The sequence below is a fragment of the Xiphophorus maculatus genome, chromosome 6, assembly GCF_002775205.1.
Source record: "Xiphophorus maculatus strain JP 163 A chromosome 6, X_maculatus-5.0-male, whole genome shotgun sequence".
In the NCBI taxonomy this organism is placed as follows: Eukaryota; Metazoa; Chordata; class Actinopteri; order Cyprinodontiformes; family Poeciliidae; genus Xiphophorus; species Xiphophorus maculatus.
The window spans coordinates 9,900,567-10,022,462 of NC_036448.1; the positions used below are offsets into that span (position 1 = coordinate 9,900,567).

The 121,896-nt window shown below is 38.0% G+C and overlaps 3 protein-coding genes across 3 annotated transcripts in view; 1 reads left to right on the forward strand and 2 right to left on the reverse strand.

Moving 5' to 3' along the window:
* Positions 1–12,710, reverse strand: part of klhl20 (kelch like family member 20) — a 12,920-nt gene extending 210 nt beyond the window's left edge. The window contains exons 1-14 of the mRNA XM_005797051.2: positions 12,615–12,710; positions 10,449–10,503; positions 7,175–7,432; positions 6,939–7,047; positions 6,476–6,682; positions 5,545–5,703; positions 5,195–5,289; positions 4,676–4,791; positions 4,343–4,526; positions 4,078–4,221; positions 3,722–3,855; positions 3,343–3,551; positions 3,143–3,249; positions 1–2,346 (exon numbers count right to left, since the gene is read on the reverse strand). The exon at positions 1–2,346 is cut by the window's left edge and continues 210 nt beyond it. Of these exons, the coding sequence (XP_005797108.1) occupies positions 2,262–2,346; positions 3,143–3,249; positions 3,343–3,551; positions 3,722–3,855; positions 4,078–4,221; positions 4,343–4,526; positions 4,676–4,791; positions 5,195–5,289; positions 5,545–5,703; positions 6,476–6,682; positions 6,939–7,047; positions 7,175–7,432; positions 10,449–10,471 (1,830 nt within the window). The 5' untranslated portion in view covers positions 10,472–10,503; positions 12,615–12,710 and the 3' untranslated portion in view covers positions 1–2,261. The remainder of the gene's footprint in view (positions 2,347–3,142; positions 3,250–3,342; positions 3,552–3,721; positions 3,856–4,077; positions 4,222–4,342; positions 4,527–4,675; positions 4,792–5,194; positions 5,290–5,544; positions 5,704–6,475; positions 6,683–6,938; positions 7,048–7,174; positions 7,433–10,448; positions 10,504–12,614) is intronic.
* Positions 12,711–14,959: 2,249 nt separating this feature from the next.
* LOC102229314 (LIM/homeobox protein Lhx8-like) lies at positions 14,960–19,666 on the reverse strand. The gene is made up of 8 exons (XM_023335932.1): positions 19,576–19,666; positions 17,997–18,155; positions 17,654–17,775; positions 17,004–17,224; positions 16,757–16,860; positions 16,255–16,350; positions 15,767–15,947; positions 14,960–15,479 (listed from the first exon to the last, which is right to left on the reverse strand). The coding sequence occupies exons 1-8, from the start codon at positions 19,648–19,650 to the stop codon at positions 15,403–15,405; spliced, it is 1,035 nt and encodes a 344-aa protein (XP_023191700.1). The 5' UTR covers positions 19,651–19,666; the 3' UTR covers positions 14,960–15,402.
* Positions 19,667–40,480: 20,814 nt separating this feature from the next.
* Positions 40,481–121,330, forward strand: LOC102232428 (microtubule-associated protein 4-like). The gene is made up of 17 exons (XM_023335044.1): positions 40,481–40,606; positions 51,811–51,992; positions 61,825–61,911; positions 64,181–64,258; positions 65,692–65,934; positions 73,509–74,741; positions 99,674–100,008; positions 100,544–100,732; positions 101,983–102,097; positions 102,438–102,497; positions 102,635–102,891; positions 107,471–107,530; positions 111,979–112,071; positions 113,069–113,150; positions 113,242–113,351; positions 113,561–113,732; positions 115,029–121,330. The coding sequence occupies exons 2-17, from the start codon at positions 51,815–51,817 to the stop codon at positions 115,031–115,033; spliced, it is 3,297 nt and encodes a 1,098-aa protein (XP_023190812.1). The 5' UTR covers positions 40,481–40,606; positions 51,811–51,814; the 3' UTR covers positions 115,034–121,330.
* Positions 121,331–121,896: the final 566 nt, after the last annotated feature.

Below are 121,896 nucleotides of genomic sequence, written 5' to 3' on the forward strand. Positions count from 1 at the left end.
CACGTATGGCATGCTGCAGAGCCCATCTTCAATGTCGGCTTAAAACAAAAACAAAAAAAAGACAAAAAGGCAGGAAGTGTTTCGATTCAAAAGTTCAAGTGAGCTTTCAACAGCATAAACGGCTGGGGTTTATGCTGAACACCTGCTTGAAGGCCAACTCTACACGTCAACAAACCGCTGAATTTTCACATACATTCAGATTAGGTCCTTCTCGCACAGAAAATTGTGTTTAAAAATAACTACACCTGCCTGCATCCCTTTGCAGTCGCGGGCGTGTTTGTGTGTGTGCGCGCTGGTTGAGCGGAACAGAGAGCAGATGAACTGCGTGTAACAGAGCGAATCCCAGCAAGAGTTTCTCATAGATGATTCCAGCTCTAAAAATCCTGAAACGTCTCATTTCCAATTCAAACTTTTGATGATATTAAGTTCCTCTTTGAAATAGAAGCCTCCCCCAGCTCCCTACAAAACAAGTTTTAAAAGCAAAAAGATTAAAACTGGAACACAGTCACAGTGCAATACATGTAGCCAAACCGCTTTTCTCATCTAGGCTGGCTGCATTTCTGAGATCAGCGACTCCTTTTGATTTAGTGTAACATACTATTTCTCCAGTAGGTGGCGCCACTGTTATCCGCAACTTCAGTTAAAAAAACAGCAAAAAAACAAACAACTAAACAAGGAGCAGACCATGGTTTTGTGCCATAAAATGTTATGGTTGTGTAAACCAATATCAGAACCTTTAGTGCTACTTTATTCATCACTTTTACAGAAACTTGTTTTAACTGCATTTAGAGCAAATGTGTTGAGCACAGACTTAAAAATAATGCAACACAGTTTCCGGATAATGGAATTGGGAACATTATGGATCTAAATGGAGATGGATAATGGTGTGCCTGAATGAGTCTACGGTAACCCAGATGATCCAAAAGAAGGCAAAACAGTGGTGTCATTTCTTAAAATTATCCATGTTGGTTAAGATTTTTCACGCCAAGCACTACAATCCCCCCCCCGGCAACTTTAATGTTGCAAATGTTTTACCTTATTACCACACTAAAAAGGAAGAATCAATTCTGACACTACAGACTTATTCTTCAAGTCCTACTGTTTTCCCCAGAACAAAACTATTCAGCGAACCAGAGGTATACTGCTGAATCAGGTAATATAATCCTTCATTAAGTTTTCTTTCAGTCAAATGTAAATTATTCAACAGCAGAAATTGCCTGTTTTTATTTGCTAAAGATAATAGTTTTGGGGATTTCTTTTAGGTTTAAGAACAAAAACCATCAGCAATTTAAGGTAAACTCATTTCAGACTTTGATTTTAAAAGTGGCTGCTTACTTATCGAGGTAAATTCAAACATTTGTCATCTGAGACAGATGAGTTGTGTGGGAGGTACTTAAACTTAATGTTCATGTTAAATCACAGTTATTATGCCTTTAAGATTCAGCCATGGAATTACCTAAAAATAAACAAAAAAAACAGTGACACTATTTGATGACCTTGGTTTCTTTTCATTCACCAACTACACCGTTTTAACTTAACTCTAGAAATGGTAACAGTTACAGTCCATTTACATCGTCTTGCCTATTGCATCCAACTGTACAGGCCTATAACAATTTATTGTATTAAGTTTCAATCCCGCAAAACATGCCAGAAGCTGTGAAGCCACAGCTGAGGTGCAAGTTTAAAAACTACAAGAGACAAAGCCCAAATTCGCTCCTGACAGTCGTGTGCACCGTTGTCTCTTGAAGACAATATTCTGGTGACTGCCGATTTGAAAAAAAAAAAAAAAAGTCACTTTAGGTTGCCACGGTTCTTACAAACTTCGTCTAGCGAACCAGTTCTTTCTGACACCCTTGTTCCTCTGGAACTCGCAGATCAGATTATGTCCCTCCGGAATCAGTGATGTCATGGCGTGCGCCATCTGTCACACATGCCGATTCAAACCCAGACAGTGAGGCTTGGACGACGAAAACTCCTTACGCTTCCGTCCAAACTGGAAGCTTAGTGAGGTTCTGTAAACTTTGCTCCATCTGCAGTTTGCAATGAGCATGGTTGAACAGAGAAATAATAAAATCAAAACAGCCAGGATGAACTTAATGACCTCCGAGTGACGCTTGGGGATGAACCAGAGTTCCAGATGCTCACTCCCACGTTTCTCTTATCCTTGTCTCTTTTAGAGGCACAAGAGCTGCTTAAATATCCATCGAGACGTCATGAGAAGTGAAGGTATGCGAGACGAGCGACGCATGAGGGGGGCGCCGTTACCATATGTGAGATTCACAGTGAGTCATTTTGATGACGCCCACTCCTCCGCCTAACCGGCGGTAGTTCATTCCACCGTGCAACCTGGAGAAAAGGTGAGAGAGTACAAACACCAAGTTGACGGAATCAAGTCACAGAAGACATGATGACGTCAGTTGAATAAAAAAATAAAATAAAATACAGCTTCTTGCAAAAGTAATCTTGATTTTCTTTTTACATTTTAAATGCTAGCAGCTTTAATGCGTTTTAATTCAAGATAGAATTAAAATAGCACATACAATTATGTGCTACAAAGTAAAATTGCACATCACTCAAACCACACCATCCCCACAGAGATAGAAGGTGGGGGCGGCGTCATGCTACGTAGATGCTGTTCTTCAGCAGAAATCAGGAAGTGGATCAGTTTCATAAATACCTTTGCAAGGAGCTGTAATGATGTTGCTATATCTCCCAATTTGTGCCTATCAGTCCATCAACAATCACAATAACGTTTAGCCACAACAAAATTTTTTTCTTTGTCTTCTGCAACTTTAGATCACCATGTGCTTTAGATGGCAAAGCAGGAAGCTGCATTCAGATAAATCATCGTAGGTGTGAGCTGCATAGACAGTTTTATAAAACATCCATGTCATTGTTTGATACTCCAAACAATCTCCTTCTGCCTACATAGGTTTCCATGTAAACTCATCAAAATTGGTTTCTGGCAGGCTTAATCCGTTCTCTGACGGCAAATTTAGAACTCCACTTAAACATCAGTCAGATGAAATTTGAATTAAAACTCAAAACAAATAAAAAGACATTTAAATAACAAAATCCAATATACATTTTTGACAAACCTACTCATTTTTCTCATTTTAAAGATGAAATCAAAAAGACTTACCTCCATGTGTTGGCGTCCGGGTCGTATACTTCTATAGTTTTTAAATATGTTGTCCCATCGAAGCCACCTACCGCCATCAGCTGACCATTCACTACTGCCAAGCCCACCTACAGACACACATTTACAGCTTTGTATCACACAACAACAACCCAAAGTCATCCAGTGTTTATTAATTTAGTGGTATAACCTCAGATACAGACCCCACTACGTCTGGACGTCATGGCAACAACTGGCGACCACTGGTTGGTCCTGGGGTTGTATCTCTCTGCGCTGCTCAGCTCTGTGGTGTCGTCCCTCCCCCCAACAGAGTAGATCATGTCCTGGTAGACCGCGCATCCGAGGTGCTTTCGTCTCGTCCCCATGGGAGACACCGTGTGCCAGCGGTTTTCTTGAGGGTTGTAGCGCTCCACTGATGACAGAAAAATGGACGGAAATAGAATGGTATTGTTTCAGACGGTAGAAACAACATTTGTAGCTTAGTAGCTTTTAGCAGTCTGGAAAAGGTTTTTTTTTATAAAAATGTATTCCTGTTGTAGCTGTTGAAAGAGGTTTATATTGCCTTTTTACGAGGTACAGTACCCGTGTTTAAAGGAGATGTCCCATCAGACCCTCCTACAGCATAAAGAAATCCTCCCAGCACAGCGACAGCTACACCAAGCCGCCTGGTGCTCATTGAGGCCACACGAGTCCACTTGTTTTCCTTTGGATCATACCTAGAAGGAAGTTATGTTAAGATACAGTTAATCAATTACACAGTAAATTATTTCCGGTAAAATAAGAGATGAGGCAAAGTCAATTTCAATAATTGCTTCCAATTCTCATTATACAAACAAGAATGTCTGTTTACCTGCAGGAAATGAGAACAACTACAAGATTAAATATTTAATAAAGTGTAAAAAAAGTAAACTGAGCTCAATTTATGCACAAGGGCAAACCTTTCAACAATGTTGAGACAAGACACTCCATCTTGTCCTCCGACAGCATACAGAAATCCACCCAGCACAGCGACACCCACGCTGGTTCGGCAAGTGCTGGTGGGGGCAACGTCGCTGCTCCACTGGTTGGTTTTAGGATCATATCTGCACAGGTGGAAATCAAGCGTTGGTTTAAAGAGAATTGCATCCCTTCCTTCATCAACCTAAACAATAGTATTTTGGGTGATCGGCTTGTAAAGAGAACATGAGCAGTTGTCGCACCGACCTCTCCACAGAGTTGAGATACGAAGAGCCGTCGTGACCGCCCACCGCGTACAACAAGTCGTCGAGGACGCTGACGCCGACTCCACATCGCCGTTTGCTCATCGAAGCCACCATGCGCCACTCGTTAGTCTGCGGGTCGTAGCGCTCCACGCTGGAAATGGCGTCTCCGCTGCACCAGCCACCAACTGCAGAATAGCATAAAAAGAATGACTCAAACTTGTACAACGAGGACCTAAATACTAACATTTTATAATTTCACACATTAACAACATATCAAATACCGTGAGAGATAAACAATTGCATTTCGGGATATTTTTTTTTTTTTGTTCCTGACCTGCAAAAAGAACTTCTCCGCATCGAATGGGTTTCCGAGGGCGGGTTCTGGGGCCCTGCATCAGCGGCCGTTCTTGTGGAAGCAGAAGGTAGTTTTTGGCCTCATCAACCAGGTCTCTGAAACAGTGGAGCAATTACATCATGTCTCTGTTTATTTTATTTCCCTTCAGATCAACGGGAATGTACAGTATAGTGATGTGGAAAAGTGTTTGACTGCTTCCCGATTTCCTAGTTTGTTTGTTTTTTTTGGCACGTTTGTCACACATGCAGGGTTTTCTTTTTATCCTACCATCTTCGTTTAAAAACTCAATTTTGTGTTTACTTGTGTGGCTTTCACTAAAATTTAAATTGGTTTGCTGTTCTGAAACACTGAAGTGTGACAAACTTGCAAAACAAAATAGGATATCAGGATGGAGGCAAACACTTTTTCACACCATTGAATATCTATGTTACAAAAGCTATATATTTTGTCAAGAAATATTAATAAAAGTTAAAAAAAAACAAGAAAAAAACCACCCACCTGCATTCTTCATCGCTTTTGATCAGGGGGTCTGAACCAACGGTCCCAACCAGAAACTTAGGGCTTAATAATGGCAAACGTACATGCTGCAGAACCTGCAGAGAAAACATTAAGGGCATCATGCATCTCATCTGAATATCAACAAGGAAATAATGAAGCACATATGAAGCCTAAACATACTGAAATGCAGACATTATTTTTGAAATAATAAAACATAAAGAAATGCAGCAAAACTACCAGATTTATCTCAGGATAAAAGCCAACTATCAGACGCTTTAAATGATCCAGAACTTTCTGAAATGCCACTCGCTAACTGCACGGCTTCCTGCAGTAACAATATTCCAACAAACCTGGGGCAGCTGGGGTCTGCGTTCCTGGATGCTGTATTTCACCCATGCCATAACGGCGTTAAAAACCTGCTCCTCGCTCCGCACATTCAGCTCATCGCTGGAGATGATGTCAATCAGCTGGTTGGCAGGAAGCAGCATGAACTCCTCACTTTCCATTACCTGCAATCACACGCAGAGGAGGATTCAAGTCTCAGTGAATCAGCTTTGATTAGTGTGAGGCTCTGAAATAATTTCAATCTTGAATTTACATATTCAGTTACCATTTTAGGATTTGACATGTCATACTTCTCACAGTGAAGTAAAGACAGTGTGTGTAAATCCAAACAATAAAGGCAGCAATGTCTTATAGGTTCAAGGACCTAAGAAATGAACAGCAGCACCAATCTTGTATCATTATTAAATTACTGTGACACGTGAGAGCACCACACCGGAGGCAAACCACTATTTTCTATAAATGTTCTTTTTTTTGTTGACTAATTGAAATGGAAAACGGACACCTATATTCAATTCATTCATTCATCAACAGAATTCGTCTCACAACAAGTCTGTCATTGTAATTATGGGAGTAGAAAAGTCAAAGTAACAGTTTCTGAATTAAACATTCAACATTTTTCACTGTAGACTCTAGCAAAGTCAGAGGCATATTCTCTTCTGCTGCTTCCCTACCTTATGATTTTTGCAGAGATTCACAACAATAATAATAATAATAAAAAAAAACCATTAAGAAAGCTGGTTGAGGAGCTATATATGTCCTCCTCTTTAAGTAGAAAGAGTGATACCTCCGTGGAGAAGATGTACAAATCTACATCACTACTGTAATGTGCTACGGCTCCATTAAAAGTAATTTTCTTGGCAGAGCTTAGGACAGGATCAATACAAACAACAACAGCAAATTTAAAAGCGCTTTTCCTCTTCTTGCATCTGTTTTTACCTCCTGAAAATTATGCTGTGTGAACTTGTCTGCAATTCGCAGCAGTTCCCGACAGGAGTGGGTGTCGGCAAAGGCCCTGATGCCCAGACAGTTGGATGGATCCAGCTGTCTCTTTAGAAACTCGCAGCAGGCCTCCTGGATCTCAGCCAGCTGGAGAAGACAGGCGGCAGGAAGCAGCGTCTGGACGTTCCCCTCCTCCACTGTCACCTACAAGGCCAGACACGAATAAGGTTTACATATTTTTTCCTATCAAGCCAACATAGGTCGGGGGTTTTCTAGGAGATAAACTCTCATAACTCTTTTATTTAAAACCTAATTCAAACTAGTACGAAAAGAAGCCACTTTAAAAGCATCAGCGGATCTAAACTCAGAAGAATAAACTATAAAATCTCCAGATTTTCAGCTTCCACCAGCATGCGTGCGCAAGTATTTTTGTACCGTGAACAAGCGCCGTCCTTCCTACCTGTGAGGTGTAGGCAAAGTCAATGAGCAGCTCCATGGCTCGCTCATCAATGTCACGGATAACCACTTCAGTCTGCCTGCTCTCTGCCAGCTCCCCAGTAAACATCGCCCTAAGGAGACCACCGAAAAACAGATTCAATACTACTGAAGCCAATTCTCAGGACCTCCAGACTTTTGACCTTTAATTTAATGGAAAATGTGCCGGGGGGGGGGGGACCGCAGAGCGCCTTCTCATACCTAAAGTACGGGCTGCAGGCGGAGAGGATCACACGATGAGCGTAAATCTTCTTGGCGCCCACCACCAGCACCACGTCGCACAGCTCCCTGTGTTTCCTCAGTAGATTGATCACTTCCAGCGTCTGCCGTGGGTGTTTGTCCGATATGTAAGGCATGCGTGCTGGCTGGGGGACCCCTTCAGGCAGCTTGTTGGGGTCCCCCAGGGTACAGCGGCTGGTGATGTCCATTCCAGTGGCGTCCTGACGTGCGCTGGTGGCCCTTTGAAATTTGAAAGTAGAAAGAAGAAAAGCAGAATTACAACTTGGCATCCTAATTAATTGATTTTGTTTCGCAACAGAAGGACAAGTTTTGTTCTTTTATTTTTCACGTGTCTAACCTGGCAGATCAGGAATTGCACAAGCAGTCTGGTTAATTCTGTCTAGCGTGGGGCAATTTAGCAAAAAAAAAGATTACACATAATTATAAATGTAATGGATTTTTTTTCTTCTTGGAACAATTTGAGTTTTTATTAAGATGTTTAGTCTGATTATGCATGATCTTTAATTTTAAAAAATAATAAGTACACCATAAATCACATAACCTATTTCTACAAAATTAAGTAATATTTTACAGCCGTTACTCAATAATGCAAAATTTTGTAGCCTGTTTTCCAGATGTATACAGCTCTCTCCAAATTCTGAAATGGCATCATATAAAGTCAGATGTTCTTCTGTTAACCTGAAGTAAATTTACACAAATGAGAAACTTGAAGTATATAAAAAAGCAAAGCTTCATTCAGTGACGGTTTGGGCAGATGAAAATGAAAGAGCTGAAATTAAACTTCAGCTTGGCACTTTGCACAGGAAATGCAGGCCATCAGGTTTGGAATGACATAGCATTAATAAGCACAACTTAATGGAGAAAACTCTAATGACTGAAGTCCTCTACAGCTCACCTCACCTTGTTTTAACTGTGTATCGAATCCAGTTGGATATTTTATACCTCCCTGCTCCTAAAAGTTCGCCCCCCTCTCCGAATAGATGTGTCCATGCTATGCTATCTCTACTGCCACTGCACAGACCTGGGCAAATTCTAAGTCAGCTGAACCAAATATAGTGAAGTCGCTGACCTATACATGTAGCAGTCAGTGTAAACGTATCCACACCAGTCGCTTACCTCCGTGTGTCCCCCAGATCTCTTTAGCTCCGAGAACACACAGTCACTTTGATGCCGGGTTTCACTTCAGATTATGTTCGCAGTGCCAGTCAAAGGTCCCTGACATTTAAACACATCCATTTCAACAGATGCCACTGCGGTCGGATCTCACTTTGCTTTACATATCTGTGCAAACCAATTCTGTTGAGCCGCGGGCAGGTAAATATTGATTCAGAACGAATGTGATTAGAAAGTTTGCCATCCGACGTTGGATGGGACAAATTCAGTAAAGGAGAGGCGATCCTGAATTACAAGTTAAATTGTGCTGTGTGAAGGGAGAATATTTACCAAAATAAAATAAATCTAATCGGTCATATTCATAGGTCATTAGGATTCAATTTAATTTGGCTGCTGCTTTCATTCTGTCTTCAAAACAGAAAACACATTGCAGACATAAGTTGTCGTTCACAGGCTGCACTTATGCTTAGAGCACCTAGTGTTGCTGTTAAAACATCTCCTTACATTTAAAGTCTGTTGCAATAGAATACTCCATGATTTGTTTTTTACTGAGTCATGTCATACCCAGAAACGTCAATGTATTTTATGACAGACTAACACAAAGTAGATGAGATTTTAAAAATATAAGCAACTGTCAGCTGACTGGAATAAAAATGTTAGACAAATTTCACCCTGGACAGGTCACCAGTCTGTCGCAGGGCAGAGACAAATTTTTATTCACCATTAGTTGTTCACTTGGTTGCTTCTCTGATAAATGTGGGGTTTTTTTTCCCTGGCTCGTCAGTTTAGTTGGACAGCAAGGTTTAGACTTGTGTCTTACAACTTTTTCCAATTCCAAGTGATGGATTGACCACTGCTCTGTCAGATGTTTAAACCTTTTTTTTTCCTGGAGCTTAATCCTGCTTTACTCTTCTTTATAAGTTTATCCCTGACCTGTCAGACGTGCTCTTTCGTCTTTACCAGCAATCTCTCTCAATTTTTCTGGGGCCTTCAGAGAGCAGCTGTGTTCTCTGAGTTCACTGAGTTCAAATTACACACCAGTGAATGTAATATAATATGTTACGGTGACTGTTAAGTAGTTTTATTTCTACTTCAATATTATGATCACCTTTACAATTCGACATTTGTACTTTGTGTTGGTCTATCAAATAAGACTCAGTATATTGAAGCTAGTGAATGTGAAGTGACAAGATGTTATAAAAAAAAAAAGCTGCAGAGATGGAAACAACTTTGCAAGGGACTGTATCTACACTCAGTCCTAATCATTCCAAATAAAACAGACCTCCAGAAATACATCTATAACTTTAAAACATTATTTACTGATATTAAATACATAGTGGTATTCCACCCTCTTTGGCCAATTAACCTTTGTTGCCTCTTAAACCTCATGCACACATGGTAATCCAACAAGTTCTTTTTTCAGTCATGGTGATGGCAAAAGTTTATTCATAGCACATGGGCGTGTGTAACCACATTCCTGTTCTACTTCAACCCTCAACCACGTCAATAAGGCTGAACGATATTAAAATAAAATGAAATGTGAGATAACGTTGGTGATTGTTGGGATAGCGACGATACGACTTGCAATACACGAGGAATTAAAAAGGTTTTACTGTCTTCCTGCTAGCAAGCAGATCTCAATAAATGAGCCTTTCAGATAGATGAGTCGTCTGTCCAGCTACTGGAACAAAATAGGCTGACGTCTGCTGTTTTGCATTGAAACAACTTAGCTGTAGTTTGTTAATGATGTGTATTAAACCACTTGTGTCACTGACTATTTCCCAGGCATTGAGAGCCTGAATGCTTCAATATTTAGCAAATATTATGGAAGTTCTTCACTTTATATGTATTGCATACACTATTATCACAATAATGCAATGTGGAGACAAAAATCTTTTTAGTTTCACTCCAGAGTGTTAAGCCATTAAATTTCCCCCCATAAATCAATTATGGCTAATATGTCTGAATAAGTACATAGAAGCTGTTTAGAATTGTCAGAACTATGTTGGAGATAGTAACAATGATTTAAATCTTAATTCTCAAACTGCATTAATGCAGTTAAGTGGTCTTCAGACAGGGCTCCAGAGGCAACAGAAAAATAATTATGTATATTTACACCTACCTGCGCATTGGCTTTGTGTCCATGCACTGAAGAACAATATCTGATTCACGTCGCCCTGTAAAGACAGCAGAATAAATCACAATCTATTGTTCATCAAGGCTCAACATTTTTCTAAAACTTAAATGCAAATAGTTTCTGGATTTACGTTTTCTCTTGGAAACGCATGCCATCTTTTCAATTCTTTTTTTTTACAACCCTTAAGAGCAGGCCTTTGTAACGTAATGCTATCAAATTCATCTCCATTAAAAAAAAAAAACCTTCCTGACTGCGCTCGTTATCTGTTGAGCACATTTTGTAGTCATGACATGTCATGTTCAGCATTAAAATCCTTCTTTACAATTCTGTTGTTGCATCAAAACAATATACACTGCTCAAAAACATAAAGGGAACACTTAAACAACACAATATAACTCCAAGTAAATCAAACTTCTGTGAAATCAAACTGTCCACTTAGGAAGCAACACTGATTGACAATCAATTTCACCTGCTGTTGTGCAAATGGAACTTTGTACAGAACAAAGTATTCAATGAGAATATTTCTTTCATTCAGATCTAGGATGTGTTATTTGAGTGTTCCCTTTATTTTTTTGAGCAGTGTAGTTCTAGGCAACATCAGCAGCAGACACACAAAGTCCAGTCAGATCTGGTCTTCATTGAAATATAAAGCCCCAAAAACCTTTGCAACATTTATTAACTGCAACGTTAAACCAATAACAAGGAAGCGTTAATATTTAGCTACAATATAATGTTTTGTTCATAAACTACCATAAGGCACTGCCGTAATCATCTTAAAAGTGGCGTGCAAATTTAAAGTTACAGCAGACTGACAAATGAAAGACCCAATTTGGATGAGTGTATATTAATGATGCTGTCTATAGCTGAAAGTATTTCAAAGTATGGCATCAAGAACAGCAGGAGATTTGTGAATTTCTGAATATTACAGAAAATTTTCTTTTTTCAACCACAACTAAGGCATCGTAGCCTCGTAAAACCCAGCCCCTTGTTTTATGCTTTGCTTCGTACAGAACGCTTAAAAGAGATGAGAAATTGCAGGAAGGCAATGATCGGGCTGAAGACATCGCTGAAGAACAACATTCTATCTCTTTATGGTAAAAGAAAATAGTGAGAATAATTTTAAATGGTAAACAAAACTCTGGTAAACTTTACTCTTGCCACTGCAACATTTGTTTATCACGCTAAAACAAGGGGAAGAATAAATTGTTAAAATGTCAACACAGACAACAACACAGACATTAATCTTGTCATTTCACCCATTTCTTTGTGTTTTAAAATCACTTACAAAATGCCCCTAGTATCAATTAGTCATAGTTTAAAATTCTGTTATAATGTATCACGGTACTTTAGGGGACATTTCTAAAAAATCAATGATATCTGAATGTAAGCAGTATTTGCATTGTGTACGTTTATGAAATAGCAAATGCAGTTCATAAACTCTTCATTTATGTATAGCAGTTTTGATTGTTCTCTGTTTGCTGTGTATGTTTAGGACCACAAAGAGAAACAAGTCAGTCGGATTTAGCGCATCTATTACCTCATTGCAGTAATTTTACGGAACAAGCCCCCTTAGAAATAAGATAGAAAAAAAAACATCTACATAAAAAACGCCCAGTAATACGAGATGCACTTTTTTTTTTTTTTACCGACAAACGTAGCTAAGCTAACACAGGCTAACTACTAGTTTATCTAAAATGCGCAAAACAAAAAGCTATTCATGAAATATCGGTCATTTTTAGACTGCACAAAATGTTACTGAATAAATATGGTTTGGGAAACTGTCTAAAGCCAATGTTTCTCTTAGAAAACTAGAATAAACGAAGCAACACTTGCTGACGGACGTTGATCAACTTCCCAGTGTTTGGGAGGCTAAAATCAGGAGCTAGCGTTATAAAAAGCTACATGTCGTCACTGTACAAGAGGCAACTTATTACAGCGAGATGATCTGATTGCTATTTGAAGCAGACCTTTATGAGTTAGCTTACAAGTTCATGCATATGTGGCCGTTTACGCCTTAGCTTTAGATTAGGACAAAACCTCACTGGATAAACTGTGTGCCCAGGTTTGTATAAGCCGATGTATACACGATGTAAGGAAAAGAATAAAATCACAATAAGCTACAGAGGTGAGTATTTTTAAGAGAGGGTTTACCTTATATTTCCATCCCAATGGCTGAGAGAGAAGTAGCCTCGGAAGATAGTGTTTACAGTTCCCAACTGCTGGTACCCGCTGAAGCTTTTCCTCCTTGTGAACTGCGCATGTCAAATGATAAAACCCCGCTTCCGGGTATGTTTTCAAAATAAAACTACGAGATTACGTAATCTTTTCCAAGCATCAGAAAACAGTATCAGCGAAAACAAGCGAAACATACACGAAAGGAGTATGGAGGAATGAGGTATATATATTTTACAATAAAATGTGGTCATAAAGCTTTTCTTTTTGTCTAAAATGTGAACATTTCCTTTAAGATAGAAACTTCAGTACTCAGATTAATGTTTTACTCTCACCATCCGCCAGAGCGCGCTGATTTCCATGAGATTTCTTTACGTAGCGTTGTAATTTTTATTTTTCTCTCAAGAACCTAAGACAACAGACTCTCCCTGTTGTCTATTTTTTTTTTTAATCATAGAGAAGGAAGAGATTTGGAGTTACACAAATAAGTCTCACAGACGAAAAAGAAAGGTTTGTGTTACATTACAATTAAAATAAAAAATAATTTGATTTTCCAAATCTTTTTGTCTCCCTTATTCTTTTTTTACCTACATGAATGACAGCGGGCTCCTTTTCAGTTTTTCGTTATCCACCTTCAAAAAGAAAATAGTGTTGCTAAAACATCGGTCAAATCTGTACTTTGTTTACTGTTACAGTCTTACTGTATTTTGTTGGAATTTTATTGACCAATACAAAGTGATACAAAAATGTGAAGTGTATATGGCTTGTTTAAGGTTACTAAAAGTTTTCAAAGTTTCAAAGATCTGTTCATCTACTATGAAAAACTGCCACATCAAGATTTGTCCTGAACTTCTACTGTCTCAATTTTTTAAATTTATTTTTTATTTTCTTTCTGTATCTTTACATGTTCTGTATTTCTAATTTGTGGTGGTCCATAAAATGTCATGGAAAATGTACAAATTGATTTATTACATTTTATTTTACTTATTTATTCTGTCATATAAAATCATATCAGTTCCATGTGATTTTTGATACATTGGATGTAATCAACTAAATAGGTTAGACACTTTTAATATGCAAAGATTTAAAAAGTCAAGGTTATTTTATGCCCACATTTGCATGTTAGAGACCATCTTTAAGAAAACAGCATGAATTCTGTTTACATGAACATTTAGTGCTTTTCTTTAGCATTGTAAAAACATTTTTGTCCATGCAATGAGATATGTAGTCAAATGGATGTTATGTCCACCCACTTCTTACTATAAAGTTTTGATCATTCTATCTGCCTTTTAAGTTCAATCACAGTGAAAGATCTGATTTTACATTTTTCAGTAGTTTTTCCTAGTGTTGATGTATTTATTCAAACCACGTTAGTGGTTTGTTTTGGACTTACAGAATACTACATGCTTGTAAGATTTGCTGTATATTGAGTCATTTTTATCAGACTAACACTTGAGATCTTAACCACAATTTTTATGAGTTGATTCAACTAAGTATAACATGTATGAATATTTGGTAAGTATTTCTGAATCCAAATTAATCTTTAATAAATTAGTATTTACTTTATTATTTAACAACAGAGCCAATTTGTGACTTTTAGTGCAAATACATTATTTTCACAACTGCATTCTTAGGGGAATTTAATTTTTAAAAACAACTGATTTGATTTAAAAAAAAAAAAAAAAAAAAATTGTATCCCAGTATCTCTGATCCAGTGTAAATGTCATTAAATTCCCTGTATGAATTGTGATGGCTTGAATACATGTCACCTGCTAAAAAAAGCTTTTTCACATGGAAATGTTTTTTTTAGCCATTCAGCTTTTGTTCTTCAATTTGCACACTTTAACATTTTAGGAACTTTAAATCTGGATGCATAGACTATCAGACAGGGCTGCGCAAAATTAGAAATTCAATAACAATACTAAGTAATGTGATGACAAGAAAAGACGTAATAATTTGTGACAATTTTCTTTTCTTCTGCATCCATGCTTCCATTTCTCTGTGACATTTATCCTTTTAAGTGACGTCATTTGTGTCTGTTGCAAGAATCTGCAGCCAAAGAGCTTGTTCAACTATCTGAACATTACATTAATATATATAATGCAAATATTTGACACTTGTAATACATTAGCCAACAGTTATAGCACCCTAAAACAATCTTTGCCAAATAAACGGAGCCTAAATTTATAGTTCCATTAATTGCTCCTGCAAAACTGTGCAGATCTACAGTTTTAAAAAGAAAAACAGAAATGTAATTTTCTCCTCCTGTACATTCTCCAGTGGTTTCAATTTGTAGTGCGATAGTCCAGTAACTGCTGACACAGTTTCAATACGAAGAAAAATCAAACCATTTAATTTCCACATTGTAACTGTTGACATTCTCTTTACATTCTTAGCAAAAGCAAATGCATACAAAACTAAAGTAATTTTATGTTCAATAACAAAGTGCCAGATTTCATATATTTTGATAAATTAAATACACAAAAATTCATAACATACATATAAACAGAAGTTTCATCTTGAAAACATTAATATTTTAACAACTTCTCATGTGACTCCATGAATAAGTTAAATTAATTCATTGACTTTACCAGTTTATTCTTTCTTTCTACAGTGACCAAGTGATATTGGCAGTTTAGTGCTCTTCTCTTATACGGTAGTTACCCATTCACCCCTTACACACCTGCAAAGACTTTTATAGACAAATAACTGATTTCCACTAGAGTATCTCTTCAACCTCTTAGACTCATTTTCTATGTAATGGTATTCAGGAGTGGCTGATTGGGAGCTGTGTCAGTGAATTTGACATGAGCGGCTGAAGCAAAAGTTGGTCCGGAGTTTGAACTGGAAAAGTGAGGAAAAAAAGAAAAAAAATAAGTCAAAGAAAGCAGATTTAACTGGTGTCAACTTAAGATTTAGTAAGCAAAAGTGTCATTTAACTGTGATTGGCTTTTAATTTGCCAGATGTGGGTGTCAAGAAACAATACTGTTTATTTCAAATCAATAAATATTAGCCAAATCCAGGAAGAGGAAGATCATCTTATGACATCTGGTTAAAACAGATAGATCTGTTGGCTGTTTTTAGCAGTAGGAGTTTAGAACAGTGTTGAGGGTTTGCATAGCTTCATTACCTTCCATATAAGTCAGAGTAGTAAGAAGTGGTGTGTCAGGAGAAAGATAGGTTGTATATTGTAGATCCTCCATCGAAGGTGGAGTAAGCTGAGTAGGACCAAGTGATGTCATCATGGCTGAAGAGGGCTGAATTGGGCCAATGTGTTTCTTTTGACGAGCTCGGCAATTCTGAAACCAAACCTGAAGACGGGGAAATAAAGTTTATTACAGGGCAAGACATGTAGTTGTTTTTGTTTGGTGTTATGATACTTTTCTTACAGACATGCATGTTTGTATCCTGTAACTTTATTTTGTTGTAATTCAGTAAAACAGGGAAATTTACATTTTTAATGCACAAAACATGTAAGGCTACAGAGCCTAAGAATTAAACACATATAATACCTACTTCATTTCAAAGGTCAACATATTTTGAACACTATATTTTTGCAAATATATCAAACATCACAAAGGCCAAAATGGTCATTTTGAATATGTTGAATAAAATTACCTGAATTACTCTGCGGCTAAGACCTGTCCTCTCTGCCAGCTTCTGCAGAGTCTGAGCGTCTGGGTTATTATCTTTAGCAAACTGGGTTTGCATCACCTACAGATAGAGAGACAGAGAAAGTTTTAGTAAACACTTATCAGACTTTATTGAATATATACAGTTAATCTGTTTCCAAAATGATCTGCAGATACATTAAAGGACAGGCTAGACAGATCTCTGGGGCTTGTGATTTATAATACCAAGAGTGACTTCTGTTTGCATTCAGTATCACCAAGAAAGAAATGCTCTGATAAAATCTGATGCAATAATTCAAATCTCCACATTTTGTGTGGAATTGTTGCCGCTCCCAGTAAAAATATTTGGGATAATTAAAAAAAGAAAAAAAAAATTCAAAATGTCTTAATTGAAGTAACATTTTTAATGGATGCATCGCAACAATTCTTAGTTTTTCTCTATTCATGAGAAAATGGTTTAGGGAACCACAACTTCCAGGTCAAAGTACCTGTAACTGGTCAGCAGTGAAGCTGGTCCTGGCCCTCTTTGCTGGTCGGGGAATTGCACTTTGATCATCTTGGTTGGCCAGGTCATCGTCCAATTTTGGTTGCTCTTTAGAGGAAGACACAGCAAAATAGATCAATTGAAGGGAATATATATATATATATATATATATATATATATATATGGTATTTAAGAGAATAAACTGTTTCTCTTAACTTACTTCTCAAGCATAATCCCATTTGTATGCTCACCATTCTCCTTAGCACGTTTGAGATTCTCCATCATTATGTCATAGTGACTTCGACAGAAGACCCTGTTCTCCACCAGTCCACATTCCTCTCCAGTAGAGAGCTGCCGCTTACATGAGGAGCAGGAGAAACACGCCAAGTGGAAGGTGCTTCCTCTTGCACGACGCACCCAGTCAGTAGAATGGATGTTCCGGCCACAACGTGCACAACGAGTGCCATACCTCCTAAATGAAAGAAAATAAAAAGCGAGGCAAATGATTGAAATATTTAGCCATGTTAAAATGTACACATAAGCTATATTTCACTTTTAGGCTTTCCTTCTAGACTGTTAATCAAGGAAACACAGGGACTTATTAATATTTTAGCAGCTAGGTTAAAAACAACAAAAATTTCAGCACTGTTTGCTATGATTACTGCAAACTTGTTTTTTATTGGACAAAAACATTAAAAATACAAACATTAGGCCTTGATATTTTAGTCACTTTAGTTTTCAACATGCAATTTAAAATTTATAGGAACACAATTCCTGCCTGCTGATTATTTAAATGCACCAAACACATATTTGTGACCAGTTTAAACATCTCTTTGTTTTGCTACTCAAACAATATTGTTCAATGAAATTCTGAAAACAAAGACTGCTAGGACCAACACACCTGAAGTAGTCAAGTTTGCAGAAAACCTGCTTGTCTTTCACATAACAGCTCACGTGTCGCCCCAGTGACGTTTTACATACACTGCATGCGAGACATGTCATGTGCCAGCACAAGTCGTTCACCTGAACGACGGGAGAGGAGGGAATGAATGACATTTGAAATCAACAGAAGCCACACACTATGTGTGTAACAGGAAAGAAAATACATTTGGTTGGAGACACAAAGGTTGGATTTGTTTGGGGAAGAAGGGTGTTCTTTAGCAAAAATAATTCACTACTGATTTTTTCTAGGATACCAGAGATGTCAGTATCAGCAATGATGACAGTGAAGGAATGATTCGGACCTTGAGAAGGTATCTGTCCACAATTTCTTGCCCACAGGAGGCGCAAGCGACCTTCACCTGGTGCGATGTAGATGGAGGGACAGATGGCAAGGAGGAAGACGAGAGAGAGGAAGGAGAGTAGGAGTCTTCTTCAAAAATATCATCAGCCCCAGAAGAACCCTGTTGGTGACAAGTAATCACAGATTGTGAACTTTGACTACACAATTATGATACAGAGTACTAACTTCTTTATGGGGTTGTAGCCACTGAAAAAACTGAAGAAAGTAGTTTATTTTATTTGATGAGTGTTCTGGTAATTTACATTTCTTGCACTCCTGAAGAAGCACAGTTTAAGAAAAATGTCTCTGATGAAATCAAGAACAATTTTATCTCCAGAATTGGAACCATAACAAACATTAGGAGGCAGAAACTAAAGCAATCTACACAAACCCCACACTGACAAAGGAAAACACAAAAAAAGGAATTGTGTGAAAATATGTATCTATCTGACTTTATAGGCTTTAAAAATATATTAAGACAATTCAGAATTGAGAAATTTTCAAAAATATGCCATCATTCTCTTTAGCAAAGTGGGCACATATTGTATGCTTCAACCTGACTAGCTGAACGATTCAGAGGTGAAGTCATCATATAAGTGAATAGTTAGAACCCAAATCAATTTAATTACTGAACAAAATCTTTTTTTAATGTCTATATTCAAGCAATTTTATTGAGTCAGTTTATTTAAAAAATTGGTTGTAACTAACTTACCTCCTGCAGCTGTTAGATTTTCATAGCTTCCACCCAAAAATATTTTATTTCTATCCAAATAAAATGAAAACATTACATGATTTTCATTAGCCTAAACAAATAATCCAAAGATGGAAAGTTTAAAACAGCAATTCTTTTGATAACTTGGATAATCAAGACTTTTCAACAAGCCCTGTTTCTGCTGTTATTTTTAAAATGAAATAAAAAGCAATGAAGATGTCTCCAAAAATTTACTAAATGTAAACGTGTGTATGGCATTTTTAACTCTTTTCCCCCCCCAGGACTGTATTTTACCCATTTTAACTGATTGATTAATTTCTACTTATGTTGTCTTACTTTTGACTTTTTGCACAATTTTAAATACTAACCCAATATGTCAATTGCAACTACAATTTTTTTTTCTGTAGCATTTTAAACACCATACTCCCAAAATACTCTGCTTAAAAAGCTTGATGAAGTGTATATGAGAGCGAGTTTTACTGAAATGTATATAAAGTAGCCTTATCGCTTCATTTACATACGTTTTCATTTTTAAAACAAGCTTAATAGTTTTATAGTACAAGTTCTTGGAGTACAATTAAATTAAAAGAGAAGTCAGAAAAAGTTAAGAAGCAATGCTGTTTATCAAGTATATTGTTAGCCTAATTATCTATAAAAGTAAAGCAAAACAAAAAAAAAAAACTAACTTAAATATCTGTAACTCCGTGTGATTTTTCCGGAGCACTGGCATGCGAGCCACACAGTCCGTCTTTAATTCCCCTCTCGGTCTCTCTCACCAAATATATAGGGAGAATTGTTGTGCTGTTAATTTGATATTGAAAACACCTACTGTGTCGTAAAAGGCGTTCTCCTGGTGCAGCTGAGAGAAAATATCCTCCTCTGTGAATGTGTCTCCCTCCGACATGGTGTGTGCGCCACAAGTCCAGAGGACGTACCACCCTAAACGAACATGTAAGCTGACGTCCTCCTAATGTTTCCTCTGTGACCTGGTCGCTTACATTAATTAATAACGACCCATAGTGGAAAACGGAAGAAAAAAAAACGTGAAAGTGCTTATTGCTGTCGTTTATTAACAATAAGTAAAGGCCATTGTTTTGGTTGAGACATTGACCATACAAACGGTACTAACTTATTTCTGTTGTTTTTTCATTATTATTATTATTATTATTATTATTATTATTAAATTTTATTTGAACCAAATCTCTCTTTAAAAATGAGAACTGGCGTTCAATGAACTGGTTCACGCACACCTGAGTCTGATTATCACTGATTGTGCTCGAGCTCGCACGTGCAGCCAATAGCAGGAAGGTGTGTTCACTTCTTCTTCTTCTTCTTTTCTTTTATGGCCAGGTGTGTTCACCTGGTCAGATTGAACATTTAAGACGTTCTGTCATCTCTAACCCTATTTGAGTGCACTCTTCGATCCCAGAGATTTATGTATATCTGTTTACATGTCTTTGTATTTTAACTTATATGTCCTTTATGTGAATGTGAAGTCACACATAAACACCTATAACTTACATTTGAAAACACCAACGTATTTCTACGTGATATTTTTGTTACTGAAACAAAACAATAGCAAAAACTTTAAATAATCCGTAATCCTGCCCATTAATGTTCTTAATGTAAGGTCCGACAATATTTGTTCATAAAATATTTTTTATTAAATAGACGTTTAAAACGACAACATTCTTTTTGAGAATGTAGTGTTTATGTATTGGCCTTTTTTTTTTTTTTTTACTGGTCATTATGGTGCGCTTTATAGCTGTTATTTTAGGTTATAACAGCAGAGTTTTGAACTAATCATTAAATGTCTGGACGGCGCAGCCAAACTATTAATAATACGACAACGACATTAGACTATTCTCTTATAACAGCTATTAATTTAAGAAATACAGAAAAGATAAAAATGTTTGAATTGAACATTAATTGTGGCACAACTCGCTCTATAATTTTCGACATGCTTACCACGCTGTTAGAGTTAAACATTTCCGAGGAGCATCCCGTTCCGGCCAGATGTTGGCAGCAGGCAGAGGCCGGTTTTCTCCTGTGACTTTGTACCTGACCTTGTGTAATAACTGCCTGTCCAAGGCGCTGTTTGTTGAAGCTATAGTCCGTCAGGGTCCCGCTTATCGACGTGACTTCCACTTACTGTTTGCTGTAAGAGCTAAGATGTGTTTTGTCTTGGGATTTAAAAAAAAAAAAAAAAAGAGAGAGAAAAAAGTGCACCTCCTCCTGTGGGGGCCTGAGCCCGCCTTCAGTTTCACATTTACAGTCTTCCCATCATAAGGAGGGAAATCAAGACTTTCTGTTAAGATGTTGAGACTTTTCCCCCCCCACTCTTTTGCTCAAATGTTACATTGCATTGTAGAGAAAACTCCAATAGAAGTAATTTTATCTCAAGATTGTATGGGGCCAAAAGCTGAATTATTTGGGACATGCTTCCAATTAAACCTATGCAGCCTGACTGGACAACAGCAAGGGCTTCACAGGGACCTTAGGTTTCGAGGGCCTCAAAATTAATTAATTAATTAATTTATTTATTTACAATATTTTTATTTGTTTTCAAACAAGTGAAAGCAAATATCACCGAGGTGTTTTTTAATTTGTTGGTATTTCCATAGATAAGGATCATGTCACAGCCTAACCTAGCTCTCCAGAACATAAAATGTGCCAAATATTATCTTTAATTGGTTTGTAATTACCTTTTGTTTATTTCAGTGACATGTATTAAAACTTTACAGGCTTTGGTTTATTTTGGGTGTGGATTAAGATATTCCTTGGAATTATTCTGGGTTTTATGATGGTTTGTTTTTATTTAAAATAGATTATTTTTGGAAAACCTCTATTATTATGTGGATACAACTTAAAAACACTTAAGTTGGTGTGTATTGTTTTACATCTAGATTTATCAGCATGATTCACGTATTTGATCTGATAATCTTGTGTTGGATGCATTATTTGAATCCACACTGAGAGTTAGAGAGTGGGGACTGCCTTTCTCTGTTTGCAAAGCATTTAAGAGCTCTGCAGCATTATGACGGAGGCTGGTGCAGATATTCAAAGTTAAACTTTAAACTTTGATAGATGGCTTTTTTCATAGAAAAATACTTCTCATACCCCCAAACACACAAAAACATATAATCATCCTTTCCTGTGCGATGCAATTAACTTAATATGCTCCGTTTGGCTCCTATCAGCATGTTTCATCTTTTCCTCTGCTGCCACCAGGGACCTTGTGAAATAGCACAGGTCTCAATTTGGAGGCTCAATTCTATTTATTTAGACATCCACACCATCTGACTCTCATCAGAAAAAAACAGAAACCTGGCTACAGTTTAATGTTATGCTACAGAAGAGCAGTAAAACAAATCCTTCAAGCTAAAACGATTTATGGATGAATATTTATAAAGAACCTGATAAGACCAATCTTTTTCTCACTGAGATAGTTTATGTTGTTAAACAAACAAACAAACAAACAAAACAACAACATTGATGAAACAAGAAATTCAAATTAATTTCAGAGACAACCAGCGCTGCATTTTTCACAGTTTTAAGAACTGGTGAATTGGATAATTTTATTGTGAAGCTCTGATGAACTCATGTTTCAAGTATAAAGCTTGAAGTAAGTACATGACAGCATTTTTCTCTCTTTTTTTAGATGGTTACTTTGTAAGAATTGAAGTGAAGACTATTGCCAATTAAAGAAAGGAGTCCAAATGCATGAGTAAAAGCAAAAATTTAAATCACTTTGTGAATAGAGGCAAGAAGAAAGGTTGGGAATCCCTTTGGGTCTTATCTGTTTTTTTGACATCCAATACCTCAGGCCCCTCTATGACTGGCCCTTTAGGATGAAATTTAGTTGACCTCAAACAGAAAAGTGTGAAACAACCTTTAAAGCCAATTTAAACACATTAGCACTAAAACATATGAGGCTGCAAATAGACAGCAAATTTTACATATAACTTATAAAATCTAATATTGTGCAATGAAATGTTGTCTAGAGCTGACAGGGTGGAGTGGTTAAACTGTAAAGCCAGGCAAGTGTAAAATTTAAACAACAAAAGAAAGATGTCTCCCTTTTCCTACATGTTATATGTAACTTTTATTTAACACCAGTCATTTCCCCATCAAGTCTGACATGTCACTGTTGACACCAATTTTGCTGCCATGTGTCACCATGTGGGTGATGCGCTCCAGGTTGTCTGAAGTGACAGTTTATGTAAACTATGTAACTTCAATACGACAAAAAAACTTTCTAAGAGTTAGATGGACTGTTTTTGTTGTTGTTGTTGTTTTTAGCTTGCTGTCTTCAGAAGTGTATTCAGAGGTGCCAAAGTTAATTCCTGAGTAACCAAATTTAAACATTTCTGGTCCCAGCACAATTATGGACTACTATATGTCAGTCTTTCACATAAAATCCTTTTTTTTTTAAAAAAAACATCGTCATTGGTGTGGTAACATGACAAAACAGAGATAACAGACTATTAAAAAACACAAAATACTGTATATTAAAAACATGTAGTACATATTAAAAACTTGAAAAAGATGTTAAAATGACAATTGTGTGCCGACATATATGTAAGATAGTGGAAATAATATAATAAAGCAGTGTTTGACCTACATTGGGTGTGCCTCAGGAAAAGATGATGTTTTTAGCTCTGATTAGAGTTTCTTGACATGTCAGGTTTTCATGTACCTGGTTAAAGAGCAGAGCAGTGTAGAAATCACATGCTAACTCCCCTGGTTTTGAGAACAAAAGATGAGGTGATCTCTGATGACCAGACAGGTTTATTTGGTTTATATCTGATCAGCATCTTCGGAATCAAGGTTTATGAACCAGAAAGAAGATCTTTGTACAAACTGGAACATAGTGAAGTGAGTGACATAACAACTGGTATAATGTTATCAGTTTTCAAGAACTCTTGATGCTTTTACAAAGACCAGTCAATACATCATTACAATAATATAACCTATTAAAACCATAAGCATGCATCAGTTTTTCTGTCCTGTGTTAATAGAAAACCTTTAATTCTGCCAATGTGTTTTTTTATGATGGCAGTAGGCTCCGCAGCGTCCGGTGCAGGTCCACCAGGTTCTGAAACAGCTTTTTCCCACTTGCTATCAGACTGCTGAACTCTTAACTGGACTGCACTTAAAATCTGGTCTCCACTTCATACCTTGCACATGTACAGAGCTAAGTAAATTCCTTTTTACTGTCAGTCCTGCACTTTATATTTTATATTTATATTTATATTCATATTTTATACTGTATTTTATTTTATTCTGGAGTAACCTCACAACATTGAAAGCTCAAAACATTGTCCTGAGCCGTATGCAACGAAATTTCATTCTGTATACACCCTGTGCATGCAAAATGACAATAAAGTCAGTCTAAGTCTAAAGTCTAAGTCTACGGCTGACTTAGCGACAGACTTTATTTGGTTGTTAAAATTCATTCTCTTCTCATAATTATGCATAGATCTGCATCAGTTCTGTGCTCTTTGCTCCCATCGAGGCTTAGAGGAAGTTGAAAAGACAATGACTTACAGTATGTCTCTGTTCCATCAAGTTGGACAAAATTCTGACCCACCCATTCGTGAAAATTCTGGATTTCTCCAATAGTTGGAGTCATTTCTTAGGAATCATAAGTTTTTGCTTGTAACATCCACTTACTTTCATGACTTGTGCTTGTAATGACTGTTAAAAATGATACCAATACCAAAAAAAAAAAAAATAAAAACCTTTGCTGTTTTCTAGACTTTAAACTGCTTATCACTATGATGTCAAGGTTCGTGACCAGTGGCAGTGTTTGTTTCTGGGTTTGGTTTCCCTCTTCTTTAAAAAACAAAAAGAAACATCCTAGTATCCTGCAAACACAGTTTTGTTTGCAGCAGTTGCTTTTAGTTTGGTCATGACATGCAGCGGCTTATCTCGCTCTTTGGAAGTGTGACAGTACGGGTGTGTCAGCGTCTCCGGGGGTGTGTGTGTGTGTGTGTGTGTGTGTGTGTGTGTGTGTGTGTGTGTGTGTGTATTTATGTGGAAGTGCATCTGAGATCACTAAGTTGTTAGGGAGAGTCACTGGTGAAAGATTGGACTTGTGTGTGCGCGCTTTCTCCTCTGTGTGTCTTTGCCCAGTGCAAGCTTTCCCTTGATTACCTGAGCTCTGATAGAAAGTGTGTGTGGCAGTGATGGGTTTGAATGGTACAACAGAGCTTGAAAATGGGGATCCTTTTACTCTTCACAAAGTGACACAATAGAAAATATTGATTAACACCAGAACTCCAGCAATGTTACTGGGCTGCTTTACAAAATCTAACTGTAACTCCTCTTAGAAGCTGTCTATTTTAAATGTGCAATATCTCTTGTTTTCTTTACCCTTCACTATCTCCTTTTTCATCTCGGTGCCAGAAGCCCATCACCATGACAACCACAGTAAACACCAAGGAGTTTTGGGTCTTGCACTGCCATAAAAAGTGAACCTCCAGCAGGGCCTGTTTGGATGAGAAGCAGTACCACATCTGGACTACATAAGCTTCAGTGGCCAGTGACATTAGACTTCTACGCTACACAGTGACACAGTCAGGACTGAAAGGAGAAGATACAAAAAAAAACTTCAGAAAAAATACATTTTGTTGAAGATTGAAGGAGATCATGTCCACTTCTGGGAGATTGCAGGGCAATCCTAGATCAGAAGGGAGATGTGCCCCATTGAGCATGTTCTGTGTCTCTCCAGGGTCTCCTTCCAGTGACGCGTTGTAAGACCTCCAAAGAGAGCCACCAAGGATGCATTCCTGTCCGGGTAATGATTACCAACTCTGCTTTTGGAGACTATGAGACGATAATCTCCAAAGGAATCATTGCATCTGACCCAGCTGAAATATGATCAGCTGGGTCTTTGTTCATTCCCCCTCAGTTCCCCTGAGCCCCAATGAAAAAAAGCTTTTGTACCTTTTGATTCTAGTCTCAATATAGTCAGCACTTTGCAATGCAATATAATTGAAAACAACATGATTTTACACATCTGTCCACTGGGTTTACAAGTGTTTGAGCTGACTAAAAATTGTTTCTATAATGTTATACCTGTTTTTATATCCTTTTGGGTTTTTCTTTCAATACTAACCTTCATCGAAAGGATGACGGTAAGAGTACACGACAGCAACAAGGAAAAGTGTTTTTTTGTCATTTGTTACAGTACTAGAAAAACATTCCTTTTAGTCGTAAAACTCTAAGCGCCGGCTGATTTCCCTCCTCTTTGTTTTAAGGTTTTGCTCTGATCATGAGAGCGCAACTTTATCTTCAAAGCTGGGTCTGTCAGCTGACTGACTAACAGTTAAACAAACTCCAGTCTCTTTTAAAAGCCTGCTGTTGGTGTTGACACAACACTTTCATCTCATTTTTGTATTTTCTCCTGGCAAACGCACATATGTTACAGTAAAGAGTGCGTGCTGGATTCTTTCTCGAGCTTTGCTGAAGGATCCACAACAGACGTCCAGTTAAAAGAAAAGGGACCCTTTTTCAAGTAAAGGGTTTTCAGGTTTGAATTGTCCTGCAATTACCTGAACTTAAACCCCTACCAAAGAATACATCACTGATTCCCCCATTTCATTAATTTTACTCTGAAGGTGAAATAAAAAAGATGCGGAACGGGAAAGTGTTCTCCCAAAGCCTTTAAAGACTCTAATAACCAATGAGGCTTGATCCAGATCTTTCATAAGGATAACAAAAACCCTGAAAGGTTAAACACAACTGTGACACCTTTTCAGTTTTGTTCTAAGTTACAGCTGCTTTTGATTTGGCTGAAGCCTAGTGAACTGTTTTGTTACTGATGTTATAAAGATAAGAAATTATGAATCCAACATATTGCATTCAATGCTCTGATGGGTATCTTCCTTTAAAATCCACAGCTGACATGCTATATTCCACTGAAGAGATGAGTGGTATTCCTCCTCACCCTCAGCTTGGCACCTTGTAAAACGTGACCTGGAGATCAAAAGCAACGTCTGTCAGCCTGCTGACTAATGCTGCTAAAATCCAAAAGCTTTGACTCAGTTCTGTTATTAGGAAGCTTTCATCACTTCATCTGCTCGGACACTACTGTTTATCAAATCATATCATAATCACAACAAACTCCTTTGAATCTTAAAGTGGACTTCAAAGGTGTAATAGGCATATTTTTGCCTGATTCTTTTCTTTCTTTGTCGTCCCTTGATGTCTTTACTTACTACAACATCTGCACTTTCTTCCGCTGTTAATATTTTCTGTGCTTCCAATTTCCTTCCTCTTTTCTCTTGCCCTCTCCTTCTCTGTCTCATTCATTTTTCTTCACCTCATTCACCACTTGGCTTCACTTGCATCTCCCCCTCTCGGCCCTCCGCCGTCTATCTGTCCCTCCATCTCTCCCTTCGGTTCTCTCTGATATGTCTCTGGGTTTCCTGTCCTTTGTGAAACTCTCCTTTCTGTCACATCTTGTTTTCCTCATTCTGTCCTGTTTTAATCCAGTGCCCGCCCCTTTGTGCAGCAGAGTCACGCTATTGGAGGAAACGGGTGAACAGTGGCTGCTGAGTGACAGGCTATTCTGAGCCGACCGTGGAGGTAAACATGGGGAGGTAATGGAGGTAAACGTCCGGTTGCTTGGCTGGGTGGTGCACAAACAATAGTCCAACAGGTTCAAGCTGGACGGTGACTCAGTCACAAGAGTGTGTGTGTGGTGCCTGAACATATTAAATATAATTTAAAAAGTTCCTTCTTGGGTCGCTGCAGAAGTTTGATGAACACACTTAAGGAACTTTTTGATGGCTGACTTAGTTTCGTCTGAAAACAGGTCACTTGATTGAAATGTTGAATTTTACCTTCAGTGCTCCTTAATTACAATAAACACAAGACTTTCTCAGAAAATTAGACTTGTCAACAAATACTTACCAGCCACTTTGTTTATTTATTGCTTAACACCAGTAATCACTGAGACAATCACATGACTGCATCTCAATGCATTTAGGTACCTAAAAGTGTTCAGAATCCACTTAGCTTCAGAAACTGCAACAAAGGGGATTCAAAAGACGTGAACATAATGTTACTTGTTGGCGCCAGGTGAAACTGCGAATCCCTGACAGTCACGCTTACAGAAACTGGTGTAAAAAGAAATCATATCCAGTGAGCTGCAGTTGTTTGGATAAAAATTTCCTGGCTGATTGTTTTGCACTGCTTGTTGTATATTGAACATATGGCTCTTTCAAGTGTTTGCTTTTAATTTCTTTTTACTCTTTTTATATATATATATATACAGTACAGACCAAAAGTTTGGACACACCTTTTAATTCAATGAGTTTCCTTTATTTTCATGACTATTGACATTGTAGATTCACACTGAAGGCATCAAAACTATGAATAACACATGTGAAAATATGCACTAAACAAAAAAGTGTAAAACAACTGAAAATACCCCTTATATTCTAGTTTCTTCAAAGTAGCAACCTTTTGCTGTGATTACTGCTTTGCACACACTCTGCATTTTCTTGATGAGCTTCAAGAGGTCGTCACCTGAAATGGTTTTCACTTCATAGGTGTGCCCTGTCAGGTTAATAAGTGGGATTTATTGCCTTATGAAAATAAAGAAAATAAAGTCATGAAAATAAAGAAAACCCATTGAATTAGAAGGTGTGTCCAAACCTTTGGTCTGTACTGTATCTATATATATATATATATATATATATATATATATATATATATATATATATATATATATATATATATATATAATTTTGTGCGAATTGGACAATATAACGTCCCTGTGGGAAATCAATAACATAATCTAGAATCTTATTTTTCTCATGGTGTTTCAGCATTCTCTCCAAACAAGCTAGGGCAACCAGGGCTTTCAAGCTGGGTGTGCATGTGTGCGTGTATGGTTATTATGGGATTCATTTTATACTTCTCAGGGTGTTTATGTTATGTAAGCTGCAGATGACAAAACCTGCGACCAAAGATAATAAGGGCAGCCGTAAGAACTTCTTTCAGTATCCACTTTAATCAGAGACAAGTAAAAAGATAGCACTTAACAAAAATAGAGAGAAATGTCTTCAGATGTTTCTGTCAGCCAAAACAATTCTGTCAGTCTGTAGGGATTTCAGGTAATAAATGTCTATCTCTCTTGTGCTTTCTTCTGTAGGACTTTTAGGATTTTCAAAAACCTCTGAATTTGCTGGTTGGTTTGATGGATTCTCCTAGATCAGACCATCTACTTATCTTTGTCCTGTTTTGTTTTGAAGCTTTCTTTCCAGCCCTTCATTCCATCGTGGTACGATAATTTTTATCTATGCGTGCAAACAGGCAGCAGACTGCTACTTTTAAAAAAATGTAAATATGGGTCCTGCTAGCATGTGTGTGGTTCTACATTTGTGGTGTATCTTTAAAGTGGGTATTTTACATACACACACATGCGCCCGCACACGCCTATAGCCACACAAAACATGGTGCTCAGTGGGATGTTTTGCCTTTTGTATGGGGTATCGTGATGTTACGGCTCGTTACACTTTAGGAGATGCATGTGAGATCAAAATGAAATGCATGTTTACACCAGAGCCACTGCAATATTTCCAGTCATGTCAAGTAAATCAAAAACGGTTCTGGGTGCTTAAATCAAATTGTCTAATTGGTGTAGCAATGGTGGAGCAGAGGTAGTTTTTGTTTGTTTGTTTGTTTTTTTATCTTGTGGGCTAATGTGTGCGTTGGTCAAGGACAGGGGTGTCCAATTCTGTTCCTTGAGAGCTACTAATCTTCAACTTTTAGATGAATCCCTTCTCCAACACACCTGAAACAAACAGATGGCTCAATAATGGGGATTTATATCAGTCACTCCATTCAGGTGTTGGAGCAGGAATGAATTTAAAAGTTGGAGGATATTGATGACTGATTTAGGGAAACTCAAAGGGTAATTATTGTTGGGAGGCCACCAGTCTGCTTGGTGCCATTTTTCCTGTGCAAGTGTTGTTTGCAGAGAGACTTTGCAATTTTTTGATTGCAGTTGCTTTGTTTTGGCTTTTGTTTGGCGTGCAAAATGATGGCAAATCTATGACTGTGGGCGGTGGTGAACTTGCCCTTTGCCCTTAGATGGTCTGCTTTGGTCCATCAGTGTTGAGGTGTTTGCTAACTAATTTGGGGAGCGGGTCCTGACTTGGTGGAGTACAATCCACATCCTCCCACCCTTATTGTGGGCACACACACACCATACAACACAAACACCATTGATATATAGCAACAGGTGAAATAATATTGTTTCACAAATTAACTAAAGTAGCTCTTAATTCATCATGTCGCTGTGTGTGTGTATGTGTGTGTGTTTTGCAACAATTTATGGAAGAGATTTTCAAAAATAATAGGTGTAATAGTAGTAGGACCTTCACAAAAGGCTGAGGTGGGTGAAGGTGTCAGTTTAAAGTTCATCAGTCAAAACCCCTTAAAATGAATCAGACCTACTTTCTTTTCTGTGTCTGGGGGCGTTAAGTCACATGAGGCACACACACACACACACACGCACACACACACCCACACACACACACACACACACAGGAAGTGTGTGAGGCCCTGTCTGTCTGGCAGACTGCAAGATGATTCTCTGCTGTTGGACCACTTGTTAATTTATTCACATTTCTGGCCAACATAAACCAACATCTAGAATTACACAGAGATTCAGACATGCGCCAAGTTATGCTCACTCACATTCATATCTGTGGTTCATTTACGAGCTGTAACTAAGATCAACCAGAGATCCTTATAAGACGATTACCATAATGACTATTGTGTGACTTATGATGGACTTAATGCTTTTTGTTGTGTGGCTGGAATGCATCAAATCCACACTTTTCATGCCCCAAAGCCTTTACTTTACACAAGTTCAGTAGAACAAGATCGTGGTATTCATGAAAACGGTGAAATGGGTACTGCATTTACATTTATGTCTGTGTGAGGGGGAAAATGCACAGACTGTATTTGCCTTAATAGATTTACAGTTCACACTCCTGCAGGCAAATTCTATGCAAATGTTAGCATTTATGTGGCATAGTTAGATGCTGACTGGATTTTTGTTTATTTTTTTTCTTTGTAGATATGAAAAAAAAACCCAGAAGTCTGACCTCAGGTCAAAAACGTCTGGCACTCCACAAAGGAAAAGATGGTAAAGTAGTGAGGAGAAAAATTATAAAAACTGTGTGGGCAAGAGAAAGGGCTGAATGTGCAGTACAGCATTGTTGAACATTATTCCCAATTTTTGGCTGGGAAAACTGGTGGAGTGCTGGGAAAATCATGTCATGCTTCATACTTAAATCTACTTCTTCAGCCTCACGTGTTCTCTTTCGCTGTCGCAACACATCCTCTTTTACAAATCCTTCCATGTCAAAGCTGATATCTTTTATCTGGACACTTTGTTTTTAATTTAAAGTAGAGTTTGAACCTTTTCTCATTAGCAAAGAAGAATAAAAATTGAGAATGCCAGTATTTGGTTTGATTCAAAGTAACCCCATCCCTGAAAAATTCTATTATATCATTATATTATTAATTTTTTAAAAAGTGCTCAGTACCTTTTCTTTATAACTCCAAGTATATTTGTTTAACAAGGAGCAAAAGTGTCAGATTGTAGCGATAGCTGCTGCTGCTGTTGATGTTGGTGTCACTTCTGAAATTCAAACCACACATCAGGGCCCATGTTTAGGAGTGAGTGGATGGGAAGGGGATGCAGAGGGAGAGAAGTGTAGACTAGGGGTTAAAAGCAGACCTCTGAACCTCCTTGGAGTGTTTACATAGTGGTGGTAGGATATCCTGCTACATGATGAAATCGTTACTAACCTGCCTGTGTGTGTGTGTGGCTGTTGAGTGACCATGCCAAAGGTTAAGACTCTTTGCAGAATCAAAGTGATACTGGGGAGCAGCTCTAGACCCAGTTGGTGCCATGATCTGTGAAAAGGTGAACAGACAAAAGGCATTTCTCATAGTTGTGATTTTTGTTGTTTTACACCTGCAAATAGTTACAGTCCCTGTGAGTCTATGGGTTTGTTTCTAACCGCATCACCAGCTTTACTTTGCGTACGAATTACGCAGATTTTATGTGAATTTCACAATCTTATGAGAAATTATATTTATTGCTGCAGATTATGTGTCTACGCATTCACCGGGAAAGGAAAGGCAAGTTTATTTATGTAACACAACCATCACAAAAATCAATTCAGTGCTGTGCATCAAGGAAAAGAGAAAAATGTTAATAATCTCAATATTATTGAGACTTAGAAATATTGCACAAAGAAGCACATACTGAAAACAGATTGAGAAGGAAAATTTAAATCCAAGTTTTAAAGTTCATTTCTGATCTTATCTTCAATTTCACACTTCAAACAGGCTCTTCATTATTTATATTATTTGAACTAAATGTCCAATATGTGTATTTGAAAAATGAATTAAACCCTGATTTAACAGAACCAGCAGCAGAGTTCTGCATGGTCCATACTTGGAAAAGCAACTCAAAAATGTATTTCAACCTAAGACCATAGAGTGCCTTATAATATTAGGACTTTTTTTATATACAAGAAGGCAGTACAGTAATCGAAGACCTGGTGTTATTATGACTGATTTATTATTATTATTATTTTTACACTAACAGACTAGTAAAAACATTTTTTACAGAAGTCTAACCTACTAAAAATAAAGTCATGCACTAGTTTTTCCATCCCGTTTTCATAGGTAATCCTTTTATTCTGGTTAGGATTTTAAGATGATGGTTCGTCGTTAGTAAAAGACCAAAATAGCAACGTTTCTAGCATGATTGGTTAAAACAATTGCATTAAGTTGGAGGAAATTAATTTACATTTTACACCAACACCTCTTCCCTGAAGAAGTATAGTGTTTAAAACTATATTTTGTCACTAACATGACAATCCCTTTCCATGTCAGAAAAGGCATTTGTGTTGATTTTTTTTAGCAAACAAAAAATACAATTTATTTTATTTGCCAAGCAATTGTTGTTAGTCATATAGTAATTTATATTTAAGATTTTAAAGATTTTATCGGTGTCTTTAGCTCTGACATACAATGTAATTTGCCCCGTCGGCCACAAACGTTTTGACGTCAACAGTGTAACTCCGTATTAGCGCCTTACTTTAAAAGGCTCATGTTGAACTGATCAAAGAAATCCTGTCAAGCTTTAATCTAAAACAATGTAAGCAAAGACCTCAAATCCTGTGTGTAACGTGTGTCTGGCTCTGTGACAACATTAAATTTAGCAACTATCAACTAATGCTGACGCATGGAGGATGTTGGTATTCCTCAGCTCTTTCTACAACACTAGCCAACAGGAAAACCTCCAAAGTATTCATGTGCTCCTTTAATCTTCACTGTTAAACCATTTCTATTGTAGTATTTTCATATCCAATCAGAAGCACAACACGGGAAACGGCATTGGTTGCTGCAGCTGCTCTTACATCTTGCGCAAACTGCTGTCTATACAATAAAATGTATAACCTTCAGTGGGCATTAGCACTAATTAAGTACATGCATTTGTATTTATCTCTGTGCTTTGCACAAGTCTTTACGCCAGCTTAAATTGATGTGACTAGCGGGATGACCAGAGCTTCTGAGCCAGGAGTGTGTACATGAACGGGTATGCTTTGTGTGTGTGAGTGTAGTGCAGTTTTATTGTGAGACCTTGTTGTTGTTGATGAGGAGAAATAATAAATTTTGGAATTTAAATACTTTATCAGCTGACCATTTATTTGCCACTATATAGCAGAGTGTTTTGGGTCATCATTGTGTTGGGTCCAATGTTGCTCAAGACCATGTTTCTCTGCAGGCTGCCTACAGAGGAGCACTTCAGTTTTAGCAGCCACATCCTAACTAAATTGACTTTAATATCCACTTAAAGCACATTTGCTTTAAGTGGATATTAAAGCAGTGGAAGCTCATGTGAATTTTAATCTTAGTTTTATGTTTCTAGTTTAAAGGAATGAAACTCAGAGAGGCGTCTTCTGCTGCTGTCACCCAGTAAGTTTCAAGAATCCATGCGTTGTAGCTGTAGGTTTTATTTGACTCAATATTACTTTTCTATTGTCTCAAACTTGCCTCCCTATTTTCTTTGACACCAACAATGCATTCTGTCCATGCAACTGTCACTCACTGGATGTTTTTTTTCTTCTTCTTCTTCTTCTTCTTCTTCTTCTTCTTCTTCTCTGTGTTTATTCTCCATATAGTTGGTAGAGCTCCTTGATCAGGAGCTTCGGAAATACTCCAACCACCCCGTTTGGCACCAACATATAAGGCACCTTCAAAGTAACTTAAATCTGTTTTCTTCCTCAATCTGATGCTTAATTTAACCTTGAGTAAGAGGCCAAAGTAAACATAGTTGTAGCCATGTGAATAGCTGTGTTGTTATTTGTGTTAACAAGCATTTTAACAGGTGTACAGGGAAGATTTTTTTATTTCTGTACTGTGCTGTGAACCATGTGAAAGCATGGTTTTATTTAAAAAAATTGTGCAATGGATATTTTGTTTATTTTCTACTATGTATTTAATGCGCTGCACAGCATAAATACAGCATATAAATTCTGTTAAATTACATTTTAGCTACAGTCATTTGTAATACAACATTTTAAGAGGGTTGTGAGTCACTGTACAGTACAGGTTGTTTCCAGTCATGTTTTATCGGCCATCAGAATACATTTCCGGTGCCCGTGTTTCTCTTGCGCAAAGTCGGCATTGCTGTTTGAAGGCAATACGAATGTTCTCCTTCTGTTTCTCTCCAAAGTAAATATGGACAACTTCGAGTTTCAAAGACAATAGCAGGCCAGCCTATGCACATTTCCTTCTCCCATCTAGGAGGAAATTTTATATTGTCACCCTCTGTCTCTCGTCTCTGTGTGTGCGTTCAAGTAATGCGTAAAAGTGGAGAGGTGCTGAAAGCCACAGACGCGAAACATATTCAACAATGTGGTAGAGGCTCACTCTCACAGACACGGAGCAAAAGAGGAAACCAGAGCGAATGAACCGACGAAAGACAGGAGTAAAAAGCCGTTTTTAAGAGGTCTGTCTGACACACATCACCTGCATGCACAGCCTTCTTCAATTTGTTAATTTAATAGCTGTTTTTTTTATTCAGCTGAAGAGTAAACTAAGAAATGCAGATAAGGCCAATAGTGCATATATTAACTAAATGTGACAAAGTTTTAAACAAATATGGTTGATGGATGACAAATGTTTTAACCCCTATCAATACCTGATCTCACTGGGGGGGTTTTGTCTTTTTTTTTCTTGTTTTGTTTTTTTTTTCTTTGGGGGGAGATCATGTTGTGATGGCTGTCACAGCTACAGATTTATATTAGATTGCTCATCCCTGTTGAGTCCACTGGGTGGTGGTATATGCACACATTTAGGATGCTACAGTAAATGGACTGTAGCATCCTAAAAACTTTGCTTTTACAACATTAACGTGTTGTAAAAGCAACACTCTAATGTGCCCCAAATTGTTTTAGCTACCTCTAACTTCAAGAGAGGAAAATATAATTTCACTTCTCTCTTGTCAGTTTGATTTATTTTGATTGTGGTCCTAAATTTAGAAAAACACGTGAAATGTCTGTAATCTGTTTTCATCACATTAAAAGGCAAGTCCTTCTCATCCATCAGATTACTTTTGATGCTTTCAGTACTGGGCCCAAAGAAATACAAGAAACGTTTGCTCCCAGACGTTTACATGCGCTACAAAGAGGCTTCTCCTAATATTTTACACAATATACACGCAATATTCTACCACAAAGTGTTCACAGCCAGTAATCGCGTCAAACCAACATTTGGTTTCATGTGTTCCTAGAAAGAACCAATTATGATCCGTTTTCAGCTCAGAATTTATTTTACAATCTTTGGTATTTCTAATAGCATATGAGCTATTGTCTTAAGGTTTTCAAGGCTGTTGTGCCCACAGAATCATGGATCCTCCACCATACTTCAGCATGGAGCTAAAAGAAATTAGCTTCTATTTCTACATCAATGCATATTTATACCTTAGTGAAACAGAAAATCATGGGTTACTTAAGAAGTTAATGGAAATGCTGATAAATAAAAAAAAAACATACATTTCAAACAGTTGTTTTCAGTTGCATTTATTTTTGAATGAATTTTTTGAAATGCTGACATTTACGCCAGCAGAGATTTAGATAAGAACTTCTTTTTTTTTTTTTAGATTTTTCTCTCATTTAATAAATAGAATCAAATTAAAAACAATTTGTTTACACTTCTACCGAGAGATTGGGCTACTGCAGTATAAGCTTGCAAAGTTTCAGATATGAACTATTATACAGTTAGAATAAAAGTATCTAATACCTTTCCCTGAAATCTAAATCAAGAGATTTAGAGAGTTTCATGATGTCTCTGAAAAGCTGTAGGTAAATGTCTCTGGATTGCATGGATCCATTCTTTAATCAAGTTTATTTTGACCAGGAAGTTGTTTGCAAGTTCACCATAGCAACTAAATATAACGCAGACTCCTTTACTAGAGCTGTCACACACATGAGGTTGAAACTGGACAGTGATTTTATAGTCCAAGACAATTCAGCTTTCTTGTTTTCTTAGAAAGCACACTTTTCCTTTGATTCTGCTGTATGCAAATAAACCCTCTTGGAAAAAAACAGGATGTTTATAAAGAAACAACCTGCTTCCCTGAGCAGGCTCCACGAAGGGCCAGTCTAATGTAGAGAACGAAACAGACATGGACCAAGCTGTTCCACTGGAAAGGTTTTGCTTTTCATTTCAAGCAGTGGAGACTTTTGGATTAGTACTCACAATCAGTTCGCAACTCTCAAATCATATGACATTGTATCATATTAATTATGTATTATCGATGGTTTGCCTTGGATTGTTGGTTTTGTCATGGATAAAAATAAGCTGTCAAAACATTTTCTACATGCATTTCTTGAACTCTTACTGTTCAAGTAGACAGATTTCTACTTTGTCTTGTTTTTCTCAATTGAAAACACTCACTAGAAAACGTTTACAGTTTTTTTTTGTCAGTTATTAGAAAACAAGCAGGATCATATGTTTAATATGACATTTACTACAATTAAAACTTTCACGCAACTAAGCAAGGTCAGTTACTGCGGACAGAATGAGAAAGTCCAAAACCGAAGCCTTAAAGACGTTTTTAACGCTTGCCTAATATTTGCTTAATTATTTTAGTGTCACATCTTTTTTATATTCCCCACTGATCTCCTGTTTAGTCGCCGTGTCATTCTGATTCTCTCTTACTCTGCTTGCGAGAGGATCTTTCAATTCTCTCACATACATTTCAAAACCCAATTAAGCTGCTTGAAAGCTGCAGTAAAATCCCTGTAATACCTTTTATAGAATTACATAACATGTCACGCTCACAAACAGAAAAACAACAACAAAAAGTACGAAATTTAGAAAAGAACACTTTTATCTTGTCTCATGTTTAAAACAAAAACAAAAAAACCCTTTAATTTATTGACTCAATAAATTAAACATCGGATCAGTTTATTTTTGTCATACATTTGATGCAGCAATGAACAATCAGTAAGAGCAGATTGTTCTTTAGTCAGTTAGTTTAGGGTCAAATAAAGTCCAAATACGGCTCTAATCACATCAACTTTCCCTAAGCCACACCCATTGTCAACATGGCATCCTTCCTGCTGCGTGTCTCACCCTTCCTCACCCGCTCATTTCAATCTTACCCCCTTAAAGCCCAGACACCCCCCATGTAGCCTCTGCCTTTAATCTTCTGACCATCTTTAAACTATCTTCCCCCAATCTTCTTCCAAATGGCTGTAAGTGACAAGCTCTACAAAACACACGTTTAAGATAACTGGCGCTTAAGAGCAGAAAAATAAGCCAAAAACTTAACTACCATTTATTAGATTTTATAAGTAATCATTGGAAACGCCAGATACTCCCATATATCAACCGTGAAACATATGCAAAAGTAATTTATTATAGAATATGGCATTGAGGTCCTTTGCCTATTTGTGTCGGTCCATAAGTTAAAGGCTCAACACAGCAGGGGATGATTCTTTATTTGGGTCACAGGAGTGTTAGAGAGTTAAACTGGACTGAAATGGTGCAGAGTGAAGAAGAGAGTGATATCAGCTCCAACAACTGGTCTGTCACCCTCGATTCTGCATGCACCCACATCTAAAGGAAGTATTTGGAGATGTTGACATTTAGCAAAGAAGAGACTTTAATGATTCACCTTCAAGAAGAGGGTGTTTTCATGCAAACTTTCCATCCGATTTGACTGATCTTGAGTTCTTGCTAACTGTTTCAGTGGCCATTTATAGGCACAATTTTTGACACACCCTGAAAGACGTCCGACTGTAATTGCAATGAGGAATTTTGAGGAGTAAAAAATGAGCGAGAGGATTGGCGCAGAAAAAGCAGAGCGTCGTGGAGAAAAGATGGATTGTGAAACAGACAGAGTTTTAGCTGGACAGAAACAGATATGCTGATGGGGAAAGACGGAGAGACAACCGTGCTGCCAGGAACATTACATAACCCTCTAGGATAGGAGTGAAGGAAGGAAGGAGAGGAAAGAGGACGGGAGGATGAACAGAGGAGGGAACGGGCAGATAGAGGGGTTATGAATAAACAGAAGCCAGTTTAAAGTGGAAATTCAGCCACACCCATCTGCTTGGGTCAAAAAGATATGTTGTTCAGTTTGAGTGTGGGAGTTTTCATCATAAAACTGAGCTTTCTTTCAAAATATTTAACCAGAGCAGAACCTACATCAAGATCACAGCTTAAATACACTTGAGAGCTCTCACTCACTTCACCAATAAACTGGACAAAGTCATGAAGGCAGCCATGGGTTTTAGTACATGTTTACAGTACACACAATATGTGAATTTTACAGAGATTATAAACAAGGCCAAATCAAATCGAAGCCATAATCCATGATAATCCTATAGAAACCCCAACAGCCAGCAGGTCATCCAGCTATCTAGCAGCTCAACAGGGATCCAGTCAGTCGACTGTCCAGAATGGGTTTCATTCATTTTACTGCCTGAATAATAGGCCACTCACATGAAGAGTTTTACAATCCTACATTTGTAGGTTTCTCAACACCATTTATTTTATTTGCTGCATGGTGAGATTAATTGCTGTAAAGAGATATCCTCTAGAAAGCATAGTTTGTCACACTCAATTGGAAAATTTTAAAGGTTGCCAAATTCTGAGTAGTCCTTGGAGTGAGATAAAACGCGGGTCTGTATATATATATATATATATATATATATATATATATATATATATATAAAGTCAGTGGAAAATATTTAAACTGGGATAGCACTTTCGATCACACATAAGAGAAAATAAAATATGGCCTCTTGACTGGTCACATTAATATTTAATCTGGCTAAGCATGATAAAATGACTACATGTTAAGAAGAATCTCAGGATCTTCATTTTTTTCTTTCTTATAAAAAGTTTTTGATTTTGTGTTTCAGATAACGTATTACGTTATTATTTGAATGTTATATACTTATTATTGCTGCCTCCACAAAAAAAAATACTAGAACACCAATGAAGGGTACTATGTGTATAAAATTGTGTACAGTAGATAAAATCAAGTGCATGTTTAAACACTGAAGTGCTCTATGCTTGTACTTCCAACACGTCACTATCAGGGACACAGACACAGTTAAGGATGGCTCCAATTGCTCACAACTATATAAATAAGCTTATCAGGTTTGATTATCTTGTTGTGTGTAAAAGTGAATTAAAACTGAAACCTTATAGAGCTGTCGATCATCAGTATATCTGGAAAAGAAGGACTAAAGCATGACAGTGGCTCAGTGATGCTCTGGGTTGCTTTACTTCCTCTGGAATTAAAGGAGGGTTCAACTTTCAGGAAATCCTGGGAGAAAACATTATGTTGTGTGTGAGGAAGCTGAACCTTGGACCTTTATTGAACTTTCACACAAGCACACCCTAAGAAAGCTTAGTTTAAGAAGTCTGGGAACATACTAGAATAGCCATCATATTTCCTCAAATTAAAGTAGTGGGATCTGAAACCAGTAATTTCAACACTCAAGCCAAAGATTGGGAATTAACTGGATATCTTTGTTAATGAGGAGAGGAATGGAGGAGTAGTGTAGAGGTATAATAAATCATTTTGAGACTCCAATAGTTATTGAAAGCGGTGTTTTGTGTTGAACTTGGAGAAACAATATGCAATATTACTTGTGTTGTATTATTTAATGTTTTTGTTTCTTTGTTTAGTTTATTTTGATCACCCAGTTTCCATATTCTACCAACACACCTATTTTTCCGTGGAGCTTAAATCATGTTGGTGAACATAGTTCTTGCACAGTTCTTAGTCTGACCAATGTGCAGACTATCCACATTGGTCAGTGAACAGTCGCACGTGGTTCAGGCGGTGTTGATCAGTATGTGTAGATGCAAATCACCGGTAGGATAGATTTCAGCTCAGTTATTGGTTCTTGTACAAAAACGGGCATAGTTTTCACTCTGGTGATTTTCTATGTATTATTATTAATGTCCTTTTTAATAACGTCTACAAATATGTGACTTCATGCTGGATACATTCTATAACTTTATTCAGTAACGTCGGCTAGTCATAAGTCGTTTCCTCGGAGGTACGTGAACGCATCAGCAGTGTCCGCTATTTGCAGATTCTAAGCGCTCCATTCTTATTGCTCCCGGCTCCTGATTGGCTGAGCCATTCAGAAAGGGGGCGTGTTTGTGTCCTGGTACCAGACTGCTCTGCAAGCAGCTGAAAGGAAGAGAGATTTCCCATCACACACACACACACACTTGTCTTTACAACATAAACACACTGCGAGGGACGAATTCACACGGTGAGTGGCTCATTTTCGCCTATAACTAAGATTCGAGGTGTGTCATCGCGTGGTTCGCGACGGCTGCGTGTATTCTCGCGCTGCGCCATTATCAATGAGTGATGCCATTCGAGCCACGGTTAAAGAAGTGATTTAGGTCTCGCGATGCAGGGACGTTAATGTGGGCCTCGCATTTCTCTGATCAGGATGCGTGTATCCTTCTTAGACGTTTGCTGTTGTTGCTGGTTCTCATCCTAATGTAAGAAGATAGTGGGCGTGTGAGGAGGAGAGGGACAGGGGGTGGGGGTGGGGGCTGTCTCATGCAGAGGTCCGTGGATTCGTGCCTCTTTGTTATGGTGGTGATGCCGCAGTCGGGATGCTACAAGACTGCCCCTGGAAAAAAAAAAAAAAAATCCCGACGCTGTAGGAATAATGATGAATTCCCTTTATATCCATTCTTTGGTTCCTAGGAAGCGATTCACGAGTGTAGAAAGTGTTGTGACTTTGCTGCTCCCCCAACCCCCAATTTGCCTCTGCTACTGTAATATTCTTATATGGGACTACAGTAAGAGGCAGATTATAAACTATGGTGATTTGTTTACTGCTGCACACACGCCAAAGTCAGAGGCCTGTTACATAAAGGATTTTTTTCCCCCTGATGTTACAGCAGTAATAAGAACAGCCTGGTTTTCTATAGAGAGTAAGCCGGCCATTATACAGTAATACTCCCATCCCCACTCTCTACAAACACACATACAGGCTACAGACATCTGCATGCACGCACACACTGTGTTTTCTCTGTGTTAATACCGCTTTATCCTTGCTCATATATTTTTCGTTTCTGAGTGTTTTTGTGCTCTGTTCGCTCTGTGGTTGACAAATAGTTAATGGCAATGTAAACTCAATAAATAAATGGCTTGTTTTGGTTCTTTGTCAAATCTATGACCCAGTTTTTTATCTTTGCATTGCCATTTCTCCCCCTTGTACTTCCATTTTGTACCTATGCACTCTAAGCATGCTGAATCATTTTTTTTTTTTATCATAGTTAAGTATTTTTTTAAACAATTTTGGAGTTTCATATTCATAAAACCATCCAATCTAATGTCATATAAACTACTGTATATCAGAATCGCTATAATCCCATTCATTTTAGCTATGATCTCTTCTAACATGTCTCAGATTATGAGCTCAGATCAAACCGAAGTACATTATATACTGGAATAACAAAGCCATATGTCTTCATATGAAAAGAATATAAGGTTATTTTACATTTTTGGCATGAATGACTAAAACTGCAAAGGTGCAAAATGTGTTGCGTTGTAAAAACCTCCACCTACTACATCATCGACATTTTGCGTGGATACTAACAGTGCCAGCCGAAGGCCAAAGAAAACCAACTACAGGTCGCAAAGGGAAAACCCAAATTTCTATTCAAGTAGGATAGGCAAATGTAACTTTGATTTACTGCACTATGGATTAATCAGTGGAAGGTATGGGTAAATGAGTAAAAACAAAATCCTTCTTACTATCTACCACATATTGTCTTCTGCTTATTAAAAATTGGACGGCAGATCCGGGAAGGGAAACGCACCCTTTACGCAGCAGCACTTCTACTCTCCAGCTCATTCTCAGAGATGCAGGGGCATTCCCAGGCCAGAAGGAATATATAGTCCCCTGGAGGAGCTGCTCTACTTACAGCTCTCCCCAGATGAAGGAGGTTCCCACCTTTATCTCTAAGGTTGAGGCTGGGCACTCTTCAGATTTCAGCTGTGTCCGGGATCTCCTTCATTCAGTCTTGAGCCAAATATTATGTTGAGTGAAATGAGAACTTTGTTTTCTGGGTCAGCTCTTTCTTAACCACAGTAGACCAGAGCAGCACCCTCATCACATTAGACACTGTCCCAGTCTGTTTATCTATCTCCCCTCCATTTAGCCTTCACTGCTTGAAGTATAAACTTACCACCTTTATATCGTTCCTATGATTAATGCCAGTAAAATTGGGTGACCAAAGTTTTCATTGACTGTGTGGAACGTAGAGTAGCAGAGGACGCCCCCCATCCCACATGTGGATGTGTACTGCTGTTTAGCAGAAAGACTGTTTGGATATCTCTCCAGTTGCAAAACATGGTAACAGCCATGGTATGAAAACTGAAGGAGTGCCGTCCATCACTCCAACTAAGGGAGCTGTGTTTTCAAAAATAGCAGATAACCCAACTAAGTAAGCTGCTCAAATTGTTAGATTTACTTTACTCTTTAAAAAATGTAAATGTCTTAAGAGACATTTGCTCGGTATTTGTTTAATATTACCGCTTCAGTCAGAAATCAAAATGACCTTACGCACATGTTATAGTTGACATTATTATAAATGTAGTAACGAATATTCAATGTACTTTTAGCTGTAGTAGGAGTAATTTTTGCTTTCTCTTTTAAATATGAGCAATAACAGCATATAGTATACATTTTGGTTTAAATTAATACATTGGGTATGTGAAATTCTGGTATTTTTTGCTTGGGTTTAATATTTATGAGATATAAGGATCTCATAAAGGACACCTGGCTCATCACAAGTAATCTAGGCAGACAAAACATATGATGCATAAAACTGAAAACATTTTATATTTATCAGTCTAAAGACTTTTTCTCTAAGTAATATTTTGTTGTTGAATAGGTTTCAGAAGCAATAGTTCACCTTTCTACATGGTACAATTACATATACTGTTAAAGTAATGAGAAACTACTTAAAATTATGCCAACATAATAAAATATATCAGACTTATATTTGACTAGCATTACAACAGTAATGCTTAGAACTAAAAATATTTATTACTTTCAACTTCCACACTTTAAAATCATTCAAAGTAACAAAAACTTTGTTGTGTAACTGACATAACAACTGACTAAAGACTATGTTGGATGTGTCATGCAAAAACATTGATAAACAATTCTGATAAAAAGGACATATTATGAGTTGATATTTTTGATGTTAGCTGGAAGGCCAGCTAAACCAAATACTTTTTTGGTACCCACACAGCTTTGAACTGACACTGGATACTAAAAAATATGTTAAAGTAGAAATGTTTGTGTGTTTCATGAGAACAACCTTTCGTGTGGCGTGTTCAGAAGCACTTTACTGAAAATAGATGATATAAATCTGGGTGAAAAACTGGAAGCACACTTGCATGGCTACACTATTATATAGAAAGGGTCTAATCTGGAGTTTGGTTTATCTTCTGTTGTCTTCTGAAAGCCTGACATAAGTAATATCTTCAGAAAAGTCTGTGGTCTGGGCAAGGATTCTAGTTGGGTGTTTATTCGGGGTTTTCCTTGTCATCTGACAAGCAGACCATTTGTCATTCTGTGTTATTCATTTTAGGTCTTCCAGTTAGTTTTCTGAATTGGTTTGAGTCTGTGGTACTTTCTGTACTAGGCAGTTCTTCAATTTCTTACAATTATGTTCTTTGAATGTTGATTTGGATCACTGTCTTCTCCTTTTCACATCAGTGTCCCACAGTCAGACACTGAAAACATCCAGTGAAATACTGGGAGTGAATTTAAACAGCATGGCTTGCTTATCTCAACATTCAGCAGATTAAGTCTTATTTGTTTCCAGGGCTGTTTCCCTTCAGCTGCCTTTATAAGGAATCACAACTGATCTTTAGGGTTCTTCCTGGTGATAATGGTAGAATGGTACCAATTGATCCGTTACCAATAACTGCATCATCAAAATAGGCAATCATTTAGGTTGATCCTGGAGCGGGTGGACAAAAGTGTCAGGTGTGACGTGTGGAAAAAATGGTCACCAGCAAGAATGAAAGAAAATATGTACAAGACAGTGGTGAGACCAGCAATGTTGACTGGGCTAGTGTCAAAGGGGAAAAGACGGGAGGCAGAACTAGATGTTGCAGAACCCAAAATGTTGAGGTTTTCTTTGGGAGTGATGAGGAGAGATAGGATCAGGAGTTAATCATAGGAACAGTTCAAAGGAGCTTTATGGATGTGGAGAAAGAAGACATGTTAGTTGGTGTGAGGGTGGAGGATGCAGAATATGTTGCTAAATGGAGACTGGTAGCTGGTGAACCAAAACTATCTATTACACTTGTACTCTGTTACTAATTGAGCTCTTTTTTTGTTGGGCGATAGAATTTTAGAATCTCAGCTTCATCTGTCTTCATCATGTCTTTTAGAGTTGCTAATGTATTGTAGATTTTGGATTAACAGTGATGCATGTGCTGCCGTTACTCAGAAATCCATAGTGAATAAATGATTTAGACTTTAATTACTCGCTTTATACAAGTTTTAGATTTTACTCCGACATCTGCATGCTATAATTCTTATGTCCCTATGTGGCCCAACTAGTTACTGCTGCAACCACTAAGAGGGCTTTTCAGATTTGTGTGATCACCTATACGCAGATGTTTTTATGATCTTAGTGCTTTGATTGAGCCTTTGGTTTTGAATTTGGATCATTTTGGGGTTTTGTTGTGTTTTGGTGTCCGCCATTCCCAGCTTTTCATGTTCTCTCCTCTGTGCTGACATTCGAATTCATTTTTTGTGGTATATTTTTAGGCCCGAGCAGCGAAGCGCTGGCGCAGGCCTATTGAATTTGCAGAATTTCTCAATTCTTTTTAAAATTATTTTTCATTTTGATGTCGTATTTGAGCGAACTCGTCCTACAACTTTCGAGATCTAGGCTTCAAACTCAGTCGGCTCAGTCTTGAGGCAGTGAAGGTCAAAAGTTATCAAAGGAATTTTTGTACATCGAAGCATGTGGGCGTGGCAAAGCCTCAAATCTGACCATTCGCCATGAAACATCAAAGTGGAATAACTTCCCCATATAAGCTCACAGCTGCATCAAACTTTATTTGTATCATCACAGACCAGAGCTCATCACATTCACATGGTCAATTGGTGACATCAGTTTAGTCTCGCCCCCTTCCAACAGAAAGTGGCCTGTTGGAAGGAGCAGTTGGAACAGTCTTTCTTTCTGTTGGAAGAAAGACTGCAGTAAGTCATACGTGCATTATCCTATTTGCAGTAAACTTGTTAGGCTTGACCTTTGTTAGCCTCTAAAGAGCCCAATAGCTATAAATTGCAATTCAGTTTGACTGCGCTTGTGCGTCGTCAGAATAGAAGTATAGAAGTACTTTATTCATCCCAGCAGGGAAATTAGGGAGCGCTGCGGAAGACGTCAGTGTGTGTTGCCTGGCGGACGGCTGCGGGTACTGCGCGAGATCGTTGGCGGTGGCGAGAGCGTGGCGTTGCTGGAACCCCCGCGGTTGCCACGAGACGTGCTTTGCTGTGAGGGCCTCCAACGCCGCTTGCGGCTTTAATTTAGTTTAAATTCTCACTAGTTCACTTGTCGTACCAATTACTTCCAGCAGTTAGAAGCAGGTCAGTTTCATTACTTCCTTGTCAGCTACCCTAGCTGTTTTCATTTCCTCTGTTGTGCTGTCTGCTGTGACCTATTATGTTTAGTTCTCCAAGATGTCCCCCTTCCTGTCTCAGTTTTGTAACAGTAACTTACTTTTGTGCCAATTAATTATTATTATTATTATTTTACTCCAGCATGAGACTGTTTTTCCTATTCCATCACATTCCTTGACAGGTTTTTCTTCTCAAATATAAATTTTCAAATTGCTACTGATATTGCTTACATTTTTGCCTCTGATAATGGCAGTAAAGTTTGGGAATTAATATGTTTGATAAAATTGGATTTCAGATAAATAGGCTAGACCTCAGGAAAAACTACAACTCTTTTTGTAGTACTTTAATGCTCTGTGCATGAAAGAAACTTCTTAATTCTATTATTTCTCACTGTTGTTTTTATAGATGATATATGGTACATTGCTTTGTGTGTTTGTGTTTATGTCAATATTCATATTTATATTTGACAGTTCAAGTAATTATACAACTTAATACAGATCCATTGATGGTATTTCATACTTGAATAAGTAACTGGTTGTGACGGCTATTTTTTTTTACTTTTTTTTTTTTGACCATCAAATGCACAGCAGTAACAATGCAAGTTAAGAGTAAATGTGACCTTGCTGTGAACTAGTAGTTGACTAAATTGGCCAAACAGAAACTTTGGTGGAAACATCAAAGGTCATGCTCTCCTGCTGACTGCAAGGCTGAAATTGCTATTAGAGCTGACATCAGACAGCGCAGCAGAATGAAGGATGGGTCAGCACAAAATGTCCCTCCATCAAATCCACTAATGCATTAAAACACGTTCCCTCTGTGCAGGACACAAGCAGGAGGTCTTCATTCAGAGTTGAAACCTTTTCTGTTATCAGAAGGAATCTTCTATGTGGAAACTTTAGGGTTATTCTAAAACAAAGGGATTTCACAGGGTTTGACTATTAGGAATATGCTATTTTAATTATTATAGATTAGCTCTAGTTAAATTAAAATTTTATTATGTTGTTTCTACAGTTACTCACTGCACTTATAATGAATTTAGTTTCGTTTGAGAGAGCTCTTATCTAACATATTTACCAGTTTTTATGTGCATTCCCTCTAAGGGGTCTGCTTTTGAATAGTTAGATATGATTTGGAGAACATCCAACATTACAAACAGTTCCCGCCCGCCTCCTCATGAATTTTCTCCTCACTGGGAATCTGTATCCAGAAGAGCTTAACTGTGATGCCAATTTCACCATCAACAGCAAAATATCAGACCCAGAATCTCACACAGTATGGATAGGTTAGGTTAAAACGATCTATTATGGAGACGTTTCTTTTGTTTTCAGGTTTTCATCTCCCTGTGACTTTGGTTTATCTTAATGTGCAGTTTTGACTCTTTGGACCACTTTGCAAACACACCCCACTCACCCACACAGAAAACAGCCCCATTTGACAGATCTGTGGAGTTAGTAATTGGGTTGGTTGATGTGCTGACTGTCTGCACCTTTCTTTTCAATACTGATGTCCTAGATGTGCATTTATATGTATGTGTGATTGGTGTGTTGACACAGTGTGTTGTCAGCAGTAATCTAAACTGCTGCTAATCAGACACTGTGCATGGATGTGTGTGTGTGTGGGTGGGTGTGTCGGAGCCTGTGCACATCTAGAGGGAAGCACACAGGAGCTGCTGAGTCACCGTAGGGACTGGCTGGGCAGTCATCGCAGAATTTTGTTAACTGGTTAGACTCTAAACTCACTCACTCATTTATAAATGAAGTGGTTTGTTTTAATATTTTCCTTCCTTTATTTATTTTAGGCACTGTTTTACTATTATGCTATTTTTATCAAATAGCCTTTCTGCCTTGAAGAAGATATTAACAACAAATTGTTGTAAATTTCAGTAACAAGAACATTACATCAGAAATAAAGGCTGAATTAGAAATGTGAGTGTTAGCAATTCAACTCCGCAACCAGTTTGATTTATTGATGATAGTTATTTGTCTGACAGATTTACTGGGTGCCAACCAATGTGTCGAAAGGATAAGTTTGAATTTTGAAAAAAATTCTTAAGTGTATCTCAATAAATTAGAGCATTCATACATTTTGAAAATAACCATCCACAGCAGGTAGTAAACATACTTTCATTAGACCCACATTTCTGTATTAAATAGTCTAAGAAATTAAATGTTTTTATTGGACATTGACAGAAAATAAACATGAATAATTTATCTATTGAGATAAATCTAGTCACATATATCCTATGTCACTGCAAATATATGCAGTTTCAGTATTCTGTGTTATCTTATTACACATTTTATTCATTTGTCATACTAAAAAGTGCTACTCAGATATGTTTCTCTATACATTCAATCAACTTTACTTTTTGTTCTGTTTTTCTGTTTCTGTTTCTCTTCAAGTTGGTAGAAATTTCTTCAGGAGACAGAAAAGCAAATGGAGGGGAAAACCCACATCATGCTGCAGCAAAAATAGGTTCTGTTTGTCGAGACAGAAAATCAGATCCTTTCTAGAGAAAATCTCACAATTGGTTCACAGAAAATAGTGCTCACACAACCGAAGAAGCTCTTTTAGCACATGTTGCAATATTGAAAGAAAATCATAAATACAAAGTAGAAAACAGAATCTAGCTAGACAGAAGTTGTCAAAATAGTTGTGCTCACTGCTTGGTGGCAGAAACATGTAATCTAAACCCTTTTGTGCTCTATGAATGGAGATGGCGCTCAGCGGCATTTTTAGCCATCAACAAGCATCCTGATTTTAGGAACAGTTAGTTCCCCAGGGCCATTGACCTCTCCATTCATTGCTGTTACATCATTAGTGCAGCTTTTGGTATTGTAGGCCTACTGTGAATTATCACTGAGCTGGACTGTCCCGTACCTCTGCTGGAGAGCTATGCTGTTTCTCACTGAGTGAGGAGCTAAAATTGTTGATTTTGTTTGTTTGTCTAGACAATACTTTCCTAAACTTAATAAATGCAACAGATGACCTTGATGAAAGTTATATTTTCGATAATGAAGTGTGGTGAACGTCCTCTTATTTTTCATCTCTTTGTGTGCATAGTTAGAAAATCGTATGCCCTGGATTCCTACATTGTCTGGAAAAGTATGAGAAAAGCAAAAGTACTGAATGTAGTATCAACCAACTTGTTTAAATCAAGAGTAGTCAGTAAGCTTATGCAACTTACGAAATGTTGTGCATTACATTTGTCACGGCCAAATGTTAGCGAAAACTTCAGCGGAGTCCATACCTTCTTTGAAGCACCTTATTTGCTTTGTACATCAGATTTGATGTACAAAGCAAATAGCGTAGAACAAGGGGCTTGTGTTTACCAGGCTACTCAATATGTGCGATGCCTGAATAAGCTTCAAACTTGGCTTCTCATCAAGTATAGTGACTATTTGCTAAAACAAAAGGGGTGACCTTTGGCAGACCTAGCCAGATCACTCTGGAAGGACTAAATGTAAATCCCTCTGGAATGCTTTGGGGTCCCCCAGAATGAGTTTGAGGTGTCGATGATAACCTGATCTCAGAAGTTGACAAAAACCATGAGAATTGACAAAGTACTGAAAAATCTGCCCTGCGATAGACTGGCGACTTGTCCAGGGTGTACCCCACGCCTCACTGGTGCCAGAGATAGTCACCAGCCCCCAGTGAGGCAACATGAGGATAAGCATGAATAGATGATAGAATTATATAATATCATCTCACAATATCACTAGCCTGTCAAGCCAGACGTTGATTCATTATTTTACCAATGATATCTGATCTAAATAAACTTGGCTTCTGAGTGGTCCGAAGTACTTTGTGGTGATAAAAAGCCAAACTATGTTTGAGGAAAAGATAAAATCCAACTCTCAGGCCACTGACTATGCTGTCTTATGAAACCCCTGCACTGAAGCGATAAATAATGCAGCAAAGAGAGCAACAGAGATCAGGAGGCACCATTTAGGATTGGCTCATTTTTATATTGGAACAGCACTGAGTAAATGCTGTATGTGTGATGAATGCATGGGAAGCAGGGGACTATAAAACTGTGAAGGATTAGGGGATAGATTATAGGGGAGCTAACCATCGATGAGAATTGTTGTGGAAAAATGTCTTTGTGTTTGAGACCCAGTGAATGACACAGGGAAAACACTGGTGTAGGGAAAACTGATGGAAGACAGCGGGATGAAAGAGGCTCAAATTGAAAGTGAGAGCAGAAGTTGTGTGAGGTGTTCGCTGTGCATACCCCTATCTGTGAAACAATGGCCCACAGTCCTTCCTGAGGCCTGCTAACAGTCTACTGTATGTCTTCCTGCTGGCTGCTGGCCATGTGGTGTGTGTGTGTGTTACATTTGCAAGACAATGACAGCTTGTTTGCCTGCAGTGCAGATGGAGGGGTAAACAGAAGCAGGGAACAGAGAGAAACGGGGTTCTTGCAGTTAAGGTGTCAGGATGCAGGGTTCGTGGAATGGATGCTGATTAAAGGTACTGTATATTGAACTCTCCATTTGAGTTTTCTTGATTGCCTTCAAGCGGCTGTCAACTCAAAGTCAACACACAGTTAACACACAGGACTAAACAGTGGCACGCATGGCTCAAAGTTGTACATTTTGTTTGGAATAGGCTTTAAGTGTGCCAAAACGTTGAAAATATGAAACAAAAGCAAATATTGCCTTCAAACAACACAAAATATGAAACAAAAGCAAATATTGTCTTCAAACAACACAACGTGCACCAAAGTGTTTAAACTCTTCCAATCAATCGGACAGCAAAACACTGCATTTGCTTGCCATTGTAGCCTGCTGTATTATATTACTTTCATGCCTATGCCTTTATCTAGGCTGCGTCAGACTTTTCTTGCATAAAATTGGATCCAGAATCAGAATGCTTTGATGCAATTTTTACTGATTCCATGGTGATTTCTGTTTGGTTACCATGGTTAAAACAATGGCGCTTGGACTGGTTGAAGGACATCTGTGTTCACTGTTATGGCTAAAGGGTGTGGAAAATGTTTCAGTCCAATGAGAAAGAGTTAACATGTTTGCAAGAGGTTTCTTCTGCTCTCCTGACATAGTGATAATGAAAACTGAATGGATTTCTTTAAGCAGGTCAAAGCAATCAAAAATAAAACCTTTATCAAGCAAGTGGTACAAGCTTTAGCCTAGTCATTGATGCTAAACACCAGTTTTACTTTCCCAGACCTGTGTGTTGTGCTAAACATGGATTATGTATATGCATAAAGCCTCCATATGAGGTTAGCGATAAACACGACAACAAAACACGAACAGTGAACATCAAATCAGCCTCCTCTTTTCAGCCAAAACTACAACTTACAGAGAATTTCTTGAAACTGATTAAGGAGGTTCTGCTGCAGCACCACAGAGATGTAATATGCCATTGTTTTTGTATGATGCATGATTCGAGTGACTCATTCGGCGTCAAAGGTTAAATTAGAGATTGGGCTTGTTATGGAGGTATTATGCTGTTGGAGGGAGTGGTGCACTTCACAAAATATCATCATGGAGAAGGAAGATTCTGCGTAAAGATTGGTAGCAACATCTCAAGACATCAACCAGGGAGTTTATTTTTTGTCCTTACACAAGTCAAATAATTATTTTGACTCTATTTATTAAGAAAACCTAAACCTGCAATTTGCCTGAACACTGTGTGAACTGTGCTCACTTGAATTAAGGGGAAAATCATTGGAATGAAGCAGCTACATGTAAATAGTAGCAGAAAGGAGACATGGAAGTAGCACAACACAAAGATGAATAAAGGTGATCACTTTCAAATGTCTGTTTTCTCCCCTGCTTCAGGAGTATGGACCTGAGTCTGCGAGATGCTCTGGGTGGAGGTGGAGGCGGGGCTCCAGCTGAGCCCCTGCTTAAGAGAGACTTTGTGGCTTCGCTGGAGAAGGAGAGCTACGACGACAAGGTGGGAGAGACCGTTTCTAAGACCGACTACAGACCCTTGGTGGCTGGAAAGGACACCAAGAGTGGTAAGTTGCCTTTAGTGTGCATGAAGAGCTGTGAGAAAGAGCTGTGATCCTGTGCCCTCTGTGAAGCTTCACTTTGAATGAACGAACTGAGAATGAGGCGGCTTATAGGCTTTTAGGAAAGTCAGCTGTCCAGTTATTTTTGCATCACTCTGTTTGTTTTCCTTTTTTCAAAGACTGGCTTCAGGCTTGACTGTGATTTCCTGCAAACGAGATTCAACATTGGTTTTATACCATGTAATTGAAATAAGTTTTTTTAAAAGACACAATTGAACAGATGTTAAGGCTTGTAGAAATATAATTTTTTACATTTTTCTCTTGTTTTTAGTGGGATAAAATATAAAACACATACATAAAGTGATACACGATCCACAAGTGATGCATTGTTTTCAATAGAAAATATAAACAGTATACATGCCCCTTTACTGTGAGGTCACTAAATAAATTGTAGTGCAATCAATTGGCTTAAGAAGTGACTACATACTAGATATAGTCTACTTGTGAGTCATTTATATTCGAATGAGTTCAGTTGTTCTGACAAAACCTCAAAGGTCAGTCAATAAACAGCATCATGAAAACCCAGGAACTTGACCGACCTGGTGGAAAAAAGCTGTGGTGAGGTTTAAAGCAGGTCAATGTTTTAAATCACAACTAATAAGTAATTTTAAAATGTTTCCTTTATTATGATGGGTGACTCAAAACTCCTGTTCTTTCTGAAACTAGACAGATTTAGTGAAGTGAAGTTGAGTGCAAAAAGTGGCGTGACAGTGTAGAGAGATTTGTTGACACAGTGGAGATGTCGTTCACTCTTGGTGTCGGAGTGAACAATGAAAAAGGTCCAACGCAACAAGAGAGAGCTGAGCTTGTATGCTAAGACTGAAGTGATATTGGAGTAAAGTGCAGGGTGGAGAGAAGGAAAACACGTAACATCGTGTTGCAACCGATGAGGATAATCACAGACCCTTTTCTTGTTTTGCTGAGAAATATTTATTACTTTTTTTCATTACAAAATTATCTTGGTTTCTTGGCTGTTTTGGTAAACGACAGTAAGGTGGTAACATCACTCTAAATGCAGACTTTTTTTAAACATTATCACCAATTCTTGCTATAATATCAAGCCAATTTAAAAAAATTTAAACTTCAGTAAATATTCTCAGAAAATGTGTGTTATCTTAAATATTTGGAAAATTGAATGCGACACTCTGCTGTTGTTTTTGTTATCACATTATAAACCTAGCTATTGGTTTGATCGGTTTGTAGCAATGTGTTGCTTGAATCTCCATGTCAGTATAGATAAAGAAATCTCTTGAAATATTTTTTTAATGTGATTGTGAGTATGTCATAGTCTTATTTTATTAAAAATGATCAAATTACATGGATGGACATTACTTGACCTCTGCTTATCACGTAGTCGGTTACATTCATGTTGTCTAACTATATAATCAAAGGATTACATGAAGAAACCAAACAGTGATGGATGATTGATAAAAGGAGGAACATTCCCTGACATACTAAGGCACAGCTGGCATGACAGTGAACACATTGTCAGCCCCAGGAGCTGGTTTTTGGAAAGCAGGGTGTTTTGGTTATGTTGTGAGGACATGAATATGCTTATACAGTGACATTGCAGGAACTTGACTTGGTCAGGGGAAAACAAAAAAACATTTTTTAACTGAGACTACTGGTTTATTTAAAGTCCTTCTTAGTAAAGAACATGTATGTCTCCTATTGCATAAAATGCACTGACCTTCATCAAGGGCATCATCTTTGAATCTTAAAATAAATCCAGGGACACACGCAGCAGTCCAATACACACCTGATGTGTCATATAGGCTACAATAAAGTCTTGAAATAATTAGATACCTTTAGTTGGACAATATGTTTATAGTGACATATTTTATGCATAAAGCTTAAAAATAAAATAAAATAATTTGTTACATTAAAATAAATTGGGAGGCATGTCAAAAAGAAACCTTTTTGTTCTTCCATCACAAACTCTGGAGGTACCTTAACTTTATATGTAAGCTTTGATCAGATTATTGATCATTTCAGCCACAAACACTCCAGGTGGGTGTGGCATGAAACAAAAACTGACTGTGGAAAAGCACTTCATGACCCCTGTTAAATATGGTGTGAAGTCTGTTATGCTTCTCGCTCATTTTCTCTTCCATAGTTTCTGGACAATGCAAATAAGAATTTGGTGGAATTGTCTAAAACCTGAAACGGTGACAGTGGGTTTCTAAACAGAACGATAAAGTCAAATATATTGCCAAATCAATAAAGAAATGGTTCATGAGACATAAATCCAACTTTCTTTCTTTCATGGATGTTATAATCCCCAGGCCTAAATTATATAGAAATCATGTGGAGCAAGCTAAACAGATGAGAGACGCAGAGAGAAGACCTAGAACTATCTCATAGTGTCCTCTAATCCTGTGAAATATTTCAGATGACAAAATGTTTTTCTAATGATAAAGGACTAATTTTAAATTATTGACTAAAGTCTAGCTTTCCTCCCTCAACTTTCGCTACAAAGCTCCCTCCAGCTGGTGGAGGAAATGCTTTTTCATTTTTCCCCCTTTCTTTCAAGAAAGACAAATTAAAATGTTCTTTTTCAGATATTTTGTCAATTTATTGCAAAAACATTTCAAGTCCTATGCAGAAGCGAAAGCATCAGCATCCATGACTTTTTAAGATGGTGCACTTTAAAAACAAGCTATGTGTATTCGACTACGCAGATAGCACAGCTAACTAGCCATCTAATATCAGCTTCTTGAATGTGAAGAAGCTGATATGTTCTGCTCTGTAAGGAGCAGAACAACAAAATGTATTGTGTTCAGTGGGATAAGAGGATGATCAAAATAACTGTGAATACATGTGATAATCTTTATAATCAAAATGTTATGATACCCTGAGAATCCTTTTCCAGTGAATGTCGGGTCCCAACTGTTAACAGCGGCTCTTTTCCCCACAGAGTAAATGTACTCTATTTAAGAGGTTGGATTTTTTTTCTTCTGTGTGCGATTATGCTTCTGCAATAAAAGATGAGTGATGAATTTATTTTACACATCTTTACCAGAAGGAGCCAACAGATATTTCTCCATCTGCAAGTGTTATTGCAAAAAAAAAAAAAAGAAAGAAATGGAGAGAAAATGTCTAAAAATATTTTCATGCATAAAAACTTTTGAAGCCTAATTAGACTTGTTTTCTTATGTGGATGCTGTGTGCATTTTAGTCCTTTTTTCTGCTCGAGTACCTTTCAAAGTTAGATTTATGACTTTGACATTAGAATCATATGTTATTGTTTTTTTCTGGAGTAGCAGCAGCAGCAGTATCCTGCAAGTAAAGTTTCAGCTGTCTGGGTTTGTTTCTGCTGTGCTGGGACGGACTCTCTTTTGCTGAGGCATGATGACACACTGCTGCTGTATATGCATGTGTTCGTGTTTCTTTTACAGTATGTACGTGTAGCACAGGTACGGGAGGACCTCGCTGCGTTGACAGGTCGAGCTCTGGTGTGCATGTTTTATGACACACTGCAGCAGCATGTGACTGCAGCACCGTGTGCAGCATTAGTACCAGCAGCAGTTCGGGTGAGGTCACGCAAATAAACACACACCTCGGCTGTCGCTGTAATTAGAGTGTGTGCTGGCTGAGTTCAGCAGATATAGTGAAGTAAAGATGATGTAAGTGAAGTTTTTTTTTAGCACCTCTGTAGCAGACAGGATTGCTGACGGATGTGACATTTAAGCCAGTAGGACAAGGAGCGACTTTTTATCTGTTAGCCCAAATGGCTTTTGGTCTCAGCATTGTCTAAAACCTGAAATGTTGACAATGGGTTTCTAAACAGAACGATAAAGTCAAATATATTGCCAAATCAATAAAGAAATGGTTCATGTGACATAAATCCAACTTTCTTTCTTTCATGGATGTTATAATCCCCTGGCCTAAATCCTATAGAAATCATGTGGGGAAAGCTAAACAAATGAGAGATGCAGAGAAAAGACCTAGAACTAGGTCTCAGGTGTGACCTACATTCTCTGTGATTGAGGGAATCACAATTATATGGTAGGAACCAGGCAACAGTTTTGATTTTCTAATTTAAATACGATTTAAATATTCAGATATGGACTGTATTAAAAGACAATAGTGCCAGAAACATCTGGGCATTTCTAGATATGTTGCCGCTCTGAATCTTAAACCACAGAAAGTGAAAGCAAAAACAAAAACAGCTAAACTAGAAATAATGGGGAAAAGCCATGTATTACTGTAAGCTTTATCAATCTCAGTGGACTGTATTTTACTTGGCCCTGTCTGGAAGTTAACTACTTAGTCCCTGCTACACTCTGCAGCTGTTAATGTGTTAAGATGAAAATTGTAGTGCCACGCAATCACAAAGAAGTCTGTGCTTGATAGCTCAGAGGGGAAGCGGTGGTCTCTGAGGTCTTAGTGTTTCCTCAGTCTGGCAGTCACAGTAACTGGATTGGCTTCATTAATTCAAAGGCCATGGGACTGCACAGCGATTACAGAGCATCTGGAATGGGCTGTTATAGAGTTAGCGCTGTCAAGAAACTGTCTACACCCAGACAAACAATAATTCATCTCAAGATCCATTTGTTTTCTGTTCTAGCTTTGTGTTTCTACTGTGATGTCCTCCCATTTCTCTTCATATTGAAGATGATCTCCCTCCATGTATTCTATCAAACGATAACAACCTAAAATTTAGCTTATTACCCATTTAGGCCCATATAAATGAAGAGTCTCAGACTTACTATCTGGATCAGACCGCAGGGACTGAGCACATTTTTATTACTGGTCTTGACTCTGAACTCATCTGTATTAACAGCTGAGCATCAAATAATGAAAACCTTCAAGGTTTTTGCTTTGGATTATTACATTATTTCCTCTGCTCTCAGAAACAAGGTCATTCCACAAAAACTGCCTGGGTGAAAGTTATTAGCCTTTCTGATGCTGTTCGTCATTTTTATATCCGTGTATCCTGCAGGTATTTGCTGTAGCTTTTTACAAGCTTCTGACAGCTCAGTCTCCTTTAACAAATAGTTCAGCAATCTCAGATTGGATGGCCTTCTGGCTCGGAGCTTTGTCTTCAGTTCACGCCACAGATTTTCAGTGGAGTTGAAGTCAGGACCTTGTGCAGGTTAGTCAGTAGCTTTCACTCTGGTCTTCTGTGGGAAAGTCTTCATCAATGCGCTTTGGATTGTTATCATACTGGGAGAAAAAGCTACAACTCAGACCCAATTCTGCTACTGACTGCTTCAGGTTTTCTTTCAAAATCGTCAGTCTGTCTTGAAGGAGTCGTTTCTTCAGAAGAGTATTTTGTTTTTGTCTCAAGCTTTGCAGTCCAGTCCAGTGCCTGTACCAGCTTGTCCCGTGTTTCTCTCTTGTAACATTTCCTAATGATGCTTCTGACTCCAGTTTGTGACAAAGTGATATATTTTCAATATCGTCAAATATAGTTTGAAGTCAGCTAACCACAGCTTTACAAAACCAGAGATAGGACATCAACTACTTTCAGTTTTTATAGTGTACATCATACTAACTTTGTAGCTTTGTTGTTCTGCCTCAATTAATAAAAATCATCAATTTTTTTTGTCAACATTTCCAAACTTATTTTGTATTAGTACCAGTCCAACCATCATAATGGGTTCGTGGTAAGTTATATTGCTAGCATACATGGACAGCTCTCCTTTCTACTGTACAATATGTTAAACTAAACACAAAAGCAAATATGAGAATATTCTCTGTTGCAAACATATTAGTTAAAATTGGACTAAACCTTAATCTGTTTATTATATTTACAGTTTTATTCACTGGATGTTATTGTTTCCTAGTTAAAAAGCAAACAGGAAATGTAATAATAGCCTAAATATTCTCATAAGCATGTCAACAGTAAATCGCTCACCATGACCTTGTTGGAGAATCATGACTTGCATGTGAATGCAGTGTCAGCCGTTCTCTTGCCCTCTGGAAGCTGCACTCAGTGAACCAAATTACATATATGTTCATATCCCTCACAAAATACAATTCATCAATTCAAATGGAGCAACTTGGACAACATTTGAATACTGTGGTCTGAAGGAAAAAAATGTTATTTTACTCTGCAGCTCCACTCAGTTCCAGTAGCCGTTGCTTATTTTACTGAGTACCAAATTGGTGCTATGTAAAAACGATGAAGGTGGAGCCCGAGATTAAATCTCTATTAATCGACTCTTGTCAACGAATTAGTGAAACTCAATCACTCATTCAAAAGCAGCTCAACTACAAAGTAGTAGTTGGGTTAACTCAAGAACTCCTGAGTTAACCCAAGTTGAGATCAAATAAGACTTTAAAAGATAGATGCATAAGAATGGTTTGTACTTGCATAGCACTAAATGCTTCACACTACAGTTAGTCATTCACCCAGTCTTATGCTAATGCTACATTGTAGCATGTAGTAAACGACAGACTTTGGTCAACTTCTCATCCTAGTTTTTTTTAACAAGACTTGCAAGAAGTATGTAGTAATTATCAAAATAGAGAATCTTAAGGATCCTAAATAACCTTCTGTCCTTCAGGCTTCTAACTCACAGTTTATGTTTCATTCAACTCATGTGAAACTTATCAGGCAGAGTTTAATTTATGCAAGTGGAAGAGTTAATGGTGCAACACGTAGTGCTGAACTTCACTGATTTAATTCCCTCTGAACACTGTGGGAAGCCCAACAAATTATTTGACTTTAAACCGGACAAAGATGTTTGTGTTTGTGTTTTTTTTTTCTGCTTGAAGAAGATTTGAAAGAGTCCCCTGATAAGTGATGCGGAAAGAACATAAAATCCATTTATCCACCTGTTTTCTGTACCTTAATCCCTGCAGGCTTGTGGGATGCTAGTGCCTATCCAGTCAGATGTACTATTTTTTAACAAGAAGGTGTTTGACTAAGATCTGCAGCAGGCTGGTGTCCTTGGATGACTGTCTGGGTTCAGACGGTGCCTGCACTCGAACAGTGTCTAAATATCTGACATGGAGGGAGAGAGAAAAGAAGAATCCTTCTAGCAAATTTCCTAAAATAAACTCCTCAGACACAAAGTCGTTGCTCCCCTCCCCCCGCACCTCCCTCCGGTAGTTTTTTTCTCACTGCAGTATCACCCTTTTTTGCCTAAATGTAATTGTTCCTTATTCAGTAGCATGTAGCATCATTTAAAAATGTTACAGCTTCAAAAAAAAAAAGAAGAAAAAAACCATAAGATTGTGTCAGACATTTGTAATAATTGTGGAAATTGTGTTTTCATAGGATTACACAAAGTGTTTTATACTTCTCTGTAATCCTGTGATATATATTTTTTTCTTTTTTACTCAAAGTTCTCATAGCATGGCAATCTCATACCTGCAGATTCCTATCTAAGTTCAACCAAAGTGTTTCATGGTAAGGTAATCATGGTAACAGTATATCCATGAATGGAGCAATGGATTTCATGGATGAATGTGTAAATACTGTGATTTCATTTCTCCTCATTTTTTTTATTTAAAGAAAATTGAGGTTATTATTACTACTGCTCAGTGTTGCTCTCCTGTCACTGCTAAGACGGAAGAGAAATAGAAACATTTGTAAAAGGTTTAATGCTAACTTAAGGCTTAATGGTTTTAAAATCCAGCACAAATAATTGTAACCCCAGGACTCCAATTTCAAGTTATCTTACATTGCATATAAGAAGAAAAAAACAGGAAATTGCTTTAGTTTTGATCGATTCCAGTGAAAATGGACATTAAACAGGAAAATGTTGCTGTCGAATAGCAATGGAAGAAAATGATTGTGTTGTTTTCTGTCTTCAGTGACTTTGCAGTTTCAGTGTTCTCTACATGTTTCTCTCTGTGGGTGTGTGTGCGTGTGTGTGTGTGTTTCGATCCTTTGCACCTTCACTGGTGCTTGCTTCATGCTGAATTATTCAGGATGTATTTACAATTACACTGATGTGGTGCCCGGTACTAAAAATATGTGTCCTCGTTTCTAATGATAGAAAACAGCTTTAAAGCATTATGGTATGCGAAACCAGTCATGCTGTATGTGCCTCTGAGGAAATGCTGTAATGTTCACTTACCTTAAATTACATTTCAGCACCATGGACAGATACATATCTCAGTTTACTTGGAAAAATTCTCCACTGTCCATAAGAAACCTATATATTTCAACTTATGGCACAACTATGCTATCCTTATACAAATATAATGGCAGTTTGCCCTGCGCTGTTTATGTTACATATAAAGAAACCCCAAAATTCTGTTTAAAACACTTAGTGAAAGTGTTTGCATGTCCTTTCAGTTCTGAAACACTTTTGTAAATATCTTAATTGAGCAGATATTGTGCAAGCATTTAATATTGATGAGAATCGTAGACAAATCATACAGTTTCACATCCTCAGAGGCCTGAGATGTTTGAGTTATGCAGATTTCACACAGCCAGCACTCTACATTTGAAATCAAATATTCATGTAGTGAAATTAACAGAATGTACTCTTGCAAGTGTTTGTTTTTTATTTTGATATGATGAAAATTTAAATGTGTAGACAACATATCTTTTGTCTCTGAAAGGATGTAAAGGGCTGCATAATTCCAGTGTCTTCTACTTATTTATTTCATAACACCTTTTCCATGTGATTCCTCCAATCTAAATCCTTTAAAACCTTAAAACGATTTTCTTTGATTTATGAAATGAGTGCAGCATTAAAGAAACTTGGAGAACATGACGAATATTGCACTGGCTCCCTGATTTACCTCTGGAAATGACCTCAATTAGACTTTCAAGCTGATCTACTTCATCATTTTGACATAAATAGTAAATGATATCAATCATAACATCTGTGAATATTAAAAAAAGCATCAAAAGTAGTTATTTCTATGCATTTTAGGCTTAGTTTGATTATCATAGAATTGTAGTTTTGTGTATTGAGAACTTTATGTCTACTGATATTTTAAATCTGATTATTTATTTATGTTGGCGTTCTCTATTTTTTAGTGGCAGGTCTATTAGAACCGTTCTGTTTTTTGGATTGGTACTAATAAATGTCAGTTGTACACTTGACAATATCTGGTAATTAATACTATTCTTCCTGGCTTTTAGACTTTAATCAAATTAACTTTTAAAGTGCTTAGTACGAAGTTCATTATTCTCTATAATGGACCCGGGTGAGTTTCAACTCACGTTGTTTAGTTAACAGCGTTTTTATCGAGCTGCTCTATATGAGCTAATGGAGTCGGTGCAGCAAATTCTCCCCTTACTGTTAAATCATATCGTCCAGAGCAGAGTTTAAAATGTGTGTATTTTTGATCTATGCCTCAGCGTATCTGTGTGTGTATCAATTCTCTAAGTCACATCAGCTGACAGCACGCGTTACCAAGGGAACCGCTGATGCTGTCTTCCTCTTGTGCGTAACCATGGCTATGTCCCCTTCAGCGACATGTCGTCTGCTCACCTCAATGTCAAGCGATGTACCATGCGCACACGCTCAGTGTGGAGAAGGTGGTTTTAGTGAAGCAGCAAACAGCTGACGGGGCGACGCATGAATATCTACCTGCAGAGTTCAGGCCGCCTCACTCGCTGTGTGAAGAGTTTTCAAATAAATATGAGATCTGGGTGAAGGATAAGTTACTCCAAACTAATCAGAGTTTATTTCTTAGAAGTGCTCTTGTAGCTTATGTCTGTTTAAATGATCCCATTATTCCACATTAGGCAGTGCTTGTAGAAAACCATAAGATTCAAAAAATGTAAATAATGTTTATCATTGCTGCATGCAAGTCTGTAAAGTCAAAGGTTTGGCATTAATCTTGAATTGATTTTCTTCAGGTTCTGGATTGATGTCTTCTATGATGTCCTCTGTTGGACGCCAGGACCCCCCAGGACAGCCCGCCTTCGGCTCCGACTACCTGTCCGGTGAGGGATTAGAAAGTTGACGCTCTCTGCACTGCTCATTCACTGAAACATAGCTGAGGAGATTAATATTAATGACGAAATATAATTAAGCTGTGTTACACTTTTGATTGCAGATTTGTGTTTGAGGAATATTCATCAACAGTTTGCTTTTTTAGCAGAAATTAAATTTTGAATATAGCAGAAATTAAATTTTGAATAGTCTGAATCCTCTTCTACCAAAAAGATATGGAGTTAGAAATGCACAACATATTGGCACCAACATCCGTATTAGCCGATATTAGTCGTGATAAATTAAACTGATATTAACAATAGGTATTTATTTCCATCTTGTGGCCGTTTGTTTCTGGAGGTGGAGGGGAATCGATTGGTCATGTGGTATTTGTTGGTCATGTGACACTGATAGTGATGCAGCGCAAGATTGTGGGGAGTTTAACTGAAGCAGAGGAGCAGCGATGTTGACATGGTAGTAAAAATTACATGAGATTGGTTAAAATTGGTTATCGGCCAGATCAAATATTTTCATGACGGTGCATCCCTATGGAGTCGTAGGTTGGTTCATTCAGCATTTATGTTAACAGTCATGGCTGATAATTCTGACAATAATTGTGCATTATTGTTAACAACTAATAATATGTTTGCAGAATCTTCCAAAAGTATTCAGCTTTAAACATCTCTCATAGTACCTGTAATGAAGAGATCTTCATTATTGGGACTATTTTTACTTAAATCACTGTATAGCACTTTTAAAAGTACTTTTTGCACTTTATTAACAAGCACTTTATTTAGCACTGCGCTTTAAGCATAGATTTGCACATCAATAACAATTTGCACACAAGAAGTTTTAATTGTGTTTATTGAGTATTTTTAGAGATTAGCATGTAGCCTTTTTGTTCTGGGCTCTGCACAGCTGCTCCTCATTGAGAGGTGAGGTGGTTGCCTGTGGAGGGAGGATAATTGTTACTCAGAGCAATGAGCTACTGGTGGGTAAAACTGAGCAAATGTTTGTGCATAATCTGTTAGGTGTGGAGTGCTAATGTAGAGTGACTCACCTGTCTTTTCTGTGTCCTCTCCAGGGTGTTTGGACAAATACTGTCCCAGAGGTCCAGACACCATATATAACTTCCGGGAGAGGCCACTGAAAAGTGTGGGGGGGAATTGTTTATGGGGTTTGTGGTGTTTCTTTATGGTGTAATGATAAAACATAAAATATTTATAAAAAGTAAATGGAAATGTTTGTATTTAGTAAAAGGTATTTTAATTAAGTAGGTGGAGATTGATGAATTGAGATTCCCCTGTGAATTGGGGGTGGTTTGGTCCGTCACAGCTGGGACTATTTAAGACTGCAGTTTCACCTGTGAAGTGTTGTTGATTTTGTGTGAAGAATAAAACCACTGCTGTTTCCACCTGACTCTGCCTCAAAGCTTCATCCTCACTGTAAAATCCAACCGCAAAAGGCTACCTTGTTACAGTGCCATCATCCAAAAACATAAGGTAGCTGCAAATCTAAAAGACTTGCAAGTTCAAACAGCTGAGGAGCTGCAGAGACCCATTGAGAAAAATATTGTATTGGGACATTATTACTGAAAATTATACATAAAATACTTCCAAATAAGAAGTATTGCAAGTACTTCTTATTATTTCACATTCCAATAAGCTATATCGAAGTTTGTGTTTGTTACATGAGAAAATATGAAGTAGAATCCTTTTGCAGGGCACAACTTTATATTCCCATACAGTTACTGTTCATGGAAATTATTACCTTACAAAATCCCATATGTCACATTGAAACTGTTAACAGGCTGAGCGTAGCTTTTTAAAAGCACAGCTAACAGCACTTCAAGTGCAGTTCAGCAAGAACATATTGCCTGCCGAAATAGTGTGCTGTAAATACAAATCCATTTTCAGGCTGGTCCAAAAATTTCCCAGGTGGATTCTTCCAGGACTGAGGATTGTAAATGCAAAGCAGAGCACAGTGGTGTTTCTTTTTTTTTTATACTGGAAGGATAAGGGAGAAGAAGGTTGAAACTGAAAAAAAGCACATTTGTGAGCTTTAAAATGAAGCATGTATAGTTCTAATGTATAGGAATACAATCATGTCTTCATTTGAAATGACATTCGCTCTGTCCGTTTGTTGGTATGTGCCATCATGTGCCGTTAATCTGTTTCACTTCAAACTGTTGGTTATGATTCAGTCTTTCTGTTGCTTCTCTCTTTGGCCCTCTGTCCCTATTGTTCTTCTTCCCATTTTGCTCGTCTCTGTCTCCCTCAGGTCCAGTGATGGGTGGGATGACAGGACAATGGAGCCTGAACAAGACAAAGGACAGCAGCATGCCTGATTCATTTCTAGGTCCACTTCACTTTTTTAACCCCTGCTTTAAATGACGGCTCCACCTGCGCTCTAATTTTACATTTCCTTGCGAAAGTATTCAGACCCCTTGAACTGTTGGACATTTTGTCATGTTAGAAACGCAAACCTCACTTTGTGCTCAGATCAACAGAGCCGTTCTTCTTCTTTTTAAAAAAAAAAAAGTCATAAAACTGTGGGAAACCATTTGCGTTCAGGTTTCCAGAGACAATATAATGTAGAACCTAATTTTGCAGTATTTCCAATTGCATGTTTTTGATAGTAAGTTTTCAGGCAAGATTTGTGAGTTCAGTCCGACATAAATATTTTGCTCTGTTAGATTGAATGGAAAGCATCTCGCATATATTTTTTTGCATTAAAGTCAAGATATGCTAATTTTGCATTTCTATATCACATTAAAACACACATTTTGTGTTTGTAACATTCCAATATGTGGAAAAGTTTAAGGAATATGAACGCTTTTGCTACGCGCTGCATGTGATAATTTTATTGCACACGTTATGTACCAATTTCGTTCAAGGTTTTAGGGTTTCAACTTACCTGGACAATAATTTTAGGGGATTTTTAAGGTTTGAAAGGTATTTTGCCACATGAACAACGTAGAGGGTAAAGGGCGCAAGTCAGAACCTTGTTGCAAGTCGCTGCTTTGCAATTGTTGCACTTGTGCACTGTTTACACTTCGCATCTGTGTATTGCTTCAGTCTCTGACCTGCCCATACGTACAGTATGTGGGTCACTGCATTACAGGTTCTATCTTTGTCCTAGAAATCTGCTGCTCCACACACATTCGTCCTTACCTTCTGTTTTATTTCTGTTTTTATAGCTTTCGTTTTCCCTCATGAATCTTCAAACGGATGCTTAAATAAAACATCAATCAACCCCTTTTGACATCTATCTTCGCTGTAGTTTTAAAATAAATGTCCACTTTATCAAACGACATGAGCATACATTGTGACTACATTGTCAAACTTTTGCAGTTGAGGCTATTTCACATTTTCATTACAGAAAATGTACGGTATCCCTAGCAGAGCTAGTCTAATCTAAATACAAATATTTACAATTATTCTTTTTTTAAAAAAATGTACACAATGTCAACATATTACATTCACACAGTGTTTCTATAAAGGAGACAGAGTACAGAATTTGATATATCTCAGTAGTTTGTTGAGCTGATTTCTTTCAGCACTGACTTATTTTCGTCTTCTGTAAGAGATTCATAGCCTGTCATTTTGTTTTAGTTTGCTTCTGCAGCAATTTGTCACTATTGAGGTTGGTTCTACTGAATCATGGACTGTATTTGCTTTTTTTGTCTTCAAAATTATTTGGATCGAAAGTGTGTATATGTGACTTTCATCAAGACTGTCTTTGTTTGCCTACTGACTGATAATCTATTTTTGTGTCCTCTGTTTCTCCAGCAGGATTCTCTCAGTCTGGGATGGGTGGGACCATGGGGTCCGGCCTGCCACCATTCCAGACCACTATGACCTCTAGTCTGGGCCACACTGGGATTAGTCCTGCTATGGACACCCAGAAGAGCTCCGGGCTGTTTAGTGTGGAGAACAAAACCGCCACTAGCCTCAGCGGAAGCAACACTTTCAAAACCAGCGATCCGTTTTCGTCCGGTGGCCCAGGAATCCACTCAATGGATCCATCTGCAGGTATCAGAATGCTGCATGTGCGGCTGACTGGGGAATAAGGAATTGGAGGCATTTAGAAAGAGGATGGAGGCATGAAATACAGGGCCTTACAAACATATTCACACCCCTTTACTATTTATTCGTTTTACAACCACAAACCTGAATGTTTTTATTTTGAATTTGTGTGGTTCTTTTGAGGTGTGTCTCAGGAAGCTTTGTCCATTCTTTTTTTAATTTAACATTGGGTCTATTGGCTTTTTCGGTTCGGGTCCACGGCCATGTCTTTTTAGGTTTGTTTGTGTTCCACACACTTTCTATTTTGAGGTGATGGATTAAAGAGAAATGTCCAAACATTGGGAGATTACTTTTTATTCTAACTCTGCTCTAATCTTCTTCATAACTTTAACCCTGACCTGTTATCTTTTACCTTTTTACTTTCTTGTGTTTTCTAACAAACCTCTATCACCTTCACAGAACAGCTGGTTTTATTCTGAGACCAAATTACACTCAAGTGATCTCTGTTTAGCTGCTGGGTGACCTTTAAAATTTGCTGATGATTGCCACATTTTACAGATTATTTTTTGTAAAAACCTTTTAAAAAATTTGTTTCATTCCACCTTACAATTATGCTGTATGTTGTGCTGGTCTGTCACATAAAATCCCAAATAATTACATTGAAGTTTGTGGTTGTGTCGGTATGAGAAGAAGTTCAAAAGGTATGAACACTTTAGCAGGGCATTGTGTGTTAATTTGTTTAACCTTTTTGCAGGCTGGAAAATGACTCAGATTTAGGTTATTAAAGAACTTAAGATCAAAGCTCATTTCTCATGCTGTAAATTTAAACTGACCGCAGTGAAAAGTGGAGCTGGCTGGGTCTGTGTTGCAGGGAAGGGACAGAAAAAAATCAGCTTGATCACACTGGGCAGGCTTTCAGCAGCAGAGGGCAGTCTTTTCTTCTTGTTTCCATTGTCACCGGAGCACCCTCAGCTCTGTTTCTCTAGTCTCTGTCTGGCTCACGGCTTTACATTCTGTCAATTTGTCCAGCGACAGTAAGCAAGTTTTTACGTCTTTTTTTATTTGCTGCACAGCAAAGAGAAAGCAAATCTTCGTAATAGGGCTTGAAGGGGCCATTAATTATACATTTTTAATGTGTAACATGATTAGTTGCTCGTTGATGAAACTAACAGCGGCGCGTCTGCTAATTTTGTTGTTGCCAAGCAACAAAAGCATATACTCAGGGGGGCGTACATCATGAAAGCTGCCATTTTTAGAACGGGGGAGAGAAGCCATGCAATGCCGCCAATACTGATTTCATCATCTAGGCCCGATTTTGAATTCCAGTCAGACTCGCCTGAATGTGTGTTTCACATTCAAATGAGCAGCTTTTTTTTGTAGCTTAGCATCCATGATTTTGGATCACTTATTGTTGATGGATTAGTGAGACTCATATATGCTTAAAAGAAAAGTTAAATTGTTTCTCCCAAAAACCAAAATATGAGCAAGGGAACCAGCATGTGTTTGCCCTGCGGTTTTGTCACTGCAGCAACATTGCTGGAGGTTTCTGCTTTAATGATCTTTTAATAAATGAGACGGGCAGCTCTGTTTGTTTCAGTCTAAAAATACCTTCCTATCCCCCATTAATTTTTCAGGAAGAGATTGAAGTGATATAACAACGTGCTGCTATTTTAAAACTCTGAGCTGGGCTGACTCTGCCCTCATGCAGAACACCTGCAGTCGTTGTGTGGAGTCGAATCTGTCGACGCTCCTAGTAAAGGCATGAAAAGCGTTAAAATGAAGTATTGTTTTGTCAATGTAATGTTTCATTACTAAAAAAAAACCCTCAGCCTTTAATTTAAGACTTCTCTCCCATGTAGAGAATAAACTAACAAAAAACAAATAAATAGTGTGTTTTTTATTTATTTATTTTTCTAATCAAAATTACCTGTAGCACAATTGTTGGTACCTGCCCATTAGACTATTTGTTGCTGAAAAGTTTTTGGCTGGTCTAAGCAAATGGTTCCGGTTAAAGGGTTTAAATTGGAAGTGGTTGAACAGAGAATCTTACTTTGGCATGTTTTTATCTTTTCCTGCCATCCTCCTCCTTTGGGGGCAAAGTAAAAATAAGTTCTACTTTTGATTATTGATCTGACTATACGGCAAAGTTTATGTGAGTTTTTTTTTTCTTCCAGCCTTTTAATGTCTTCTTAACATCAACACACACCTAATTGACTTGAATGGCATGTTCTAACATTTCCCATATTTGGCAGAGTTGCATTTGTTTAGCATCTCATTAGTACCCCAGGAAAAACAGAAATCATAGACTGAAAAATGAAATTCCCTAGACATTTCGATTAGTTTGAAGTATAAATGTAAATTATGCGTCGGTTTAAAACAGGGGGGAAAGGGGTCCCAACAATTGTGCTGTTTTTTTTCTGTTTAACACATCATTAATAAAGATGCTGATAAATTTGTCAAATTCTGTCAGAAACAGTACATCTTGAAATTAGGAATACTAAATCAAATATCTTACCTGAAAATGTAATGTAGGTTATTACATTGTGGATTTATTTGGAAGTTATGATCATATTATAGAAAAACAGGGTGAGGAAGAGTTTTTTTTTCTCTTTGCAGTGCTGGACATAATATCAAAGAGCTTCATCATAAATCTTTTTGCTTGTAATTAATAACTGATAAGCTATCCCTCTCATACTGCAGACTTTTGCCTTTTAATGTAATATGGCTGTTTTTGAGTAAAAGTTGAATGCAAGGGTTTTAACTTTTGCAGGATTCTGAAAATAAATGTACCCAACATGCAGCTGGTCATCTCATCATGCTCCGCTCTTTGTGGTATTTCAGCTACTGGCAGATTTACTCACTGTGCTCCTGCGGCGCTACTCTGCATTCACCCTCAGCATGAACCCTCTTTTGCACAAATTTTGAGCTTATCTCTTGGTTTTCTGAAGCAACAAGTGCTCAAACATTAATGTAATTTCTGGCAATTCACCAGAGTTCAAGCTAGGAGGAGCACCCATTAAAAACCACATGACATTAACAATAGATGACGATATCCCAGCTGTCTGTTTATAGCAGATTGGAGCTTCACGTCACAGGGAGAAAATAGCAACTTCATTTAATTTACAATGTAGGAAAGGGAGGCAGATTTAAAGGGAAATGTGCCGTTTTCTAGTTTCACTAATATGTAGTGATGTAAGACCCTCTAAAGAGCAAGCTGGGAACAGAACGATAAAACTGATCTAGAAACGTATTGTAGAAAAACTCAAAGTATATTTTATACTTATGTCTTATTTTTGATATTGGTCCAATCATATTTTTCTTTTTTTTTTGCAAACCAGACCTGTAAAGTGCTTATTACAAAATAAGAAATGTAATTTGAAAAAAAAATGCAAATAGATACAGTGCCTTGTAAAAAATAAAATAAATAACCACACTCCTTGAACTTTTCAAATTTTTCACTTCGAAAACAGAAAAATGTATTTTGATGAGTTTCTATGTGATAGACCAAAATAAAATGGTTTATATATACCATATATGTATATATTTTTACAATCGAAACTGTGGTAAACATTTGTAATCAATCCTTTTTACTCTGATACCCCTAAATAAAATTCAGTACAGTAGGCTTCAGAAGTCACCTAAGTGGCAAATAGAGTCCACCGGTGCGTATTTTATTAAGTATTAAACAAACCTCTGAGAGTCTAAGAGGTTTGTTGGAGAATATTAATGAGTTAACAGCATCATGAAGTCCAAAAAACACAACAGAGACTTCAAGCATAGAGATGTAGAGAAATTTAGAAAAGGATTTGATTTCAAAACAAAAATCTTATTCCTAAGAACACTGTTTAATCCATCATTCAAAAATGTACCTGCAGACCTGCCAAAACATGACTGTCCACCTAAACTGACCAATGACAGAGGAGTAATCAGAGAAGCAGCCCATAGGTCCATGGTGACACTTGAGGAGCTGCAGAGAAAGCAATGAGAAGTTATATGCAGGGAACAAATATTTCTAAAAAGATGTTCTACTGTCGCATGGGACCAAAAATGTAACTTTGTGGCTTACATGCAAAAGACTACTTCCTAGAGCTTCACCTTTCTTCAGGACAATGACCCCACACAGACAGCCAGAGCTTTCTCTTACGTCTCTTAATCCATGTTTCCTTTTCTGTTTCCTTCACAATTAGTTTATGTTGGACTGTCAAATGAAATCCCAGTAAAATACATTGAAGTTTCCGGCTGTATCGTGAAGAAACGCACACAAAAAAACTAATATGAATATTTTTGCAAGGCACTGATTCAAAAGATAAAACAGACAAATAAAGTCATGTATACTTTGCTTTGTCAAAGCCTGTATGTGTCCTCATTTTGTGGTTCTTTATACCATTCCTTTTGTTTGAGATGTCCTTTCAGTGTGTCCGTGTGTACATTGGTTGTTGTTATTCTTCAGACATGCATGCGTTTGATTTGATCATGCATGCTGCATCCTGTTTGCTATGAATTTGATTGATTTGTCTTGTTTAGCTTGCTCACGGTCCCGTTGCTTGGTTTGTTCCGTTATCTGTGCCTGCTTGATTCACAGGAGCCGCTCGGTCCCTCGGATTGCAACAATGTTGTCTAAAAGAAAAGGATGAGTCACATCCAGAGTTTAGCTTAGCCAAATTTAATTATTCAGATGTTTAAAGCTACTCAATACAACACGATCTCTTTATTAATCATCTCAAAGTCATTGTTTAAAAGAAAATTGATTACTGTCCTGTACAGGTATTTGAACTGTCTATTTTGTTGGTCCAAAATCCACAGAGGAATATGAGGAACAACATCAACAGTGATTTTAGATGGACAATCGTTGCTGCCTGTCAGTCTGGGAAAAATTATTAGGCCATTTCTAAGTGATTTTAAGTCCTATATGGTACATTGAGAAAGATTATTTACAAGCTAGAAACATTTAAGAAGGTACTTAAGTTTCCCATGTATTGATGATGATCAACAAATTCACTCCTAGGCTTCTACAAAAGTAGAGATGCTTGGTTATGATGCACAGTCCCATAATCAGAAAAAAAGTAAATTAGAGCAGTCATAGCAACAGTGGTGAAGGGTTGATGATATGGGCCAGTTACATGGACACAGGAAATGTTTCTGTCATTGAGTTAACCACAACCTATTCTGCTAATTAGACTTTAGAATCAGACCTGAATTCATCTGTTTGAGGCTGAATATTGAGTGAATATTGAATATTAAGTAAGCAGAAGCTACGTTGTACAGAAAGGTCTGCTAGACTTGCTCTGTAATGACGTGAGAGAGCGTTCAGGTCATGTAGAAAACAACTACTTCAAGCTACTGAGTACTGAGTTCCCTGTCACCATTTTAACTACATATTGATCACCTATACATTTATGTAATATTTCCTAGGAGGAAAGAAAAAATAGCTGTTGAGATTAAAAAAAGTAAATTGGATGTGTTTAAATGAGACAATACCACCTACAACATCATCATAAATCCTTTTCCCAAACAGCAGTCGGACTATAGAAAGCATCAGTTACTTAGAGCTTTGTAGAAAGATTTTGTAGTGAAATGTGTCCAATTCTAAGCATTGATGATTTGTGTTTAAAAAACAAAAATGCAGAAATTTGTTTCATACTTAAAACATCTACAACTACAACATTCTTAGACACAGATGGAGGCAGTTTGTCAGAGTTTGCTAAGCTTTTTTTTTTTAGATTGTAGGCTACTAGTTGGTCTTATCCAGGCACTTGAATTGTAGATATAAGCACACTGAGCGGAGTCACATTGATTAGTTTTCCTAAAACGTGTTGTTAAAGTGAGCTTCACTCACTTCACTTTCGTTTAGCTTCAGATCCCATCCTCACAGGAAATAAAAATGTCTTTCGTATAAATGCTCACTTAACTACATCCAAGCACAAAAAGTAGAGCCATAAAGCCAATCTTATTATAACGTTAAGTCATTAACCCCGTTTGTCTTAGCATGCATCTTTTGTGAATTGATGTCAAGTGGACAGCTCTCATTGTATTTGACGGTGATCTTGGCCACAAACAAATACTTTTGTAGAGTAAATATATCCTGGACTAGACTGATCTTTACTTATTGCCTATGCTGTTCACATTCTTACCTTGTTTGATCCTTTTTGCTGGAATAAAGAAACAGTACAGCTAAGACTAATCATAATGTAACTTTTAGAATATTGATAACATAATTTAATAGCTTTGTAAGTTGGTGGGAAATTTTGGTTTTGCGTTTGTGCAAGATGTGGATCAAATTCAAAGTACTAAAGTTACGCTCTCACTAGGTTATACTTGGTGCGATGGGTGTTTTAAATATCTGCTCAAAGATGAAAATGGAATCAAATTTACTATAAATTTGCATTTAACTGACAGATGTGATACATGTCATTATCTAAGCACCTTTCAGATTTGTAGCGTAAAATATAAAAAAAAGTTCGGAAAAATATTTGTATTTCCAGATTGCATTCCTCATCTCTTTAAGTAAAAGTTATTTCCATCCATCCATCCATCCATCCATCCATCCATCCATCCATCCATCCATCCATCCATCCATCCATCCATCCATCCATCCATCCATCCATCCATCCATCAACATTTATTACATGTATCTTGGTATTTTTTTTGTTTTGGTGCATTAATTTTTTTCTGTTTCTTTTTGCAAACTGAATTTTAAAGTGTTTTTTATTACAGAATGACAAAAAAACAAACCATACTCAGCTAAATACAGTGCCTTATGAAAAATAGTCACACTCCTTGAATCAATTTTTTTCTTCACATTTTGACATTGCAATCAAAAAGGTGCATTTTGATGAGGTTTTATTTGATAGAACAACTTAGAGCAGCAGACACCTTTTTATGAATAAAAATGTGGAAAGTGTGTTTTGTATTTGTAATCAATTCTCGTTACTATGATGCCCCTAAATAAAATTCAGTACAGCTGATTTCAGAGCCACCTTAACATTAAGTAGAGTCCACCTGTGTTTAAATTATGCAGTATTAATCCAGATATTCTGTGAAGCCCTGAGAAGTTTGATAGAGAACTTTAAGCATCAAGAAGACCATCCATCCATTCATCTTTCCATCCATCTTTTTCTTCAACATTTTTTTTGTTTGTCCCACATTTAAAGCCTGACCACTGTAGAAATATTTAACATATGTCATAATAAAAAATTTAATTAAAATTTTAAGCAAAATATTAGAAATTGGTGTTTGGAAAAGTGGGATCTCTGGCAACTTTGTAATGTGAGACTTTTTGCTAACCAATGCCTGTGTGGGATCTACTATTCATAGGTATTACATTGGTTCTCAAGCTAATGTTCAACTTCTGCAAGAAAACAAATTGACAAATACAAACTCATGTGTTTGAAGCTGTCTGCTTGCAGTCAATTCACCCAAGATGCTTTAACTTGTACAGTTAAGTAAGTTAACATATTAGCCTTAGGATCATTAAAAATCAGTTCATTTAAGGTAGCCACAATCTGATGGCTGTTTAGCCTATATTTCTCTGACAGTATATGATTGGTTCCTCCTCTTATAAAACCCTCCCCCCTCGGCAGCTCCCGTCCTCTCTCCCAGTGGCTCAATGGACGACAGCAGTCCCACATCCTCCAACTCTGAGCCCCCCAGCCCAGAGAGAGTGGGGACAGGGGGAGAGACTGGCAAGCTGCGGCGGCGGAAGAAGAAGAGGAAGGGCAGCGATGAGGTCTACGACTTCTTGGATGAGCGGGAGAATAACACTGGCCGATCAGACAAGCACAGGATGCAGGAAGAAGAGGACGACAGAGATGAGGAGGAGAACTGGGAGCGGGAAATCAGAGAGAGTGGAGGAGGGGGTAGGGTAAAAGGCAGGAAGACCAAGAGTCGGGCAAGACTTCCAGAGGAGTGGGGCGCACCCCAGCAACCTGTCTCCCCCACACCGGCTACCGTTGCCCCAAGGTTTCCCCTTGACACAGCCCCTGAACAAATACCTACAAGTTTCACTAACTGCTCCCATGTTAGCCTTGTAGAAGATCCATCTCCACGTGCCTATGAACCCATGTGTGTAGTAGATTACCCTCTGTCTAATAAAGATGGGCCAAAGCCAAATGAAGAAAAAGTTTCAACCAGTAAGCCTGAGGCTAACAGTAGCTTTACCACTAATACTGCCACTAAAAGTGGGGATGTTAGTGAAAGTCTAGCGCTACTGACAGGGGACAATCTGAGCCCAGTCTCCCAGACCTTCTCTTTCCTCGATTCAGTCCTCCAGACTCCTCCAGGCTCTACCCCTGACTCTCAGACCACGACCCCCATCACCAACACCCCCTCTGTTGCCACTGTGTCTCTAACTAGGTCCATTCCTATGGAAACTGCCATGCCTGCTTTGCAACCTCCCTCTGCTTTCAACCCTTCTAAAAGCACTCCAGACCCTGCTTTGACTCCTTCCACCAACCCACCACCCCCAGCTCCTGCAACGGTTGCATCAACCCTCAATGTCAATGCTGAGCCTTTTATCCCCTCAGGCACATTCATGTCCTCCACTGCTGCTTCTGCTGTTAGTTCAGCAACAGCAGCGTTACCAGGTACTCCTGCTCCCATGACCACCACCTCTGCTAGCCTGCTTTGTTCCTCCTCCGCTCCCTTTAAAAATGAAGCCACCCCCTCCTCATCATCAGACACTCCCCAAAAAGGTGTAGGCATGCCTCTTAGTTCACCCAATCTTTCTTCCTCCATCACCCGAGCAGTCCCTCCCTCCTTTCTTGCACACTCAGAGCACCAGGAGTCCTCGTCGACACAGCTTCCCCTTCTGGAAGGTTGGTGAACTACAGGAAAGATAAGAATGACCTTTGGGACTGATTTTAACAGAAGTGTTTATAATTATGCTAGGATAGTCGAAAGCAGTACTGTTTGTCTTTTCGTATGCATGGCTCTGTTTGTGGATTGAGCACCAGGCCTGTTTGGTGGTTGATCCTTTCCTCTTTGGATGTGTAATAGCCAGGGCCCGACAAATTGATCTTCTTGTATTAGTTTTCAATATATTCTTATTATTTAGGAAAAGAAAATCCTCAGTACACTTTTGGAAAGTGAAAATCGGACAGATATTGGAGTCCTGACATGACTTCTCCATACTGCTGGCATGCGTATGGGACAAATGTGTATGTAACAATATTTGTAGTAGTCGGGCCCTCAATAACCAACCCATAAGGGTGTGAACTCTCTTATTTGATGTTCCTCAGCCTGCTTATGTGTATAAGTTTACATGATCATAACAAGTGTATTACCTGACCTGCTGCTTCAGATAGCTGCTCTGCTTGTTCATGTGTCCACTGTTTCATCTGAATATCATCTGCCTGTCTAACCCCTCTGCCATTTCCTTTTTGTCCATAGATGCAAATACCTAACCTAAGTTCATGCATGGCAAAGTCAATTTGCTGTTGCCGTTTTTTAGTGTTCTGAACACTTAGATCTTAACTTACTGTTTAGTGACAAATTGGTGCTGTAAGAGAGCATTAATATGCCTTTATTGCCTTGCAAAAGTATTCATATCCATGAACCTTTCCACATTATGCCACACTACAACAACAAAATTCAGTGTATTTTATTGGGACCAATTCAAAGTTTCCGACGACTGTGAAGTGGAAGGGAAATGATACATGGTCCTCAAATTGTTTTTATAAAGAAAGAAAGAATTAAATGCACCCATTTTTCTCTCGCATCCAAGCTGGGTGGTGCTTTTTAATGGTCTGTCAAATCCCAATAAAATGGGTATGAATAACTTTGCATGGCTCCATGTAACTTTATTAATCAACATAAACAGAGTATAACTTGAGAAAGTACAACTTGCACAATGCTTTACTAGTTTTTAGGCAGTTTTACTACAGACATATCTCTTTTTTATGTTATTTTACAACCGATGATGAAGAAAAAGGAGCACAGTAATATTCACCTGTATGTAGAAGACTAGTGCATTGTTTTTTTTACCTTGATGTTTGACCAGTCAACTCAGCTTTTATGTTAAAGTGTTAAACATTTTCTTTATTTGCATTCAGTTTATAGATTACATAAAATCTATAATATATGATTTTATCGGAATCATCAAAGAATTTCACCTAAGGTTTTCTGCTCTTGTTGCTGTCATAGAAAGGTGCAGCTCCTACAAATCTATCATCCACATGCAAAATAAAAACCCTAAGATGATTATATTCTTGTGCTTCCATTATGTAGTTATGTAGTTTTCACCTGAGCATTCAAACTGAATCCAAGTATTGTACAGGAAAAATTGTTATTGAATGCAGTTTTATTACTTTTGTAAAAAGTTAAACCTAACCACAGTTCATCTGGATTCTCATCTTTTTCACTGACATTTTAACAGACGTGTTTAAGGTTAAATAGTTACAAATCTCTTAAAGCTGCAGTATGTAACTTTTATTTAAAATAAAAAGTTATACTGTGATGTTTAGTATTTTGTGTAGTGGAATATGAGACGTATAATCTGAGGAAACAATCTAGCTCCTCTGCCTCCTCCTACTATCTTCTGCAGAAATACACCGATCGGTCAGAAACAAGCAATCAGAGTCGGGAGAGGGGTCAATCACCCTCGTTTATGTGCTGCTCACACCTCGTCCTTGCTCTCTAGCTTCACTATATCTCTATCCCCTCAACAAAGCCTGCCATGAATGCTCAGGCTAGTTAGCATGGCCATTGTTGACGGTGAATAGGCAGTTTTCCTGTAATGGCAAGTTGTTTCTCCGCCATTAGCACATAGAGCATCATGTACAGCAGCTTGATTGACAGAATTAAGACCCTCCTCTTGACTCGGATTGGTTGTTTTTGACCAGGAGCGTTGTATTTCTGCAGATGGCAATAGGAGCGCTGGGAAAAGGTGGAGGAGCTTGATTTACTTCATTCTATACTGTCACGTTATAGTGACAGTTAACAAATATGTTAAAAACATATTGTTTTATTAAAATAACATACTGTGGCTTTAACTTGTAGTAAAACTTTAACTTCAAGACGTTTTATTACGTACTCCTACAGCTGACATATGTTGTGGTAGAAGCCTAACACTAGTTTATTCTTAAACATGACAGTGTTTTGTTTGATACAGTCAGGTTCATTCTGGGAGGACTAAAAATGTTTATTTTTTCTTTCTGTCTGCCCTCCCCACTCCCTTCTGGTTTTTTTTTTTCTTCGTGACGCCGCCAACTACTTGCTTTCCGTCTACAGGTAAGACGAGAGTTTGTCTGCAAATTTGAATATTGAAATTGAGAAGAGTACCGTAAAGTTTGAAAGTACTGTAAAGCATTTGAACAACGTGATAAGACTGAAAAATGTCTGAACTGATTAAGAACAGCTGACTCATATTTAATGATGGGTCAGAGAGTTTCTAAGTTTGCTTTGTTTTAACATGTAAGGCTAATGTTGCACATTGTCTAAATCAGTGTCCTATTAAGGAATTTGGCCTTTTCCTAGTTAAGGAATTGATTTGGTCAAGATCAAAATCAGATATTATCTGATGTGAAAATGATTTTAAAGCTGCTGCATTGAGGTGTGGCTCCAAGGATTTTCGCTCCCATTTATGAAAGCTATTCTTACTATAAGTTTTCAGAAAACTGTGATGCACTCTTTTATTCACAACTTTGAGTTTGTATGTACTTGTTTTTGTGAAATGCCTGACTGCTCCACTGAAAGATTCTGTTTATGCCGATTTTTTTTACCAGAGTACATCAAAAGCTGTACTCAGTAATTTGGTTATTATCCTATAGTGCAATGGTAACTGTTTTTGAAAACGGGTACTCAAAAATGTAATAGTGAAACGCAGTGTTTTTGACTTAATGGTTTTGCAAAAACTAAATACTAAAATTATTTTGTTGTTGTTCACAAGACTATTTTCTCATACATGGTTAGTTTTACGTAACTGAGTATTTTAAACACAGATCTCCTTGTAATGGATGTGAGTCCATTGTTCATTATACTCATTGACATTAATATTAATTACACAGATAATGATTTAGTGTTACTGCACAATGTCATGTATGGTGAAATTAGATTCCCTCTAATGCTTTTTAAAACAATCTGAGACATTATCTGAATGTTTCAAGCTGTCTGGTGTGATTGTTGGAGGACTGAAATGCTGCTTATCTAGAAAATGGAGGAGGATATCTGTTCAGTTTTAACACTTGAGGTTTGTAGTCTTGCATATGCTTTAAGTGAAAATGTGTTTTAACTGAAGACATCAACTTTTTTCTCAGCCGGACGTTTTTAGGCCTAATCCTACCTAAGCATCGGTTGAACTGGTTACAAAAACAATCAAACTAGGAATCGAGATCTAACTAGAGTGATCTGTGCTTTTCTTACTGACCATCTTATCTGAAAATCAGTGAAAAAAGTTGTTTGAATATTCTATTTTTATTCTCCCTCTCCATCAGTTGACTATTTATACACCTTTATCCCTTCCTTTTCTCTCAACTACATAATTGATGAGCACAACTGCTTTACCCCTGAGATGAAAAAGTGACTCCCAAGTGTTTTTTCTCATGCAAAAGTGTGTATGCTGCTTTGCAGGAGACGACGTGATGGTCCTCTCTGCTGAGTAGTCTCTGTTCGGCTGTATATTGTCCTTGCATGTGTGTGGAAGGGCGACCTTGTTTTTCTGTACATTGTTTTGTCTTTGCAAGCCAGTCAGAGAAATTGAGATTAAGTGAAAAACATAAGATGGAACTCCACAGGGGACCAATGTGCGCTGTGGATGGCTGTGTAAAGTAGCAAACAGATCCTTACAGTGCAGTGAGTGTAAGCTGTAAAGCACGGAGGTTGTTGTTGACGCTCAGCCCTGCTCGTTGGCGCCATCTGGTGTTGGCCGGTGGAACTGCACCTGTGGCTGTTCGCTGATGAAGATAAATGGCTTGAGATTCTCAACAAATTGACCCACAAGAAATATTCCAAATGTTTTGCCCTTGAATAGCTGACAGATACAAATGCTACATCAGGAAACTGAGGTTTCTGTTCAGAAACAAATAACTCCAGATTGTGCTTTTGATTTCAAAGGTAAATAAAATAAATTAAAATCCCCTTCTACTGTGTGATGAGGTGCTGATTTTCTAAAGTCATTGTTTTAGATTTAATAAACAATTTGGAATTGATTGTCTGGAAAAATATCAAGCACAGTACTTCAGCAGAAATGCCATCATCAGAAAAGTATTCTCTCAGCAGAATGTCCTAGATCAGGGACCCAAAGTCGGTCCTCGAGGGCCGGCACCCTGCATGCATTGGTTCTCTCCCTGGTGGTAGTAACAACCTTCTCAGGATGTCAATGTTCTTCTTAGGCCTTCTAACGAGCCATTGTTTGATCCAGGTGCGTTAAACCAGGGAGAGAACTAAAACATGCAGAATGCCGGCCCTCGAGGACCCACTTTGGGCACCCCTGTCCTAGATAATGTTGTGGAAAAAAATTGGACTCAGGCAATTTCTAATTAAGACCTTATTTTAATCAATTATAGTATTTTTCTGAACTGAGCACCTTCCATGACGGACAGCTGCATACTAGGTATCCTTCCTCCAAGCAGCTGCTAGTTTTATATATTTTACTTTCATTTATATAGAATAAATCTCTAGAAAATAAACTTGCATTTTCAAGAAAGACCTGTTACTACGTTCTTCATAACCATCATCGCTCCCAACAAAAGCATTAAAGTTTACATACCTGCTGACATTAGCAGTTTTTATTCACTTCCAATAACATTCCTTCTGTTACTTACACATACCTGTGTATGATGGGTATTTTTGTTTACCTAAAATACAAAGAAAGAACCACAGACAACGTTTGAGTTTTCAACCAAGCTTTTGCAAAAGGAGAAGACACAGCGAACTGCTCCTCTGAACAGCTCACCATGTGTTCTGAAACTCTGCAGTAGAACTTGCCTTTTATTAACACAAAACAAAAGAAAGGGGGCTGGTGCTGATAAGATCAGCAGTCACTCAGGAACTAACGCATAACAAAAGGTAGATTTACGACTAAGAAATCTCTATGTAGGGGGGCACACAGTATAAACAAACGCATGTTTACGACTAGGGAAAACTCATCAGAAAACCATCTTCAAAGAACTAGTTTTAAGGGTTAAAGAAAGGTTAGCCCTTTCTCACACACATGTTCACTTTAACCTATAAATGAACCTATAAATGTACTAGTAATACTACTAATGTAACAATGATAATAAAATTATCCTAACATTTTGTTTGCAGTTTTTTTCACCTATAACTCTTCTGGGGTTTTTTTTAAGACAAAAACACATTTGTACATTTCTTTCTTTAAATTACTCAGGTGCACTTTTCTATTCACCTGAGTATGCTACGATACTTTTCTTTGTAAATTATTCTTATTTTTATATCTTTTGTCTTTGTGTGAATATGCATGATTTCTCCTTGTCTTTGACTTGCTGCTGGTACACTTGAATTTCCTGTGTGGGACAATGAATCTATTTCTTCTATTTCTATTCATATTTTCATGTCTTGCTTATACTGATGAGATTTTATGCAGGCAAAGTACTTAAGGTGCTAAGCTAATGCTAGCTTGTTTACTAGCTTTTTATATGACTTGTTGATAGCTCCAATTAGCCATATGACAGAATGATAGGATTTACAGAAAACAAATTATATCTTGTATTATAAAACTGTAAAACTAGAGACAGAACACCAACAGCACTTACTAGGAGAAGAGTTTAATCCGGTACTCTGATATTCATTGAAAAAGCATCAGTGGGGATACAGATCAGTTACTTTGAGTTTGATTTTACATCATTATTTGAATATTATGTATACCAAAACAAGACCTCTGTAACAGAACCAGTTTGTATGTCACTTCATATTTTAGTCTTAGAGACAGAATTGCAAATAGTTCATCACTTCATCTATCATGGCATTTTATAGATGTAGAAGAAGCATCTAGATATCTTTAGGTCAGACTTCTGATCTCAGGGGTTGCTGCAGAAGAGTAACTATTTGGGAAATTGTTTCACTTACTATAGTAAAACAAAAAACTAAGCAGGTTATTTAAAGTAAAATGATATATCCAGTCAAGTAACTGATGGGTGTTTTAGTAATATTCCTGCACGTCATGCATTTTAAAATACCAAAATGTATTATGAAAAAGATTTGTTGCTCTTTATGCACAGCAGAAATCAATCAACATTCAAGTAGCGTTTTATCACTTTGACATTGTAAATTGTGCTACAAGCAATCAGTTTTTGTTATTGTGTTTTCTGTATCAAATTGTTGCATGTGGGGCACCTTATAGAGACCAGATTAATTCCTCTACAGCTGGAGCTGTGCCGCAGTGAAATTTTAAGGGTGGATTATTTTTGCTTCTTGTCCTCCATTTCTCCCTCTATCTTGTTGCCTCCTTTTTTCCACGTTTCTTTTTCTGTCTGTACCTCCAACCTCCCCCCCGATGCTGACGCAATTACAATTTTCCAACTAAGTTTAATCTGCTGTTTCTTTAACGTCAGGCTTCTGTTCCTTGATTCCTGTCCTGTCTTCCTTATCTCCTGTGTGGACCAAGCCACCTTTCTTACTCTTCCTTTTTTGCCCGCAGTATCGTCTCCTTCCCATCTCTCCATCCCCCTCCGCGTCTTTGCCCTTTATGTCTCCTCCATCCACCTCACTTCTTCCCCTCTTCCGCTCAGACTCCCTGTGTCGCTGCAGTACTGTAATAATCACCACATCGACGAATTGGGTTTAGATCTCGTTGGTTAGGGGCAGGGGGCGGGAGGTTTGTTGGGTTGTTGGTGGACTAGGAGGGCGTCGTCAGGGAGATGTGGGAGGCGGTTGCCGTGGAAACAACGAGACTCTGCAAGTGAGGGTTGAGGAGGGGCGGGATGGTCGAGAAGGGTTGGACTGGGTGTGACAGGCAGTGAGCTCAGAGACTAAAAATAGACTCACTCTGACAAGATCCTCCACATCCCCGCAGCTGCCTCCCCCCTCCCACCCACAGTCTTGCTCACTCCTTCGCTCTGCCCAGCACCATGGGCAACCAGCTGTAGTGTCTCCTTTTTCTGTTTTCGTCCTTAGTCAGTCGATGCGATGCAATGCAATCCGTGACCTTCAAAGACGGGACTTTTTCTGTTTTTTTTTACCGCAATTACACACCGCCTGAAGAGTAATTATTTGTGTGTGATGCATTTATTAGCTCTCTTTTTCTCTTAGCGTTTCCGGTATGCAATTTGTTGCTGAAAGTTTTAGAAGAAATCAACATTGCTCGAGTTGTCAGAGATATTTTGTATTGCATCTGATCAGATGTAGCAGTGAATTGATAAGATTAATAGTAACATCAGCTATTTCTCCTAATGTGTCTTTCACACGTTATCCTGTAAGATGAACTCCTGTAGAAGTGTGATTCATAACAAGAACAAATCTAACACGTGAAGGAGGCACAGTCAGTGTGGTTGTGTTGGTGCATGAACTGACTAATTAAAATAAATGGAGGGGTCCTACCACACATGGCTAACATGCATGACTAGCACGGCGCTGCAGAAAGGCTAAGTGTGAGTGTGTTAATAATAGAGCTAATCTTATCTGTCAGCTGTGCTCCCAGCTCTGTGATGCTCTGTTTAATGGGACCACAGTATTTAACATTATTGTTGCTGTTATAATCTTGAAGGCAATGTTACCTTTTAGATATAGCTAGCGAAGCATTTTTTGTTAGGATGTAGCATGCTAACACATGCTTTCAGACATTAACATTTTATATTTAAGGTCATTTCAAGGTTGAGTCATTTCTTGTTGTGATTTATTCAGCTCCTGTTGGGATGTTATGTAATGGAACGGACAACAGGTTTGACCTTGACTGGTAGAAAAGGCAGAAGATGTGTATTTGAAAAACGAGCCTTAAATGTCAACTTTGTAGTCTTATGATTTATCAAAGACAACATGTTCAGTCCTTTGATCACAGTTCATGCAGCATAAATTTAAAATGTAAATTCTTTTGTTTCTCTTTGTGGACATTTCCACAAACATATATATATTCTTCTTTTGAAAGAATTTGCTTGACTTTCAGCACGATTAATAGTTTATAACGATCTGTCCATGTTAGCTGTAGCCTCATAATATTGAACTACTTAAAGTCTCTCCAACTGAACGTTTGGCTGAATGACTTTTAAATGTTTCTGAAAAAATAAACCTACATCGAACATATTATCCTCTTGTCTTAACCTTAACCTACGGCGGGGCAGTCTCATAGGCAGGCTAGATTTGAGAACTGAATTTGACTTTCCTCTTAAAAGAGCTGAGACATAACTTGAACCTGGTAAAAAAAAAAAAAAAAAATACTTGTGAACATTTCTGGAGTCAACTAGACCAAATGAGGTTGATGGAAATAGGGTGTAATATAAAACCTTCTGAACATGAAGTTAAAGCGTACATGACATTTGAATTTGTTTCCACAATTAATCAGTGAAGAGAAATAAACTGAAAACAGTGGTTAAGTACTTGGGCTTCAACTGTTTACAGGTACAAAATAAACTAACAATATGATTCTAACGCTGGCATAATTTGTTGGCTGAAAAGCTGGCAACAGACAACTTTACATTATGCCACTATAACTTTTAACAATAAAGCTTAACGCTTTGAAACAAGAATATTTTTGATACAAAGGTGTTACACCCTTTCTCTCTGAGCAGCTGCAGTGAAACATGGAGCCATTTTTACATGCACAGCTCTCCATTAATATGGTGGCGCCTAAGTGTGTCAATAACATGTCCTAATTAGACATGATCCAAGATCCAGCTCCCTGTCCTGGATCTTTTCTGACCCAGTCAGATCCATCCTCATAACAAACACACATCCCTTCTAATTCCTCATAAGGTTGGACTACTTAAAATTTTATAAGATGCTCTTAGGAAATGATCTATTATTTGTTTTTTTTTGTTGTTTTTGGATTTTTTTTCTAAATTGTTGTCCAGTGTTTCCAGTTTTAGAGGCATGTCTATATGAAGCATTTGGAAAATAAGCGAAAAAGCAACTGCAGTCTTAATGATTGGATATAATGCTTTTAACAGACAGAAGAAACCACTGCTGTGTTAATCATGTCAGAAAAGGGCTCTAAATCAGCAGGAGTATACATTAAAGGTCCCTGTCAGTTCCACATTTACCGACTGGTTTACATTCCAGCACAAATCCAGTTTGAAATGTTATTACTTAAAAAGTTTTACAGTATTTTACATGTGACATGATAAAATGGTAACCAGTTCTTTGTGTCTTTTAAATTTTATACTAGATTGCCTCCTCTTAAAAAAAACAAAAAAAACATCCTTGGGTCTAAGATTTAGGGCTTTTTCTTCTTAACCACATAATCCCTTTGAATGTTCACACCAGCAGCCTCTGAGCCGGTTTTAACCTGCTAAATATCCATCCTGTCCTGTATTATGAAATCAAGCAACCCTCTAATGTCTTCCTCTTCCTGTCCGTGGCTCACTGTCCCTCTGTGATTACAGTGGGCAAATTGTTTATGGATGATTATGTAATGAGATTCATTCATTGTCAGTCATGCTTGACGAGCTGCTGCTCCTGATGTTTCTGCTCAGTCCTGGGTGTATCGAGGGGAAAAAGTGGGAATGCTGCGAGACGGAGGAGAGATGATAGTGGAGTTTAAAAAGTCTTTTCTTTTATTGGGAAAAAAGTCCTCTTTTTAAGAGTATGCTTATATCTGACTTCTTCTGAACTTACTCTTGGTCTTTTAACTTTTGCTTACATGTTCACTGGTTGTCTGAGTCTCCTGGCAAAAGTATACATCCCCCCTAACTTTTTATTTTTATTTTTCTTCATGCTATTAATAGAAATTTCAATTTATATTTTTAGACTAACCTTGGAATAGACCAAGGTTGCGTACATATGTCAAGTAGGAAGAAAACAATGCAGAGTTTGCAAAATCTTTTTTGTACAGAAATATCTGACGAGTGTTTTATGCATTTGTTTTTAAGAAACAAGTGTGGAACTACAGCTAAAGGTTTTAGGAATTGTGTCTTAATCAGCCTTGCATGAAGATTAAGTGTTTTTTCCATTCTTTGTGAGAAAACTCAACTGAACAGCAATTTTAGAACAATAATTTAGATTTTGACTGGGCCGTTTTCCACATGGATCTGCAACTCCTCCCGATTTACCACGAACCTCTTCGCTGCAAAGATAATGAAGAAGGTCGTGGCTCAACTTGAAGAAGTTGTGTAATTGTCAGTAAAATAAAAGTGAAACAGACTTCACCCAACCTTATTTTCAGACGCAGAAAAAAGATTTCTAGCTATCGTTGGAAATGTGTTGTGAAGAATGGTGTTATAATATATTCTCTGATAAATACTCACTTATGGATCTTCACTGAGAAAACATTAAAATATCAACACAAAGCTTAGCAGTTTTTTGTTTGTTTTTCACGTCAAGTTCACATCTCTGTTTCAAACTATTGGTGGTAATATCTTTGGTGCTACGGATTTTAAATAGTAATTTATCTTTTTTTTTTCCACCATACTGTTATGTAAATGTTTCAGCTGGACTGTGAGGATTTTTATTTTTTTATTTTTACTCTTAAACTGGCACTAAATCTTGGTAGCAGTATTAAAGAAAGGACAGGACTAACACAGGACCAGCAACTGTTTCTGGAACAAGACGAGACATTACTCTTCACTAATTATCTTATAAATCTACAGTAAGACTATCAAGTAAGTAAGAATATCAAGTGTAAATAGAAGACACTTTGGGTCTTTGCAATCCTCTAACAAGTTCAGTTCTTTTTAAAACAGCTGAGATTCCCTTGTGGTATTTTTGGGAGCAGCCAAAAGAAAATACGGTTTATTTTGTGAAAGAAAATGTTGACTACCATGTGGTTGTACGGCTCTAAGCCTCTTGATCTGCACCGATCACAGGCTCTTTATGATGCTGCGCGGCTTTGAAACCTCAGTAAAATTTCTTGACTATACCTGGATTTTTCAATTTGCACTTCCTCGGTGTATAATAATAGCTAAATACAAAACCTCCTGATGTTAGCCCCACTCACAAACACACACACACACGATTTGTGTGTGCGCTAAGAACTAAAAATGTGTGCGATATGGAAAGAAAAGGGTGGAAGAGAAGACGGTTTGCTATCAGAGGCTCGTTAATCCTGCTTGAAAAGTTGGATTATAAATCCTGAGCAGAGTTTGTGAGATTATTAAACATAATTTAAAAACATTTGAGACACATTTAAACATGGAGGTTTGTTAGTATAAATCTAATTTTAAAAGGTGGAAATTGTCAGATTTTTTTTATTTATGTGCTTAGTCGTAACATGGAGTCCTCTTATAAGTTGCATATCTGCAGATGGCCTTAAGTTTTTATTATTACACAACCAAATACATAAACAGTAAAACTGCTAAGATGTGAAAGTTTCTGAAATCAGTTGAACGTACTCCCAGTGTCTCCCACTGCAGATGTTGACCCAAATCTGTGTTCAAAAAAAGCTACAAAGTTTCCTTTTTGCTAATTTGGTGTCAGAGGATAAAACGGTAGTTTGTCATATTTAGAACATTTCTAAAACCTTCCAGTCATAAACCACCAGGATGTTTGCAAATATCATTTTTCATCCCATTAATGAAGAAACTTGACACCCTTTGTAGGCTGGCAGTTTGTAGATAAACTTTGCTGCATAAATCTTTGTCGAAGATCCGGTTTTTAGTTTCTGCTATTTATTCGTTGGATCATTAAGTGCATGTATTTAAACACTTTGCTCTAAAAAAGACACTTATTTCAAAGTTGAGAGTTTTTAAAACTTTATAATTTTATAAAAGCAAAAAAAAGTCTGATGCAAATGTCTAACCAGTTATGGCTAAATTGTGAAACCCACCAGAATAATGTAGACATTTTAATAGCAGCTAAAATGCTTTCTATTATTATCTTTTGCATGATCTTTTGCCTATTAAGCACACTATACACAGAAGTAAGAGGTAGCCGATGAATTATTAATCCAGTGGATAAATCTTGATGCATCTTGTGTCCAAAATTTTGTCTTGGCTCCCTCCAGTCTATAAAAGTCAACCTAAAACACTTACTCTCTTTTTTTAAATCCACTTTTTCCTTTCCTCGCTTCCAGCAATATATTCCTTTTGCATCTGCCCATGTTGCATGTTCACTTTTAATAGTTTTTGTCTGATTTTTTTATTTTATTTTTTTTCCGCTTTAACATGTGGTTTGTTTTTTGTAGCCAACCAACATCCCATTTTAACGAGTCTATGCAGGGCTGGAACCCAATATTCTGATTGGTTTTTCAGATCTCAGGAGCGGTGCTTTATGAATGTCAGTGAGCATCAACAAAATGAGTCACAAGAATATAATTTTAAAATTCAGACTCTTCTCTAGTGCTTCTCTAATTGTACTGCCTCTGAGGAGTTTCTGAATCCTTTATTATTGTTATAATGCTCTGCTACAAGGTTGTACATTTGATTCCAGCTTTTTTCTGCCACAAGTCGATGTTCCCCTGTACAAAGGCACTTAACCTCAAATTCCCACTCACTTTGAGCGGTCAGTATGACTGGAAAAGCTCAATATAAGTTCAGTCCATTTACTAAGTTAGGACACTGTTTACAATTTTTTAATCACTCAGTTGAATATCTAAACTAGTCCAGGTTTTCCAGTTTTCCTCGTTAGTCCAGTTATCAAAGAATAGCTAACAAAATTCTTACATTTAATCAGTATACATAAATAAGGCATTTTGAAAAGTGACATTTGACTTGATTTTTTTTTTCAGTATGTGACACTTTCACTGTTGGCAGAAGGAAAAAAGCAAGTGCTACGATTTGAATGACTTTATCGAGGGATAATTTGCAGAGGTTAGATGAGCGACTGACTCCCCCAAAACAGAGGTTTGTAGACCTTACCTGATCTGTAGCTGTCTTTATCATGATCATGATCCGAAGCAAGAACAGTGGTAAGCCTATTATAGAGCAATAGATCTTTGCCCAAACCCAAATATTTTCTATACTACTTTAGGTCATTTTGCAAAGAAGGCCCCAATATGCCACTTACTGCTCCAAGACATGACATCTACATGTAGCTCCATCACATCTGGAAGCGAGATGTCACAGCACATTTCCAGGCATCTGGTGGAGTTCATCCCTCAGTGGGTCAAAGTGGTTGTGGCAAAAAAAACAAAAAAAAAATATCTGCTGTTGTTCATAGCTTAATGCCTAATCTGTGAGTATTTTACATTTTTATCCAAATGGAATAAACTTCTTTAGGAGTCAACAAAATGAGTCACAAGAACATTTTTTTATTCTTGCCTGAGTCAGTCAGTCAGGATGATAACAGTCTTCAGTTATGTCTTGCTAATCTCTCCTTGTGTCTCTCACTATGAATCAACATGTGACCAGTGGCTGTCACAAAGCAGCAGAGCAGCTGTGACAACCACAGATCAGTTGGTGTGTGTGTGCGTGTGTGGGCGTGTGTGCAAATGTGCTTCTGTTTTTGCCAACAGCATTGTGCTTGCGTTTGTGTGTGTAACTGTGTACACACTTGTCTCTTAGTTTGTGTCTGCCTGAGCACGTTTGTCACCGGGGGCTGGATGCTGAAATTTAGCTCCAGCGAATGAGGGAATATTCAGGGTGGTCATGTGACTTTGTGATGTCAAAAAGAGAGAGAGAAAGAGAAAGAGAGAACAAGGTGCAATTTAGCCCCACAGCTGATCTGTGCAGCGCTCACAGAGAAGCTGAGACAACCAGACACAAACACACGCACACTTTCGCTTTTTCACTGCCATGCACTTCTTTCCTTTCGCCTGTAAGCACACATGCACTTTACATGCCTGACATCCATGCAGTTACACACACAAACAACTGCAAGGAATCACTCTAAAGTAGACAGGGGAGCATTTCTTTTCTCTACTTCTCAAGATCACAACTGTTTGGTAAGTGAAGACTCCTCTGCCTCCTGGACAGCAGTAATAGGACACTTGAAGCAGAAGAAAGCAACTAAGGACACAGGAAGAGGAATCAAAAAGGACAACCATAACTAAGGGAGCAGAAAAAGGCTGACAAGCAAACAGGTTGGAGAGAAGATCAACAGAGGAAGACCCACTGCAGTGCGTGAGAATGTCTTTCCTTTCTGGCTCACCCTGGCAGCAGCCTGGCATCATTAATGGAAACAGTGGGTATGGACAACCTTCCAGCGGGTATCAGCAGCAGCATCAACAACAGCAGCACAAACCTCCCGGTACTCTCTCCAGTGCCAGCATCCCTGCTGTGATGGCCTCTTCTCCATTGTCACCGTCCAGTCCAGCTGCTCCCCGCCACGGTGACTGGCATTGCCAAGGCCAGATGGCACCAGGAGGAGCCACTGCCACAGCACAGACAGGATCCAGAATAACTTTGATGGAAGATGAGGGGAAATTAGGCCGAGGCAGCACTGAGGGGAATTCATCGGGGATGATGGCATCAGGAACCCCGAGCTTCACCACACCGTTGTTGAACATAGAGGATGACTGGTCTAGACCAGAAAGGCCAAAGGAAGATGGACTTAAGGTGGGAGTGGTTGGGGGTGTATTAGGGAGCGCAGGACAGAGCCCCAACAGCCCCCTGTCGTCACACTCCTCCCCAACTTCAACATCACCTTCCCCTTCTCTCTCACCAGGGAGAGTCTTTTCGAATTCTGTCATTGATCCTAAGCCATTTGGACAGAGCGATCTCCAGCAAAATATGGACGGATTTTACCTTCAGGGATCACAAAAAGCTGTCCAAGGACACATCTTCTCACCGGTCTCAGAACATCAGGAAAAAATACCATTAAATCCATCCATCACCAGAGATACAGTTTCACATGAAGTAAAAAAAGAGGATGAGAGGATAACAACTGGAAGTTTGTTGAAAACTCTGAAGGAAGATTCTAATGCAAGTAAGCCTGGAAATCAAATACTCAAGCCATACTTAGGAAAGTCAGGTACAGAGGTACCTGCTCCTTCTGTGTCTGAGCTAACAGGTAGCAAAGCTAGCACCGCGTTGCCCACAGGACATGCACCTGCATCTCTGTCTCCACCCAACAGAGCTGCTGGTAATGCAGGGCTGAGTGTTGTAGGAGGGTACAGGTCAGACAGAGAAAACTTAAGCCGTACTCAAACGGGAGCAGCAACATGTGCTCCACCAAAAAGCAATGTATCCGAGAAAAGAGTTGTAAGTCCTGGTCCGGAACAGGCTTTAAATCACCATGAGGATACAACAAACAGAGACACCAAAACAATGAGAGGTAATGACATCCCTCAGCGAACTGCAGTGAGACGTGCAATGTCTGACTGCTCACATCTATCTGTTCCCATGGTAATGGCCGGGGCATACCCTACTGGCATGGCCATCACACAAGTGATGGCACCCAGCACGCCAGATTTCATCCCAATGGGAACACCCTGCCATCCCAGACCCTCTTACCCTCATGTAGCTGTCCGTCGATCTCTCACGGTTACAGACGGTTCTGAAGGCTCTGCTTCAACGGCAACAATGATCTCAACTCCTTTAATGATGTCACCTGTGGTGCCATCTTCTCCTCCCCCTAAGAGACATCATGGGAGCTGTGAAACCAATGTTCTACTTCCTGTTCCAACTCCTGTAGGAACACTGGCTAGAGGTACCCAGGACACTATGACAATAACCACCGGTAAGATATTTTTCTTGTTTGGTATGTGGCTGGGGTCAAATGAGAGACTAAAACATGAGCTAACGTATTAGATATGAGAATATCCTCATGTTCACAAGTAACTTAATCTTTTAATGTCTGTTGCTGGTGTCAACCAATTAGAACTAGAACTATTATGATATTAATTTTAAAAGTTCAACTCTGACACTGCATAACCTTTTTCAATGTAGATGTCTACTGAGGAAATAACGGTCCTCCTAAAGTTAATCAGAAAAACTTATTGTAATGTGTTAATCAGGAAAGAAACAGTAACTACTAAACAATTCAACTGTCTTTGGAAAGTCTCCCATTTCTGTGTTTTTTTTTAGTGATTTTGCTTCATATTTTCTTTGATCAGCCACAATCAGCAGGGTACATTGCCACTGGTTCTGACTTGTTTCTGCTTTTATGGGCAGCCTCAGTCTGGGTCCACTGTTTAACAGTGAAATGTGTGTTATTAAATTTTTAGCCATATTGGCTGCTAATTTTGTTATGACTTGGCAGATAAGTTATAGCATGACTTTGACTCTTCTTGTTTATCGCTTTTATATAAATTATCTCCACACAATGCCTTTGCTGTTTTGAGGAGAAAGATTGTTCTTTGGATGTACTTGCCATGTCACCAGAGTTGAAAACTTCCAACAAAGGTTAATTGTTTTGATTCTCAGCCATGATTGTCTAGTTAGCCTCTCCTACAGAGGGGAGGAGCAAAGTGTCAGTGTTTCTGTAGCTCTGCTGTCCGTAGTTGAAATTTAAGCTAATCTTCTACAATTATCCTGTAAAATGACATGTACCTCAGACATAGGTGGGGATTTGTTTGCACTGCAGGCTCATTCGTCTGTTTGGCATCTTCATCGAACCCAAACTCATCAAACGTAAAATTCACACAATAAAATGTTAAAAAATTAAAAGCAGGAAGATGAAGATTTGTTTCTCTAAAACAAAAGTACAGACTGTTCTGTGAAGGCCATTACACTGAATGTAAAACAGCAAATGGAGTTTTTTTGTTGTATGAATGGGAAATCTGAATTCAAACAAGTAATCTGACTTTCATAACAAGAGATAAGTAGTTTTAATTTGTGATGTTTTATAGATTGGTGTAGCCTTTTTAACAATCATGAAAAAAATGGAATGAGAGTAGCAAAATGGGTAATTAGAAGAAAATGATTATATTAGTGGATGTAATGTCTCAAAGCTTATCTGGCTCAAAGATGCTTTCCTCCTTTGACACAACAGCACTTAGTTTAAATAAAGTTAATCTACCCCTAACGTTTTACCAGACAGGGTTAAGTAAACAATAATTTCCATAAAGACATAGAAAATTAAAACCCCACTATTAATATTTTCTTTCCTGACAGGATCTTAACAAGTTAAATCAGTGGGAATGCTGGTTTTCCTTAGGGCTTGTAACATTGCTGTATTTCATTTAATTTGAGAATTGTCAAACAATAAGTTAATTATGTTTTAATATTCTCTGGTGATGGCTGGGAAATTGTGTTAAAGCTAATGTTGAAATTAAAAGACTGAGATTTGCATCTTTATTATTATAAATCTAGTAACATGCATCAGTTTTCTTCATTTAAAACTGAAATGTGCTATTTCCATTTCCATTGTTTATTTTTGTATCTTCGGTCTCATGGAATCATCCAGAGCATGGTGTTCTGCTTTTCAGTCTACAGCCACCAGGAAAGCGGGGACATTGATTAGACATTGACTCTGTACTCATTCAAATATAGAGCAGCTATTTCTAGCATTGTGTCTGTCTGCGTTTGTGTAGGCACTCTCCTGTGTGAGCGCGCGTTTATCTGTGCGTAGGTGAGCAGCGTTCACTGACGTGAATCTTACAGATTTTTAAAGGCAAACGCCTACATAGACAAACAGAGTAAACATCATGTCCGTACTCTAAGATCATTCATCACCAAAAGAAAGTAACAGACTAATACACACATACAAAAGGTATGTATACAAAAAAGAAACAAAAAAGAGTGGCAGACAGAGGTAATAGCTTTCTAGCACAGGATTAGCCCCCACCTCACCACTGAGATGTTTTCTCGAATTTTGATTGGTTTTCAGGATGTGTTGCGTTTTGGCATCAGTCAGAGCACCAGGGTGTCTTTCAGACAAGTCATTTTTCATATTCATTTCTATTATACAGCCATATTTAATAGATTGCAATATATCTTATATATGTATATATACATATATTATTGATGTTTTCAAGCATTTATTTCTGTTACTTATGATGATTTTATTCTTCCAGCAAGTTCATGTTCTAATTGACTGAATATGACCATACATCAGACACATTGTTTATAATTGTTTGCTTGGTTTTTGTGTGGTTTATTTATTTATTTTTTTGGTGCTGGGGGTTAATGGCATGGTGGCTACCAAACAGGAGTCTAGGGTGTTATTGAGGTTCTACATTTTTCAAAATTTGCTCCCCACTTTTGACACAATCTGGCTCCTGTGTTGAAGGTGTCAAGACTTTGTGATGCAGAAACCTGAACCTGTTGTAGAATTGTGCTTTACGTCTTCTGGTTGGTTTTGTTTTACATTAACTTATGCAAAAGGAGGAGCTTTCCCTGAGCAGCATTCATGCTAGAACCACTTCTGACGCAGTCGTTCATATCCTCATTTTTTCAGCTGCACTGTGTGATTGATAAACCATGTATCTATCTTTGGTCTTATGTTTCTTATAAAATGAGGGCAGATGGCAAATCCAGACGAAAACAATCTGAGGGCACAAAGTTATAGCTCGTTGCTTGTGACCGTCTGCAGCTTGTTATTGTGCAGTTGGAGGAGAGTGAAGGTGAACTGCTCCAGGTGTAGCATCGGAGCCAAGAACAGGCCAACAGGAGGGGCGTACGGCATGTTTGCACCCCTTTATTTCCTCAGAAAAAACAGTCATAAATCCAAATCATTTTATTTATTTAAAAAGGACACATTTAATGCTCTGATCATTAGCTTAAATGCAAAGCGAAACACTTTTCAGAGTGAAGTCTTGTCTGGGATTCTCTCACTATTCTCTGTGGTTAACAAACCCAGCAGCTGCACCATGCACTTATTGTACAGAATCTGGCCTTGCTTTCTTTTTGAAGATAAGAGCTCAATTTCTGCAACTCTTATTGCATTTTGTGAGCAAACATGCAGGCGTAGTTCGTCCCACATACAACAAAAGAGCAATCGATGAATCGAGTTACGGTCAACTTGTTTTAACACATTGCCATTTACTTCATGTGCCACAATACAGATTGTTTCCTGCAAAACAATCTGTATTGTTCAAAAGTTCAAAAGTTTTTCACCTTTTATGTTTCTTGCGACAAAGTCCAGACTTTGAAAACTGATCTTCTGTCAAAGTTGCTGTAAATAAATCTTATTTGTTGATAATATACAATTAACTTTTTTTTTTTAAGTTATATTTTGGATTTCAGGGAGAAGCAAATCTAACATAAAAATTCAGATTTTTAACAGTGACACTGATGCTTATTCAATTAGCAGGTGTTATTTCAGTAATGACGTACTCACCCCCCACAGGATGTACAAATACAGCAACTTTTCGAACTATTTAGAGACCTTGAATTTTTTTACATTCCGTCACATTATGAAAAATTTCAATGTATTTGTGAAGTGGAAGGATATTTATACTTTTTACAAATAAAAAGCAAAATTTTTACAAATTCAGCATAATTTTTTTAGAACAACCAAACGTATCTTACAGCCCATTGCCTAAATGTGCAAGACTGCGAGTTAATTTGAAGTCCTCTCTATATTTTGCTCTCTCCACCACAAACAGTTATTCCATCAGCAGCTGCAGCTGATTGCCAGCAGCTGTACGTTTTAGTCTGCAGTTTTTCAGTCTGCAGTTCAATGCCGGATGAGTCACTAGGCTGATGCTGTTGTGTGCAGTGGCACAGCACTAAAAATTACAATTTTACAAGCAACAAATCACCAGTTTGCTAATCTGAAGCGTTGATATTCCAACCTCTGCTTTACAGGCTAACATTTTGAGTACAGCTTGTGCAAATGAAGCAGACTGCATATATATTCAGAACAGATATAGCATTGTAACTCTGATTGTCAGTACGTTACCCATACATAATATATTTATAACACAATGTGAGATTTACGGGTTTGATTTTAAGATTTTAATTGATCTAAGTTAGTGTTAGTTGTTGTTTTTTTAATCACATATCAGAACAATGCTTTGCACATTATCGGGTAAGACCAGATCATGATTTATGAGACCTTTTTGAACACAGTGTCAAGGAGGAAACGTAGCCAATGAGCTCAGAAAAGACAGTAGTTGCTACAAATCTGTTTGGCGGTGGTAATTTGCTGGAATTTGTTTTTGTTGCCTGACATGTCATTGTCTTTGACAGTCGCCAGAGAGGATGTTCTAGACGTCCCTTTGCTGATTTCTGGTTTCACAGACCTGGATACAATGTGCTTGGATCACAGAAGGAGCTCTAGAAACGAAAGCGAGCCGTAGGGGTCGGAGGGCTCTGGCTGCTCCATTATGTCTTTGAAATCTCTTCTTATTTTTCTTTGCTGTTCTCTAAAGAAAATGGATTCTAATCATGCATATTTCCTTTGTTAGACACCAAAACACTGCAGGGAGTCCTGATCATTAAAATTCATGAGACTACGCTGCAGAGAGGGTTTAGGAAAGAGTAGGAGCAAGTTATGAGTTTTCATCGCACTAAGCTTAACGTTGCCATGTTGGGATTGGCTTCATTACAGCTACAGGGGAAGATGAAGAGGCAGGTCACTTATGCAGATTTTAAATGGCTTTAACTGAACACCAAACGTGTGGCATTTGCTTTTCCATCGCCAGACAACGGCTGCACAGTTTCTTTTCTTTCCTCAGATTGAACACAGCCATGTTTGCTCACAGACTGAGCAAGCATGAAGGCACAGGTCAGAATAACACAATAAGTGTATGTCAAGTAATGGCAGCAAGCAACAGGCTGCATGTGCTATCAGGTAGTCGTGGTAGTCGTCTTCATTTGCTGCGTCTTCATTTGCTGCGGCAAATGAAGACGAATCAAAGAAAGGAGAGAAAAGCAGGAATGATGCCAGACGGTTGAGTTCAGATGGAGATGAAGGGACGCCGCATGCCGTGGCTTGGCCTGTCCACTCTCGGTTAGGTAACAGACATGTTGGCTGCCTCAAAGAGCGCTGGTGCTTTTCTAACCCTTTCTCTCCCAGCTGTCTGTCTTTAACCATCAGACTTATGTAAACATTGCGACTGAGTCTTTCTCCTTTTGATTATCACTTTGCTCCTTCCTTCCTTGTTTCTTCTCATCTCTCTAACCAGATATTTTTAAACTCTGCTCCTGTACCAATAAGTATGAGTAGAGTTTATTGGAAAATGACAAGGACCAAATTGTCTATCCGCATGCTTTCTACAGTGCTCCAAAAAAATCTATATATTTCTCCCGTTTCAGGTTTCTCCTGTTGTTTCTTTATGTCGCCCTTAAACATTTCAGGTCATCAAATTTGAAAAATCAAGAGTTCCCAAATGAAGACTTTATTAATTTAGTCAAACTGAACTGATAATTTTCAGAAAAGCAATATTTTGTGCGACTCATCCCGACAACTATCGAATCTTTTACATTGCTTTGGAGAAATGTTTTCACATTATTCTTTGCAGATTATTTTAATTCAGCCATACCAGCTGTTTAAGTTTACAGTTTTTGAATCATATTGAAGTCCAAACTTAGACAAAAAACAAACTTTTATATCTTGCTGATAGGTTACTTGTAATTATGTTTAGTCTTATCTTTTTTCCCTGTTTTGTCTTATTATAAATTAAAAATTAATTAATTATGTCTGTATGTAAATTAATGTACACATTTGTGCTTGAAACAAAACAAAAATACTTGGTAAGATTTTGTGTGTCTGGAGTGAAGCTCACTCCAGAAATGTAATTTTAAATTGTTAAGGCCTTCGGCGGTGCATTGCCGGCATTGTTCGGATCTTGCTGTTCAACCCAGATGCACTTGAGCTTAATGCCATAAATTATTGCTGGACATTGATTTTAAGTATTTTTTTAACGGAGAGCAGATTTCCAGTCTCCATTTGTTATCATCATTAAGATGCTTCTTGGGAAATTTGGGATGGAACTTTGCCTCGTTTCAGGTCATCAGTAGTTTTTGCATTGGATCCTCCCATGGAAGCCGTTTTCCCCCGTTCTCTTTCGTGATGTTGAAACATGAAGCTAAGTGAGGCCTGCTGTGCTCTGCATGTTGTTCTGGTTTGTTTTGTGACGAGTCATTGGTGCATACTTAATGAAATGTTGGTGACTTTGTGACTGATGGTACCGGTGACCTTGTTTCTCATGTGCTCCTGAATTTCTTTAGATCCAAGCTTTATGTGTTGCATTTTGAGATCTTTTAATCTACTTAATGTTGTTAGTTGGGTTCTTTTGAAGATTTCTTGATTCTATAGGATTGTAGCACAGTGTTAAGGCTTGACAGTCGCTAGAAAAATTGAACCAGAAAAAACACAATCATAGTAAATTTGTGATTTATCAACAGCAGTAATTACTTTTTACAATTGTCCAAATTGCTTTCTTTTGCTCCCACGTTATTATTAAGGGTTATTAAGGCTTTTCATCCTTAATAAAAAGAAAAATAATAATTTTTAAAAAATATAAATGTACAAAATACAGCCACATTCCTGGACTGCGATTGACAAGAAGCATCAGGATTTGAGCTTTATCAGAGACTCTCCGATATTTAACTGTGTGAGTTAAATATGTGCTACTCCTTTCATTCAACTGTTTCTTCTCTACAACTTTTCACAGTTGGAGAAAAGATTTAATCTCTACAACTTTGAGGTTAGAAAGAGTTTAAAATAGATCTTTTTGGAGAATATTTCAAATGCAATGTGTTGTTCGCAGTTTGAATTAAAATAAATTTTTTTGGCAGAAAAAAGCTAGCATTTGAAATCCTGAAGTGAGCAGAGATGCTAAACCTCTGTGCCTCCCACACCGCCTACTGTCAGGACTGGGGATGACCGCGCTGACATGGATTTTGAGGAGACAGCCTATCACCATTGTGCGCGCTTACATAAGGCCGTGCATTAGACTAAATGGGTTGTCCTGTTTACCGAGCAGACCCAGAATCATCTGCTGCCACGACCTACATAGAATCTTCCACTTGGATGTTCAAATCTATAAATAACAGAAGTGCAGATGAAACCAGGAAGTGATGCGATGTGATACTTTTCTGTCGGTGAAAGTTGTTTCACTTATCAGAACCGCGAGGCGAATGTGTTTTTGTTTAGTGAAGGAATTTATTCAGGCTTTCAGTTGTTAGATGCTTGAAGTGTTTGAGTTTTTTTGTTTGTTTTTTTGTGTGTGAACATACGTATGTGCAAATGTAAGCATTAAAGAAAGCGAGAAAAAACTGCAATAACCATGTCACTAAAGTCATTAGGGTATATTTAAAATAAGTTAGAGATAATACATCTTTACTCAAGTCAGAATGAAACACGTTCGAGTGGATTCATTTCTAGAACATGGATATTTATTCTGTGATATTATTGACTGTATCAAGGAAATTTAAATTAGGAATGTTTTCATTTCGATTGAACTGGATTTAAAATGTGTTTCTAAATAATCACTGACTAAGAAGCCTAAATGCGTCAAACTAAATTTATGCTTAAAGCGCCTTTTTCATTTGAGATAAACTAAAATTGTGATGGACAAATGAACATAATTTCATTTTTAGCTTTGAATTTGACATACGTGAACATGTATCTTTAATAACACAGTGAATGTTAAACTTTTCTTCTTCTTTAATCGGTGCTCTTAACGGTCAAACAGTGAGAATGTGTGCTAAGCTTTTGTGATCCTAGCTGTAGTGATGGAAACCTGCATCCATTTATTCCACAAAACATGCATTAATTTCCTCCAGATCAGAGCAAGACTAATGAGTTCAAGACACCCCTTGCCAGACTTTGCTACTTTTTCTGGCACAGTCCAAAAAAATCCCCACTACCTGTCTTTGCAGTTATCTGTAGCCGCTGCTGTCAAAACGTGCCATTGCCACATGATCGGTGCTCTTGTAATTACAGAATTAGCATGTGAATGCACACATTTCAATCAGCTTTTTACTTGTCTTACATGTCTCTTTTCTAATCAATTCTTTAGTGAGCTATTTTAGGACGTTGTAAAATGTCACCCTCGTTTTTATCCTCTCAACCATTAGAAATGAAGTATTTTAAGCAGCAGGAAAACTCGCAAACTAATCAACTCAGCCTTCAGCTTGAAGCCTTTTGTTTATAAGCCAAACACAGGCCCGTTTGTGTCACAAAATTTCAGATTTCTTTGAAATATGACCACAATTTTAAATGCATTTCCTAAACAATAGATAATATATCTGCTCTTATATGTGAGGGCACATATAAGGGCAGAACATGGAGAACATATAATGTTCTCTATATGAACATTAGAGATAATGTTCACATATTACAAGTTTTACACTTGAAGTTTTCAACTTAAATTAAATTATTAATTTCTTTGTTTAATCAATTCAATAAATTGTATCTAATCTCATTAACCTGAAATAATTTATATTCTACAACTTGCATATTAATTTCCAGGATCTACCAGGATAAAGGAACAAAAAATATACAATGGATGTTAAAGCTTTAGGCATTTTTGTGGTAAAATGTCTAGTTTTGTTACTGTTGACTTCTGGTTTCTAGCATGCTGCTTAATGTTTCGGGTCAAAACTGTCCAAAATGTGGACTTGTTTATAATTTAATACAAAAGTAACTGTTTGGTAACAATGGCTTTAGCAAGAAGATGTAAAGGGGTAAAGGTTAGCTTAAGTTTTATTTAACCCAATTTAGTTTATACCAGATCTGTTTTTTATTTACATTTTACAAGATATATTTTAAATTAGGTTATTCACATTTTCTGAAATCTCTCTCAAAAACTTGGCATTTTACCAGCTAAACTGCATGTACTCAATGTATTTGGTATTATCAGCTATTTTCTCGAAGCTTACTTTATTAAATTAAAATTAGCCCAACTTTGACCACAAAACTCTTTCCTTGGCAGTGAAATCTGACAACAAGGAGAAGCAGGAGAAGATGGACATCATCTCTAGCAAGATGGACAGGATCAACAACTTGGACAAGAAGGAAAACAACACTGACAAGAACCAGAAGCCAGAGATGATCCTCAAAAGTGAGGAAAAGATGGAGAAGCTGAACAACAAGGCTAGCGAGAAGCCGGAGAAGGTGGACAAGCCGGAGAAGACCAACAAGGATGAAAAGAAGGAGGAGGATAAGAAGCTGGCTGAGAAGAAGGAAGAGAAGGGAGGAAAAGGCCCAGCCAAGTCTCCCACAGGCAACGGCAGCAAAACCGTGCCAAGCGCCGACAGCAAGAGCAAGGTGAGCGTCTGTAACACACCAACCCAAAGTGCCCTTCACACGCACACACACACACACACACACGCCTACGCACGCCCTGGTCACAAACTCACATCAGTCAAGGTGGCAGCTGATCCAGTGGTAACAGAAATGCTCTTACCACTCCAAAGTAATCTTTGATCATGCAGATATTGAATGTGGGTGTTTTCTGGATGTGCTGTAGTGCGTGTGAGTCACACCTCAGGCCACTTTCCATATCATCTGCTCTCTGACGGTTGCTCAGTTCTTTTATTTGGTGCTTTTATAATTTACTGCTCATCACCTACACAAGGTGGGTTTCTGGTTGATCTTTTATAATCTTTTTTTTTTTCTTTACGGTTGCCATATGAACTCTGGCTATGCTGCCATATTTCTGTTGCTGCTGAGATTTCACCGCTGCATCCCTCCCTCTCTTTGCCCTCCTTTATTTATTTTTCCCTTCCCTTCCCTTTTGGGTTTTATTTATTTATTTTTGCTACTCTGCCTTTTTTTCCCCCCATTTGCATTCATAACCCAGCCTGATGTGGGTCCAACCAAACAAAACTCAGCCAAATCGCGTCCATCCACCCTTTCCACCAATGATGTGGCCAACTCTGCCAAACGCCCGTCCCCCACTGCAGCCAATAAAAAAAGCCCTGTGCCCAAGGCGACCACACCCACCGCTGCAAAACGTCAGCCAACCACAGGCTCGACCAAGGCTGCCAAGGTGAGTTCAAATCCTTTGTGTCATATATGAAATGATACGGCGAATCAATAAAACCTTCATGATGAGAAACTGATCAGCATGTTTTTGCATGGTAAACTTTGGCATAGAGGAATAGTAAAACGTCTCAGTAACCAGCCACATGCAGTGTCCACTCAAACTTTGTAAAAACTTTATAATCAGCACATTTCACTTCTGCTTGAAGAAGCTCATAAAAGGTGTTTATTTTTTTACTCACACAAAATCTCCCGTCTAATAAAACTTTAAAAGTGCTTCTTTTCCTGTGGGACGTCAGACATCATGGACCATCCCTCTGTCCCAAATCTCATTTCAAATCTCATAATATTAAAGCCTCATCCCACCTGCTTTTCTTCATGAATTTCAGGTGTGTGCCTTAACCTTTTATTAACTTTCATCCTTTGTTTTACTCATTGCTGCCTGATTAGAATTTTATAGCCCTGTGTGCACACAGCAGTGAAAGGAAGCATGCGTACCAAAGAGGCAGAAATATACATTCATGTTCATACTGTCACACAAAAGGATTAACATCCTCAGAGGACGCTGTGCATGGAAGCTTAAAGGCCACTGATACTCAGCGCCTCAGTAGGAAATTATGCAAAAACCATGGCGAGTCTTTATCATGTTTAACTGAGATAGAAAAAATCCTCAACAGTAGAGCTAATTCACAAAGCCCTTACTGTAGATTAAAACTCCTACCTCTGCTTGTTGCATTTGACTTCTGATCTTTTGCAATAACAGTCAGTGTTGTTTAAAAATGTGTTGGCGAGTGGCATTTTGGAGAAATTTGAGTTTAACGGTGTTGAAGTTTGTTTTTGTATGACAAACTGCTCTACTCAGGAGTGTAAACGGAGAACCTTTAAGCACAAAATTAAACTTTTTAATGGAGAAAGAGAATGTGACTTCTGAAGGTAAGAGCTTGGTGACTGCTGTGCTTTTGTGTGCTTGGCTGTCTGTGAGATTCAGCCCCTTGCTTAGATATATAAATGTCTCTGTGGGGTCCCATTATTGAAAATCTCCTTTCTCTCTTACTAAACATGGTTTTATCTGTGCTTTATGCTCAATGCAACAAATGACTTGGTGGCAAACCATTTAAACTGATAAATAATACCAAATCTGCACATAGTTTCTACTGTTAATCAACTGCAGGCAATAAGTGAATCCTGTGGGTTCGCGTGTTTGGTAAACGGCCTGAGTGAAGTGGCCCAGCCTCGACTGCCTGCTTTGAATTTCAGACTCCAGAAAATGGCGGCGCAGAGAAACGCCCACCCGTACCGAAGGCCACGCCCACTCCTCGGCAGGCCCCCAGTAAGAACGGCACCTCTGCAGCAGCTGCGAATAAAACCACAGGTATACACAGTGTCATCTCTGACAAGACATCTAGAGTTTCTATACTTCCTTCCACACAATTACTTTATAAAAACATTGTTGTCTCTGAGAGTCACTCTAAGAAAACCTCCAACTGTAACTGGAGCAATGAGTCACACTGGCACCCCTCAGGCAAAAAGCTCACCGCATTGCTATCACATGTTGCACTTTAGATTCAAGTGCAACCTTTCCTAGACACCGCACTCATATTTTTATCTGCACATCACAAACAGAATCTCACCTTTCTAAGAAAGGAAGCTGCGAATCAGTCAGGGACACGTTTGCGTCAAACTGCCATCTTTTTTTCCACCCCTCTTCTCAGCTAGCAAAAGTGACAAGAATGAGAACAAGACGGGGGAGGCCAAGAAACCCAAAACTACAAGTAAGAAAAGTAAAGTTTTATTTTTGATTACAATAGTAAGAGCTATGTAAGATGTTAGATAGCATAGTTGAGACTGAATGTGATTCTATATTTCCTATTTCACAGTCGTTAAAAGGTAATACTCTTGTCCCCTCCAGCGCGTCCTCGCCCCGCATCCACAGCCACTCCGGCTACCCCATCTGCCTCCACCAACGGTGAAGGTGCCGCCACCCATCGCCGCCGCGTCATCACGAAACCCCCGGTGCCCAAGCAGACCCCTCTAGAGAAGAAACCAGCGGCGCCTCGCCCTCCCCGAACCCCTCGACCCATCAATGCTCCGACGCCAGATCTGAAGAATGTGCGCTCCAAGATTGGATCCATCGACAACATCAAGTACCAGCCAGGAGGCGGGAAGGTAAGGGGAACAAAAAAGGGGGTCTGCACCTGAGAGAGGTTAATAAATAATTCAGAACAGAGATGTTCCTGTCAGGATTCCTGAAAGGCAGAACAAACAAGCTGGTAGTTTGTAATTCAAATAGCAGGCAGGTGCTACATTATAATAACATGGTTTGTATTCCAAAAGGCCTTTTCTGCTGTTTCTACATATTGCAGTAATATTACAATTACGTGGATGTGTGTTGATCTTCTTCGATCAGGAAATGGCTATAAAAAGCAGCTTCTATACATGACTAGACATACTGTATGTGCCTAAATAATAATAATTAAAGAACTTTAATAAGACAACTGGAACGACAAACCAAGCTGGAAGAGGGACAGAAGTATTGCAAGTGAGGCAGATAAAATCTTCACAACTGCACTAAATTATGCAAATTATGCTTCTGACATACAGTGAAAATGGATGTATATTTAAGAAACACTATTATATAAACTTCTAGAACTGATACAAAGGCCAAACACACACACACACACCCCACACACACACACAGTAAAAGCTGGAGTGAAATGTTTTCGTAATGAGCTGCAAAGCTTGAATACAGAACCGAGTCCAGACGTTGTGGATCGTATGGCTGAGAAAATAATAAGGGCTTCTGTTTTAATGCCACCCTTTGACCACCACTGTGTTCTGGTCTTAAAGTAACATCAATTAGCTGGTGCTAATCAGCATCGCTGGTCAGTCTTCCCTTTTAGGATTGTTTAATTAAATTTCATACGCCTCTGCCTGTATCTGTTGCTCTATAGTGTAGAATATTTACATCACAATAAAAGAAGCTTTGGCACTTATAAAGGAAACTCAGCCATAGTCGTGACAGTGGAACACATAAGATGTTCAAATAAATAAAATTTTAAAAAGTCACACTTTCATTGGAAACCAAATCACATAAATCATGTGATCCTTGAGTTAGTGGACTTTTTAAAAAAGTAATTACCATTATACCTTACAGTTTAATTAAGTGGTGGTGTAATTTCAGAAATAGATTGGGATTATTTTCTTTTGAGAATCATTTTTCAAACGGGGCTTTCTGAAACAGGTTCCATGATTATAATTGTTCTCATAATGAGGAGATAAGGAGCTATAAATCTCTCTGATAACATCTTTCTCTTTCCCGGCATCGGTCATCCGCCGCCCTTTTATTCCTTCATCTTTCTGCTGGCTTCCTCTGTCTGTCAGCTCCATTCAACATGCTCCATTATCGGTGTTCATCGGTGTCTAATTCTTTGATCCACTATGTTTCTCCCTCCCTGTGAGAGTCTATACATGGACAGACACCTGGGAAAACATTTAAACATGCACATGTTTAAATGCTCAAATGAAGACTAAGCAGGATTCGTTCCATGCCAAACACTTTGCCTGCATGTCAAATTTTGTCATGTGTCAGTGCCCTGACTGGGTTGTCTGTCTCTGTCTCTTTGGTGTTTGTGACTGCTTGTCTTGGGGAGAGAATTGTGTCACTTTGAATCATGGACATGATCCCCTTATCTGCTCGCCTTGCCTGGTGATATTCTGTCAGTGCAGCTCATCGTCGTTTGTCCATGTTCTCCAAGTTTTCTGTCACAGAACCGGGTCTTTTTGGCTACACTTCAAAGGTTTACAGTCACTGGTTGTGGCAATGCATGACGTACTAAGACTAAACTTTTAATAATGCATTTGAAGCTTTCTTTTTTCAAAGTGGAATGGTACAATTTCAATGATCTTATAAAAGGTATAAATTTCCCTCAAGAAGTTTCAGGCAAACAAAAGGTTATGGCATTATTCTAATTCATTTTTCATCACTCACCATGTTAAAATTGGTGGATATTATTAAAGTTAGTTTGTTTGCATATAGCCCATGAACTTACAATGAGTTTAAGATTTCGGCCATCCCACAGGCCTGATTTTAATCTGTCCAGTCTAAACCAGTTTTTATGTTTAGGATCGCTGCCCTAACTGCACACACCGGAGTGTCTGAGCTTCACTACTTTTAGTTCTGTGTTTTGGGATGGGCAATGACTTCCAGTAATGCAGAAATGCATTTTTAGATTAAAGAATGTTATCTCACAAGATAAAACTGTGGTCTGTTTGAGTTATTGACTGATGTCAGAAATGTATCAGCCAAAGGCCCAATATTTCTAAAAAAATGTTTTTATCATGCAAAATTAAGGATTTTAGGGGCTTTTTTTTTGCTTTTACTACATAGTATTGTACAGTTCAAGGTGATGACAATGATGATTGATGTCTCCTGCCATCACCTGATAGCTGATTTTTAACTATTAATGAGATACATCAAACTCAAATATATTCTTAACTCAATTGTCTGCTATCTTGCTGTTCTTTCATTGGAGGTAAAAGCAAAAATGAATTTCTTCTAATGTTTCATATTCAGGCATGGGAGACTTACAACATCTACTATTCAAAGTGTTGAACTATTTTGTTTTAGGTAGTACAAAATCATTGTTGTATTCTTACAGATGTCTCTTCATATGTTTTTGCACTTCATTAAATTATGCAGTTCTTTATCCTTTCTTTATACTGTGTATATATTTATGCCTTTACTTTTCCTGAAGATAGCGAAAGCTCATTTCAGCTCTTTTGTAGTTAAAGCATATCTACCCCCTGTGAGGCAGTTTCTTGTTATCTAACAGCACAGGAGCAAATGTTGTCCTTCTGTTCTCCTTAAAAGGTGCAGAGCTCTCTGTCAGATCAGTTCATGCGTCATTAACCTTCTTTTGCCTGGTCGTGCTGTGGAGCTGCAGGCCAGGATGCTGCAGTCTGTGGCTGGATGGAGCAGGGTTCACAAACCTGCTCACATCTGTCAAATCCTCCGCAGACCCACAGAGACGCCATCTGCACTCAATTTATCTAAGAGAACAGCAGGCGCACATCTCTTTTGGCGTCACTCCTTTTCATCTTCACTATGACCTCTTGTTTTCCCCACAATTATCAGGTGACCAATGTAATGTTAGATACATTTCTTTAAACTGTATTGGCCTCGGATTTTCAGGCAGATGTGTGTATTTTTACAGGAGCCCCGGGGGTGAATCCTCTGTCATCTTATTTTTTTTGTCAGACATGCTATTTGTCACCTTCCAAAATTAACCACTGCCCTGAATCACACTTACAAAAACGGTGTATACACCAAGTGTTACCTTGTTGTTCTTGTTTTTGTTTGTTCCAATTACCGTCCATCTGAGATTTAGTTGGTTTTTTTTATCTCAATACTTTGGAATGGGACTGGTGGTGTTGTATTTGGTAAATTGCAGACCATTGTTGGGATGTTGCCTCATTCTTTGGCTGGTCTCATGCTCTTCTGTGCAGCTGTCTATACCGCCTTGGAAGAAATATTCACACACATTTGAATTTTTTCACATTTTGTCACATTATAACCTGAAACTTCCATCCTTGCTTATTTAATGGGATTTTAGGTGACATAGCAACACAAAATCATAAATAAATACAACTTGTAGCAAAAAGGTGAGGATTTTGATTTGTTTAAGGATAAAAATCAGAAAAGTGTTGCGTGCAGTTTGTATTCAGCCTCCTTAAATCAGATACCCTTAAATAAAATCCAGTATATCCACCTGTTTTCAGTCCCCTTGTGTGTAAGTTACGGCCAGCTCGTTTATGAAGGCCTGCAAGGTTTATAAGCATCAAGTAACACGCCATGACAGGTTGTAAAGAAATTTAAAGATGAGTTTATGGCACACAGAATCTGGTTAGAAGTATTGGGAGATAAACCCAAGGTTAAGCTAAGAAAAAAAACTAGAGGCAGATTAAACTAAAAACTGAACACACAACAGGAAAACTTGACGTTTCTGTCCCAGACACTCTCCATTCGATTCAGCAGAATTAGATAAGGATGACAAAACCTGCAGTCATGAAATATCAGCCCCCAAAAATGCAGTGATATTAAATACAGCAAATATAGCATATTTACAGTGACAGTTATTGAGACGGGAGGGTTGAATATATACTCATACCACAGTATGTGCTAAATTCTGTTGTTCTGTCACATAAAATCCCATTAAAATCTTAATAAAACACAGACTAAAAAAAAAAGACCTGAAAAAGTCCAAATGATATGAATACTTCAGCAAGGCACTGTAATTGTTGCTTACCACTGATATGATTCAGTTTCATTAAATCTGAACTAATCTTCTGTTTTTTCATTGCTATCATTTTGAAGGCGCTCCATCTGCTTCAGTTTCTTACCATTTAAATATCTTCCCTGATCCATTTACACAGACTGTGTTTGTTTAAAATGTTTCATACATCCAGAGGTTCAGTCTGTGGACTAGATGTACTTGATTCATGTTGTGTTTCCTCCCACCCACTCCTTGATGTTCATTGGCTGTAACAACCCACACACACACGCACACGCACACACACACACACACACACACACACACACACACACGCACACACCGGATTTATCCAGCTGCTCTCCTTTTGATCCACCTCATGGCCCCATGCGGACTTTTGCTCCTCCACATCGTTGTGCTTTGGTGTGTGGTTGGTTGGAGGTTTTTATTGACTAGGGGCCTGGTTGTCTCCCCAGGTCTCCTCCACCCCGAACAACAAGACATCTGACCCCGCCACCCCCGCCGCCAAGGCCAGAGTGAGTCTCTGCCACCTCACACACCACTGCATTCTCCATAAAATGCCAATCATCCTATCTACATCCACTCAACACACACCACGACTTGATGTTCATATAAACATTACAAGCTAAATTTTGTTTTTGTTTTATGTTTGTGCTATTTCCACTGTTTGTTATTAGAGTTATATACTCCAGGAATGGATGAAAAAAATCTGAACTTAGTAGTAAAAGTGGTAGTTTTCGTAATAGTAACACATTCTGCTGTCTTGTGTTTGTGTCGGACAGTGTTAAGCTTTATTTTGATTACTTTTAAGAAGTGAAATATACCGAAACTAATCAATCCCCTTTGCAGACTCTAAAGTCATCTTGTATTTTATCAACTTGATTTCTATAAGTCGAAGTATTATTTATGATTTGGGCCCAGAGTCCAGACTGGAATCTGATGAAAAATTTGTGGAGAGAACTAAAGATTAAGGTGATGGCAAGGAGGCATTCTAAACTCGAAGACTTGGAGTTTACCTCCAAAGATAAATCATCAGAATGCTAGTGGAAACATGCAAAAAGCTGCTATGAAGAGTTAGTTGTAAAGTTAATAAAACATTTTCTACCGACAAAGGTAGAAGTAATTCTTGATACAATTTTTTAAAATAAAATGTAAATAAAAAAGGTTCTTTTTTAAATCATGTTTCTTTTGCATTATTTTATTATCTTTAACATATTGTTGATTTCATTGCACCACAACCAATGCCACACATCTAAGTCAACTAATTCAATTTTTCACCCATCTGCATCCACTCACACTGTCTGCAGGACGTACCAAGTGACCCACATTGTTTGATGTGACATCTTGTATAAAATGGAGTCGTTCAAGATGTTTTCTCTGTTCTTCTGTTGTCTCCGGCTTTGCCTCCAGCGACGCCTGATTTAAGTGCAGACATGAATAAATATCTCTGTTTTTTCCTCCATTTTCTGTGCACTTGTGCACGTCAATCCTAAGAATAAAAAATGTTTCAAAATTTCACTTTTGATTAGCAGGCTAAAGGACATCTGCCAGCATGTCGAGCTGAAAATCTGAGACAGTGGCTTTGCTTCCCGTACTGTATGTCTGTGTTTTTTCTGAACCATTTCTTTCATCTCCCAGTTACAGTGACAGTGAAGACAGCTATCAACTTTGAAGGCAAAAAAAAAAAAAAAAAAAAAAAAAAAACGCCTAAGAAATAAACAATGTGAATTCTGGGTTGTTTTTTGTGGACTTTTTACATTTACTGGCACAAATCTATTTTACTTGGATTTTATGTGACATGCCAACACAGAGCAGTGCACAATAACGACAAGAAAGAAAAATTGGGTTTAGCATATTTTTTTACAATAATAATCATAAGTGTTTTTTTTTTTTTAACGAATTCAACCAACCCTCCCACCCACTTTCATACTTTCTAAAATCATCTTTTGCAGCAATTAGTATGTCTGTACAAGCCTTGCACGTCTATAGACTTGCAGAATAGCCCAAGCTCAGTCAGATTAGACAGCATGAGTGAAAATTAGTTCTCCGGTTTTACCACAGAAAATTAATGTGATTTAGAGTTGACCTATGCTTTGACCTGAATCATTAACAATCTCTGCTCCTGTCCCAGAGCTACAACAGAGCTGCTCTGTTAATGACTTAGGTGGATGTTCATTTCTTGTTGTTTCATAGCCTGGCCCTGATTTTAAACGTCTCCACAGCTTGACTTTGTCTCACTAACGCTGCTTATTCACTGATTTTCTCTAACAAACATCAAACTCTGACAAAAGAGCCTCTCTCAAAACATCTGGACTTATACTGAAATTACGCACAGTTGGACTTTGTTTACTAAGTACTTGATTTCTGAAGAGATTTGATTGTAATTAGGGCTATCAGATCAGGAGAGGCTGAATACGAACGCACACCTCAATTTTTTAATGTTTTTTATGGTTTTATGTTTTGAAACCTTTTCAAACCATGCATCACTTTTTTTCCACTTCTTATACATTACTTTATTTTGGCCTGTCAGAGAAAATCCCTAAACAACATTGAAATATGTGGTTTTGACATCACAAAATGTGACAACAACATTCAAGACACAAAGAACTTAGTAGGTAACATAATCTCTGTCCAAGAATTTAGTTTTTCACATCATCATATTTAAAGTTTTGACTCGTTTTACCGCATGAAACGAACGAATAAGGTGACTGTGGGTTCAGGTGTTTTGCAATTGAAGGTTGTGGGATCAATTCCTACTTTCACATTTGTCCCTGTTTGGGCAAGGCACTAAACTGCCTGCTAATCTGTGTATCTTGTATCATTGTGTTTTTGAGTGCGAATGTGGCTCTTGTGTAAATCACTTATAGCAGTCAGTACGACTGGAAAACCGCTGTAAAAGTTCACTCCACTTACCATTTTAAACAGGCTTTGCCTTTCTTTAATGGTGGAAATGCTGTAGAATATTATCTTATTGCAGTCTCTATGATTGAAAGTTGCAGTTTTAGTTTACGATTGCTCATAAACATTAAGGATTAAAAATGAACCATAACACCACAGCAACTTGATTTGTCTGCTTGGAATTGATTATTTTTTATATTTTTTTAGTGCAACATAAACGAGAAAAAAAACACAGCGGGAGAAGGTGTTTATCCCCAGCTGCTCCTGTGTGTGTATGCTCACGTGATTGGTGTATGTGTGCTGGCTGTGCTTAGTGAGTCATCCATCGCCTGTTCCACCTGCGTCATCATGTTGTGTTTTATCCAAGCCAAGGAGACTTAGACACAAAAAGATTGGAGGAACCCGCCTTACGTCTGCTGCTGGGCGTTTTTATTTCACACTACAAGCACAGAGGCAACAAATGAAACGTTTATCTTTATGTCGAATACGTAGTAGAGATCCATGTGATTCATTTCTGCCACCTTGCTTGGCTTTATTCTCAAACGTCTTTAGTCAATACTATTAATAAAGTGTCTCCTTTAACTCTAATTCATTGCCTACACTTGAGTCACCTCAGTGCACAACAAAAAATGTGTTTCTTCTGTCATAATATACTTTTATTACTATTGAAGATGACGTGCTTCTTCTTGCCAACATCAAAACATTTTGAAGTGTGGAGCTAAATTTACTCAATTTTTACAGCGCATTAAATAATTTGTAGTTAAGAAGTTATTTTCTTAACATTAGGATTTATTAAATAAAACCTTTTGAACATTTTGATCATGTGTTTATCAAGCAGCATCATATCCATGTTTCATTATTCTTGATTGAACCAGAAACACCTCCAAGCTTTGGAGTATTTCTTCTCACCTCATTTCAGACGACTTTGAATTTTCAGATGAGATATTCCCTTTAACCATGTGTAAAAATATAGTAGTTTTGCTGTGCTTACACACAAATGTAAAATGTATAACATAATTTAAAAGCTTTTACCTAAAAGCATCAAATCTTAGCACTTTCCTAGTATAATGTATTGAATATCACAGTTAAATATATTGTATTTCTATTTTTATCTTGACATGGATTAATAAAAGACCAATAGGAGTTTTATCTAGTTTTTTTTTTGTTTGTGTGGTTTTTTTTTCTGTTGAGCAACATGTGTTTCAGATCATTTTAGCTACTTTATTAGTTGGGCTACCTGTTTGCTAGTCATCCAGCATTCAGCTGCTTTACAAATATGCCCAACAGAGTCTGTTTTAGTGTGTGTGGGTGTGTGTGTGTTTGCTTGAATTTGTCTTTCTTGTAAGTGTAACAAAAGTGTAGGAGTCTTCTTTCAGCCATCTGATCAGCAGTGTGCAGTAGTAGATTGGGTAGAGGGAGCAGTGAGAGTAAGCAGAATACAAAATCAAAAATCACCGTATTCATTACATGTTCATCATGTTTCACCTTGAAGGTGAAGGACAGGTTTGCTTTGGAGGTCAGCCTCTTGTCTCAGGTTTTTTTTTTTCTTCTCAGCCAAACAAATGTGCATAGCAGCAGGTTGTTTAAAAAAAATCATGGGCACAAGCTACATTATAAAGTTTTGAAAGTTAGCAGCCTCGTCTGTCACTTTCTGTTTCTTTTGTTTTGAAAAGCACCAATTCTAAAATCACTGATTCTTTGTTTTTGCTGCATGTGCTCGGTCTCATTTTCTGTGCTGTTTTAATGTAGCTAATGCATTTTATGGAAGCACTCTTGTTATTCTGTCAGAACGCACCCCCCTTTAAAGAAGCATTCCCTAAAATGTGCAATTAACAATGCTTTCAAGAACCACTGAGCTAACAGCAAAGCAACTGAATAACAGAATCTCTTCCATAGTTTTAGTACAAGTCTACTCTGTTTTTGGCCATCTAAAGCCGCCAGCTGATCTGCTCTTTTCTGCTGCTCCTTTCTTTCTTTTTCCTCTCCTTTTTTTTCTCTTCTTTTCTCTTCCTTTCTCTCTTTCTATCTGTCGCTTTTGTGTGTGTGTCCGCCTGCCTGTCTTTAGGTTCAGATAGTGCACAAAAAGCTGGACTTCAGCCACGTCACCTCCCGCTGTGGCTCCAAGGACAATATCAAACATGTCCCTGGAGGTGGCAATGTAAGTACTGCTGGAGCCAAGGGCAAGACTCTGGATCGGTTGGACGCATTTGCATCTCTCCTTCTTTTATATACATATTATGCACAGCCCTCACAGCTTGCTTTAAAGCCAAATGTTTCAAAGAGATCCATTCACTCTGATGCAGAATAGACATTCTGGATCCGTCGATCTTCGCTGATTGGGTCTGATCTAGAAACTATTGGAGTATCCATCAGAGTGAGGAGGAAATTGAGTTCAGCTATAAAGCCGCCTTCTTCTATATCAAACGTTTAAATGAAACTGATCATCTTCAAAGTAGCCTGGAATTGAAGCATTGTAATTAGCACATCAGTGGCCCCCACTGTTTGCACTTTTGATTGATTTTACTTTTGAGCGTCCACCCCTCCGGTTGTTCTTCCCATCTGCTTTAAACACCTGCTGCACTATCCCATTGCATCTCTTGGCTGCTCTCAACAACAGCTTTGCCAGCTAAAGCTTGTGAATAAAACACCAAAGGTTTTATTGTATTAATATATATAGCGAGGATTTATGTACCAAGTCAGTCTAAAGATTTAGCAAGGCTAATTTTCCCTTTGTTAGACTATCTACCTGCACATATTGTGTTCCATTTTACGTTGATTTATATAAATGTGTGCATGTTGTGATCATTTGATGCCTGAAAAAGAAATCCGAGTGTCTAAAATAAATCCAAATCCCACGGGAGGCCCACATTTCCTACAGTACCATAATTAAAAAGCAGCAAATGCATCATGATAGACACTTTTGTGAGATATATATAAAAAAAAGAACATGACAAAGTATGTTCAAAATGTTTCACTATGAAATTTAAGCTGAATGGTATTCTCCTGCATTTTGCATACATACAGTAAAAGCATGATGCTGACACCTCGAAAGGTACATGGGTTTTGCTGTAAAGCTGAGCGGATGCTAAAGTGCTACGTTCTGCGCTGGATCTGGTGATTTAATGGGCAGCATTTTGATTTGTGTTCTCCTCCAGGTGCAAATCTTGAATAAGAAGGTTGACCTGAGCAAGGTGACCTCAAAATGTGGCTCCAAGGACAACATCAAACATAAGCCAGGTTCAACTTTAAACTCTTCTGTTTTTCCTCCCTTTCAACTATTAACTGCCTCCATTGTGCTCTCACGGCCACTTTTGTTTTCCTGCTCCAGGCGGTGGTGACGTGAAGATCGAATCCCACAAGGTCAACATCAAGGCCAAGTCTAAGATCGGATCCCTGGACAACGTGGGACCAGGCAGCGAGCAGACAAATGGACACAAGGTTAAATTTAAACACAGTCTGCAGTGTTGTTTTTTTCATAGACAGCTAAGATTCTCTGGTCCTGCTGACTCACTGTGCTGCTACTGCCTACCGCCACTAGGTGGTGTGAGAGTTTGAGAGTTGGCTGTGAGAAAAACTTCTTTTTTCTTTTTTTGTTTTCTGCCCACCTGTCTGTGTGTGTCCTTGTGCTCATCTATATTTGGCCGCAGGAGGAAAAAACAGGAGAGAAGACATCTTCCCCCGCAAGTGGCGCTCCACAACAAACAACTGCACCGGCAAGCGTTGCTAAGGAGAACGGCATGAAGGAGCCCACACCTTCTCCTTTCGGAGGGGACGGTCTAAAGGAGCCCCTTAGCATAGACAAACGCATCGCTGAGAAAAGTGGGTGCCAAATCCTACACAGTGCTCATTTTGGCAAAATTGAAAAAGCTTATTTGTGATTTTAACTTTTCAGTTGTTGCTTTATCTGCCAAGCTTTATTCTTGCACCACACAGTAATGTGACAGATGGCCTACACTCAGAGGAAAGAGGAGATAACAGCAGACTTCTTGTTTGTGGTTAACAACCCAGAACAAGGGTGTGTTTGAACACAGAGCTAAATCCTCTACTGTAGTGCCTTTCAAAAATCTTCATACTCATTAATATTTTTCACTGTATATCATGGTGCAACCCCTAATGTCACTGTACATTGTTTTTATTTTATCTGTTAGGCCAGCAGAAAGTAGTGCATATATTTCTTTGCAAGATAGCTGAAACGTGATGGAATGGAGAGCACATATGATCAGCATTTTTCTGGTGTTGCTGCTCATTCTGATTGGATTTAGGTCACGGCTTTAACTAGCGTGTTCCAGCACATGAATTTGGTTTGATCTAAACTAGAGCTGGAAAATGTTTGCTAATGAGAATAGGTGAACTTTTTGTCCTGGAGGTTTGGTACCAGAAATGAGCATTGCACTAGCATAGAGATCTCCTCCAAGTCGGTCAGATATTGCCTACTATCTTGGAACCAGTGAGGAGTGATTTTGGTTGTGGTTGCAATTCAGAAACCAAATGTGAGCAATTTGAAAAACTATCTTGGTTTTAAAGCATATTAAGTTAAGGTATAATTGCAAATGCATCCCGGAGTTTATTTTTTTATGTTTTTGTTTTTTTCTTTGAACAGACCTACGTGGTGTACGTGCTCTGCTGCAGTGATAAAAATAGCCAACAAATGAAATTATGAGGAGACCTTCAGAGTAAAGATTAACAGGTCTTTGAAGATAAATTACTCTTCATTACTGCAACAGGCCACCAGACTGTGAGATCAAAGACAGCAGGAATCTTCTACCTCATGCTGGTATCAGACTTAGCTTATTTGATTTATGGCTGCAGCATTATTTTTCCTTATTCTACCTTTATTTTACCAGGACAATCCCACTGAGATTAAAACCCTATTTTCAAGTGAGTCCTGGCCAAGACGCAGGACTTTACCTGCCAGTGCCTTTCTATCGACCCCGGTACCATAAAAAAATAAACTTTTTGACCTGCCATTCCAATGAAACTCCACGAAACAGCAGCAAACTATTATCTACAGACCATCTATCCAGTATTTTTTAAGCTTGTCGTTGCCATTTCATCATCTCTCCAGGTTCTGTGTTTTTTGTGTTTTCTGAGTCTGTTGTTTTTGTTTTTCTGCAGACTGAGTCCCTGTGAGCTCCAGATAGTGGTGGGACATGCATGACGCTCACTGACCTGCCAATCAACTGACCAACAAAATTACCACGGCACAGTCACTTCCCTCTGGCCCGGCCCTTCACCTCACCCACTGCAGCATCGAATCAACCGACTGCCTCTCAGTCTTTCTATGAGGTCCGCCTGCCAGTGTCCTCCTACCGACCCTGATCTTTGACCTCTAAAAGCACCCGAGCTGACATTTTTCCCCGTAACCTACAAAGAAGACCACTTGTTGTTTGTCTACACAGCTCTTTGTGGGGTTCCACCAGCTTAATATCTTGTAACCACAGATATAGTTAAGTTTTACCCCTGTTCACAAAATCTAACAACCCAGACACAGAAAATACCCGTAAGCAGAGTCACCTACTTCAAATATTGTTCAACCTATGAGTCTCAGTGCTGACTTTTCTCTGATCTCTTTGAAAAGCCTTCACCTTCCAAAACTCCACTGATGTTCTAACCGTGTCAGTAGAACTGTACTTCACTTCCAGTTCTGTCCTTCAGATGTCACTACGTCTCATCTAATCATTCTTATTGGTATTCAACAGCTCACACTATTTAACCACACTCATATGGTTAATATGGTTTATTCAGTGAAAAAAATAACTGCAGTAATGTTTTTAACTCCGTATTAAAATTTTCCTGATAGACTTGGTAGAAGTGGTTGCAGAGTACACCATGGAGTTTTAATCGACTTAGAGGTGTTCAAAATAAAGTTCAAAAGCTTATCTAGTGTATTTTTGTCAGACGTAGGCGGCACATTAGGATGAGAGAAGCACCAAGAAACCAGCTTATGACCAGAATCAACCTGTTTTTTCATTTTGATTGTCCACAATAAGTCGGAAAGTTAAAAAATGGATATTTTTCGCGAACATACCATATTTAACAACTTTCTTCAGTGTCAATCTTTTTACTCAGAGAAGAAATCTTAAAGTTAGCTATTTTCACTAGTGAGATGTTTGAAACTGTAGTCAGAGGGATGTGGGAAGCTCTTTAAAGGGAATCTATATTTTCTATGACATGCCAAGATGTGTCTGCGTGTTATTCAGGTTGCGAGAGAGTGATACTTTTCAAGTAGATAACAGTAAGGCCGAACATATGTATTCATAGTTGCCGTGTTTTATTCTTTCAAGCTTTCAAACTCGCTCTTTCAGTTAGACATTAGAAAATGTGATTACCTCAAAGTAATGTTAAAAGAGGAAGGATGGAGAATGTTTGAAGCTTCTCTGAGTGGTCTTGGCTTTAAATTGATGATACTGTTGTAAGTTAGGGTTGTAACAGGAAGACCTAGTCCCTTTGATTGTTACTTTATGTTGCTTCCTTTTAAATCAACAAACATAAAGGAATTGGCACACTGTGTACTTCCTTTAACAGTAATTGCAGACAGTATCTATCATCTGGTTATGGAAAATGACCTGGCAGAATTGATGTTATGATCTAGAAAACAAAGATCAGAAGCTTTTCCAGTGGCTGTCACAAGCATGTGTTAACCGCAAATACGCAATATTTAGAATAATTCTTGTGCCAAGTTGTACACAAATATGAGTACTAAACAGTCTGGATATAATGCTTATGAAGATGCAGCAATCTTTAGTTAACAGTTTGTTTTTTTTACCGTATTAAGCATTTAATTGAGGTTGGTCTTGCTTGGTACATTTGAAAAGGCAAAAAAAAAAAGAAAAACAGATCTCCCACACCAGACTCATTTAAGCACTTCCAGACATTCAGACATATACAGTATATTACTCTGTTCAACACATCTTTCTGCCTTTCTACTCATGACGTTAACCTTTTTATAGTCCACCACACTTTTCTGCACTCCTGCAACCCCTGTGAGACAGCTGCTACTCTGAGACTTGTCTGGTCTACAATCATTAGAGAAAAGCAGGCATAGGGTCCCTTTTTTTCCTTATGAATCTGTTGCCCCTCCTGGTTATGTGCATCACCAGATTTGAGGGTTGAAAGCCCTCACTGTAGGCAATGAACCACTAACACACTCGCATATACTGTATATCTATAGGACAAGCTCACACACACATACACATCGGTGTGCCTGAGCGCCGAACAGTCACACACTAAAAGCCACCACTTTGTGGTTGGGTAGTTCACACTAACATGCTAATATTGTTGCAACAATGGTTTGTTTCATTGTCATTGTTGCATATTTTCCACACTGGCTTCCCATGTTGCAGTGTCTCTGTATCTCTTTCCTCTTCCTGTGTCTTTCTCCAGCTTTCTGACAGCAATACAGTAACATTATAAATGAAGGCTTCTTGTCACCTGTGCATTTACGTGACACAAAGACAGAAAGAGGACAGAGAACGGCTGAAGTGAACAGAAGTCCAGAGATAGGAGACAGTTAATCTATAGGAAGAGCTGCCACTCATGGGGAATAATAACATAGCATTCATGTTTAAAACTTTATGGTCATTTAGGGGTTTTCCTCTACACAATAAAATCCCACCGCTTACAGTGAGACTCAGAGGAGCAGATCGTTAGGCTTCACGTTTTCTGCTGCTCTTCTTAGCACATATTTTACCCTGACATTTGTATTGTAAATAGATGACAAAAAAAAAGTTTTTTGTTACGTTTTTTTTTTTTTGTGCAGCATGTTTGATTTACGTTGGATGCCGTTTAAATATACAGAATGTTCTTAAATCATACAACGCTGGACAGCAGGAACTGCCCAGCTCTAAAATGCAACAGTATTTTAGTTAAGCAGATCCCAGAACAGCTTGTATATTTGAAGTTTTCTTTCTAAAATACTTTTCATTTTAAAACTAGGAGAAGCTAAAAGCAGTTTTGTTCACATCGCCACATTTATTATACACATGCATTGATGCTTTTTGGAGCAGCTGGCTGGGTTGTTTTAAACATATTCCCTTAAAGTAAATTGCTGTACATTATTTCTAGTGCAGGCTCCCCTCGACACTGTGATGTGGCTTTGATTTAGGCCAAAACATTTCCAAAATGTGCTACGCGTCACAAATCGAACATGAGCAGGCTGTGTCCTTCCTGCTCACAGTGATTTCAAGGTTGGGATGGTCTCTGGTGAATACACTGAGGGATTTGCGACATCTCTGTGGCGTACTGTAGTTGTCAGATGTGTGAAGTGTTACTACTGCATTCATCCTGTAGAGAGCGCTGCTTAGCCTCTTGAACACTGATAGTCTGGCTCTGTGACTTTACAAAAAAAGCTAACTGACAAACATCCCCCACCAGATTCCCCTATACTGTACTTATTTAAGCTAGCGCTCTGTTATTGTGTCTGGAACACTAAATATTATCAGCACCACATGGCTCGTGTAAAGAACCCTTACAGGGAAAAAAAAAAAGGTTTTGTGCACTTTGAACACAGTCTTGTTCATTTCTTGATGCACTCAAGTGATATAACTGTACTCAAGTTGCTTTACTGTATATTGGTAAAATCTTGTCAGCTGTGTACTGTACGTCTGTGCTTCTGGGAACAAAACCGTCTTGGTAGTTTAGTGAAACTTACGGTGATCAAAGAGCAAGTGATCAAATAGTCAACAGTTAAGTCTAGAAAACTTACGAACAACATATAGGCGTATTTATTATCGTATCGTTCCTTCCAAACAAATCCCTCGAGTTGCCTGAAAGCAACACACGTCACATGACACATGCGTGGATCATATGTGAAAATAATAATAATGTGAACCTTTCTTTTGTTTTGTTTTGTTTTTTTTTTCTTTGCAGGCAGAATAACTGAAATATCAAAGCACTTTGATAGATGTAGGTGCTGGACTGTGTATAGAGGAATAGGAGAAAGTTGTAGTCTTGTTGTGTCTCAGTAGCTCATTGAAAGAGTGCGCCGTCATATGAGGAGATGAGCTGCTGTTTGGTGGATTTTAGTGGAACTTGGGTTATCGATGTTGTGCTGCTGGCTTTGATAGTCAAACACTCAGCTCTCCAGGCTGCCCCGATGATATTCTTGTCGACATTCTCCGGGATTTACATTCTGGCCAAACTGCAAGGTCACATTTACTGAATGGAATCGTATATTTTTTATCTTCTGCTCAAAAGGCTCAATGAACTTTGTGCCACCTTTCTTTAATATAGTTTACACTAGGATAGACGTAACAACAAGACGGGTTAACAAAATGTAAGTTATTAGCAGAAGATAGTAGCTTTCAAACTTTATTTACATGCATAAAAACTGTAAATTCTACGTTTTCCATGTCCTGCCAAACTGACAGACATGTTCAAAAAGTTGTGCACCAACACTTGGACTCAAGTTTGGTTTGTTTGTAATGGAAAAATAAAAAAAAATTTTGTTTTTTGTTAATCTAATGTATTAGCACAACGTGACTGGTTTAAGGGTACAGTCAATATGCATTTAATATGACTGCCTTACATTTAATGTTTGGCAATAGTTGCACTTTAAGAAAAACTGTTTATCTAAAATCTTTTATAAACAGAGTACTGCAATCACTTTTAATTAACATGTTGCTATAATGTTTAAAAGTGCAAAATGTAAGAAATACATTGTTATTAGCTTACAAGCTAATACAACTTAGCCTGGTTACCAAGTCTCTACCAAATTCAAACATTTTCTTCCTTATTTACATTAACTTTGTTTTGACTGATAACGTAAGAAATTGTTCAATAAATGACTTGGTCAAATCAAGGGAAATTGGGAATATAAAATCAATATTTTTCAAAAGCAGGAGTGTTTTCGTCATATTCTCTTTTATTAAATAAATAATCTCTACATATTTATTGCACCAGACCACTAAAAATCTAATTCTACATAATACTTATTTGTAATGTACAGCTTTCAAACTGATGTTATTATTGCCAAAATCTACAGTTGAGGTGATCAGTAATGGACCATTAAATCTACCAAGATTATAAAGATTTAATAGAATTGCATTACTTATTATTCAGTACAGCATCATTTAGTGAAAGATGATATGGGAAGAAGTTAATGTTGCTTTGCAGCTTGGACAAAAGGTAATAACCGGATTCACTCTAATATCAACTCACAATGGTTCCGAGTAGCCTTTTAACAACACCCTTCCACTAGTATCTCACACTGTCCCTTGTACATAATCAACACTGTGTTTTTATCACCCCAGAAGTATTTAATTAAAGTTAAAAACAACAGAAAAATGCAAAAAAAATCTTACGTTTTAACGGGATGTTGTGGATGTTGCCAGTTGAACATACCTGTTCATGTAAACCTGCAACAGCTTAGCTCAATAAAAGTGTTATTGTATGGGTGAAAGCATAAGTAAGGAAACATACTTTTTTTCCTTTTTCAGAGTCTGCCTTTTTTCTCCAAGAAAAGGGCTGATGAAGTTTCAAGAATGTTTTTTAAAATGTGTTCAACACATCTGAATACATGTGTGAGGTTGTCTCTGTTCTGTTTTCAGAAGATCGATTAAACACGACGACACTAATTACTGGTTTCAGGAAGTAGTGACGTAATCGGTGTGAAATGCACCGACGCGTACTGGCCTGATCTGTCTGATGTCTACCACAACAGAGTGAGAGTAATGAAAACCAAACTTTGTGTTTTGGCATGTAGTATGGACTCATGTCCTGTATTAGACCTCCCCTGAACTAACACAGTGACATAACTACCAACACAGGACATAGTTAGGGCAAGTCTTGGACCAAATTGTTTCATCACCGTCAACAGAATTATGAAGAAATCTAAAGCTAAAGTCCACGTTAAAAAAAAAAATTAGAGGTGAAATTAACATGTAGTATAACTGAATACGTAGTGTGTTGGTAGATATGTACCTGGAGCCCCAACCTGTCTCAGTCCTACAGAGGTTTGTCAACACTCCAGTACTGAAAAAGAAGCTGATTGTTTTATCTTTTATTCCACTCACAGCAACCACTGGCTGGCTGCTCAGTAAAACCAAAAATCTGATTAAACATCAAAAGTAGAGGTTTCACTTCACACTAAAAGCTGTGCTTCGGTCCCCTGCTCATCCTTAGAAACCAACCACAGACTTAATATTTTTCAACAGCAGACAAAGGAGCCTTCCTTTCAGTACTGCCGAGTGGACACTCTGTAGCGTGTGCTGTATTATTGTTTAGAGCACAACACCGTTGCAAGAGCATGCAGGAGACAACAAACCAACAGTTGGTTGTTAGAAGCATCCGTCCCATTAGATAGCTCTCATCTCCCCCTTCAATTCTGAATATTTGGTATGAAAGAGATGTTCATTGTGTTTAATTGTTAACTAGTGATGTGAATATTAATCATAAAATAAAAAAGATGGGCAAGAAAACTCAGTGTTGTTGCTTCATTACTTCGTGACAAACTGGATTTTAAAGACGAATGTGCAATTAATAACATCTAGACATGTAGTGAAGGCATAAGGGCATAAAAATTGTTAGTGTTTTTAAACACTAAGGAATTTAATTTAAACACTTGAACTGTTTAAATTAAATTTAGTTTTTTGTAAGCAAGAATTCATAATAAAAATATATGATCAAATCATTGTGACCATACACGAATAAATTCATTGGAATATCTGATGAAGTTTATTTGTCAGATTAAAAGTCATTTAGTGACATATTAGACATACTTTTTATTCAGTCCACATTTCTGTACTTAAAATGTTTTGATTGGTCTGATGTAATATTCTGATTTATATGTTTTCATTATGTTTCACTGTGAGATGAGTTACTGAAATAAATTAACTTTTAAATAATGTTGTACCTGTACAAGCAGATTCCAATTCGGTTAAATTTTATAAGAGAAGTGTCCATCCTTTAGAGCTGCTTTGGACTTTCTAAAGCAAACAAAACAAATCTGACAAGATTCTATAAAGCTTGATGGGAAAAGTTATTA

What these genes read in the sequence shown, in the direction of transcription:
- LOC102229314 (XM_023335932.1), bottom strand. Translation starts at nt 19,650, where the DNA reads ATGTCGGAGGGAGACACATTCACAGAGGAGGATATTTTCTCTCAGCTG. An exon ending in TTAGCCGCAGAGTAATTCAG is followed by an intron (nt 15,948 to 16,254) that starts GTAATTTTATTC and finishes CCCCGTCTTCAG; the next exon opens with GTTTGGTTTCAGAATTGCCG. An exon ending in TACTCTGACTTATATGGAAG is followed by an intron (nt 15,480 to 15,766) that starts GTAATGAAGCTA and finishes TCACTTTTCCAG; the next exon opens with TTCAAACTCCGGACCAACTT.
- LOC102232428 (XM_023335044.1), top strand. Translation starts at nt 51,815, where the DNA reads ATGGACCTGAGTCTGCGAGATGCTCTGGGTGGAGGTGGAGGCGGGGCT. An exon ending in CATGCCTGATTCATTTCTAG is followed by an intron (nt 64,259 to 65,691) that starts GTCCACTTCACT and finishes CTGTTTCTCCAG; the next exon opens with CAGGATTCTCTCAGTCTGGG. An exon ending in CAACATCAAACATAAGCCAG is followed by an intron (nt 113,151 to 113,241) that starts GTTCAACTTTAA and finishes TTCCTGCTCCAG; the next exon opens with GCGGTGGTGACGTGAAGATC.